This window comes from Capricornis sumatraensis, chromosome 1 (assembly GCF_032405125.1).
Source record: "Capricornis sumatraensis isolate serow.1 chromosome 1, serow.2, whole genome shotgun sequence".
Classification (NCBI taxonomy): domain Eukaryota; kingdom Metazoa; phylum Chordata; class Mammalia; order Artiodactyla; family Bovidae; genus Capricornis; species Capricornis sumatraensis.
In genome coordinates, this window is record NC_091069.1 from 174272100 (window position 1) to 174380619 (window position 108520).

General features: G+C 41.0%; 1 protein-coding gene across 2 annotated transcripts; it reads right to left on the reverse strand.

Moving 5' to 3' along the window:
• Positions 1-6905: 6905 nt before the first annotated feature.
• On the reverse strand, positions 6906-94962 carry HACD2 (3-hydroxyacyl-CoA dehydratase 2). Of its 2 annotated transcripts, XM_068964632.1 has the most exons (8): positions 94807-94962; positions 91735-91856; positions 90279-90367; positions 80186-80204; positions 34712-34800; positions 14156-14277; positions 12123-12301; positions 6906-7114 (listed from the first exon to the last, which is right to left on the reverse strand). In XM_068964632.1, the coding sequence occupies exons 1-8, from the start codon at positions 94959-94961 to the stop codon at positions 7032-7034; spliced, it is 858 nt and encodes a 285-aa protein (XP_068820733.1). In that variant the 5' UTR covers position 94962; the 3' UTR covers positions 6906-7031. The 2 variants fall into 2 exon arrangements, with proteins under 2 accessions (XP_068820733.1, XP_068820740.1); XM_068964639.1 differs by lacking the exon at positions 90279-90367 and having other exon boundaries at positions 91739-91856.
• Positions 94963-108520: the final 13558 nt, after the last annotated feature.

Genomic DNA, 108520 nt, shown 5'->3' on the forward strand with positions numbered 1-108520 from the left:
AGTAGAGGAGCACTGGCAGGGCCTCTCCCAGAGAATGGGAGGAGGGCGGGAGGAGGGCTGGGGTCAGAGCCAAGTCGGGGAGACGCTCTATGGGAGGAGACGCCGGAGAGGAAGCACAGAGAGCATGGGACGGCTGCAGTGAGGGCCCGGAGCGTGGGGGAGGGAAACATCTATGGAGTACAAGGGAGGGATTAACTTTGGACAGAAGGTTGCCCCATCCATTCCAACAGGAGGTAAAGCAAAGGGTATGCTCTGTATAGGTAAGTCTCTAGGTGTGGGAATAGAAAGCTGAAGCAATTGCTACCTGACGGCAGATTTCTGTTAAACTGGGGGTGCAATCTCGGACTGGGAGTGAGTCAGAGGTCTAAGGGGGATGGAGTTTAAGAGAATCCTGGGCAGTGCCAGGCAGGCAGCCCCCAGGGTGAGGCATGGGCAAGGGGAGAAGGCACATGATCTGAGCTTGGGGTTTTGCCAAGAGGGTGGGATGGGAGGGCAGGGGGCATGGGGGTTCCTGATTACAGTGGTCAAATGGTGGAGTCTGGCAGAAGGTTGGGAAGGTTGAGGGGTCGTGGGCATAAGAGACTGGGGAATAGAGAGATGAGAAACAAGAAAGGGTTAGGAGCTCCAGCAAAGCCATGATGGGTGTGGGCAGCAGAGGGCAGGGCACAGCCCTGGAGCTGCCCTTGTGTGGGTGGGGTAGAGAGCTGGTCCCAGCTGTCTCACTGTGTGGCCCTGGAAAAGTCACATGCCCTCTCAGGTCCCAAGTTTCTTCTGCACAGAGACTGATGGCTTCCCTGGCTTTAAGGATCTATGAACATGGTGAGCTGACATGGGGAGGATGCCAACTGACAAGGGCCCAGAGCAAAAGGAACTCTGGGGCCTTGTCACATAACAGGGCACAGCAGGACAAAGTAGCCAGCACCTGGGGGTATTCAGGATTGACAGTGAAGTCAGGAAGACCCCAGGAGCTTCAAGGACACGAGCCTGAATAAAGGGCTCTGACAGCAGGAGCTTAAGAAATTTGGGGTGTGGGCACAGGGGCAGTGGGAGTTGGACTGACCCAATTTGGGGCTGCAGTTCCATCTGGGTCTTCTCAGACAAGCTCTCATCCACTGGTAAGCTCCCTTCAGATGCAGCAGAAACAAGTGAAGGGTAGACCCCATCCAGGGCTGCCGACTTCTGGGCTCTCAATCTAATGTGTAATTCATTTACCTATTTGGGATGGTTGTTTTTTAAAAAACAAACAAACAAAAAAAAAAAAAACAAGGAAAATCTTCCCAGATCCCAGGCTAAGCCCTCTTTTGTTTTTTTTTTTCCCCCTCAGGATGTATTCACGTTCTCTGATGGGGAAAGCTGCCAACAGATTAGCATTTTTCATGGTGTTCAAGGAGCTTTAGCCCTGAAGATGTTTCAAGGATAAGGTTGAAAGTGGCTTTGGCCCTGCATCAGCTCCCCCTTTCTTGGAGATTCACAAACTGTGTTCACAGGAGAAAAGATACACAAAGTCCAGCAGGAGAGAAAACTTTTCGTTTCAACTTTTTAAACCACAGAACCCCCCCCACTCCCTAACATACCTGTACTCCCATTGCCCCCAGAACTAATATTCTGTGGATTCCACTTTGACATACACTAGAAAAATAAACAAACCACCTGCAGCAGACTATCTGCCCTGGCACAAACAACTGGTGTGGCTGTAAGGGATTACACATGCCTTGGGTGATCTATTGGGTATGGCCAAAATTGGTGTCATTTAAACAGCTCTTGGGGAAGACTTTAAGCCTGTTAAAGAGTGAGAATAATCCCTGGCATGAATAGAAGTATTTTAAATCTGTGAGAAAACTCACAGTCCAAGAGTCAACTCACACCCACAGAGTGTACTGGACACGCTGCAGGCAAGCATTCTCGGGGCCAGACGCGGCCTTATAAGGTGGCCTGACATTTTCTCATGGCCCAGGCCACCCTCCAAAAATATCCAGGGACAGAAGAAGAGCGGGAACTGACCTCCCTGAATGTTTCAGAGATTAACAAGCAGGCTCTCCATTAAGCAGGAGCACTAACACCTGCTTTATGACCGGCTCCAATATCTCTCATTTCAAAACCAGGCAGCCTGCGCAGTCCCAGCCAGGGAGGTCTCCGCAGCAGGAAGAGAACAGCTGGAGCCTCAAAGCTCAAATCCAAACTGGGGTTTTTTTGCTCTAAAAAAGTGTTATTTCCTGTACCCCTCCAAAACACGAGGCTGCCTTTACTTTATATGGACAACAGAAGTCTGTGACTGACCTTTATTAGTGTGCCTTTCTGCCCTTGGGTCAAAGCTACGTTCCAAACGCCTTGGATTCCCCAGACCTCCAATCGCTTGTGAGGTGCTGCCCCCCAGTGGGGCCACCCAGCTACGACAACACGGAGGCGGAAATGGCCTTAGGGCTTTAACCAAGTCCAGCATGAAAAAGCATCGGGATTGCATCCACGGTCATAGATAGATGTGGAAGCGCTGCCATGGTAATAAGTCCATGTTCTGGAATTAGTGAACAGAAAATACAATTTCCATACATAAACAAATTTATGAAAGGGGTATTAGGTGCTTAAAGTACACTGCCTCTCACATATTTTATTTTTGCTTATCAAGTGACTCAGGGTGAATTGCCTTTTTGTGGGAAAAAAAAAGATTATTTTTGGTAATGAGATCTTGCCCTGTAACAGTAAGGGTTATATCTCTAAATCTGAAAAAAACAAAAACAAAAAACCCCAGATTAGTTTCTCACATGTTTAAATCAAAGTGTAGGTCAGAAAAACCTACACAGCTCTCTTCTAACTCTGGTTCCTAGTTGCAGGCAGGGGAATGTTAATAGGTATAGCTATTTTTGGTAATAAATGTTTAGAACAGTTTCTTCACCACCAAACTGTAACAACGAACTAGTCTATTTGTAATGCTGGAATAAAAAAAATATAAGGAATTGCAAAGCTAGTTTCTTCATTTTTGTTAAAGGGAACAGAACAACACAGCAGTATTTTCGGAATATTGTGTGTGTAGCAGTGGGCCTCAATTATACCAATGGTAATTCCTAAGGCTGGAGCTTATGTTAACATAGTACACATAATTGCTATAAAATATGACAATGACAAATTACAAAGACCTGGCTGGTTTCCCATTGCCACTCTAAGATGGAAAAGTTGTATTTTCTGGATAGCCTCTACTATTAACTTCACCATCTGTTCCTCAGTTTCAGCTGAAATAATTCTTTTCATAAATGTGCCTATCTCCAAAGTAGATTAGCTCTATATGAGGAGAGAGGCTGTTCTAACCACTATGCTGGTAATTTCTGTGATCAGACAGCATTCAGAAAAAATATGCTCCTCTGGAACCTTTTCCACAGTCCTGGACAAGGGTGATACCTCTAGGACCTGGGAGACTCAGGTGGGCTCATGCCCCTGCTGGAGGCACCCTGAGACCACCTAGAGACATAACTAGAAAGGGACTGGCACATGGGCACATTGGCACTTTTGAGGGGAGGAACCCTGGGGTCTAGAACTAGTAGGTTGGAAGCAGCCGAGCTGAGTATCCTCTCAGTCTTTCTCCCCGCTTGTTACTGTGTGTAAAGCAGTTTCTAGGATTGCTCTGTGCTTGGAGGTATTTTTAGGAGGAGGTACTGGACCGCTTGACCAAGTACTTGTTTCATAAGGTGAACATTGCTGGGCAACAGTATTTCCTCTCTTACATTAGAAAAATTAGATTAAAACTCACATACATACACACTGTAAGACAAGGGCCCTCCATCTTTTACTGATTAATTTTTTTATTTCTCCTGGTCGCCTATATGATGAATCTGTCCTGTCCTTCTGCAGCCAGATTGGAGGTTAGCAAGGTAAGCTTGAAGACTGACTGCTTGGAAGAATGATTTTTTCGAAACCTCAATATAATTTGTCTGCTTTTCCTTTAAGTGTAGAACCATTATGAAGAGCAGAAATAGATTTAAGAACTTTAAGAAAGAGCTGGAATCCATAATGGAACTGAAACTTCCATAATCTTACACTACCATTTTCAGGCCAACTCAATGTGAAAAATCACCAGATCTACTGGTCGGATATCAAATCCAGGCAGAGCACACACCAGTTTATTTTGAAATGCAACACAGATCAGTATTTTATGAATACAACTTATTTCTACATTATCAGGTAAAAACAGCTTCCAAATGCATGCATAGAAAGTTAAGCATAGTCTTTGAACTCCTTATTTCTAAATATACAAAAAATACATTTAAATTATATAATTTTAGTGAATCAAAGACTTATAAAATTACAGTTTTGGTTTTCACAACATAGAAAAAATATAAAAATGACTTTATATATGGTTGTATAATTTTTTACCCAAATTTCAAAAGAGCGGTATGTACCGATTTTGTCTTACAATGCTTTATCCAAAACTCAGAATTGAAACTAATTTGCAGGTTGTACCACATCAATGCCAACCTTTTATTATAAATGAATAACCAAAAACACAAGTGGAAGTGAGGGCACAATCTCTTCACATGCCTCAAAGCTACACCTTCTAAGCCCTTCCTCTCGGAAGTTTGCTCCAGGGGAACGTTTCCATCAGGTGGATGTGCTTTATTCCATGACTTAACTCTCCACAGAGCCTTTGAAAACAGTCAGTACGTGTTAAATGAATGACCCCAACCTTAGCAAACAGAACAGAGCAAGACGCAGATTAGCAGCTTGTGTCGATACGGCACTACTGCGTATCTCAAAGAATTCTTTGCCAGAAGGTGGTCCCCGAAGAGGGGGATCTGAAACACCCAACCAGGTAGGGGTTAGGGGGGTGGCAGATGATGCCTTTGACTCTGCCCGGAAATGAACGTGGTTGAGTCTGACAAAATACCCACCAAAACACCACCTTCCTCATCCACACCTTACAAGATGTGATATCCAGTAGGGTTAGACGTTCTCAGTTCATAAACGAACACCACCACTTCCAAAGAGAAATGAATTCACATTAGAGATAAAGAAACCAGTTACTGAGAGAGGTGACTGAAGGACACAGTGCATGCCTTACTTATCTGCAACAAGCATTTTAAATGTTGATGGACAAAAATACACACTGGGGTTGAGACCCTTTTTGAGAAGGGAGTTATTTGCTGCGTTCTTGTTGTCAAAGTTCAATTGGATGCATGACCACTATTTGTGACAGATTGTTTTTCATAAATAATGGCAAATTATAATAGAGAGGCCCGAATAAAACTCCCAATCCAGCAATCCTGGAAAATTTGCATTTTTCATCCCATCTCCTATAACTATTTCAAACACAAATGAAAAAAATCTTACTCAACTGAAGTAATAAGGCTAATATAACCCAAATTGATTCTATTTTATGGTAGAAAAACATTCTGGAAAAATAAGAGAAAAAAGCATGAAAAATAATCTTCCCACATATTTTGTTTATCAAATACAAGAATAGATTCTAATCTCACCACACCCAAGTCAAGAGTGCTGCCTTTAAGGAGCAGAATTTTAATGATCAATTCAAAAATAATGTATTATACATCTGCCTGCATTAAATTTCAGGCTGCATATTTTCTTCTCATTTTCATCTTAATTTTCAAGCTTCTATTAAAATAAGCATTTAAAAGTTTTCCATTATGACACCCTTCTAATATTGGCAATTATATTTTAGTTGATAACCAGTCAGTAAGCTAGTAAGCTAGACTTTTAAAAGATCAACCAATTAAAAAAAAAAAAGGGAAAATGTTTCCGTAAATAACACTGTATATTTAAAATCTAATGCATGTCTAAACTTGGGCTTTACATTTTCATCCAACTCTTTCTTGAAAAGCCTTAAATGCACAGTTTAGCAATTACAGTATGTAGACAAGACGTTAATTAGACAATGTCCATATGTCCAAAGTATTTCTTGGCTGCTCCAAAATGCGGGGACGATACTACTTTTAGTTCATGACTGCCCAACTGGAACATTTCACTGCCTCTGGACTTACAACTTGGTGGGAATTACATAGCACCATAATAAGGAAAAGTATACAAACAGAAGAGCTGAATAAAAATGTAAAAATAAAATAATAAGGGTACATAAACCCATTCCTGATTGTTCTTCAAAACTCCATTTCTAGAGTAACACCTTCCATGTGCTTTCAAGAACAGATTCTCTACCTCTGTGCACTAGACTGGCTTCAGGTCCCTAAGCGAAAACAGCTCCTGGCAAACTCCTTACTCAGGGTGTTCTGAGAATAGTACTGTGAGAGGGACCCGTCATTGACTAGCTACTGAGCTTTCCCTTCCTCAGAGCTGTCCAGTTTTGTTAAAATAGGATTGAGGTGGAGCCCCAGTTAAGGTAGCTTCTCTACAATATACACATACTTATTAAATTCAAGCACATTTCGTAGTGGCAAGCAGTAACGACTCAATTGAAAACAAACAAAAGGGTTCTAGTTGTTTTCTGATTATAGGCACTACCCCAAAGTTTCACAGACATGTACATTGTATAACTCATTCACTAGACACGAGGGGAAGGTCCCAGCCATAACTTCAGAGCGTGCCAGAGAACAAACGGCTTCCAGCATGCAGTCAAGCACTTTGAGAGGGAATGCTAAGCACACTGCAGCCTGAAACGCAACTGCTCCAAGCTGGGCACTCAGTGGGCACAACTTCAGGGCTCAGACTGTAACGCTCAAGGAGCTAGTGTTACAGATCTTTCACTTATCAGACATGTGAAGGAAACAGGACGACATAAAATGCCAAATCCCTTTCCAGCGCCATCATAAACACTGGGAAACTTCTGGTTGAAAGAGCATGCTGAAATGGACCGGCCAGGATGTTTTATGTAACAGCTTTCATTTTTTTGTTTTGTTTTTTAGAAAATCCCAGGCCCACATGACACTGGATTTTGGTTTATTTATTTATTTATTTATTTAGTATTTAAAAATAGTTCTTACTTATTTTCTATGAAACGTATTGGGAACTGAAAAAGTCTGCAGCATTTTTTGTCATTGGAAAGTTTGTTTCTGGGGATGTGCAGGAAGAAGGAACTATTCAAACTTCTTGTGTTCTTCAGTATGAGAAAGGATCTTTCTTCTCTGGTGTATCATGTGGAAGTATAACTGGGGAAAAACTGCAAAGAAGAGAAAGAACTGGTTAAGGAAATGATTTTAAACCACACGTTCTATGTAAAGCACATGGACTTGAGGTCCTCTCTGACTCCAACCACTTTCTCTCCCAGCAACCAAGGATGGTAACAAGACAGGCTTGGAGAAAGAAGAAAAACACAAAGAAACTTACTTTCCTGCTTTAGCCGAGGGGGTAGGGTAACGTGGATTGGACTGTCAGATACTACTGTCACTAGCATTACCAATCAAGATTCCACAGAGCTGCCAAATAATACTCTTTACACAAGCTCATGCTATCTTCACATTTATTCTCTGACTTCCCAACAACTAGGGGATGAATTCTAGTGCGGGAGTTATCATTCCTGTTCACAGAGGAGGAATGGAAGCCTCAGAGAGGGTGGGCATTTGCCTGCGGTCTCACAGCAAATCACTGACAGTCAGGACCAGGCTGCATGCTCCCGACCCTCAGCCTCGCCCTCCCTGTCCCCCTGCTCTGTCACCCAGGAGGATGTCCCAAAGGTACTTCCAGAGAAATGCTGTTCTTTGGGAAGACCGAGGAGTGGCGTTTGATCTGAACACCACTAAGCCACGTTTGGATATGAAAAGCAAACCCTTATGCACTGGAGATTCTGTTCTTGGTCATTTCATGAGTTACTTTAAAAAGGACTGGCTCTCGATTGAACAGGGTGGTACTGCCTGTCTAGGGAGTAGCTGGAAATGGGGGTGGGAGAACTGAAGTGGGGATATTATTGGCATTTAGTGCAAGGGGCCAGTAATGCCAAAATCCACACTATGTGACAGTCCTCCATGACTAAGAACTGTCCCACCCCAAAGGCCTACAGTGCCCCTGCTGGGAGATGCCAGCTTAAGCTATCTGACCTTCACGAGGTTACTGTAAACTGGGGGTTCAAAACCCACATAAAATATCCCAGGAGATGGTCTTGGACGTGCACCGATATCCACCTTCCCTTCTCAATAGCTCCACTCTATATTTTAGACAGTAACCTGTGTTTTGGGGGAGGTGATTTCTTCTACTGCCAACTCTTCTCTGACAGTTTCTTTCTTTCCAAATGGGTTCCAAGTTGGCCAAATGTCAAACGATCCTCCCAAAGTACCAAGACATCAGTGGGTGTGTGCACACAGATTTGATAAACTGCAGAGGAGGCCCCGGCGCTGAACAGCACTGCCATCCACTCCACTCACTATTTGCAGGCAGGAAGTTATTCACAGAAAAGACCCAGCTTGTGCATAAAATTCAACAGTGAGAGAACTATTTTGGTACGAACGCCAGAAAATTTGACAAGCTCTATAATCTAAAAACTGGAAGTAAGGATATAATTAAACCATAAGGAATGCTAATTGTAATCATTTAAAAATGTGAGGCTAGTCACATTTCTATAGATATACTTTAGTAAAGGGAAACTTTGCGGCAAAGAACACTAAGGACTTTTCCACTGGCTGCATTTGAGATTACGTCACTCATATAAAGTGTGGCTGTGGACTCACAGGGTCTGACGCAGGACAACGATCCAAAAGCCATTCAATAGGCCTTTAGTGGCAACAAGATGGCTAAATACACCTTCATCCTCATGCAAGGGCCTGCCAGCTACCGAGGCTCCTGGGTCAGAAATGGGGAGCAGATATGGCCCTTTCATTTTGTTACATTCTTCCAGAAGTTGCTCAGTGCCCGAGAGAAAGAAATGTGTCGGGGAGATGGGGAAAATGGAAGTACTTGGGCCAGAGATTCTCTGCTCCTCTGGCAGTGACCCCCTGGTGACCAGAACTTGGGGGACACCACCTCCATCTCAATTACTCACATGGTCACACCAGCTCCAGTGACTGAAGTAATTCCAGATGCATGGGTACCTGCTTTTAACTACACTGAAAACCTCAACCTGACAACAGGCTGCTCAGAATTCTAGCCTCTGCTCTTATAGTTCAGGGCATGTAGGATGGAGATGGTGGCTGTGCACGTGTCCGTCTTGGGGTGACAGAGGGCAGGTGGGTGTCTGTGGTGTCACTGGGCACACCTTCCTGTAAGGAGAAGGGCGCTCTTAAGACTTGAAGGCAGAGGGCAACTGGAAACACTCTGCTTGGGGCAAGTTCCTTCTGTTTCTCTAAAAATCAGAGGTGTGGTTACGGTTACTGACAATGTGGACAGTGCCCTGCTTCTTGGTGACCCTGCCCTCTATCACTGTTTCTCATTTCTCTCTGCCTTTCTCAAACCCCCAGCCCTGCAGCTAACTTTCACCAATTTGCAAAAGGGGGAGAGCAGGTAATGTAAACAGATACTGTCCATACTGATACTGCAGCTGCAGCAGAGGAGAGGAGCACCCCAGAGGGAACCCAAAGCACCCCGCTATGAGAAAACTCCCAGGGCTGCAGCTCACAGGCCACGCACAATATGGGCCACATGTGCGACAGTGCAACATCTGGTCAGGACCATAACGAAGAGGTGCTGCTTTCTGTAAGACACGTACATCATCCACTTCCCATGAGAGGAGACTGAAAGAAACCTAAGTTGTGGAAGGGAATCCAAATTTGGTAAAGAAGGCTGCATGGCAACAGCAACCTCTCCTGACTCTGCATTTTCTTCTCATAAATACAAAGTTTTGGAAAGTTGGAAACATGCAGTTGGCTGGAATGAACTGTACAAACTGGTCTCAGCATTAACAACATCAACTACTGAAAACATTCAGGGCCACTGGCTCAGGCCAGAAGCACAGTGAGCGCCAGCAGACATGAGTGATCCGCAGCAGCAGACAGGGTCTGCGCTGCCATCTTGAGCCTGGGTGGGGAGTTAGGGATTTGAAGGGAAACTTTTAATCTCTGTCCTTGGAATGAATCCTATTTTGGTCCTACAAGAGTTAAGCTACCTTAGAAATGAAAGAGTATGGACTTTAACCAAGCCAAGTTGTCTCATTAAAAAGAGGCTGAGAATGGTAAAATGGGGAAGGACTGAGGTACGGAAAGCAGACGCTGGCTGAGAGGAGAGAGTTTCCCCACTCTCTGTAAGACAGCTGACTTAGGTCTGTGCTCTCTTCTCTTCTAAGGCCACAGAGGAAAATCCCACAGAACTGGGTTTGTTTTCCTTCAGGAATCCTGTCATCCTGTGCTTGACCAGGTCCCTTCTCTACCGAGAGGCCAGCAGGCAGAGGCAAAAGGTTGGCTCTGGTTGGCCCCCATAGCACAAAAAGAGACAAGCAGGTGCAGAGTGCCCGGAGAACTGCTCCTGGAATACAGCCCCACCTGCAACAGGCTGGAAACCTGGCAGCACCTCTGAGGGAGGGGCCCCAGGTTTCCATTAACCAGGCAGCACTTTGTTACTGGTTTGATTTCATGACAGTCTCCTGGCCCCGTTCCCAGTTGTCCAACACACCATTTATCTCCATTTAAAGACTTATGCTGAATTTAAATAAATCTTATGGTGCCCATCAGGATAATACTGGTTAGCCTGGGTGTGGCAAAACTGCAGTTAGGAAGTGTTGCTCCAGAGACTGGAAGTGAAACTCTAGGGGAACAAAATCGGAAAGGTGTAAAGCTCTAAGTTAATTCTTACTACTCAAATTTTTACGCTCTTCCATATTTATCTTTTGTTTGAACATCAACTACCTTTTACATTTGGAGACAGATGGCCGCTAGCCACCCTGCTTCCAGCAACAGAGAGGAAGACTTGATTGCTCCTAAAGGGTGTAAAAGGAATCACAAAGCAGAAGTGCATCCAAGAACTTCTCCAAGATAAATGTTCACAAGAAACTGGGATGTCGTTTTTTTCCCTCAAAATGTATGAAATGCAATTTTCCACAAGGGGACACAAGCTTGTCACCTGTGATTGTTAGGATGAGTCATTCAGTTAATGCTGTGGGCTGAAGAAAAATCCAACCTTCCAGTCTGAATTTAACCTGAGGTTTAGGGGAGGATATAGCATCTTACAGCCTAAAATAAGATTCAGAGTCATAATGCCAACCGAAGTAGCTAAGGGAGAAGAAGCATTCAGTTTACATGGCCTTGGGTATAACATGACTTTTGGATATGTGGAAATCAATTATAGGATAGAAACTGAACATCAGAATTTGAGAAAAGGAGTAAACAACTCTTCATCCTCAGCAAACAAGACTCACTTCAGAGAAGCCTCAAACATGGCCTTTTCTCTCTGTTAATGTGCTGGTAGGCAGATTTGAGTATCTATATATTTAAACCTTCAGCTGCTGCTGCTGCTGCTAAGTCGCTTCAGTCGTTTCCGACTCTGTGCGACCCCACAGACGGCAGCCCACTAGGCTCACCCGTCCCTGGGATTCTCCAGGCAAGAACACTGGAGTGGGTTGCCATTTACTTCTCCAATGCGTGAAAGTGAAGTTGCTCAGTTGTGTCCGACTCTTAGTGACCCCATGGACTGCAGCCTACCAGGCTCCTCCATCCATGGGATTTGCTAGGGAAGAGTGCTTTATAATCGGAAACCATCCTGAAGAGAATGCTATGTTCTGTTCAGATGGCTTTAAGTGTTTATTTCCAAAAAAGAAAATAAGAAATAAAGAAAAAATTAATCAATTAATCTATTTTTATTTTACTTGTTTCTACTCAACTACCAATTCCTTAAAAGTGAAGTAATGTCTATTTTGATGTAGCAAAAGTGTAAAACTCTCTCTACAGTGTTTTTCAAATACCATAACAAGCAGCTTTTAAGCGACTGAAAAAGTCAAGGTAAGGTCTCTAATGGCTTTTTTTTTTTTTTGCTTTCCACTCAGTACTTTCCTCCAATAGGCAGTTAACCTATCCTGGCACTCACTGTTTCAAACACACACACTAAGGACTGCATTTTAGCAGCTGAGAGGAATTCATCTTTATTCAGTGACTAACAGAGAAAATTCTTTCTGACAGTCAGCTTCAATGAAAACCAAAGCTTCCCTGATAAATAAGATTTACGGTGTAAAAACAACCAAAGGCATTTAACTCTAGCTATTGTTGAGCCAATTTTAAAAACATAAATAAATATATGCATAAATATCTACTTACTTGGAATGTAAGAGATCATTATCAGAATTAGGAATGCATAATAATCAAAGGAGAAGTTGTATTTGTTAGGTAAACTGATGGAGTACAGGCCAGCCTGTCTGACAAACGGCAAAGCGGCATATATTGTGAGCAGTTCTCCCGACACTCCCATTGGGTACAGCACAATGAAGAGTGTGTACCTAAAACAAAACAAAATATTCATTACTGAGGTTTGAAGCCAGCTTCAGTAGAAAGACGCACCCTCTCACTCCCACAACCAGTACTGATTGTAAGTAATCGGTACTGGTCTTGTAGAAAGTTACTGTTTATACACTTTCCTGTTTACCCACTGCTTAAATTCAGGTTTTACAACCCAGTTTTTGAAAAGGGCCAAAGCAGGTATGTTTCTGAATGTTCTAAAATAAAATGTATTTGGTCAGCCTCAAAATCTGAGCTGACTAAATAAACTACTCTTCAAAACAACCCCCTAAAATAACTGAAATGATGTCAAATACTGGTAAAGTAGGGGCATGGAGTCATGGTTCATACTGAAGGGTCCTGCCTCATAGGTGGGTGTGGGCTTCCGGAGAAAGGTGTTGAAACATGGTATCCAAGAATCCCTACAATGCACACAGAGTCTGGTCTGTGGACTGAAAAAAGCAGCATATCCAACGTGTATATACTACAAAGCTTTCAAAAGCCGGTACACGCTACTGTGAAAAATAAAAGACATGCTAAGTTTAAAAAATATTAAAAATTTTATGATAGCCTTGGTCATTATGTAATTTTCCAGTCCCTCCCCACCCCCCAAAAACCCCAACTACTATCACATGGGTAACTCTACACAATTTTCTTCACTTTAAAAAGGAGTTTCTCACGTTTTAAAAAGAATTTTGGAGAGGCTAACCCTAGGGAACTAACTGGAAGCCATTCTGAGGTATAAGTATTGCTAAAGAAATCATCAGCTCATGTTTAAAAAGCCTTTGGCTGTGTGTGGCTGACAGTAAATACTGGGCTCTAAACCTCCACACACAGGAAATATGCTGATGAAAGAAAGATATGTTCTCCATTGTCACCTTCAGCCATGCTTAGGAGGAGGGTGGAAAAGCAGGACTCTTCCAGGGGCCACAGAAGAAACGGACAAAGGAATCTTTCTCGAAGACTAAAACCAGGGTGTGGCCAATAACCTTATATAACTAGGAGAGACAGCTATGACTAGGAGAGATAGCTTTCTAGTTTTCCATCAGCTTTGCTGCCCAACTTGGTTAGAAACCGCTACACTTTTCCCATTCTCCCCTTTTCCCAATACAAATGTTTACTGGGGAGGGGGGGGGGGGTAAAAAAGGAAAGAAAAAGAAGTTCACGTGCTTTGGAAACATTTGGTTTATGTCTCTGTTTAATCATTAAACTCATAAATTGTCTAGGAACCACCGTTTTCCTTTTATGAAATGAGGCACTTTGTCCCCAAGGACAATTTTGATCCTTTGGCTTTGTCACTCATTCCTGTAGTCTTTTCTAACTCAGAAAGTTGCTCACAACTGTGTCACAGGTTAGTTCAGATAATCAGATGAATGATCAGAAATTCACCAAATTCATAACAAATACCATTGTTAAAAATAATCAAAGCAAACTAAATTGATAATATGCTAAAAGTGCCCTGTAACACTTGTTATTAATTAAAGAGTAATTTAAGAATTATTGTGTTGGAAAAACTGAGATAGGAATTGGACTTGGTCCCAAAAAACCATCATAATGGCAGAAGCTCATCAGTAAAGTTTTCTATGGACAAAAAAGGGATGCTACATCAAATCTCTATTGAATAATTTAACTGAGAGAATTGATTCCAAATAAATCACTTAAGTAGAGATAAAAAATTTAAAAGTGTTTTTATAAATCACAGTTACATAGTCACTTGCCCTGATGAAATCCACAGAGCAGAATTTCATCCAACCCCTACCTCACACAAGTTTTAGAAATAAAAAATAGTATTTAGGCAATAAAGAAAAAGTACAGTGATACTTCCCAAGTTAGTCTTCATTCCTGTACTTCTTTACCTGGCCCATTTGATGAGGTAAGGCAGATGGTTTAACAGACTGAAGGTATAAAAGGAGTAACGGATAATTTCTGTAATTGTCCAGGCAATAACAAACAGGAGGACACTGTCTTCACTCTGGACCTGTAGGAAAAGGCAGACAAAGGAAAGAGCAAACACATAAAACATTTTAAAAAGAAGCACTCACAATGTGGAGAGCTGACCTTTCCCCCTTGTTGAGCTGGTGGGGTTGAAGTCAACACAGCTCCTGGTCTGTAACCTCAGGGCTCATAGCACAGCACAGAAAGAGCTTGCCACATAAAGAATACAGACATGTCTATGACAACAACTGCAGAGCCAAGGGACGAGGGGCAAGTGAGAAGAAACTCTGCTTACTGATGAGTAAGAGATACACGGATGGGGAACTACATGAGCTGGAGCCCACAGGGAGAAACAAATACGATGAGTGAGTTTCTGCGTGTTTGCTTGCTGACATGATGTGGAGAATGTGAACCGGTATTGTGGGAGCCAAGAATGCTTAGGCAAGACAGTAAAAGGGTGAACTGGTGAAAAGCTTGGGTTCCATTAATAAGAATTTTAATTTGATTTCCATGACAACTTGGAATCCAGCGAAATTTCAGAGAAGGGCAACATAATGATAAAAACACAACTGAGGATGAAGCTAATTCCCTGGGCAGGATGAATTCATGTGGGGGAAGCTGAAGATCGTCTAAGAGGCAAGCCCATTTATTCTCTCCCACTGGTGACTTCTGATCCCAGATGAGCCTGGTTTAACTCAAAGATTACAGAGGCTTCCATGCTGATCACAGGAGGTGGCTAAAGCCAGAAGAGCTTTGGAATTCTCAGCCTCCTATTAAGTTGTTTTCATGCTGAAAAACCAATATGCTTCTAATAAGGCTCCTTAGTCAGTCAGTTCAGTCGCTTAGTTGTGTCCGACTCTTTGCGACCCCATGGACTGCAGCATGCTGGGCTTCCCTGTCCATCACCAACTCCCGGAGCTTACTCAGACTCATGGCCATCGAGTCGGTGATGCCATCCAACCATCTCATTCTCTGTTGTCCCCTTCTCCTCAAGTCTTCAATCTTTCCTAGTATCAGGGTCTTTTTCAATGAGTCAGTTCTTCAGATCAGGTGGCCAAAGTACTGGAGTTTCAGCTTCAGCATCAGTCCCTCCAATGAATATTCAGGACTGATTTCCTTTAGGATTGACTGGTTGGATCTCCTTGCAGTCCAAGGACTCTCAAGAGTTTTCTCCAGCACCAATTCAAAAGCATCAATTCTTCGGTGCTCAGCTTTCTTTATAGTCCAACTCTCACATCCATACCTCACTACTGGAAAAACCATAGCTTTGACTAGATGGACCTTTTTCAGCAAAGTAATGTCTCTGTCTAGGTTGGTCATAGCTTTTCTTCCAAGGAGCAAGTGTCTTTTAATTTCATGGCTGCAGTCACCATCTGCATTGATTTTGGAGCCCCCCAAAATGAAGTCTGTCACTGACTTCTTAGGTATTTTCATTTTAGGGGATTTTCTCACAATATGCCTCAGACTGCAAATCTTGCATGAAAATTTATTACTGTGGTATTAACTTTCAGCATACCCAGCCTTCCCACTCCAGCTAAGTTTATGATGATCCTTCACGCTTGAAAACCAATAGTAAGAATAAGAAACAACCTTGCACCTCAATTCACTTATATTTTCTTACATCCAGAAAGGGCAGTTAGAGAGTTGTATGTGAATAAGAAGTTCCATTGAGCAAACCAAACAAATATCATTTACAAGATCTTCTCTGTCTTACTCCTAAGATCTAATATAACAAAAGTATGGCATTCTAACCTTAACTTTTGCTTCTCTGCATTTGGAATGTTATTGAGCACTTATATTCTTCCTCAGAAAGTGAACATGGAGCGATCTGCCTACACAATGAAATAAGCAGTCATTTACATACCTATTAACTAAATTACTCTGACAAAGAACTTCATAAATCCACAGTTACTATTCTCTAAAAATAGTAAGAATTTTATACTGTCAAGAGCGAGAATACTTTTTGTTTTCCTGGTGCTCTTATATTAGCCAAAGTAAAGTAAAAGCTAAACCCCTTTAAAGCTTTCATGTTTCATTTTTCAGTCTGTCTACAAATCCTTGCTTAAAACCCATCTATACCAAAATACAATTTCAAAGCACACTTTGCTTTTTTTTGATATGCTTTGTAATCCTCATCTTAAGGAGATATACTTTTAGAGCTATGGGCTGAAAGCCTTCCTCAAAGATCTTTGGGTTATAAGAGACGTTCTTCTCTAATATTTTGCATTGTAATAGTCTTGAAAGCAGGAAGCGTGTTTTATTCATTTTTTGATTCCCAAAAGCACTTTGTGCTTTTCACAAGTAGGAGCTCAACAGATATTTGTGGACCAAAACAATACAATCCTAATCAGCTGCCTGCGCTTTGATACATGATACTAGTTTCTGTGTAGTCTTGGAGGCTTTCAAATAGGGAAAAGCAGACAAGCAAGCCCCCCAGCCTTCTGCTCTGATCCAGTCTAGAAGGTATTTGATTCACACACACCTTCAGTTAGACCAAAAGGACTGCGACAGGCTCAGGAGGAATGTGAAAACAGTCTGTTCCCAGAATCCAGCTGTGAAGACCATGTCATAATTTTTAAAAGCCTAAGGATAGGGAAAATGACCGTTTTGTACAAATGATATCTTCAGATCTACAGGAAGTACATGTTATTAAGAAGAGGCTCATGTAAAATCAGAGATCAAACTTATCTAATTTGCAGATAACTATCCAGTAACACAAAATAGGGGTAGAATGGAATGAGTTAAAATGAGTTAATGAGTTTAAAAGACCAATGAGCAGTTTGGGCTAGGTTGACCAAAAATGTTTTGAAGTCATGTTTCAAAGCTGCATGCCCTCACTCATGGCACAAATGAGGGTATGGGCATGGGGCAACCAGGTCAGCCAGAAAATCTTCCTTTGCTTGGAGCAGTGAGCTGTGTGTTGGACCCTCCACACTGCAGACGGCAGGTTTCAGCCCCCTGCTCTACAGTGAGAGAGGAGGCATGGGGAGTGGGTGGCTTGTGTAATTTAGCCAAGGGAGTTTACACAGAAATTCAGCTTGAGAAACAAATGGGCACAAGAGGAAAACCTTTATACACAAACAGCATCATATGTTGGACTTTAAAAGGCTCGGGGAGTATCAGTACACGAAAAGCTGTCATTTTTATTACATTCAAAGAAAAACAGATGGTGCCACACAAGAAAATCTCTATGAGGAAACCCTATTCTTCTTAGCCTTTTGGAACCTACTGCTCACCACTCTGGTTATTTCAAAGAAATCCCCTGATCAAGCTTTCTGGTAAGGTTTCTCTCTTCTTGATAGCCCTTTCATTTGTGAAGAGAAGAGATTCCGGTAAACTCTAGATGAAGACTAGAGTCCGCTCTTGGCAGAACTGTGAAGAGTATGTTCATCTTTCTCCTCTGGCTGCCATGAAAAAACACCATAGTCTGGGTAGCTCAAACAGTAGAAATGTCTTTTCTTACAGTTTTAGAATTCCAAGAGCAGGGTGCCACCATGCTTGCTTCCTTGTGAGGACTCTTTTCCTTGTTCCTTCCAGGTGCCTCAATTAGACGGAAGGACATTATGTTTCCTTCTGCATCCGGCTTGTTTCATTGAGTGTAATGTTTTCAAGTTTCATCCCTGTTGAAGCAATGTATCAGAATTTCCCTCCTTTTAAAGTCTGAATATTATATTGTATGTAAATACCACATTTTGTTTAATGATTCAATTACTGATGGACATTTGCATGGCTTCCACCTTCTGGCTGCTGCTATGAACATGAGTGTACAAATATCTATTTGAGCACCTGTTTTTTCAATTCTGTTGGGTATGCCTAGGAGTGGAATTGTTAGATCATATAATACTATGTTTAGCTTTTTGAAGAACTGCCAAACTGTTTTCCACATTGGCTACATCATTTTACATTCCTACCAACAGTGCAAAAAGGTTTCAATTTCTTCACCTGTTTACCACCATTTTGCTATTTTCCTTCTTCTTTCCTGACAGTAACCATCCTAATGAGTACAAAGTGGCATCTGCAGTTTTGATATGCATTTTTTCATGTGCTTATCAGTCATCTGTGTATCTTCTTTTGAGAAATGTCTTTTGCTCATTTTTAACTTTGGGGGAAATAATCTTTTTAATAATTATGATTACAATAGCAGTAAAAAATAATTATACAAAATAGTATAATTGAATAATAGTATAACTGAATTCATACTATATGCTAAGCACTTTTGAACATATATTACCTCTTCGAATCCCCATTTTACAGATGGGAAAAGTGAGGTTTACAGATGTTGAACCCAGCCTGTGCCCCCAAACTCTGAACAGTTCTGACTTGTCTTCCCGGGGTTCAGACACACACACAACACCCCTGCTGCTGTGGGGAGAATATCCCTCTTGCAGTTGAGGATGAGGAGGTGAGGGAGAGACACAGAGGTGACAGGCTGAAGACATGGCTAGTGTGGCTGGAAAATCAGCTACATGTTGTAAATAAGTAAACCAAGTAAATAAAACAATATAGTTCAAAAAATGGGACTTCTTGCCATTGGAACAGGTATTTACAAACATGGAAGGGAGAACTCTAGAAAGAATACCATGGTGTTGGATTGTAATTGGAGGAACTGGTACGAGCCCATGATTTTATAACACAGATTTATACATTTTTATACATATATAAACTATCCATTGAATATACATTTACACATATTGATATACACTTTTAGATGTACATGTGTATGAGTATACACATATGTATATGTTGTTGCTGTTCAGTTGCTATGTTGTGCCCAACTCTGACCCCATGGACTGTAACACACCAGGCTCTTCTGTCCTCCACTATCTCCTGGAATTTGCTCAAATTCATGCCCATTGAGTCAGTGATTATATCTAACCATCTCATCCTCTGTCTTCTTCTCCTTTTGCCTTTCATCTTTCCTAGCATCAGGGTCTTTTCCAATGAGTTGGCCTCTTCACATCACGTGGCCAAAGTATTGGAGCTTCAGCATCAGTCCTTCCAGTGAATTTTCAGGGTTGATCTCCTTTAAGATTGATTGGCTTGATCTCCTTGCAGTCTAAGGGACTCTCAAGAGTCTTCTCCAGCACCACAATGTGAAAGCCATTAATTCTTCAGTGCTCAGCCTTCTTTATGGTCCAGCTCTCACATCTGTACATGACTACTGGAAAAACCATAGCTTTGACTATACAGACCCTTGTCAGCAAAGTGAGATCTCTGCGTTTTAACACTATTCTAGGTTTGTCATAGCTTTTCTTCCAAGGAGTAACATCTTTTAACTTCATGTCTGCAGTCACTGTCCTCTGACTTTGGAGCCCAAGAAAATAATATGTGTCACTGCTTCCATTTTCTCCTTCTATTTGCCATGCAGTGATGGGACCTTAGTTTTTTAATGCTGAGTTTTAAGCCAGGTTTTTCACTCTCCTCTTTCACCCTCATCAAGAGGCTCTTTAGTTTCTCTTTACTTTCTGCCATTAAAGTGGTATCATCTGCATATCTAAGGTTGTTGATATTTCTCCCGGCAATCTTGATTTCAACTTGTGATTCATTCAGCTTGGTGTTTCACATGATGTACTCTGCATACAAGTTGAACAAAAAGGGTGACAATATACAGCCTTGACATATTCCTTTCCCAATTTTGAACCAGTCAGTCATTCCATGTAAGTTTCTGCTGCTTCTCGACCCACACACAGGATTCTCAGGAGACAGGTAAAGTGGTCTGGTATTCCCATCTCTTGAAAAATTTTCCATAGTTTGCTGTGATCCACAGAATCAAAGGCTTTATATAGTCAATGAAGCAGATGTTTTTCTGAAATTCCCTTGCTTTCTCCATGATCCAGTTAATGCTGGCAACTTGATCTCTGGTTCTGCTGCCTCTTGGAGACCCAGCTTGTACATCTGGAAGTTCTCAATTCATGTACTGCTAAAGCCTAGCTTGAAGGATTTTGAGTATAACCTTGCTAGCATGTGACATGAGTGCAATTGTGTGGCAGTGTGAACATTCTTTGGCATTGCCCTTCTTTGGGATTGAAATGAAAACTGACCTTTTCCAGTCCTGTGGCCACTGCTGAGTTTTCCAAGTTTGCTGACATATTGAGTGCAGCACTTTAATAGCATCATCTTTTAGGATCTGAAATAGCTCAGCTGGAATCCCATCATGTCCACTAGCTTTGTTCATGGTAATGCTTCCTAAGGCCTACTTGACTTCATGCTCCAGGAAGTCCGGCTCTAGGTGAGTGACCATACCATCGTGGCTGTCTGGGTCATTAAGACCTTTTTTGTATAGTTCTTCTGTGTATTCTTGCCACCTCTTCTGTTTCTATTAGGTCCGTACCATTTCTGTCCTTCATTGTGCCAATTCTTACATGAAATGTTTCCTTGATCTCTCCAATTTTCTTGAAGAGATCTCTGATGTTTCCCATTCTATTGTTTTCCTCTATTTCTTGTACTCCAAGGCCAAACGTGCCATCCACAAAGGGAAAAAAAGGACACTGTTTAGACTGTTAGTGAAATCTGAGTGAAGTCTGTGGGTGGGACGGTAGTATTTTATCAGTTTTGGCTTCCATATTGGAGGGTTGTATGCAGGTGATGTAGGAGAGTGTCTGAAACAGGCACTTGAATATTTAGGGGGGACAGGACATCATGTACAGCTTGCTCTCAAGGTTCAGGAAAAAAAGGATATGCAAATACAGAGGAGTAGGTGATGGAACAAATGTAGTAAAATGCAACAGCTGGAGAATCTGAACGAAGGAAACACGAGAGTCTTTTGTACTGTTCTAATTTAAACGTTCTGTAAACCTCAAATGATTTCCAAATAAATTATTTTAAAATATCACCAGAGTAGTAAGCAACCACTTTGGGGACATAATTAGAAGCAAACAATATCACCTGGTTTCTATAAATTGCCTTTGATATGAAGAATCTGAATCTGCTGGAGGAGGTGGGCTACATAACCATAAAAGAAGATGTAGGAACATTTATAACAAAAACTATCAATAAAAGCACACTTGAGATGGAACAATAGATTTAATGCTGAGGCTAAACGGGCATTCGAATTACTACGGTCTTATACTGTAAGTACCCCAAGGGCAGGTCCAAAAACCCCCTTTGAAAAAGGGGTTGGTTAGCTGACTTAAAAGGCAAAACGAGATTTTCAATAAATGCTTTAGATTAGGATAATAATGATGATTAAGATAATGATAACTCCCATTAGCAGGGCTAATTATCCCTTAAGTATGGTAAAAGTAATTATGTATAAATCTTCACCAGCTAACTGTGAAACTATTTTAATAAGTATAAAGAATTCATTCCTATGTGAACAGTCAATTATATCTCTGTTTTAAAAGTCAATTATATCTCTGCTTCAGGACACAGAGAAGAATTCAATATAGTTATACAAAAAATTGTCACTGAAAGTCTGGGAAAAGATAAGGTTACATTATAGCTAATATGTAATTAACATTTACTGAGCACCTACTAAGTGCCAGGCACTGTTCTAAATGCTTTATATGTATTAATGCACTGCACCTCCAGGACCACCCAATGAGGAGGAACAAGTGGGCCTGGGAGGCTAGAACAGCTCCTTAGGAGCTGGACCAGGCTGGTGTACCCCTCAGCTGGGCAGCTGGAGTGTGACACGTGGTGCCAGCAGCCTGTCTTTCCTGCCTTGTCAGTTACCCCACTCTAAGGCACTGCTTGACTCTGCTCCTGAGCAAGCCCTGTGAAGGAGGCACCTGTGATTTCTCTTTTCCATGCAAACTAGTGCTGAGCATGATACCAGAGCAGAGAAGGTACTGAATAAGTATTTGCTGACCTGTCTGCAGCCTGGCCTGCACGTTCTCTGCCTTGGCTGGAATAGCCTTGGGTGGGGAGGGCTGGGCGCCTGGGAGAGTGAGGTCACAGGGCTACTGCCTTGAGGGTAACGTCAGCAGGTTTGGGCTGGGGCACAGGACAGTTCTGATGACAATCCTGGTCCTTTCCATGACTTTATTAAGTTTTTTTGAACAAAAATGTAACTCATCTAGTTATCTACTTAAAAGGAATGTCCTCCTTGATAAGAAATTGAAATGTAATAAATACTGACGTGTGGTGGTTTAAAAAAAAAGATGTCTGGATAAGTGTTGGTCTTTTCACATGGCAACTGCATGTGTGAAGTATCCATGATTTAATGTTTATGGGGGAGGGGACTAAGCAGAGGGTGAGATGTATGGAGAGAGTAACATGGAAATTTACAATACTATATGTAAAATAGATAGCCAGTGGGAATTTGCTGTATGACTCAGAACTCAAACAGGAGCTCTACAACAATCTGGAAGGGTGGGATGGGGAGGGAGATTTGGAAGGGAGGGGACAAGAGTGTACCTATAGCTCATTCTTGTTGATGTATGACAGAAAACCACAAAATTCTGTAAAGCAATTATCCTTCAATTAAAAAATAAAATAAAAACCTATCATAGGATACACAGTAAACAAACCAGAAAATAATACTCCTTTTATATGGAAAATGTGAGTTATATTAACATACTTCCCTTTTAAAGGAGAGAAAAATATGCAACTATATAAAAATTTCTTAACCTACGATGACAAGGGGGACTGATTAAAAATTATTTCCATTACAACACAATAACTACTCTTTAATATGGATGATGGCCTAGTTAAATGTTTTGGCTTACTGAAACAAGTCTTGGTCATGAAATTAACTTTTCTGAACATGCAATGAGAAACCTGTATAAGCATGCAGTAAATAGGCAATGCACGATCAATTCTGCATTTATGACAAAATCAGACATGCAGGTCTGAATGCTAAAATGTTCCTATTAGTCCAACTTTGATGCTACTATCTGTCAGCCCATTTCCCGGGAAATATGAAGAAAGAATGGCAATTTCCTACAACTAGCCTCTTTTCCAATCACTGAACTCTGGAACCAAACAGACCTCCAGGCTTCCAGGCTGCATGTCCTTATCCTTTCCCAGCTTCAATATCCTCATATGGAAACTGAGGTAACATATTTGCCTTTGCATGGGTTCACGTAAGGTCAGAAAAACCTATCAAGAGCTTAGTAAAGTGCTAGCCATTCATAAATAGCAGTTATTATTTTTACTCCATGAAAGAAAAAATCAACTCAACAAATATTAAGTTTCTACTATGTATGCTAGTCACTGCTGGGATCCAGTACAGGCTGGTGGCTGCCTCTTAGGCTTAATTACCAAAATAATATTTTGCTTTGTCATTGTGTTTTCTGTTAAGTGTTAGAGCATTAGCTTGTACCAAATCTGGGATGTCTAAGGATCTCACCAGCTGCTAGCCTTTCCCAATGTTCTTCCTAAGTTCAGTTTGATTCTCTCAGCTTCAAAGAGCATGTTATTAACAGTTTTCATGCAACTATTATTACCTTCAACCAAACTCAAGTATAAGGACTGCATCAGAAAACAGTCATTAATTAGTTCCACCTTGATCATATATATCCAATACAGACTAAGTATTCTATGAAGCAATAGTCCTCTAACTATTGCCAAGAGAGCCTGAGATCAATATGCCCAGCAATAGGTTACTGTGGTCTCATGGGGAGAGCTGGTGCAGTCACCCCACAGTCTGCCCCCAGACCTCTAAATGCATCATCCCAGTGTGCCTACCCAACACTCTAGAGGGGACAGGATGGATCACTGTCAGAAGTGTAACTGACGTGGTCAAAAGAACATGAAATGAGCAACATACACTGTGAAATGTCATGGTTCTTTTGTTCTATGATGGTTTAATAATTGCAAAAATGTAAGACAGAAAATAAAAACAAAGGCTTTGAGTATCATCTCTTGGAACACAAATATTAAAACAATGGCCCATAATCCTGGATCACAAATGTTTTGTTTGAATTTGTACAGTGCTTTAAAAAGTATTTGAGCCAGGTTTTTAAGTTGAGAGATTTCACATTAAAAAAATCTGTATTTCTGCTTTTTTCTTAAAAAAAAAAAAAAAAGTGACTGCATAACACTAGATCAATTTGCCAATTACTAGCTGAGGTGAGCTTTGTTCTGAGATGATGTAGCCATTCTAGTCATCATATTCTTCTTGAAATTTCTTTTAACACCCACCTGGGGGACAGACATCTGATACCAGTTGATAAGCTCTGCTACTGATGGCAAGGTGCTACATAAATGTAACATGACTACTTGAAAAACTCTAAAATTAAAAAAAAGTATTTAGTATATTTAAAAACTTGGTTAATTTGATTAGTGTTTATACTTGAGGCTCTCAACATATACTGGTTTGAAACAGACCTCAACGAAAGATTCCTTAAACTTGGCTTATCAAGACAGCACCAATGCAGAAGGCCAAACAGAGGCACAGTTCTCAGCTTCCAGCTATCCTGGTCATGTTTCTGCCAGAGCAAACTATAGTAAAGGGGAGAAGATACCAAAACTCACCCTGTTAAAAACAAATGTTTATGGCGGCAATGTAAAGAAAAGATAAGTTAAAAGTCTTTAATGCATCAAGCCTAATAATTAGTCTCCTCCCTCCCTTTCAAATGCAGGCATACCCTCAGCATGCTTCCACACACATCCACATGTGGATATCAAGTCACGTCTTACAAATTCCCGAAGTGCACCAGGGTTTCACTTCAGACTTGAAAGGGCTCCATTCTCTGGAAAATGCAGACAACTTAGTAATATGCTTAATTTTATCTGTGATGCATCACAGCTTTTAATGAGAGCTTCCTGACTATACAGGGCTTCTTGACATGGGTAGGTAAAAAAGGTTATTGAATCCTCCTCCTGGAAACCATGGAAATACACTTCATAGATACTTCATGGGAGCAGGGGAATGGGGATTTCTTCAGGTTCCCCTGTTGTCTTCAAGGTTCCCACTGAGACCAGTTACCTGCTGCATTCACTGTGCAAGTCAACTGCCAAGAGACTGAATGTACTGGTATTCTTGTCAATTTATGTATTTTTAAATGATCTGATATTTCACATTCATGCTGAAAATTTAGTTATATTGAAAAAGCAACAGTATACAAAGGACCGCTTTGGCAAAGGAGCAGATAATTTATGAGACAGTTCCTCCTCCTACATATTAAAAGTTTTCAAGTGAATATTAATCAATGCTTTAAAAATTCCACTTACTGTACCATGGAGCACACCTATTTAAAAGCAGTTTATCACTAATAATTTTTAACTTTCCTTGACTCTGCTGATATATTTTAGCAATGCTCACGATGCATGCCAATCATCTTTTACATTACAGTGTGAGGTGAGAATCTTTGAGCTCATAGGGATAATAATGTTGACTGTATTTCTAAGGGATCCTTGAAGTCAAATAGGAGAGACAAGGTCTGTGAAACGGTTTTCAGCAGAGCCAAACGTGGGACATGGTATCATGGTGACTCCACTGCAAAGGCCAAACTCCAGGTCTCTGAAAGGTGGAGTCTGTATGGCCTCCTGCCTCACCAGTTAATGAACGGCTATCTTTGCAACAGATGAGCATACCATAGAGTTTCCCACACCTGCAATCAGGATTTTTATGAGTTTAATTTAGCCTTGAACAACAGTTAAAAAAAACAGAATTTAATTTAGAGTACTAAAAGAATTCCTGGATTTAAAGAACACAGCATACCAAGTATGTCATATAAATTTCCTGTGGCTACTTGTTTTTTTCTTTTAAATCATATAATCTTGCACATGAGATAAAATATATGAAAACCTAATTGACTGAAATAAAGAAAATGGTAAATGTTGTGTTGGCCAAAAAGTTTGAGTTTTTTCATAAGATGTTACAGAAAAACTTGAATGAACTTTCTGGCCAACCCAATAATATTACACTGAACAACTACAGCTACACTGTCCAATGCAGTAGCCTCCAGTCACATGAGGCTATTTAAAACTAAATTACATTAAAATTCAGTTCCTTAGTCACTCAGGGGTTATTTCAAGGGTTCAATATGTGCACACATACAACTAGGAGCTACTATGTTGAGCAGCATAGGCGCAGAACATTTTTTTCACTGCTAAAAATTCCTATGGACAGTCCCAGGATAGAAGAAATATTCAAAAGAAAAATGTTCATAACCAACATGCTTCTATCACTATACAGGAGCAAAAAGTTACCCTTTTTGGCTTGAAATAAACATCTGAATTCACTTTACTCTCAAATCATGGATGAAACTGGTTTTAGTGTCAGGATTCACTTACTGGTGACTCTCCACTGATAGTACAACTTGACAGCATAGCTCAAATAACAGGCTTCCTTCCCTGAGTCACTCCGCAGCTTAAGCTGAGCATATGACCAAAGCTGAAGCCACTGAGGCTCTCACGGTAAATCTCAGCTGTTTCTTTGGGAAACAAAGGTAACTTTTTTTTTTTTCTTTTTTCACTCTTATTCCTTTTCCATGGGAGTTTCCTGTGCCAAGAGTCAAACATCTTTGTGAATCTCAGGACTTCACATATCCAGATTTGGCTCTATATAGGCTAAGTAGCAGCAGTTACATATGTTAAGATACTACCCAATAGTTTGAAAACATCTTACGCCTGAAGAGGATGAATTCCAACCACAAGCTTCTCTGTTAGAAACTTCCTTATCAAAAATAGGAAGAAAGTTGGAGACACCACTGACACACCCAGAACATCAGCCAAATGGGGGTAGAAGGGTATTAGCGTAATATTTTAAAAGACCAACTGAATCTTGGGGACACCAAGAATCTGGAAGTTCTGGGGCAGAAGGAAAGGAAGAGGCCAACACTGCTCAGCCTGAAGGGCTCGGGCATGTGCGGGAAAGTCTGGACTAGGCAGGAAGGCAGGTCTGGCTTTGGGTCCCAGAAGAACCTCCTAACAGTGGGACACTTTCATTGGGAACTGACAGGTCAGGCCCTGGCCCTTCCTGCCCTGCGTGACGCCCTCCCAAATGAAGATAACTATGCAGTCTTCCAGGGAATTTGTCTGATGTAACTGCCCCCCCATGCCAGAACTGAGAAATGGAACGAAGGATGTCAGAGACAGCCGTCGGGGTAAGAGAGCAAAAGAAAGTGCTGAGAAACTTCAAGTGTGAGGGTGTTTGTAGGGCAGGGTCACCAATGGAGAAGGGTGAAGAGGAGCGGCCAGAAGAGAAAAAGACTAACATTAAACACAAACTAAACCGATTTCCTGATTTTGTTGAGCCTGGAACCTATCAATCCTTAATCGAAAAATGGGGCTATGTTCTTGTAGGGTATAGTGGTAATACTGGCTTGCATGGCTTAAGATGTTTTATTTTAAACAAAACTGACTTAATCATCAAAGAAAGAAGTATAATACATTTTGAACAAAGGAGTACCACTGGAGTTTTCCAGGGGCTACAGAATTAAGGCAATGGGAGAAAGATGCAACATGAGATGTCAGAAGTGAACTGACACTGAATCCAAAAGGATCTAAATATTCTTCAATATTTTGAAGTAAAATTTTTATACACAGTTGAAGAAAATGTTGGAAAGGGACAGAAAAACACTCAGAGAAAACTAGACAATCTGATTTTGCTCAAATCACCTAAGCTAAATATACACAATGTTAGAGTGAACCATCTAGCCATGAGAAAAGTAACATTTTCTTTATGTGTCCATTATTAACAGATGCAGAAGTGGCATTAAATTCCTGTACATCTGTCTTGGAGTTGTCTCAAGTCTGACAGTGTCTGATTAACAATCAAATGATGAAGTTTTTCTACCTTTAGGAGAAGTGCTAATTTTAAAAGTGAAGGTGCTGCAAATCCACCTACAGAAATATTTAAAATAGAAAGTAAGGGAATAGATAGAGTAGGGTGGAGAACTTTAGACACTCAGCACTCAGGGGGCCAAGAGACACTGAATGTGTCCCAATGTCTTTGGTTGGCAGAGCTGGAACATCACTGAGAAAAGGTCCCCGAGAAGAAGACAGTGGCATAGGGCACAGCGCGCCCTAGAGAGACAGCCTCTCAGCTCCCCATCTGAACAACGGGGGTGAGAAGGCGCCCTGCCTTCCCCACTGAAAGGCCGTGTTCACGGATGGCCCCTGCGGACACTGAGGAGCACCTGCAGCGACAGGAAACGTGCGGACAAGGGAGGCCACTGAGGGGCCAAGAGCAAGAGCGCACTGCGAACCCAGCCGAGAAAGAAACCACGACACGACACAACACAACAGCAACAGCCGCGCAGGGTCAGGGTGTCACCGTACCTAGTCTCTCAGCTTCCGCAGAGTGACAAAGAGGAGGACAGGAGGAAGACAAGGAAAACTGTGCTACATCTCTGAAGGAAGCACCATTCCTTCTGAAGTGAGACGACTCTGTATGTTAGGGCTTCAGAAGCTGCTCGGCAACAAAACCGCAAGCCAGAGACCCTGATATTTCTAAACGCTGATGCCTTGTTTTCATATAGTCCTTTCACTTAATCTTCATAAAAACTATGTGACATGAGCAGGGCAGATACTAGTATTACTCTGTCACAGATGACAAAAACAAGGCTCGGAAAGTTGAAGTGCTTTGTCCTAAGCCACAAGGGACATGCCTGCCGAAGTCCACCCTCACCAACCCTCATGTAAGATATGACTGCTCAGCCTCCATGTTCTAGAATACAGTGTGTGACTTACCTAGAAAATAAAAAACTATCCAAGGAAGGTGATATTGAAGGAGGAAACAGAACAGGCTCCGTCTTGAAAGCAGGGCTCCATCTTGGGCTGGACTGTGGACTTTGATCTATATGCCCAGTATCTATGGAAACGACATACCAACTGGAAAACCAGACTCCCGAGATGGAAGAGCCCCAGGGCTCATACCTAGACTCTCCATCACCTAAAAGAATACCCTAATTATCTGTGTAACCGAATAGAATCATAAATTCTATTATGCTCATTGGGGTATGACCACAACATTCAGAAAACTAAGATCATGGCATCTTGTCCCATGACTTCATGGGAAATAGATAGGGAAACAGTGGAAACAGTGACAGACTTTATTTTGAGGGGCTCCAAAATCACTGCAGATGGTGACTGTAGCCATGAAATTAAGACACTCCTTGGAAGGAAAGTTATGACCAACCTAGACAGCATATTGAAAAGCAGAGACATTACTTTGCCAACAAAGGTCTGTCTAGTCAAGGCTGTGGTTTTTCCAGTAGTCATGTATGGATGTGAGAGTTGGACTGTGAAGAAAGCTGAGTGCCGAAGAATTGATGCTTTTGAACTGTGGTGTTGGAGAAGACTCTTGAGAGTCCCTTGGACTGCAAGGAGATCCAACCAGTCCATTCTAAAGGAGATCAGTCCTGGGTGTTCTTTGGAAGGACTGATGCCAAAGCTGAAACTCTAATACTTTGGCCACCTCATGCAAAGAGTTGACTCATTGGAAAAGACTCTGATGCTGGGAGGGATTGGGGGCAGGAGGAGAAGGGGACGACAGAGGATGAGATGGCTAGATGGCATCACCGACTCAATGGACATGAGTCTGGGTGAACTCCGGGAGTTGGTGATGGACAGGGAGGCCTGGTGTGCTGCAATTCATGGGGTCGCAAAGAGTCGGACACGACTGAGTGACTGAACTGAACAGGAAACTAAGCAGAGATAGGAAGTAAAATCAAGAAAAAGGAAAGTTGAATAAAAATTACAGCACATTACAGTATCTTAGAGCGTTTCTCAAATCTTAGATCTCATCAAATTATTCAAGGAGCTTAATAACAGTGATGGTTCTCTGTCTCCACTCCTCAAAATTCTGTATCAAATATGGGGTGGGACCTGGAAGGTGCATTTCTAAGAAGCTCTCCAGGAAATTCTGTTCCAGATAGTCCATATGCCAGTATGAAAAATAGTCTTGGAACTTTCAAGAAGAAAGGTCCATTAACTGGAGGGATATATCAGAAGCCCTAAAATGAGCACTAAAGAAGCAGAGAAGCACATTGGCAGAGTGTTGCAGACAAGCACCCAGGCCCTGCAATTATTTGTATATTTCATGTATAAACCATCTGATTAGAGAACCATATTTCAATATGCATGTGGTATGACAGAACTGCTGAAGAGGAAAGGTGCTTCTGCGTCTGAGATGTGATGTACTTAGTCCCTCAGTTGTGTCTGACTCTTTGCAACCCCATGGACTGTAGCCTGCCAGGGTCCTCTGTCCATGGGGATTCTCCAGGCAAGAAACTGGAGTAGGTGGCCATACCGTCCTCCAGGGGATCCTCCCAACCCAGATCTCCCACACTGCAGGCAGATTCTTCACTGTCTGAGCCACCAGGGAAGCCCAAGAATACTGGAATGCCTAACTGAGATGGGTGTTTTCAACTCTACACGGGATAAAGTATGATTAGCAAACAAAAGTAAGAATGTGTTCACATCACATTTCTAACTGGTGAGAGCAAGCTTTGATGCAGGAGGAAGACTTTTAATTCAGAAGTTTACCTTCAACTCTGCCATTTGACAGACGGTTGTTTGCCACTCTAGCTTCCAAGTTTTAAGTGGAGTCTACAACCTACCCCAAGAGACAACCGTCAAGAGTGAATAATTATATTTTAATAAAGCCCTCTGTAAAGCGTAATGCAACAAACAACAAAAACCAGCATAATGATAGAGAACTGGACGTTGCTAACTTTCTTAAACATGCATGACAGACTTTTTGTAGGCAGCTTGCTGAGAAGTTAGCAAAGATGGCAACAACTTAAGTGTCACAAAGCCCAGTGGCATGCCAGAAAGAAGTGGGAACCAGCTGACTGGTGAAATCAGGAGAACTCACAGGACGTTCCAGAGGAATGTGAGAAAACATCCTTTCCTCTAATGGTGGCAAAGGGTAAGGAAGAAAGGAGAGAAGGCTCAGCAATCCAGGGCAAAGCTCTATTTTACACAAGTTACCCTACCCAGGAAGGTGTTCGCTGCACTTAGGCTAAGTCACAGTGAGAGCCCAACAACTTCTTATTCAACTGCTGCTCACAGCGGTAACCTGGGACTTCTGCTCAAGAGCACAGCAATCTCACACTGAGAACTCAGCAGAGGCTATGTGGGGGCTTCTTCAAAGAGGGTTGGCCCAGGAAAAGGGACAGTGGCCTACTTGTGTGTCCAGGAATCTGGGGCTTGGCTTAGCTACTTTTAGAGAAGGAAGAATGTGTGCCCTGTGGACTTCTGTTTTTGATGGGGGGTGGGGGTGGTGGGTCATAGTAAGGGACCTAAGGTAGCATTCCCCACTGCAGTTCACTCTGAAAAACATCAATCTTGTTTCAGGTGAGTGAACAGACAAAGACACCGACCCAAACAGAAGGTGAGGGGAACAAATGCCCACAGAAGCCTGATGTGGCAGTAGCAGTGGCCATCCCGGCTAAGGAATGCAGAAGAAGCCAGCGCATTTCTGGGGGTCAGGTGGAAAAACTGCAAAGAAAACAGGTTAGCTAGAATTTCTGATTCCTCCTGTATCCCACACACCCTATATCTCACCCTGAACGTGTTATCAGAGGCTTAACTTTGCTTACATAAAAAGTCCCTTTAAAAGGGAAGAAGTGGGGAGGTTATTTGCTATGTTAGGTCAAGAAAAAGCTTTTGAGCATAGAGACATTTTATCTTTAATATCTTGCTCATCAAGAAGTCCTGCTAGTGATGGTGGATCCTTACACATCAGAGAAGAAAACCATCTGATCATCTTTTAGTTCTATGATATACCTGGCAACATTTATGTGACTAGTGTTCCATGCAGCAGAGAATAAAAATGACAGGTAAGACTGCATGTTCTATAGGGCCTCTTAAAAGAAAATCTACCTCAAATACGAAAAATGTAGTATCTAGTCCTAAAATGTATATAGGCTATACCTTAGTACATCAGGTACAATTATAGAAAACAAGGGGAACGAGTGTAGAAAATATAGGCAGGCCAAAGAGGGTGGGGCAAGAGTCCAAACCCAAATGTAATGTTATGAGAACGAAGCATGCGTGTCCACTTTAGAGGACATGTGATGTAAGAAAAGAAACTGAGGATGAAAGCAAAGTACTGTGAAAAGAATTTGAACATTAATATGATAAAGTGAGATATATTTTATTAAGCAGTTATTTCTGGGATCAATTTCCCTATGCATTAGTTATTGGGAATTTAGTTATTAGTTATGTGGTTCTCACCATTAAAAATAAACAAAGCTGAATATAAGGAAAATAATGATATTTAAAAGATGTTTCAGTAAAGAGAAGAATGGACATTTAACAGGGAAGCCATATATAATGTTGTATAGGACAAACTAAATTATAGCTAATATGAAACTTGACAGCAGAAAAAATAGCCTTTGCTAAGAGAAGGGGGGTCAGGAGCAGGTGACAGACAGCAAACTGGCCTCTGAAATGCCACACAAACAGGTTTTCAGGTTACCTATCAGCAACCTGGGGTGGGTCAAGAGGGAATCTACTGCCATAAACAAAACAATGAATGGGTTCTTTTCAAAGACAAGACAAGAAGTGTGATCATGGAGCAGTAGAAACAATGAATCCTATTTATGTGAGAAAGGAGTAAGTCAATCAATAGGGTATATATGAAAAGAAGAAAACGGAAGAGATGACAGAAAGACAGTGAGATTTACTACATTCCTAAGAAAATAATATGTTAATGATAGTAAAATTGGGTAACATTGGCTGCAGAGGAACAATTTTGACTATGCAAACATACCAAGCATGTAACTGAAATAACTGTGCTGACACTACATGTGAAACCATCTGTTACATGGCAAGTCTGTGCACCTGTCAGGTGGGCGATTACTAAGGGCAATGGCCAGGTCTGCATACCTGTAATCCACAGAGACACTTAATAGCTTTTTAGGCCAAGCTGTCTTATTGCTCCGCCCAGAAAATTCTAGGAAATGTTGGTAACAGCAATATGGTAACAACTGCTTAACTTGAATTGTAAGCATTTTTTATTTACTTGTCTACACTCTTTGCCAGAAGTGCTAATAAGCAGAGGAGTGGTTACTGAAGCAGAAGAGAGAAGCAGAGGCCATGAATAATCCATCAGCTGGAGCATTAGCTCCTGGACACCTAGTATCTGACTCTCTTGGCTGATTATAAACTCCACAGTTGATAACACTCTATCTTCATGTAACTAACATTTAATTATTAGAAGTACATAATTACTTGTTTAAGAATATAAATGAGTTACTATTAGGAAGAAAGTTTAGGTCACTTAAGACTATTGGGAAGTTAAAACTATGAGTTGCTGGTTAAACAGAAAGGAAAGAAGGAAGAAATACAGGTTATTATGATTTATAGAAAGGTCTTTGAAACCAATGAAGAGACTAACTTTTCCTTACTCCAGAAACAACTAAGAATGACAACAAGGGGCAATATGCCACGTTAGGATTTACTTGCCTGTTTTTGACCTTTTCTTTTTTTAAAGAAATATGGCCACTCTAAAAAGTGATTATGTAAAAGTATGAGATTGTTTTACATCCTTCCTACACAGAAAGCGTCAACAGACATCTTCAAGGAGTGAATGAACTTAAAAGAAAAATTCTGTGGATCTGTAACAAGAACAATTAGCTTAGTCAATTTTCATTAAAAACTTAACTATGTGCATTTTTCCTTATGTATAAACCACATGCCAATAAAAAGTTAAAAACAATCACTAGTTAAAAAACAAACGAAACTGTCTAAATAAATCCTGAAAAACCAAGTGTTTTGACAGGGCTTTCAGAGTAATAGAAGACAAAGAAAACACCAGAATAATGCTAATAGATAAGCACATACCATGAAGCTAAAGTACCCCATAATGCTGGTGGTAAGTTACTGGGACTGGAAAACTGAAAACTGAATCTTCTTGGTGGGTACCAGTACTCTGCCTCATGGTGACATTAATAATAGTGGACTGTTAAAAAGCGAAAAACATACTAGGACACAATTCCCTTCTCCGATACCAGACAATGAAAGATAGCTGTGGATTTATAGCCATGGTAATGATGGTTTCCTCCCTCCAGTTCTTATAAGAAGCTGGCCTGCCTGGGCATCCGCCTCAGACCCTCAGAAGAGCACTCATCTCCCTGAACCACTAGACTCAGCACACATGGGAATTCCATTAATGCAAGTGGACTGGGTAGGAACAAGTTTGTTACTTTACCCTGGTCCGATAAAGACTGGACTGGGAATGAATTTATGTCCCTCACTTCCCCAACAGTCCCACTACAAAGATGTAGCTGTCCAGAGTTTATGGTGCTGAATTCAAACAAGATACCAGAAAAATATAACTGAGGTGCAGACCATAGCCACACCAGCCAAATCTCCAAGGGAACTGAGACGTCAGGACTTTGCGTAATTGGTCTCCTTTTTTCAACTCTGTATATTTGGGGTATGTTTCCCACAAGCAACCGAATTCCTATAGCACAAGTGAATTTTATTTGGGCTATATTGATATGATGTGGAGTTCCATCTTTAGCGATAATACACATTGTGTATTATCACAAAGATAATACACAAAGAAAGAAAAGTTGACTGAAGTTTGTTAATGCTAATATTATTTTATTTTTGTCTATTTAAATGCTTACCTCTTTGACACTATGTGTTACTGCCCATATTAGAAAAACTCTTGACATCACCTGGAAAGAAGTCAGGACAACAGAAGATGGAACAATTCCTGAAAGAAAATTTAGGATGGGTAAATAAATGTATTGTACTGAGTTTCAAAATGTAACAGATTTCCTAAAACATCCAAATTTTAATGTTTAAAGCCATCATGAGCAGCTGAAATTTATCTACATTGCTATATAGACTATGTTTTTCAGTGTAGTCAATATTAAAACTTTTTCCTCCCTCAAAACAATAATATTGTTAATGGTAATTGCAAACCATGGAATCTAGGTAACTTTCCTAGGTCTTTCAAAGTCACTGACAAAGTACAGTATTTTTTAACACTTTTATAGGCAGAGAAAATAAAACCATTGCTTAATGCTTAAAATTAGACATTGAAAGCTCATTTTACAATATGGGTTTCAGAAATGAACAGGCAACTATGGAAAGGAAAATCAACTGTTTGTGTCAACAGAATGTTGAAAGCTCCTGGCTTTCAGACTGGATATGATACACCAACAGTTAGGTTGGCATCTTTTATATTTTGCCAACAAGCAGACAAACTCAAAGTTTATATACCATTTTCTCTCACCTTATTCATTAGGGTAAGCACTGGTACAATTATCTTTCCAATGTCCTCAAGTTATAACGCTAGAATCATGTTTAGTTATTTTCGATAATTATCAAATTCTGCTAAGTTTACATTTCTTTGGCTTTCTCCCTTCAATTCCTACAACCACAGTCCATATCTAGAGACCAGCCACCACCATTATATAAAAATCTCCCCTCCTTTAATTCATCTTAAACTGAGTAATAATTCATTATCTAAAAATATTCTCCTCTCTATAACTCCACATTGGCAAGGAACTGCTATAAAAATCAAATCTGGAAGCAGAATTATGGGTATCCAGTCCAATAACCTCACCACCATTTCTCTCTGGTCATATTGCTGTCAGTAACTAGACTTACCAACTTCCCAGACCTGTCAAGTTGCATGTGGGCAACTCCACACTTGCCAGGAACCCCTTATCACAGGTAGTAAATTCTTAATTCACTTTAAAACTAACTCATCTTCAATACATTCAGTGGACTATCCCTGATCAATTTTCATTCTTCTAAGCCCTCTAAAATCACTCAGACTTCTGGACATTTATATAGCTGGACAAACTACAACTTGCCAAAAGACCATGTACAATCATATGAAGCTAAAATTACCTCTATAGGTTTGGCTACAAAAGAAAATTATTGTATATCTCATTAAGAAAAAGAGATGCTACATCCTATTAGAATGAGTTTTAAAGATTTGGGCTTTGAAGAGGTATGGTTTGGTTTTCAAAAGCAAGTAAAATGGACATGTCAAGCACAATGCTGGCATATAAAGATGCTCAATAAACCTTTATAGAATGAATGAAAGTTAGTCACTCAGTTGTGTCCAACTCTTTGTGACCCCCATGGACTACAGTCCGCCAGGCTCCTCTCTCCATGGGATTTCCCAGGCAAGAATATTGGAATGGGGAATAATGGAGTGCCATTTCCTTCTCCAGGGAAATAGAATGAATACAAAAATATAAACATATGGACATATAAATATATGGAATAGAACCGAGAGTCTGGAAGTAAACCCTCACATTCATAGTCACTTGATTTTTCAACAAGAGTGCCAAGACAAATCAATGGAAAAATATTTGTCTTTTCAACAAATGGTTCTGGGATAACTGAATATCTAAAGAATGGAGCTGAGACACTTTCTTAGACCAAATACAAAAAATCACTCCAGATGGATCAAAGATCTAAACGTAAGAGGTAAAATAACTCTTTGAAGAAAACATAGATGTAAATTTCTGTGATTCTGGATTAGGCAATGGTTTATCAGATATGAAAACAAAAGCACAAGAAATAATATTGGGCTTTATCAAAACTAAAAACTTAACGTGTCTCAAAGGACATTAAGACAGTGAAAAGAAAACCCACAGGAGAAAGTATCTATAAATATATATATAATCTGGAACTTATATGTAAAATATATAAAAGCTCTTATAATTCAATAATAAAAGAAAACCCAATTTAAAAGTGAGCAAAGGATTTGAGTGGACATTTTTCCAAAGAAAATATGCAAATGGTCAATAAGCACATGAAGAGGTGCTCAACATCATTAGTGAAATGAAAATTAAAGTCATAATGAGATAGATACACTTCACATCCACTTGGAGGACTACCATTAAAAAGACATATAATAACAAAATCAAACCAGTCAACCTTAAAGGAAATCAACCCTGAATATTCATTGGAAGGGCTGTTGTAAAAGCTGAAACTCCAATACTTTGGCCACCTGATTTGAAGAATAGACTCACTGGAAAAGACCCTAATGCTGGGAAAGACTGAAGGCAAAAGGAGATGGGGGCGGCAGAGGATAAGATGGTTACACAGCATCACTGACTCAATGAACACAAATTTGAGCAAACTCCGTGGGATACTGGAGGACACAGGAGCCCGGTGTGCTACAATCCATGGGCTCACAAAGAGTCAGACCTGACTTAGCAACTGAACAACAACAACAACATAATAACAAGTACTGGTGAGGATGTGAAGCTGGAACCCTCATACACTGCTGACGGGATTAGAAAATAGTGCAGCCGCTCTGGAAAACAGTCTGCCTCAAAATGTTAAATACAAAATTATCCTATGACCCAGAAATTTCACTCTTAGAATATATACACCCAAGAGAAATGAAAACATTTATCAGTTCAGTTCAGTCACTCAGTCATGTCCGACTCTCTGCGACCCCATGAATCACAGCACGCCAGGCCTCCCTGTCCATCACCAACTCCCGGGGTTTACCCAAACTCATGCCCATCGAGTCGGTGATGCCATCCAGCCATCTCATCCTCTGTCGTCCCCTTCTCCTCCTGCCCACAATCCCTCCCAGCATCAGAGTCTTTTCCAATGAGTCAACTCTTCACACGAGGTGGCCAAAGTATTGGAGTTTCAGCTTTAGCATCAGTCCTTCCAATGAACACCCAGGACTGATCTCATTTAGAATGGACTGGTTGGATCTCCTTGCAGTCCAAGGGACTCTCAAGAGTCTTCTCCAACACCACAGTTCAGAAGCATCTATCTATCTATCTATATATATATATGCCCATACGAAAACTTTTATACAAATGTTTATAGCCCCATGGAGAGGGCAATGGCACCCCACTTCAGCACTCCTGCCTGGAGAATCCCATGGACGGAGGAGCTCAGTGGGCCGCAGTCCATGGGGTCACTAAGAGTCAGACACGACTGAGTGACTTCACTTTCACTTTTCACTTTCCTGAACTGGAGAAGGAAATGGCAACCCACTCCAATGTTCTTGCCTGGAGAATCCCAGGGACAGGGGAGCCTCATGGGCTGCCGTCTATCGGGTCACACAGAGTCAGACATGACTGAAGCGACTTAGCAGCAGCAGCAGCAGCATACTAGCCCCAAAGTGGAAATATTAAAAATGTCCATCAACAGATGAAGGGATAAATAAAATGTGGCATAGCCATACAATGGGACATTAGAAATAAAATAGAAAGTAATAGAGAAAAGAAATGAAGTAATGATACATGCTACAATATTAATGAACCTTAAAACATGATGCTGAGTGAAGAAGCCAGTTACAAAAGAACACGTATTATATAATTTAATTAAGATGAAATATCCAGAGTAGGCAAAATTATAGAGACAGAAAGCAAATTAGTAGTGACCTGGGCCTGGGAGGTTAGGAAGAAAATGGAAAGTAATTGTCAGTTGGTACACAGTTTTGTTTTAGGGTAATGAAAATGTTCTAAAATTGATTATGTTCTAAAACTGTACACTCTAAATGAATGAATCGAATGGCATGTGAATAAACCTTTTATTTAAACAAATGCATGAATGAAGTATAGAGCCTGATGGTATAACATGTAATACTGCTAAAGAAGCTAATTAGTAAGTCAAACATTAAGTGAATATACTTAGCCAGATCACAATTCCAATAAGAAAACCTAAAAAAGATTGACAATCAAAAGTTTTCTTAAATGAGTTATCAAGCACTTGCCACTTAAGGAAAGACCACCACTCTTTCTAGCTCTGTTTTTAGCTCATAGACCAGCTCATCACGTAAAAATTAATATTTTTTTCCTTTAATTTCTGCTCTTTTATCACTGAAACAACGGGCTAGACAGCTAATGGTTTGAGCAGTACTCTGGGGCTGCTCCTATATTTGGTTGGGGATCAAAAAAGTCCAGGATCTGGACCTCAGACTTCCAAGCTCAAAAATCTGATTTTATGTCACTTAAGAGCAAGAATTAGGCTCTTGGGAAAAACCAACTCATTAATCAAATTCATACGAGACTAGCTAACAAACCAAAATGTCAATTTATTCACTTGTAATATACGCACAGCCTTTGTAATAACTGAGTGACTAGGATTTTAGAGACCCTCACCTAGGGGTGCATTTTTTGCTGTCAAAATTAGAATGCTCTGTAAGTGTGATTTTAAACAGGGGTTTGGGAGATCTGGAGATGAATATCACCATTCAACTATATATGGCTTTATTAATCACACCTTCTCTACTACAAAGCTCCCTTTCCTAGGAAACATGGTTATTTATATGTTTCCCTTTCAAAAGTGCTAAACAAGAATTATTTGATTGCTTTCTAAGGAAAGCAAGTAAATTTGGGTGACCAAAAATAAAGATTTACTTTTTTGGTAAATTTCCCACCAGTCTTTTCTTCTGTTTTTAAATACAGTTCAACTTCTATTGTTTATACTCTTTGTGGCTTGCTTTTCTCATTCAACATTTTAAGAAATTTTCTATCTTACAACATATTAAAAATATTTTAACTTGAGTCATAATATCCCTTTGAGTAGACTATATTTGTCTCTTCTCCTTCTGTGAGACATTTATATTGTTCCAATTTCTTGATACTATAAGTGAAGTAATTAAGTATTAAAAATAACACTTAAATTTTTTTTAAGGCTTAGATCCTTAAAAAAAAAAAAAAAAACACAAAGGATTATTTCCTTGGGACAGTTCCCAGAACTGTAACTACTAGGTCAAATGGCATGAATGCCTTTAAAGCTCTTGAAATATACCATCAAATTGCTTTCCAAAAAGTTTGTCTCAATATACCCTCCTACCAGCAGCATGGAAGCGTGCCTGCTTTAGCACTGCCTCAGCAGTAAATTTAAATTTGAGTAAGTCAGGGAATGGAAAGCCGATCAATGCTAACTTGACACAGATGCAGAGACGTTTTTGGCTTTGCCTGCAGGTGCTCCCACATTCCTGTTCCAGAGAATCTGGCTATTTAGGCACCTGGAATTTTTCCAAGTGATGCCATCTATACCAACTCTCACTTTACTTAGTTTCTACAGCATAGACCCTCCCTCAACCAGTCACCCAGTATACCGCACTTCTGACCCTCATGACAGCAGATCTTTTCTAGACTTCTAACAGTCAGTCCCATTGTGATTATATCTGTTCTACCATTACCCTTTATTCGAACACAGTGTTCTTTAACACAGCGTATCAAAACTACCCACACTGCACACTTTTGCTGTTGATGATTGCTTCAACTGGCTGTTTCCAACTGACAAAGAGAGATTCTGCCACCTGATCAGTAAGCTATTACTAGATCAAAATTCATTCAAAATGATTACTAGGTATATATCGTTGGGTGGTTTAGTAGCTAAGTCATGTCTGACTCTTTTTGCGATCCCATGGACTGTAGTCAGCCAGGTTCTTCGGTGCATGAGATTTATCTATTGGACAGAAGTATTGAGAGGAACCTATCACTTAATTCAGCAAATATTTTTGGAGCACCTACTCTGTACTGTTCTTCATGCTGGGGGTACAACAGGGAAGGAAAAGTCCCTGCTCCCATGAACTTACACTCTCAGACTATAACTGATTTGCTTTGGAATAGCTTTTATTTTTAGCACATTTTCCCCGAAGTTGATGTGGAGCTAGAAAAACATTTGTAAACAGGAAAATGGCATGACTGCTTCTCAGTTTCAGAAAGATATCTCTGTCAGCACTGCAAATATTTGGCAAAGCAAGGTTATAAATTGAGAAATAATTATGAGAATTTATGTTGAAAGGGTGATGAACTTTTAAAGCAAAACACTGGCAGATAGAAGAAACATAGGCACTTGTGTGTGCATGTGTTGAGCAAAAGCTATATAAAGGGGATCTGGCCATCAGCTTCTCATTTCTCCTGAACCAGGGTGCTACAAGGATGCTCCAACCACCTGAGCCCGGCAAAGCTGAGTAGCACTGAGAAATCCTTCCTGCCTGATGCACCCCTCACACGGGCCAGGTTAGTGGGACTGGGAGACTAGCTACGCATGACCAAGATGAGGATGAAAGTTAAGTACAGGAAAGGCAACACAGGCCAGGAGCAGAGCAGGGCAGTGTTCAGGTGGAGCCCACTACCAAAGAAAGACAGGAGACACAAGGTTGGTGCCAGCAATTAAATTCAGTGTGGAAACTGAAATCAGAATCTCCCTACCCAAATTCCAAATCCACTGAACTAAAAATAATGAACATTAAATAACAACAACAAAAATGGCTAGCAGCAACCAGAAAGGAATCGGGTAAAACGTTATGTCACACATTTTAAAAAGTGTTAGCCAAGAAAGAAGGGATTATTGCATACCTCCTACTCTGTCCTCAACCCCCAAAAGTGATACTGGTGAATCCAAAAAATTGCAAGAAGTTCCACTAACAGGCCTAGATTTGGAGAGAAACACAAATTTCTGACTGGAGTGTGACAGACACGGAGGCTGGAAAGTGACGGGGAAATGACTAACTGGGAGCCACCTCATTGATGCTAAGCCTTTCAGATCCCCCACAGAGTTGGAAGACTAGTGCAAAGTCCCCTGTGGGGACAGGATATATTTTTTTACAGGGCTGAGGAATTTCGGGATGGAGCAATTAAGTCTCAGAAGAGAAGAAAGAGCTCATGTGTCTTTAAATAAGTAATTCGTTCACCTTGTTCAAAACTTTTAAAGTATAAAAAGATACACAGAGAAAAGCCTCCCTCTCAAATCCATCCTACCACCACTCGGGTGCCCTTCCTACAGGCAACCAGTTAATGCTTTGTCTATCACTCCAGAGATACAGTTTAGGTAATCAATAGCAAATATGTGAGTCAATGTGTAAAGATACATTTATACACACACTTCCAATTGTTTCCACAATGGCAGTCTTTACATATATACACTATCATGTGTAAAATACAGCTAGTGGGAAGCTGCTGTATAGCACATGGAGCTTAGCTAGGTGCTTTGTGATGACATAGATGGATAGGATGGGGTAGGTGGAAGCAGACTGAAGACGCAGGGAATATATGTAAATATATGGCTTACTCATGATGTGGTACAGCAGAAACTAACAAAACATTGTAAAGCAATTATATTCCAATGAACAAATAAGAAAAAAAATCCCCAAGATCTTTCTATATCAATACATGCATTCAGTTTTAATTATTAAGGCTTTATGTTTAATATCTACATACTCTCAAGCCCGACCCCCATACCCTCAGCGTGTAGAAAAATACATAAATCAGGAAAACATCCATCCTTGAACTGTAGCTCAGAGGGAAAAACAACTGAATCTTAAATATTGTGGAAATGCAGTCAGGGCGGATTCAGTAACATTTATATCAGCGCAAAGAAAATGGCTGGACAGAGCTGCTCACAAGACAAAAGGCACAGCAATCAGATGAACATAATGCAAGTAAAATAAAGCATGCATTGTTGGCAGGAGGAGAAGTCAGACAGATCTGAAGCACAAGAAGGATCTGAGGCACCACTGCTGGCTATGAAGATGGAGAGGCCATGTGCAAAGACTGGAGAGCACCATCCAATTGGTAGGAGCAACCTAAGGACAATAACCAGAAAGGAAATTGGATCTTAGCACTGTAACCACAAGGAACTGAAATCTGCCAACAAGCTTAGAAGCAGATTTTTCCCTAGAGTCTCTAGATAAGAATCCAGCCCAGCTGATACCTTGATTTTGGCTTTGCGAAATACTAAGCAGAAAACACTCTGGTGGTTCAGATGATAAAGAATCTGCGTGCAATGCAGGAGACCCAGGTTTGATCCCCGGGTTGGGAAGATTCCCTGGAGAAGGAAATGGCAACCTACCCTAGTATTCTTGCCTGGAGAGAGGAGCCTAGCAGGTGAGTCCATGGGGTCACAAAACGTTGGACATGACTGAACGACTTACACTTCCACTTCCAAACCAAAAACACACCTGAGCCCACCGAACTTCTGACCTAAGAGCTAATAAACAGGTGCTAATTTAAGCCAAAAAAATTAAATTAAGAAAATAAACAAAGCCTTGAATTTAGGAGAAAAGTCAAAGATGTAAGCAGTTGGAGGGAAGATGATAATTTCAGAAGATACAGACAATCCAACACAAGGATAATTGCTGTCCTCAAAGTAGAGAGACCAACAACGGGGCAGAAAACGCATTAAAGGGTGTAGTCCAAGAAACGAAAGAGCCACATTTGTGCTGAAAGAACAGTGAGCAAGTAAAACCGAGAACTTTCTTGACTACAAAAATAATACTTCTGGGATCCAAGGAGATAAAAAAAGTTACCTACAAAGTGGCAAGGAAATAAGCCTGGCTTCAGATTTCTCCACAGCAACATTCAATGTCAATAAACGATGAAGCAACACTATTAATACAAAGGTCTGAGGAAAAGAAAGTATGTTCAAGAACATGATACCCAGCCAAGATGTCACTGGCAAAAGGTAGACACCACTAAATATGTAAGAATTTGTCACATAATGCCGATGTGACTGACCCTGAGAAACACACAGTGTCAGTCAGACAAACTAGACATAAATCAAAATAAAGAACTCAGGAGTAGAAAAGTCACAGTAAAGGGGTCCACTGTAGGCAATGACTCCATTCACATATAACATCAAAACTAAGCAATTATGGCAGTTATGGTCATAGAGCAGAGGGTGCTGTGCGGTGCTGCGCTTAGTCGCTTCTGTCGTCTCCGACTCTCTGTGACCCCATGGACTGTAGCCCGCCAGGCTCCTCTGTCCATGGGATTCTCCAGGCAAGAATACTGGAGTGGGTTGCCGTTTCCTTCTCCAGGAGATCTTCCCAACCCAGGGCCTAAACCCAGGTCTCCCGCATTGTAGGCAGCCACTTTACCATCTGAGCCACCAGAGGGAAGTCCTAATATTAAATTAGTAACAATTTTAACTGGGAGTCAGGGAAGAACTGATGGAAGGATAAATAACAATACTAATTCTCTTATCAGAATTAAGAAATACTGCCTAAAATATAGCTGAATATAACTTTAAATTTTTCATAATCTTTTTATTAAACTTTAAGGGACCTTTTGATAAATAATGTTTTTCTCATGCTTAAAGGTTTTACAATGTATTTATTTTTTTACAAACCCAAAATTTCACTGAAAAATAGCATGTATAGCATGAGCTGTACAACCTGATTCTTCTATTCATTAACTTTTTCTTTCTTTGTATTAACATATATGTAAAGAGAATGCTTCCTGAATGATGCTTATCTAATATTAGTCAGGATTAGCACTATTGGCAGAATCTGGAATCATTTTTAAACTTTATGCACTTTTACACATTACTTAAACTCCATATAAAAGATAAGAGTTAAAATTTTAAAATTAATAAAACCATCATTCTTAACAAGAAACTAAACATTTGGAATTAGTAAAAGATAATTCTGAAATTGAATTAATTTCAATCTTAAACAGAAATTTTCTTAAATATTTTCTCTTAGAGTACAAGCAAATCTTAGGGAAACAAAATATTTCTGACCAAAATGAAGAGAAGGGTGGGAGTATGAAATTCAAGGAAGATGTCTGGCTTATTTTGTTTTTGTTTTTTAAAGGACTGACAGAGACGCAGTCTTCTTTCCTTTTTTCCTGGGATATAGGAAACTAACCATTCCTCTTGGGGTTGCAGCACCTGACCCCCCAGAAAGCACTTTTCAATATACTTCACATAAGCACACTTACTTTATTGAGCCTCTGACAAAAGAAATTTGTGTCTTACACGGAAATCAATAGCAAAATCATGGTATTCATATGATAAGCTCTGGATTTGAGACTGGCATTTCAAAAAGATGTACTAAATTGTACGATGGCATTACATTTTGTGTTAAAAGGATAATGTTACTAAATGCTTATTTTTTCACAAAACAGAAATGAATATAAAATCAGGTACAAGAATATTTCATGTGTCTAGCATTGGGAAGGACTATGTAGTTAGAAAGAAATCTTTTCCCTTTACGTGACAAAATTTTAAATACAGAGGTGCTTCTCAAACTGGAGCATGTATATGTAAAAGATGTGCATCAGGGTCCAATCCAGCAACATACTACAAGCAGTCAAGTATGAACTCAACCCAAAGTAAATAAGATAGAAAAATAACTGCATGTAGGCAACTCTGAGGAGAAGGCAATGGCACCCAGTACTCTTGGCTGGAAAATCCCATGGACGGAGGAGCCTGGTAGGCTGCAGTCCATGGGGTCGCTAAGAGTCAGACACGACTGAGCGACTTCACTTTCACTCTTCACTTTCACGCACTGGAGAAGTAAATGGCAGCCCACTCCAGTGTTCTTGCCTGGAGAATCCCAGGGATAGGGGAGCCTGGTGGGCTGCCGTCTATGGGGTCGCACAGAGTCGGACACGACTGAAGCGACTTAGCAGCAGCAGTGGGCAACTCTACTCAGGATTTCACAGTGTGAACAGAATGAGTGGTGGTCTCAGGTCTCCTGGCCATGCTGATTGTGATGTTACAGTCAAAGATAATGTAACAGTCATCCAATGAGGCCCTGAGCACTGAAAAATAGATGCTTTCAAATTGTGGTGCTGGAGAAGACTCAAGAGTTGCTTGGACAGCAAGGACATCAAACCAGTCAATCCTAAAGGAAATCAACACTGAATATTCACTGGAAGGGTTGATGCTGAAACTCTAATACTTCGGCCACCTGATGCAAAGAACCAATTCATTGGAAAAGACCCTGAAACTGGGAAAGATTGGGGGCAGGAGGAGAAGGGGGCAACAGAGGATGAGATGGTTGGATGGCATCATTGACTTGAAGGACATGTGTTTCAGCAAACTCCCGGAGATAGTGAAAGACAGGGAAACCTGGCGTGCTACAGTCCATGGGGATGGCAACAAGTTGGACAGACCTAGCTACTGAACAACAATGAGGCCCCGAATGCGAGCCCACTGCTTTATGTGGAAGAATAAACACTTTCAGCACTGGAGGAAAAAGTGCCTGTGCTGGAGTCACTGAGAATCAACAGTAAGTTATATTGTATTATATGGACAATTTAAGGTATTTTTCATTGAAATTTTACTTCTGCATAACCAATTCTACTTTAGGAGACAAAGCCACAGGATATACATATAATGTATCTTCATGACTCATTAACTTTTCCCTGAAATTCTGAGGGGAAATCCATTTTTACATTAAAACATAAAGAAGGGAACTTCAAAAGTGTTTGATATTTATGGCAAGTTATTTGGTCTTTACTCTCAAACCTCTTAGGGTGGAATTACACTTCTCACAGGTATTAGGCAAACTTGTGAAAAGCTGGAAAAGCACTACAATATATAACAAAGATATAAGGCAGGAAGTTGAGCCTACAGAAGATAGGAGGAGGAAAAATAACTTGAAACCATGGGAGAAATTAATACCTAAACGGATATGGAGAAGGCTTGTGCACTTGCTTGGGGCAGAACCCAAACTTGGCTTAGAGCTCCTTTATGACAGATATAACAAGAGAAAACAATCCATGTATAATTCAGTGTACCTGAAAAGACTGGAACCAACAGGCCTGGTTTTCTGAGCCACGTACTTCCATGTTAAATGGCTTTGACTACAGTAGTGATTTCAAGTTTACTGGATGTCCTTTACATGCCTTTACTGTTTCCTCTGTTTCAGATGCCCAGTGGTCAGAGTGTCTGCCACTAATTAAGAATCTCCACTTAACTGAGGTTCTTACATGTAAAAAGTAACAATAAGGTGGCTTTAAGAGAAGCCTTAGAGGTCTTAGAGACCTCTAAAGGAAATGAGCTCCCGAACGCTCCCATCAGGCTTCTCTGTCTATGGGATTTCCCAGGCAGGAATACTTTATCCATTGGTTGGTTCCCTGGTGGCTCAGACGGTAAAGCGTCTGCCTGCAATGCGGGAGACCTGGGTTTGATCCCTGGGTTGGGAAGATCCCCTAGAGAAGGAAATGGCAACCCACTCCAGTGCTCTTGCCTAGAAAATTCCATGGATGGAGGAGCCTGGTGGGCTACAGTCCATGGGGTCACAAAGAATCAAACATGACTGAGTGATTTCACTTTGTTTACCTTTGGGGTCTCTATTTTTTAACAAAGTTACTGGAAGTCTAATCTCTGAATGAGAGCAAAATATACACATGAAAAAAAAACGACTCATTTCCAACCATTCTGAGGATAACACCAAGGGGTGACACATTTTGAAAAAAAATGAAAACCTAGAAGTATTAGAAGCCATTCTCAAAGAGGACACAAAAAGTCAATTGTAAGTCATGGAAACTTCCTCAAACAGCTGTATTATAGTCAGTATTTTTATAGTAAATTACCATCTGACTAGGTTTAGTGGCCACTGCAGGTGTTTTAGGTCAAACTGTTAATTGTAGCTTTGAAATGGGGATAGATCATGTATTTTTCCCTAGCTGAGCTACATTAAGAAGTTTTTCTTTAAAAAAAAAAAAAAAGACATTACTATCTGTATTTTTAAACTTACTAAGTTTTGTCTCAATATACTTCTGAAAATTCCATTACGTAAAGCTTTTGCGAAAGGCTGAACCCAATCTGTCATTTACTGGAAATAAGGCAAGATCTAACAAGTTTGAGAGTAAAATCAATTCCTTACTACTTGAAAAAACCAACAATCAAATGATCTCACTTAAGCAAACCGAAAAATACACTTCTACCAAACCATGTTCTCAGAGTTCTACCAAACCCTGTGTGTAGGGAAGGAATACTAAAGTTTAATTTCACTAGAAAGTTGTCAAAGAAGGCTTCCTTGGGAAAGATTCTCTATTTAAAAGAGCAAGTAACCACAAGGGTTTTCTACATACGGTGATCTTTAGCTAAGAAAATCTTGGCTGTCTCAGCTGGAAAGGACCTAAGAGATCAAGTTCAATTCAGTACATGACAGATGAAGAAAGTGAGGTCTGAAGAAGTCAAGTGACTGCCAAGCTTACATGATAACCGAATACAACAAATTAGTATTTATGTTTAAAATTTGGTGATTATTCTCAAAGAAAGTTAATTATTGGTCAATACATAACAGAATTAAAGTATTTTCAACCAATATGACAAAAGGTTAACATTCGAAGTATATAAAGAAATAATTGTTTTTGTCTTTTAAAAAAATCAAGACCCTAATGAGCAAATAAAACAAAGAGCGTAAGTAAATAATTCACATAATACTATAAGGACATAATAAACAAACATACGGAAGTATACATAATTTCATAATTAGCAAAAAAGTAATAAACAAGAGTGGGATTCCCTAGTGGCCCAGTGGTAAAGAATCTGCCTGCCAATGTAGAGATGCAGGTTCTATCCCTGGGTCCAGAAGATCCCTTGGAGAAGGAAATGGCAACCCACTCCAGTATTCCTGCCTGGGAAATCCCATGGACACAGAAGCCTGGTGGGATGCAGTCGTGAGGTTGTAAAAGGGTCAGACACGACTGAGCGACTGAACAGTAATGATAAACAAGAGTAGTTTATGATTTTATATGATTATCTTAGTGAATATTAAAAATAATCCTTTGCAATTCAACTTGGCAATATTTTTAAGAGTTAAATGAATCTTTATACTCTGGATTAGTAATTATATGTGAAAATATACACAAAAGGCATAATCTGAAGACTAAAAAATAATCACATATCAGATATTGGTTGAAAAATTAATATTTAAAAATGGGAACAATCTGAACATTTTACACTGAGAGGCATAATAATACATCTAATTCAGTAAGATATTTTGTAATTTAAAAAATACCAATGAATACAAGATAAACCTGAAACGTCTTGTCAAATCAGAAAGCAATGACACTAAAGAGATGCCTAAGGTTCCATCATAGAGGACTCGGGAGACAATCTGAAGATATTCCTGCTGGCCAAAGATGGCCACTTGGGGCACTAAAAAGAAGAGATACAACATACTGAAAAACACCAAATATGCTAAAATTCATGAGGTCACAATGATAAGAAGCAAAGACCTTCACTGTCCCTTTGACATGCCCTGATTGTTGTTTGGAGGAAGGGGTGAATCTGTGTGTGTGTGTATCTGAGTGTGTCTATTCGTATCACTGCCTGCCTGGGTCAGGTAAATGACATCTCCAGTTCTATATGCGAGGACAAGGGTGTGTAAAGCAACATAAAACCTAGCCCTCATTTTAACTTACAAACTAATGTTAACTATTCTCAGAACTGGATTTTTTTCCCCCTCAACATTGAAACTGCTTTTTCATTTTGGATTTAATGAAATATTGCTAGTTGAAGCCAGTGAGACATGGTAAGAGAGCTGTCAGGCTTATGAGGAACATTGCTGCCTGTTTAAAAGTCAAACCCCAAACCATTTTAAAGAATAAAAAATATTGTATATAGGAAAAAAATCCAACAAATTTGTACTGGTTATCTATAGAGGATTCTGGGAAACCAACACATTATTCTGAAAACTGGTAAATAAAGGGAAAGAATCAAGCCTGAAAAAAAGAATATATATATATAAATATATCCTGTTACATCACAAGAAACTAAGGTAAGTGGGAAAGGAACTAGGTTAGTGGAGAACTGCGGGGAGAACTGCGGTGGAACAGGGGCTCACTTATCACTGTATACCCTTTAGTGAAGTAGCCATTTGAAAAACAGACTCATTTAAGTATCACCAGAATGCTCAAACTACTGCACAATTGCACTCATCTCACACGCTGATAAAGAAATGCTCAAAATTCTCCAAGCCAGGCTTCAGCAATATGTGAACGGTGAACTTCCAGATGTTCAAGCTGGTTTTAGAAAAGGCAGAGGAACCAGAGATCAAATTGCCAACATCTGCTGGATCATGGAAAAAGCAAGAGAGTTCCAGAAAAACATCTATTTCTGCTCTATTGACTATGCCAAAGTCTTTGACTGTGTGGATCACAATAAACTGGAAAATTCTGAAAGAGATGGGAATACCAGACCACCTGACCTGCCTCTTGAGAAACCTGTCTTGTTGCCTCCTGACCTGCAGGTCAGGAGGCAACAGTTAGAACTGGACATGGAACAACAGACTGGTTCCAAATAGGAAAAGGAGTACATCAAAGCTGTATACTGTCTCCCTGCTTATTTAACTTCTATGCAGAGTACATCATGAGAAATGCTGGGCTGGAAGAAGCACAAGCTGGAATCAAGATTGCTGGGAGAAATATCAATCACCTCAGATATGCAGATGACAACATCCTTATGGCAGAAAGTGAAGAGGAACTAAAAAGCCTCTTGATGAAACTGAAAGAGGAGAGTGAAACAGTTGGCTTAAAGCTCAACATTCAGAAAACGAAGATCATGGCATCTGGTCCCATCACTTCATGGGAAATAGATGGGGAAACAGTGTCAGACTTTATTTTTGGGGGCTCCAAAATCACTGCAGATGGTGACTGCAGCCATGAAATTAAAAGACGCTTACTCCTTGGAAGAGAAGTTATGACCAACCTAGATAGCATATTGAAAAGCAGAGACATTACTTTGCCAACAAAGGTTCATCTAGTCAAGGCTATGGTTTTTCCAGTAGTCATGTATGGACGTGAGAGTTGGACTGTGAAGAAAGCTGAGTGCCGAAGAATTGATGCTTTTGAACTGTGGTGTTGGAGAAGACTCTTGAGAGTCCCTTGGACTGCTAGGAAATCCAACCAGTACATTCTAAAGGAGATCAGTCCTGGGTGTTCTTTGGAAGGAATGATGCTAAAACTGAAACTCCAGTACTTTGGCCACCTCATGCGAACAGCTGAGTCATTGGAAAAGATTCTGATGCTGGGAGGGATTGGGGGCAGGAGGAGAAGGGGACGACAGAGGATGAGATGGCTGGATGGCATCACCGACTCGATGGATGTGAGTCTGAGTGAACTCCGGGAATTGGTGATGGACAGGGAGGCCTGGCGTGCTGCAATTCATGGAGTCGCAAAGAGTCGGACACGACTGAGCGACTGAACTGACCTGAACTGATAGAGATTATGAAAAAAAAAAAAAACGGAAAAATGGCTATATTAAAGAAAAAACTCAGAAATCAAATAGTAGCCACTTTGATTATAATAATGCAAAAACTGCATAAACACACAGACCAGGTCTGGAAGGAAACACAGAAGAACAAAATTATTGACCAGAATTGTAGAATTTAGGGCATTTTTTCTTTTCATTAAAATGAATTCCATTGTTATATTTATAATGTTATTTGTCTAATAAATAATGTTAAGGTGACATTTAAATGGAAAACATAGTATTTTCACTCTGTTACCCATACTTAAATGAAAGCCCAGCTTTTTGAGCCTTGAGCCCATAATCAAGGCAGAAAGAACCATTTGGGGGTAACTTGACTACTCTTACTGTAAGCAAGAGGTCTAAGAAGGCTAAAAGAAAGGGTCTATTGAGGGGCTGTTCATACAGTAGATGTTAAAAGTTCAACGACTCTGCCCAGCTTTATTTCCCACTCCTGCACTGATGCAGGGGTGGAGGCAGTGGTGGCATTCGCTGAGTAGGAGGCCAGCAGAACATGGAAACGGCCTGTCGACAGTGCATAAAAGACACACTGAAAACACTGCCTGCAGGAGGAGTGAAGCTTGTCAAAGTACTGCAGGGGCTGGAGAGTGAAGGGAAGAGAAAGAGCGATTACAGTCTGAACCTAGCAATTCCTCAGCTAAATTTAACTTGAGAGGTGGAATGTATCTGCAGCATGAAAACGATAGGCAAATGAATGCTCAGGTACAAAAAGACCCAACCTACACAGAACTTTAAATGGTCACTGTAAAAAAACAATTCAATTTTCATATTAATTATCTGCTATTAACCTGAATATATTTCAATTGTGGACCTCCCAAATAAATAAAGGGACTTAAGGAGGAATATGGAAATCTTAGGCTTAGAGCAGAACCTTTTATTTCTTGTTATAAATCAAAGTTAGTGAGGATTTATTAATGCCAAACTTCTCCAGAAATATTACTTAAAATTTTCCAGCTATGAATAATGAAAATTAAATAGTAACTTTCATTTACTTTTTTAAGTTTGAAATGAAATTCCTTACTCAGTCTTCCAAACTGTGTCAAGAGATATTTACACTGTACTATGTTCACAAATAATTCCAAAATATATTACCTAAATATCTAAAATACATTATCCTAAAATACAAATACTTTATATGCACAAAAATGCATATCAAAATGTAATGTGACTATTTCTGGGTAAATAGATTAAAGTGATTTTTACTTTCATCATGTCTTTCAGTATTAAATAGCTGACCTTTAAAAGAATATACATGTGTTACTTTTCCTTTTCACTTAAAAATGTCATCAAGACAGGACTTAATAGCCACCATAGTACAAATTCTGTTAAAAATAAAAATGCGTAGAAATTCAAACAAAACAATAGGAAACCCTATTCCCCCTGCATTGTTTCACACACAACTGATTTACAATTATTTTGGCAAAAAAAAAAAAAAAAAAAATATATATATATAGAATAAAAAATCCAAGTTGAAAACAGCTTTTGAAAGAGTTTATTCAGGTACTCCCTATTCTAATGAAGACTTTGGCAGGAGGAGTTGATCATGTACAAGGTCATTACTGAGCTTCATGACCATGTGTATTACTTCGGGATACTGAGATTTGTGACCATTCATACTGAATATGATGTAGGGGTAAACCAACCTGTGTTTATGCTTTTTAAATCCAACTTTAAAATATAAAGCAGATTGATCATTCACATCAAGTACTCTAATATTACTATATTCTGCTGCCAAGTGGATAGACTCATGGGTCACTCTACTGGCTCAAGACTAAAGCAACCATTCGAATCCCTTGTGGCAACCACCACTAGCTGATTGTTCACTGAGATTTTCCTCTTTTCTTTACTAGCAAAGCACTGTTCTTATGTGGAATAGCAGTGTACCATGCTAAGACACTAGCTTCTTTGGAATCCCCTGCAGTTGGAGAAAGCATGTGGCGCTGTCCTGACCAATGAAAAAGAAACTACTTCTGGAAAGCCTTGCTGTGCAGGCACCTTGTGCCTGCAGCCACCTTCCGCCTGCAGTGTGACATGACACCACATAACTCATCGTAAGAGCCATATTGCAACTACAGGACCACACACGCCAAGACAAAAGCGACACATCTTCGTGAATAGTAAGAGCAGAAAGACAGACTTCTTGTTATATGGGAAAAAGAAACTTCTATTTGGCTAATGCACAGTAGTCACAATTCTGGCATGTACAGTCAAATGCAATTCTACATTTATCTTCTTTTTTTTACAGCTGAAAAAACGAACCCAAAATCTGAAGGGAATTTGGTTAGACTTAAGAAGTCAAAACCATCCCAAAGAAAAAGAAATGCAAGAAGGCAAGTGGGTGTTGGAGGAGGCCTTATAAATAGCTAAGAAAAGGGAATAAAAATGCAAAGGAGAAAGGGAAAGATATACCCAGCCGAATGCACAGTTCTAGAGGACAGCAAAGAGAGAGAAGAAAGCCTTAAGTGAACAATACAAAGAAACAGAGGAAAACAGCAGAATGGGAAGACTAGAGATCTCTTTAACAAAATTGGAAATACCAAGGGAACATGTCACACAAGATGGGCACAATAAAGGATGGAAATGGCAAGGACCTAGAGGAACCAGATGAGATTAAGAAGAGGTGGCAAGAATACACAGAACTATACAAAAAGGTCTTAAGGACGCAGATAACCACGATGGTGTAGTCACTCACCTAGAACCAGACATCCTGAAATGTGAAGTCAAGTGGGTCTTAGGAAGCATTACTATGATCAAAGCTAGTGGAGGTGATGGAATTCCAGTTGAGCTCTTTCAAATCCTAAAAGATGATGCTGTGAAAGTGCTGCATTCAATGTGCCAGCAAATTTGGAAAACTCAGCAGTGGCCACAGGACTGGAAAAGGTCAGTTTTCATTCTAATCCCAAAGAAAGGCAATTCCAAAGAATGTTCAAACTACCAAACAGTTGTGCTCATTTCACATGCTAGCAAGGTAATGCTCAAAGTCCTTCAAACTAGGCTTCAGCAGTATGTAAACCAAGAACTTCCAGATGTACAAGCTAGATTTAGAAAAGGGAGAGGAAGGAGATCAAATTGCCAACATCCGCTGGATCACAGAGAAAGCAAGGGAATTCCAGAAAAATATCTACTTTTGCTTCACTGACTATGCTAAAGCCTTTGACTGTGTGGATCACAACAAAGTGTGGAAAATTCTTAAAGAGATGAGAATACCAGATCACCTTGCCTGTCTCTTGAGAAACCTGTATGCAGGCCAAGAAGCGACAGTTAGAACCGGACATGAAACAATGGACTGGTTCAAAATTAGGAAGGGAATATGTCAAGGCTGTATGTTGTCAGCCTGCTTATTTAACTTATATGCAGAGTACATCATGCAAAATGCTGGGCTGGATGAAGCACAAGCTGGAATCAAGACTGCTGGGAGAAACATCAACAACTTCAGATATGCAGAGGAACTAAAGAGCCTCTTGATGAAGGTGAGAGAGGAGAGTGAAAAAGCTGGCTTAAAACTCAACACTCAAAACACTAAGAACATGGCATCTGGTCCCATTACTTCATGGCAAATAGATGGGGAAAAAGTGGAAACAGTGACAGGTTTTATTTTCTTGGGCTCCAAAATCACTGCAGATGACTGCAGACATGAAATTAAGAGACGCTTGCTCCTTGGAAGGAAAGCTATAACAAAGCTATACAGCATACTAAAAAGCAGAGACATCACTTTTTTGACAAAAGTTCATATATTCAAAGCTATAGTTTTTTCAGTAGTCATGTACAGATGTAAGAGTTGGACCATAAAGAAAGCTGAATGCTGAAGAACTGATGCTTTCAAATTGTGGTGCTGGAGAAGACTCTTGAGAGTCCCTTAAACAGCAAGGAGACCAAACCAGTCAATCCTAGAAGAAATCAATCCTGGATATTCACTGGAAGGACTGATACTGAAGCTGCAGCGCCAATACTTTGGCTACCTGATGTTTACAGCCAACTCATTGGAAAAGACCCTGATGCTGGAAAAGATTGAGGGCATGAGCAGAAGGGGGCAACAGAAGATGAGATGGTTGGATGGCATCACTGACTCAATGGACACGAGTTTGAGCAAACTCTGGGAGATTGTGAAGGACAGGGAAGCCTGGCTTGCTGCAGTCAATGGGGTTGCAAAGAATTGGACTCGACTTAGGGACTGAACAACAACAAAGAGCAGGACAAGGTAACACTTTTAAAAAGAAGTTATTCCAATTATACTTATCCAGTCATGAAACCAATGGCATCTGTAGGAAAGAAGATGGTGAACTTCGGTGGAGTACTTCCTCCTGGTCAACGATTTCCTAAATCATCTCTAAACCTAAGTTCATATCTCAAAAAAAAAAAAAAAAAAAAACCCCACTAATACTTAATGTCCAAAAACAAAAGCATTATAATCTGCTCTCTTTTGCAATTCTGACATGTGGTATTCATGAGCATCTTTTATAAACCTCTTATAAAAACATCTTTCTGGAGCCAGGGCAACTCAACGCCAGGTCAAGGTCTAGCAGACACAAATGCAGTATTTACTGAAGTATTTAACTCTCATAAAGAGTTGGTTGCCCTTAAACCATTTTTCTTCAGCTGTGTTGGAAATGTAATCACCCTACTCCCTCTACAGAGACTACTTCAAGGAAAAACTGTCCATAAGCACCATACTCTGTCTAGGCAAATCAGCCACAGATCTAAGATGAAAATATTATACGAAGGCAGGTAAGCTTCAGAGAGCTAGGAAATATGTATTTTACTTGATACTCCACAGTAAACAAGGTACTATGACGGATCAGTTTGCTTTGACCTCCAAAGATACTTAGTAAATATTTACGGGCTGAATGTATGAGTGAATCCTAAGAATAAGGATCACAGATCACATATCCCAGAGCAGATTCCTTCAAAGTTTAGGAGAAAAGCCTTTCAAGGTTAGAGTTCCAGAATAGAGAGGGATGCCATTTTCCTATGGTGTGTCATTATGAAGCTAAAGCCCTCACAGGCTATTCTACCATGGGTGGAGTCCACAGTATACATAAAATAAGGCACCCGCTTATTTTGCTCCTGCCATGTATTCCCAAAGTACTTGCCAAAATGACCAGCAGATCTGCATTAAGTGGTATCTGTTAGGACATGATTTATTTTAAATTATATGGAAGTAAAAGGAAACACAAATTAGGCTATGTTGTTCAAACAACAACAGTAATATGAAAATGTTACCTGAGACTATTCTGTGCATCAGTTCTGGTTCTACAACCTTTACTTATATTGACTAATTTACTTCTCGCAATTCCTATGAAGTAGGTGCTATTATTTTTCTCATTGTATAGATGAAGGGAACCAAGGTTCAAAGAAGATAAGTAACTTGCACTACAAGTAAGTAGTACAACCAGAACCAAAACCAGGCCGCCTGGCTTCAGTCCATGCTCTTAACTACTACGCTACACTATCTCCAATCAGAGGAAAGAAAATCAAATAAAACAAATCCATGGATGGTTTAAAAAAATGCCCACACATTCTCTGATACTCCTCCCTTTAAGAGGTAGCGACTTTTCCTCCTTTTGAGTGTGGGATGGACATAGTGCCTTGCTTTGAACAAAAAGAAAACAATAGTAATAGTGTGTGATGTTAGGGACTAGGTCATAAGAAGCACTTTGGCTTCCTCTTTGCCTTCTCTTTTAGATCATCTACTCTGGGGGACACTAATTGCCACATCAGAAGGGACTTTTCAGCAGCCCTGTAATGGAGAGGACCAAGTGGTGAGTAAATGAGGTCTCCTGCCAATAGCCATGTGAGTGAGTTATCTTAGAAGCACAGCCTTCTCTTCTAGTCAAGTCTTAGCTGACTGCAGTCCTTGCTGCCATCAGACTGTATAACTGCAAGAGACTGAGCCAGAACCACCTAAGCTGCTTCTGAATTCCAGACCCACAGAACCATGAGATAGGAAATGTTTGTGATTTTAAGTCACTTGGTTTTGGGGTAGTTTTAATCTATCAGTAAACACAGAACCATGTTTTCAATGTAAAATTATATTTTGATACATTTTATATAAAAACATAATTTGTATAATTAATGTGTAATTATATAACTACACAAATTGAATAACCATATATCTATAATTATATGTAACTATGGTGATGGACAGGGAGTCCTGGCGTGCTGTGATTCATGGGGTCGCAAAGACTCGGACACGACTGAGTGACTGAACTGAAGTATATACATATACAATATCTGCTATATATATAACATACATATAACTTAATATACCCACATATATTTGTTCAGTTCAGTTGCTCAGTCGTGTCTGACTTTGCGACTCCATGAATCACACAGCACACCAGGCCTCACTGTCCATCACCAACTCCCCGAGTCTACCCAAACTCATGTCCATCGAGTCGGTGATGCCATCCAGCCATCTCATCCTCTGTCGTCCCCTTCTCCTGCCCTCAATCCCTCCCAGCATCACGGTCTTTTCCAATGAGTCAACTCTTTGCATGAGGTGGCCAAAGTACTGGAGTTTGGGCTTCAGCATCAGTCCTTCCAATGAACACCCAGGACTCATCTCCTTTAGGATGGACTGGTTGGATCTCCTTGTAGTCTGAGGGACTCTCAAAGTCTTCACCAACACCACAGTTCAAAAGTATCAATTCTTCGGCACTCAGCTTTCTTCACAGTCCAACTCTCACATTCGTACACGACTACTGGAAAAACCGTAGCCTTGACTAGATGAACCTTTGTTGGCAAAGTAATGTCTCTGCTTTAGAATATGCTATCTAGGTTGGTCATAACTTTCCTTCCAAGGAGTAAGCATCTTTTAATTTCACGGCTGAAGTCACCAGCTGTGGTGATTTTAGAGCCCCCCGCAAAAATAAAGTCTGACACTGTTTCCACTGTTTCCCCATCTATTTCCCATGAAGTGATGGGACCAGATGCCATGATCTTCATTTTCTGAATGTTGAGCTTTAAGCCAACTTTTTCACTCTCCTCTTTCACTTTCATCAAGAGGCTTTTTAGTTCCTCTTCACTTTCTGCCATAAGGGGGGTGTCATCTGCATATCTGAGGTTATTGATATTTCTCCCAGCAATCTTGATTCCAGCTTGTGCTTCTTCCAGCCCAGTGTTTCTCATGATGTACTCTGCATAGAAGTTAAATAAACAGGGAGACAATATACTGCCTTGATGTACTCTTTTCCCTATTTGGAACCAGTCTGTTGTTCCATGTCCAGTTCTAAATGTTGCTTCCTGACCTGCATACAGGTTTCTCAAGAGGCAGGTCAGGTGGTCTGGTATTCCCATCTCTTTCAGAATTTTCCACAGTTTATTATGATCCACACAGTCAAAGACTTTGGCATAGTCAATAAAGCAGAAATAGATGTTTTTCTGGAACTCTCTTGCTTTTTCCATGATCCAGCAGATGTTGGCAATTTGATCTCTGGTTCCTCTGCCTTTTCTAAATCCAGCTTGAACATCTGGAATTTCATGGTTCACGTATTGCTGAAGCCTGGCTTGGAGAATTTTAAGCATTACTTTACTAGCATGTGAGATGAATGCAATTGTACGGTAGTTTGAGCATTCTTTGGCTTTGCCTTTCTTTGGGACTGGAATGAAAACTGACCTTTTCCAGTCCTGTGGCCACTGCTGAGTTTTCCAAATTTGCTAGCATATTGAGTGCAGCACTTTCACAGCATCATCTTTCAGGATTTGAAATAGTTCAACTGGAATTCCATCACCTCCACTAGCTTTGTTTCTAGTGATGCTTTCTAAGGCCCACTTGACTTCACATTCCAGGATGTCTGGCTCTAGGTGAGTGATCACACCATAGTGAATATCTGGGTCATGAAGATCTTTTTGTACAGTTCTTCTGTGTATTCTTGCCACCTCTTCTTAATATCTTCTGCTTCTGTTAGGTCCATACCATTTCTGTCCTTTATCGAGCCCATCTTTGCATGAAATGTTCACGAGCTTCTTTCCAGAAGCACGGCGGCTGTGACGGACCACACAGAAGCGCGGCCAAGAGGAGCTACCCCATGCCCAAGGTCAGGGGCAGTGATCGAGAGCGTCAGGCTGCGAGGGCACAGGAGCGGCCAAGAGGAGCTACCCTACATCCAAGGTCAGGGGCAGCAGCTGAGAGGAGCGACCCCATGTTCAAGGTCAGGGGCGGCGGCCGAAAGGAGCAACCCCATGTCCGAGGTCAGGGGCAGCAGCCGAAAGGAGCTACCCACGTCCAAGGCCAAGGGTGGCAGTGGAGAGGAGCTACCCCATGCCTCAGGTCAGGGCGGTGGCCAAGAGGAGCTACCCCATGCCCGAAGTCAGGGAGGAGGCTGAGAGGAGCTACCCCACGTCCAAGGAGCAGCAGCTACACAGGGGCAGGAGGGCCAAGAGGAGCTACTCCAGATTCAAGGTCAGGAAGGGCAACCTCCTCCAAGGTAAGGAGCAGCTGCTGCACTTTGCTGGAGCATCCGTGAAGAGATACCCCACGTCCAAGGTAAGAGAAACCCTAGTAAGATGGTAGGTGTTGCGAGAGGGCTTCAGAGGGCAGACACACTGAAACCATAATCACAGAAAACTAGTCAATCTGATCACACAGACCACAGCCTTGTCTAACTCAATGAAACTAAGCCATGCCGTGTGGGGCCACCCAAGATGGACAGGTCATGGTGGAGAGGTTTGACAGAATGTGGTCCACTGGAGAAGGGAATGGCAAACCACTTCAGTATTCCTGCCTTAAGAACCCCATGAACAGTATGAAAAGGCAAAATGATAGGATACTGAAAGGAACTCCCCAGGTCGGTGAGTGCCCAATATGCTACTGGAGATCAGTGGAGAAATAACTCCAGAAAGAATGAAGGGATGGAGCCAAAGCAAAAACAATACCCAGCTGTGGATGTGACTGGTGATAGAAGCAAGGTCCAATGCTGTAAAGAGCAATATTGCATAGGAACCTGGAATGTTAGGGCACGAATCAAGGCAAATTGGAAGTGGTCAAACACATATTTGTAACTACATGTAATATATAATTACTAATTATATGTAATCATAAATTAATATTTTGACTATCTGCTCATTCCCTGCCAAGAGTAACCCCGTTTTAATTACTGCAGAAGGGGAGAACAACATATCCCCAATGTCCCTTCAAAAGTTACCCTACTTACTAAAAAATTAAACAATACATATTAAACATACATGTAGAAAGATTATTCCTGTCTTACGCTGTCACATACTCTTTACTTTTTCTCTTTTCTTGTAAGTCAATAAAGAAATAATACATCCAGCTCCAAAAATCTATCATAAGAACAAGCTGTCTATTTGATTCCTAACAGTCTATTCAAGGTGCTAATCTGTCATTATTTATAGATTCCTGACTCCCTTCCGAGTAGCTGTCATTAACAGAATAACTTAGGACTTCAAAACACTCTTTATTCAACTCAGGTGCCTCCTGGAATTGTTAGTTGTGCATCTCAAGGTTACAACTGTGAGAAAAGCTAAGATGAACCAAATCTCAAGAAGGCTGTGAAAAAGAGCCACCATCACACACACCAAGATTAGCTGATGCTCACTGATTGACATTTCTTTAAAGTCCTCATTCCTAATCATTTAGGTCTCTTTTATCAGATTGAAGGCTTTCTGGGGGTGTTTCTTACACCAGTGTTTTTAACTGTGGCTTTCAAAGACACTCCAGAGCTGTTATTTGGAAACCCATGTGTGCCCAGGAGACAAACACTAGTGTACCTCTTGTTGTAGAAGGGAAAGGAGAAATCGGTAAGTTGGCTTCTAGTCTCGAAAGACTTGATACTTGGCCCACACTATTCTCCCCTGCCTCAGGCTTAAAAATGGTACTCTGGCTGCAAGCTGTCTCATCCTAACTCAAATTCTCTCCAGGAAGAAGAGCAGAGGCATGATCAGAGCTGGGCAATAAGGGCTGAGGAGAGTCTGAAAACAGGTAATGCAGAAGGAACAACCGGGGAAGAAAGTGGAAAAAGAGAAATGAAGAAAATGAGCAAGAAGGGGAGGAAGAAAAGGCAAGGAAGAAGAGAAGGAGCAGACAGATTTAAGAGTAAGACATGAGTGCACAGAGACAATAAAAATATGGAAAGACAGAGAAACAATTTTCCTTCAGGGAAAAGAGTGAGAGTGAGACCAACAGCGAGAGAGAAGAGACTGCGGGGGATGGGGATAAATGGTGTAACAGGCAAAGCAGCAGGGGAGTCATCGCTTGCTGATCAGTCGCTCAGTCATGTTCGGCTCTTTGCAACCCAATGGACTGCAGCATGCCAGGCTTCCCTGTCCTTCACCACCTCCCGAAGTTTGCTCATATCCATTGAGTCAACAATGACATCCAACCATCTCATCCTCTGTCACCCCCTGCTCCTCATGCCCTCAGTCTTTCCCAGCATCAGGGTCTTTTCTGGAGTGTTGGCTCTTAGCTCAGGTGGCCAAAATATTAGAGCTTCAGCTTCAGTGCTCCCAATGAATATTCAGAGTTGGTTTCCTTTCGGATTGACTGGTTTGAGCTTTTATTAGACATCTAGTAGAAACTGGGAATGCCACTAACAGATCCAGAGAATAGGAGAAAAAGCAGGTCTGAGATAAAATGACAAGTTAAGCTTTACACATGTTGAATTTGTGGTGTGCACAGAGTAACCAAGTGGTGATTACCAATTGAGCAGTTGGGTTGGAAATGTTAGAAGATGGGTCTGGCCCAGAAGATAATAAAGTGAAAGTGAAGTCACTCAGTCGTGTCCGACTCTTTGCGACCCATGGACTGTAGCCCACCAAGCTCCTCCATCCATGGGATTCTCCCATGGCAAGAATACTGGAGTGGGTTGCCACTTCCTTCTCCAGGGGATCTTCCCGACCCAGGGATCAAACCCAGGTCTCCCGCATTGCAGGCAGATGCTTTAACCTCTGAGCCACCAGGGAAGCCCCAGAAGAGAATAGGTGGGAGCCAATGAAGCTATGGGGAAGGTATGGTGAGGTCAAGGAGGGAAACTGCACAAGGGAAGAAGGCTAAGAACCAAAGCACAAGGAATACCAATATTTGAGGGACAGAAGGAGAAAAGAGAGCCCACGAAAGAATCTAAGGACAGGGGTCATGACCTAAGGCACAGGAAGTGAGCTAGGACAGAGAATGGGCATGTGAAAGAGCGAACAGCCCCACTTGCAGGAGCAGAAAGAGTAGTGCTATCCTTAGGCAGAGTGAGGGTTCCATTAAGGTAAGAAAGCTGAGGAATTACTCTGTGAAGACAGAGGTGAGTTTGCCTGCAATAAGAAAGGGTTCCGAAAAGCACTGTCACCTCTCTTGTGCTTCCACACCCCTTTGAGCCCTGTCCCAAGAATAGGACAGGGTCTGTTGATATTTGTACTCTTGGTGCTTTAGTCAGTGCAACGCCTGTCACCCAGCAGAAACTCAATAAATGCTGGGAGGTTTTCTGAAGGGCAATGGGAAATAACATCCTTGAAACATGACGTTATCTTGGACTTATTTCTATAAATTTATCCATAGAGAATAGTCACAGTTGGTATAGATTTAGCTACAGATGCAGTTTTTTTGCATATTTTAAATATTCAACAAACAGAGCACTGATTTAAAAATCACAATATGTCTATATAATGAATTCTATACATCCTCCAAAAAATCTATATGGACCATCAGCAACAAATAAAACTATATGAAATCTACACCCTCAGCACAACTAAAAGTTATATATAGATGACTACAGGCTCGAATCACATGTACGTAGAAGTATAAACACCAAATTCCAGCAGAGGCATGTCTTGAGCTTCCAATGTAAATTTTTATGGAAAGTGAGCTTGGAAAAATGGCATGTTAGCAAAGAGAGAGGAATAGAGGGCTTAAATTTGAGCTAAAAACTCCCCCAGGAAGAGGCAGTCCACCCTAACTATAAAACCACTGAGAAAAACACCTTGTCAGTTAGAACACTGATGACAGAGAAGGGAATTAGTTGTGTGTGGGGTTCAAGTGGCAACCTCAAAAAGGCATTACTTCTGGGCAAGAAATGGGTAAAAAAGGAGAGGAGAGATGTCTTCTGGTGAGTGGATGGTGAAGGAGGAAAGAGACAGGAGGAAATCTGTACTCCTGTAACACAAATGAGAGCTCAAAACAATTGACAGGCATGCAATTCCTCTTCCTACTTACCTCCTCAAACAAAAAGCCATCCTTTGAAGAGACTACACTTCACTATGTTTACAGACAAAAGTGTTCTCAAGCTAATAATCTTGTTAGAATTTTTATTTATTTATTTAGGCTGTGCAGGCTCTTCATTACTGCTCGTGTTTCTCTGCGGCTGCAGTGAGCAGAAGCTACTCTCGAGTTGTTGTGCAGCCGCTTCTCACTGCTGCGGCTTCTCTTGCTGCTGAGGACAGGCTCTAGGATGTGTGGGCTTCCGTAGTTGCAGTGCGAGGGCTCAGTAACTGTAGCTGTGGTTCCTGGGCTCTAGGGCACAGGCTCAGTTACTGCAGCTGTGGTTCCTGGGCTCTAGAGCACAGGCTCAGTCCCTGCAGCTGTGGTTCCTGGGCTCTAGAGCACAGGCTCAGTCAGTCACTGTAGCACACAAGCGTAGCTGCTCTGTGGCGTGTGGAATCTTCCCAGACCAGGGATCGAACCTTCGTCTCCTACATTGGCAGGTAGATTCTTTACTACTGAGCCACGAGGAAAGCCCTCAAGCTAGTAATCTTATAAACCAAACCAAACTTCCAACACTATCCACAAAACGAATATATGAAAGCAATTTACAACGACACGAAACTACTATCAGAAGAAAAAATAAAGATCAAATATTTTAGCTACTGAAAATGCACTCAAAAAAAAAAATCACAAAGGAAACTTTAATATAATACTCCAAACTGAGTACTCTTAAATAAGCATTGGAGTATATGAAAAATTATTTTTAATCAGAAGTTCAAAAACTAAGAACAGAAATGGGCCAAAGCAGGCAGAAGTGAAACAAAAGCTGAACTCAGGACAAAAATGGAAGAGAAAAATAAAATGATACACGAACAAAAGACTACTTCAATTTCCAGGTGATCAAAGCAGAATAGATTCAAATGAAAAGTAAACAAAAGACACTGAAGAAAAGGAAGCAAAACAACCAACAGAATAAAAATGAAGTTAAATAAAGTGAAAGGGATAAGAGAGAAAGTGGCTGAAAAGGGGAGGCAAACAAAATCTAACATACATGTATCTGGAGTCCCTGAAAAAGAAAAACAGAAGAATGAAACAGAACTAAAACTTTAGAAGGTAATTCAGGGAAACTTTTCAGGAATAAAAGAAGGCCTGAATTACATACCAGAAGAGGCTGCTGGGTACTTGGGAAATTGCCCTGCAACAGTCAACTTGAAGGTATACTATAGTAAAACTATTAGACTTCAAATACCAAAAAAAAGGAGAAAAGATTAAAATCATATCAAGTGTCTTTCCTAACCACAATGGTATCAAGTTAGAACCAATAACAGGAATAAAACTGGCAAATTAGAAATCAAAATGTAAATTTAAAAAAATACCTTGAAACTAATGAAAATGAAAACACAACATACCAAAACTTATGGGATACAGCAAAGGCAGTTCTAAGAGGAAAGGGTTAGCAACAGTGCTTACATTAAGAAAGATCTTAAACAACCTAACTTTATACCTCAAGGAAGTAGGAAAAGAACAAACTAAGACCAAAGTTAGCAGAAGGAAAGAAATAATAAAGATCAGAGCAAAGAGATCAAAGATCAAATAGAGACTGGAAAAACAGCAGAAAAGATGAATGGAACTAATAGTTGGGTTTTTTAAAGATAAAATTGACCAATCTTTAGCTAAACTATGAAAAAAAAAACCACTCAAATAAATAAAATTATAAATGTATACCACAGAAATACAAAGGGGCGTAAAAGACTACTACAAACACTTATATGCCTACAACTAGACATCCTAGAAGAAACGGATACATTCCTAGAAGTACAAGGTATCAAGACTTAATCAAGAAGAACTAGAAAATCTGAGCAAACCAATAACGAGTAAGGAGAATGAAATCAGCAATCAAACACCTCCCAACGAGAAAAGCCCAAGACCTGACAACTGCTGGTGAATTTACCGAACATTTAAAAAGAATTACTATGAGCCTTTCCCAAACTCTTCCAAAAACTGAAAAAGGAGCCAATAGTTTGAAACAGGCCAATACTTCTGATGAACACAGATGCAAAAATGATCCTACTACTATTATACTATCGGTAAATACTAGCAAACCAAATTCAAAAGCACATTAAAAGGATCATACATGATCAAGTGGGGTTTATACCTGGAATGTAAAAATGGTTCAATATATGCAAATCAATAAATGTGATACACCATATTAACAAAATGAGAGATAAAAATCATATGGTCATCTCACCAGATGCAAAAAAGCATCTGAAAAAATTCAAAACCTTTTCATGACAAAAACTCAACATATTAGGTACAGAAGGAATGTATCTCAACATAATAAAGCTCATATATGACAAACCAACAGCTAACATCATATTCCATGGTGAAAAGTTGAAAGTTTTTCCTCTAAGATAAGGAACAAAGATGCCAGCATTCACCATTTCTATTCCATATAGTACTGGAAGTCCTAGCCAGAGCAATTATGTAAGAAAAAGAAACAAATGGCATCTAAATCAGAAAGGAAAAGGAAAACTGGTTTTGTTTGCAATCACATGATCTTATATATCTGCTAAGTTGCTTCAGTCATGTCCGACTCTGTGCGACCCCACAGACAGAGGCCCACTAAGCTCCACTGTCCCTGGGATTCTCCAGGCAAGAACACTGGAGTGGGTCGCCATTCCCTTCTCCAATGCATGAAAGTGAAAAGTGAAAGTGAAGTCGCTCAGTCGTGTCCGACTCTTAGCAACCCCATGGACTGCAGCCCACCAGGCTCCTCTGTCCATGGGATTTTCCAGGCAAGAGTACTGGAGTGGGGTGCCATTGCCTTCTCCGGATCTTATGTATAGAAAACTCTAAACTTCACCAAAACAAAACTGCTTAGTGAAGCTGTAAGACACAAAACCAACATAGAAAACTCAGTTAATAATAATTAACTGATTACTATTAATTAATAGTTAATTAATTAATAATGAACTATACCAAAAAGGGATTAAAAAATCATCCCATTTATGGCAGCATCAAAACATATATAAGTACTTCAAAATAAATTTAACCAAAGGGGTACAAGATTTGTACACTAAAAATTGTGAAACACTGATAAAAGAAACTGAAGACACAAATAAATGGAAAGATACCCTGCATTCATGGATTGGAATAATTAACATTGTTAACATGTCCATACTACCCAAAGTGATCTATAGATTGAAGGCAATTCCTTGCAGTATTCTAATGGCATTTTTTACAGAAACTGAAAACAAAAATCTTAAAATTCATATGGAACCACAAAAGACCCTAAAAAGCTGACACAATCTTGAGCCAACCACCCAACTCCAAAAAAACAAACAAAATACAATGTTGGAGGCAGCACATACCTGGATTTCAAAATATACCATAGAACTCTGGTAACCAAAACAACATGATACTGGCATTAGAAGAAACATACAGACCAATGGAGCAGCAGAGAGAGCCCAGAAACAGATCCACACATTTATGGCCAACAGAAGCTGCCAACAACACATGCTGGGGAAAGGACAGTCTCGCCAGTGACAGTGCTGAGAAAACTGTATATTCACGTGTAGGAGAGTAAAACTGGCCCCTTATCTCAGGCCGTGTAAAACGTCAACTCAAGGCAGATCAAAGACAACAGAATACAAGATCTGAAACTGTAAAGCCACTGTAAGAAAACACAGGGAGGGCTTTCCTGGTGATTCAGTGGTTAAGAATCCGCCTTGCAATGCAAGGAACATCAGGTTGATCCCTGGTCTGGGAAGATCCCGTACGCGATGGAGCAATGGAGTCTGTGTGCCACAACCACAGAGCCCATGCACCGCAACCACGGAAGCCACGCGCCTGGAGCTTGTGCTCCACAAGAAAAGCCACCGCAATGACAGGCCTGCCACGACCGTCAAGGGCAGTCCCCATCCGCTGCAGCTAGAGAAGGCCCACGGGAACAACAAAGACCCACTGCAACTAAAAAACAGAAAAGTCAATCAATAAACATCAAAAAAAGAAAACACAGGGGAAAAGCTTCTTGACACTGGTCTGGGGGATTATTTTTTGGCTATAACCCCAAAGTATAGGCAGCAAGATAAAAACAGACAAATGGGACTGCATCAAATTAAAAAGTTTCTGTACAGCGAAAGAAACGATAAACAGAATGAAAAGACAACCTGCCCAATAGAAGAAAATGTCTGCAAATACATTTGATAAGGAGCTAATAGCCAAAATATATAAAGAAGTCAGTTCAACAGCAAGAAAACACCAAAACAGAAAATGGACAAAGGACCTGGATAAGTATTTCTCAAAAGAAGGCATACCAATAGCCAATAGGTATATGAAAAAAGCTTACCACTAATCATTGGGGAAATGCAAATCAAAACCACAATGAGACACCACCTCATACCTATTAGAATAGCTATTAAATAGCTATTATAATGGAGAAGGCAACGGCATCCCACTCCAGCGCTCTTGCCTGGAAAATCCCAAGGACGGAGGAGCCCGGTAGGCTGCAGTCCACGGGGTCGCAGAGTCGGACACGACTGAGCAACTTCACTTTCACTTTTCACTTTCATGCACTAGAGAAGGAAATGGCAACCCACTCCAGTGTTCTTGCCTGGAGAATCCCAGGGACGGGGGCGCCTGGTGGGCTGCCGTCTCTGGGGTGCACAGAGTTGGACATGACTGAAGCAACTTAGCAGCAGCAGCAGCTATTATAAAAAAGCCAAAATATAACAAGTGCTGGCAAGGATATGAAGAAAACAGAACTCTTACACACTGTTGATAGGAACATAAATTGGTACAGCCGTTAGAGAAAATAGTATGGAGGTTCCTCGAAAAATTTTAAATAGAATAACTATATGATCTCGTGAAGCCACTGCTGGGTATGCATCCAAAGGATATGAAATCAGTATCTTGAGGAGATGTCTGCACTTTCTTGTCCGTTGCAGAAACATTCACAACAGCTAAGATATTTAATCAATCTAAGTGTTTATCGATGGACAAATGAACAGAGAGAATGTGATACACACCCATTTATTATCCAGCCTTAAAAAAGGAAGTTGCTATTTAGACAACCTAGGTAAACCTGAGAGATACTAAGCTAAGTGAAATAAGCCAGGCAAGAAAGAAATATTCCATGATCTCACTCACAGGTGGAATCTAAGAAAAGTCAAACTCATAGAAGCAAAGAACAAAATGGTGGTTGTTGAGAGCTGTGGGATGGGAGAAAAGGGGAGGTGCTGTTCAAAGAATACAAAGATTCAGTTGTGCAGGATGAATAAGTTCTGGAGAACTGATGTACAGTATGGTGACTAGTTAATACCAGTATACTGTGTATCTGAAATCTAAGAGAATAATCTTACATGTTCTCACTACCAAAAAAAAGAATAACTGTGAGGTAACAGATACGTTAATTAGCATGAGTGTGGCAATCATTTAACAATGTATATACATACTAAAACCATACTGTGTACTATAAATACACATATTTTTTAATATCTCAATAAAGGTGGAAACAAAAGCCTTATGGTTTTCAGATTAAAAGACAAAATATCTTAAAGGGCAAGATATCAGACTTCCCAGGAGAAACATATAAGCAAGGCAATAATGGAGCAGCATTATTAAGAAATTCAAGGGAAGAAAGTGTAAACTAGGGATTTTATATCGAACATATTAGACCTTTAAATATCAAGGTTATAAAAAGTCTTAAACACGTATGAACTAGGGAAACACTCTGCCTACAAGCTCTTCTTAAGAATCTACATTTTGGGAAAGGCAATCTGCCATGAGCCCTGAGCATCCCTGAATATACGTGCCACAAGGGCAAGGCATGACTGCTTTTTACCCAGGTCATTTCTTAGGCTTGTGTTTGCACGGAGTAACCCTAAGGAATAAGGTCGTGTCTACCCTTAAAACAAAGAACGAGTCTGCTTCTACTTACCATAAAAGCAATAGGTTCCCCAAGTTCCATGGTCCTCTCCTATAACACAGACCACTACATGCTGCCACCATCCATGAAACAGTAACCAGCTAACTTCTAAGTAGGGCAAAACCTCAGATCCTTCATGGTTCCTGACACTACAACAGGGTAAATTTCATTTAAAATTGAAATTTTCATTTTAAATTTTATTTAAAAGATAACAGAAAACTTTGGGAGAAAGACTGACAGCAAACATTTGATATTTTAAAGTGTGAACTAAAACAAAGATCAGGAGGGGCGGCGGGGCAGGTGGAGGCGGCGGGGCAGGTGGAGGCGGCGGGGAGAGACTACGTAAATGGTATCGTCATGGTGCTCAGTCGTGTCTGACTCTCTGTGGCCCCATGGATTGCAGCCCACAAGGCTACTAATGTTACAGGTTCTGACAAAGTAGAAACATGCAAGTAAAAAAATGGGAGGGGAAGGGAGTGGGGGGAAGAGAAGGTAGATAAGCTTCCTGACTGCACAGGCAATAGGTGAGAGTCAAAACAAATCATTAAAACCTGACAAACCAGACAGGAACAGGTTAAATAAGAATACAGAGAACTAAGGGCCTTTAGAAAGGTATAATTACAAAGGTAACCACTAGAACAACTGCAAAACCTTCTAAATACCAAAATAAATATTTTAAAAAGCAAAGAAAACATATCATATAGATGAATGTAATAATAATAGCATATGTAGCAACTGCAACAAGAATGCAACATGTCCTAACGATGACTGTGAGCGTGTCTAACTCACTAAAGGAAAGAGATTTTCAAATTGGGTCACAAAACAAGATCCAACTCTATGCTAACACAAAAGTGATTCAGAAAGGCCACACATAAAGAACATTTTTTTGAGTGCTAAAAGCTGTAACCCACAATGAAGTTACAACAGTTACAAAGATATATTACCACATGATAAAGCAACTATGTTTATTAAAGTAGAAGCTACAGAAGGCAGGAAAACTGGAAACACATTAATAAGTAGAGACTTTACCATTACCACTCAGTGCAAGAAAGATCACTCAGACAAACATAAGTAAGGATATAAAAGATTAAAAAAAATCTAGACCAAGCTTATAGATAAATATTGATTTTTATACGTCGACAGTAAATATGAAGTAGGATGCATGCATCCCTTCAAAAATCAGCGTACAAATATTCACAGCACTTTTATCCATAACCATCCCAAACTGGAAGCAACCAAGAGTCCTTCAATAGGTAAACAGATAAACAAACGGTACATTCATACAGTGGAATACTATTCAGGAATAACAAAGAGTTAACTTTCAAACCACGTGAAGAAATGGGTGAATCTCAAATGCAGACTAACTGAAAGAACGTAGTGGGGTGGGAACTGTTACTAAAAGAAAAATACTAGTGGAAAGGTGTTCACTACGAAGAGGAAAAAATTCCTTTCCCAGGAAAGCTGTACAGACTATAAAAGTCAGACATACTACAGCATATAGGTATTCCAAAGTGTTCTTGCTTCCTTCATTAACACATTATTTACCATTTAACTCCTAACATGGACTCACAAACCAAGGAATTCTTTTGCTAAACTTTCACTTTTTGCTTCAAGGGAGTTAACTCGGTTACTAGATGGTATTTCCAGCTTTGCTGGACTAACTTTGCTTTAGAAGCTAAGAACATAAGTGGAAGGTTCACTGACTTCAGACTCTCGCACCATCTGACCAGAGATCTTCTAAAATACTTTTGTTTCCTCTAGCTTTTTAATTAAGCAAATTAAGCTAATTTTTAATTTTAAAGGTACCTTGTGCCTATAATTAAGAAATATTTATAAGAGGATTTCCAGGGCAATACAGGAAGTTTCAGCTTTTCATTACCTAAAATATTAATGATCAAGTCATGAGACAGTGTGGAGAAGGCGATGGCACCCACTCCAGTGCTCTTGCCTGGAAAATCCCACGGACGGAGGAGCCTGATGGGCTGCAGTCCACGGGGTTGCGAAGAGTCGGACACGACTGAGTGACTTCACTTTCACTTTTCACTTTCATGCACTGGAGAAGGAAATGGCAACCCACTCCAGTGCTCTTGCCTGGAGAATCCCAGGGACGGGGGAGCCTGATGGGCTGCCGTCTATGGGGTCGCACAGAGTCGGACACGACTGAAGTGACTTAGCAGCAGCAGCAGCAGCATGAAACAGTAATAGAAAAACATCCACTTCTCTTTTTTCTTGTTAATTCGCTCATTCCTCAGTTTCAGCTATCGATTCATTACTGTCTATTTTTATTAGACGTCCTCCAGGAGTCCTTAAGGGCAGTGTATCTCCTTACTAATACAACGGTGCCATCTAGTGATGATCATGGGTAAATGTATGCCATAGAATGTGAGTGTCCCTCTCCCACTCACATCCACTTTCTGATGGGGCTTTCAAACTGCATTGAGAAAACAAAATAAACAAATAGGACCTAATTAAACTTAAAGCCTCTTGAACAGCAAAGGAAACCATTAACAAAAAGAAAGCAGAACTTACTGAATTGGGAAAAATATTTGCAAATGATATAACTGGTAAGGGGCTAATGTCCAAAATAGACAAACAGCTCATATAACTCAACATCAAAAAAAAAAACCTAAACAACTTGATTAAAAAGTGAGCAGAACTCAACAGACATTTTCCCAAAGAGGACATGCAAATAGCCAACAGACACATGGAAAGATGTTCAACATTGCTAATCACCAGGAAAATGCAAATCAAAATTACAATGAGGTATCACTTCAAGCCTGTCAGATAGCTATGATCAAAAAGAATACAACAAATGTTGGTTAGGATGTAGAGAAAAGGGAACCTTTGTACACTGTTGGTGGTAATGTAAACTGGTACATCCACTGTAGAAAACAGTATGGAGGTTTCTCAGTAATACTAAAAATAGACTTACCATATAACTCAGCAATTCCACTCCTGGGTATAAACCCAAACACTAATTTGAAAAGATACATGCTCACCAATGTTCACAGCAGCATTATTTACAACTGCCATGATCTGGAAGCAACCTAAATGTCCCTCAGCAGATGAATAAAGATGTGCTATTAACATACAATGGAATACTACTCAGCCATAAATAAGAATCAAATTTGCCATTTGCTGCAGCAAGGTTGGTCTTGGAGGGCATTATGCTAAGTAAAGTAAGTTAGAAAGAAAAAAACAAATACTGTATGAAATCACTTATATGTAGAATCAAAAGTGAAACGAAGTGAATTTAACAAAGAAGAAACAGACCCATATATATAGAGAACAAACTAGTGGTTACCAGTGGGGAGAGAGAAACGAGGAAGGGCAGGATTGGGGTAGGGGGGTTAAGAGTAGGGGGTTAAGAGTAGGGGTTAAGATTGGGGTAGGGGTGATAAGCTCTATGGATATATTGTTTAGCATAGGGAATACAGCCAATAGTTTATAATAACTATAAATGGAGTATAACCTTTAAAACTGTGACTCACCTGCAACTTTTAAATCAACTATACTTCAATTGAAAAAAAGCACTGCGAGGGAAATGTACTAAAACTACTGTACTTAAACAAGTTTCCTAATATTCATATCATAGGTATATTTAAACGGGGTTTTCCAGGTGGCGCTAGTGGTAAAGAACCCACCTGCCGATGAAGGAGACATAAGAGGTGTGGGTTCAATCCCTGGGTTGGGAAGATCCCCTGGAGGAGGGCATGGCAACCCACTCCAATTTTCTTGCCTGGAGAATCCCATGGACAGAGGAGCCTGGTGGACTACAGTCAATAGGGTCACAAAGAGTCGGAAGCAACTTAGCAAACACACACAGAGGAATATTTAGACATCTAGTGCAGCCTCCTTTTGGAGAAGGAAATGGCAACCCACTCCAGTATTCTTGCCTGGGGAATTCCAAGAACAGAGGACCCTGGCAGGCCATGGTCCATAGGGTCGCGGAGAGTCAGACACCACTGAGGTGACCAAGCACACACACAGCCTCCTTTTATATCCCTGCTCAGATAACTGACCTACATCGCTAAAGCTACTTCATAGTTTCATGGCATTTCAGATCACCCAGCTGAAAGGAATGTTAAGAGATTATTTATTATCTAGTCCAACTCCTAGTTCTTCAGATGTGAAAACTAACACCCAGGGGGAGGATGGCTGACTTATCACACAGCTAGTGATATTTCCAGTGGGGTTGGTTTGCCTTAGCTTGATTCCTGATAGCCTGGAAAACAAGATAATATTACCTCACAGAGAAGAGATTTTAAATATCTCAATAACAGCTTTGAATTCAAACCAAACCCCAAGCTGTTCCTATAAAGATGGCAAAGGGTAAAACTCCTTGGTCTAGGCTCTCTTCATGGCCTTCCCTTCTGAACTCCAAGTGAGCACAGAAACCCTCGGGGATTGCATTTTGCCCACTAATAATCAATGGAGAAGCCACGACCGCTTACTGAGTGCTTGCTAGGTGCCAGGAGGCTCTCTGATCCCGAGATCTAGCTCTCCTTTTGTTACCGGGAGCTGACACGGGGTCACATGGACCTTGTTGGCTCTCTTCCATCCTGTTCTCACTGGCTCAACCCTGGGACCCGCTGAGTTCTGGTTAAGCCCAGTGTGCATGAGCTCTGGGTAAGTCCCCCACCTTCCCTGCTCAGGCACCCTGGGCTCCTGATGAGCATGCCCTATTTCTACCTTCCTTTCATCTCAGTACATTCACACAGAGCTGGGAACAACTTAAGGAGCTGTGTGTTCCAGGGAAAGGACATTTTATGTACAAAATTATGGAGTGTGAAAATGCAAAGTTTATTCAGAGAACAGTGAAACTGTGGGTATCAGGAGCAGAAGATGCAGGTGCTAGAACTATCCTTCTTTCCTCTTCTCTCTCTGTCTAGAGAGGAGGAGGCAGAATGTGATTGGGAGGCAACAGGCTAATCAAAGGACTAAAGCAGAGGGAAACTGAGCTAGGCTGGACTGAAGGGCTTGATTCATCTGGGAAAGATTATGGTTTGCACATGGCCGTGGTGGAGTTCTGGGGTCAGGATGCTGGGGAAAAGACTATACTCATTAACAAATGACAAAGGAAGAATTGCAAGGAGCTGACCAGGCCTCTAACCTCCCCACTGCACCCAGACAGCCCTCCAGGCAATGGACTCAGGCTGGCCTGCTGGGAAAGGTCAAGTCCATTTCCCCAGCTTAAAGGGCTTCTCCTTCCCCTGCCAGTACCACTACTAAGCATGCCCCCAGGCAGAAAGCAGCTTCTGAATGGAAACCTGAACCATCTTTTATTTCCCCAGCCAGGAAAGCGGGCTTGGGAAAACGGGTCCCAGGGTTGAACACAGTAAGAACAGGGTGGAAGAGAGCCAGCAAGGTCTGTGTGACCCCATGTCAGCTTCCAGTAACAAAATGGGAGACAGATCTCAGGGTCAGACATTTGTATTTTGGGAATATGACTATTTTTAAAGTTTGTATTTCTGATACTCATTCCCTTTCTGTTCTTTCTCAATTTTGGTAAAGTGCATTTTAAAAATGTCAACTAAGCTAACAGGAACCAAGGAAAGCCATTTTGTTTCTGTGCCCAGCCATACCTATGAGGGCTGGACGCGGGGTGAAAGCAGAATTCCAGGTGAGCAGACCCGGGGGGATCACCCCTTCCCTCCACAATGCTTTCTTTCCTTTCAGAGTTCTCTTTTGCTGCACCATGGAGAGTTCCGGGTCTGGCTTCTATGATATGTGAGGGTTGTTCCTTCACAATACTGCATTGGAAATGACTGATGAATGCTTGACCCTCTGCGGGGTTGGGCAGGGGGAGACGAGAGGTGTGCAATTTGGAAAGGATTTAGTTCTCTGTCACTGGTGGGAAGGAAGAGATTTCTGGTGGGAGGAGACTGGGTCTTCTGGTGCTTGTCTGTTCAGCAGCTGCCCCTTTCCTCCTTGGCATCATTTGTTACTTAATAAACTCAATCTGAAGCCATATGCTACCTTTGTAAGGTAATTACAAATTCCTTAAAATTCACTTTTTAAAAATAAACAGAATGTCATCAGTTTGAGAGAAGGGTGCAAGCTGGAACATACAGCAAATATTTGAAACCACAAATCTGCCCTATCTAAGTGAGGGCTTCTGTCCTTGTCTGTTGATGATATTAGAGTACTAATACTCAACTTCAGACACAATACCCTCTGGGCTATGACTGAGCTCCTGTTCTACAGTTTTCAATCAAGAACTTCTAAATTTATTTATCCTGACAGTATAAGTTTCAACACTTATCAGAAAAGACCGATACTGGGGAAGATTGAAGGCAAGAGGAGAAGGGGACAAAAGAGGATGAGATGGTTGGATGCATCACTGACTCAATGGACATGAGTTTGAACAAACTCTGGTAGATGGTGAAGGACAGGGAAGCCTCGTGTGCTACAGTCCATGGGGTTGCAAAGAATCAGACATGACTGAGCGACTGAACAACAGCAAGTTTCAACACAAAGATTCACCAAACACACAATGTCACATCTTACCAGTGTCACCAGTTCCTATCCCTCTACCTCTAATTTCTATCCCAACAAAGTAAGGTAACCATACTCTGGAGTCAGCTGAGAACCACTCATATCCAACATGCCTCTTCCACAATCTAATCAGAGCAAAGCACAGAAAAGCAGAAAACTTTTTTCAATACAAACTGTACCACATGATTAAGAAAACCACAACTCTTCTTTGCAGCCTTGTAAAAGATGTGTGCCAACTGGGTTGAAAATCCTCATTTCCAGAAAGGAAACACTGCACGAATAAAAGCACTACAAATCTTGAGCTGCGGGCTGCAACCACAGCATGTAAGAAATACTATCCCAGAAAAAGACACTGGATGATCTCACTTGTATGTGAAATCTAGGGGAAAAAACCCAAACTCGGAGATGCAGAGAACAGACTGGCAGTTGCCAAAGGCAGGGCCTGGGACAGGGGGAATGAATGGAGCTGGGCAAAAGGCACACACTTCGAGTTATAAAATAAGTAAGTCCTGGGGGCGTGACACGTAGCATGGCCACTACAGTCAGTAACACTCTATCACATACCTGAAAGTTGCGAAGAGAGCAGACCTTAAAAGTCTTTATTACAAGAAAAATACTGTAGATATACGAGGTGATGGACGTTAACTAAACTTACTGTGGTGATCATTCCACAATATATACATATATAAAATCATTATGTTGTATACCTGCAACCAGTACAATGTTATATGTCAATTATACCTTAATTTAAAAAAATATGTCCTCAACATGTGTTCAAATGGGCTATCATTTGCTCCTCACCAAAAGAAGTCTTGTTCCTGCACTATCAGAAGCTGGGACATAGAAACCCATTTGGAAAGACAGAGGCTTGACTTTCTCACAGAAATGAATCCCCCATGTGGAATTTTAGTTTATGTTTCAATGTCAAAGCTATGAACAAGCAACTCCAACCCATACTAAGAATAGGAGGCCCTGAAGTCCTCACTTACACAGAAACTGCAATTGAGGAAAAGTTAGAATATGGAAAAGTTATATTAATCTAAGTATGGAACATTACATTAGGGACAGAATAAAACTTTTAATACTCTATGACATTAGTATTGCTAATAGCTACCATTTTCTCATGCATGTGTTACATGCATGTCCTATTTCATTTTCACAGTAACCTCAGAGGTAGGTATTATTATCCTCCTTTTATTGATGAAGAAACGAAGACACACAGAAGCTGTGACATCTTGAAAGTCACAGCTAGTAACTAACCCAGGTCTGACTAAGGTCTAGATTTCTTATCAACAATATGCAAACTCAAGACATCTCAAGGCTCTAAAACAAGTTTCTAGAAGACCAAGCTGGTACAGTGAAGTTGCAGAAAGACACAGGAAAATAAACCATCATTCCAAAAATAAACTCAAATCATGAGTGGAAAAAAAAAAAAAAAGATTGCCTTTAGGCCAATGCTAAAAACAGCCTATTTATGATTATTCTTATTGAATTTTAAGGAACTGAAAGCATTTTGAAACAAGTTTTGGAAAATGTCACCAGAATTTAGTAGGATTATGATCACTGAGTAGTCTTCAGTTCACTGAGCTCCCATTAGGAGCCATAAACTGTTATGTGCTAAGATACAGAAAACAGGAAACAGTTCTCATTCTCAGAAACATTCAGTGATGTTGGGGAGAGATACAGGTACAGTGACAGACCATAATACACTGTGGAAAGTGCAATAAAAGAGTTGCAGGGTATTAGAGGAAAGTGAGGACTGGTATACAATCTAGCCAGTGGGTGGCAGGAGAGTTTACTAGGAGAAGTTGCCTGCCGCAGAGGGTGGGCTACCACTCCAGGCAGAGCTCAAAGCCTGGGCACAGACCAGAGGTAAGAAATAGCACAGTAGCATGGCTTATGGGCGGGATGGGTGGGTGGGGTACCATGAGGTCAGGCTTGCTAAAGCATGGGGTGGGAGGCAGGGACACAGGTAAGGTTAGGGAGGACGGCAGGGTCCAAATCATGAAGAAGTTTAAACCTGTGAAGAGTTTTAGGCACACAAGCAACATGCTCAGAAGTATCTTTTAACTAAATCCCTTGAGAGATGGAAGCAGACTTGAAGCCACACAGCCATAGGTTCAACTTCTAGCTCTTGGGCTTATTAACTACACGAAACCTGGAGAGATATAAAACCTTGCATGCCTCAGTCTTGTCAACTGTAAATTGGGAAGTAAACAAATAATAAATGTAAAGTACTGGGACATAGTAAGCACTCTGATTATATGCTCGCTGTTATTATTACTAACATTAATATCGTAAGCCTACGAGTTCAGGGAAATCCATATGGGAGTCCAAATAAGACATACTCAGATCCTGAATAGGACTGCAAAAACCAGGAGACTCTGAGAACTATCTAGGAAACAGAACTGAGCAAACCTGATGACCACCTGGCTACGGGAGTGTGGGTAAGGGAGAGGCTGCAGCATTGATGAGCCTGGTCAAAGGGATGCAGAGGAATTACACAGCAACAAGCGGGGAAGGAAGGGTCAAAGGTTAGGTTCACAGTCATTTTCAGGATGGAGCGTTCTTGTGAGCTGAGACGGAAAAGGCAGATGACAAAGGGTGATGATGCAAGAGACAGACTCACTGAGAACAAGGTTGTTGAGAAAATAAGAAGGAATTTTAAAGTATCTTCTGTGTGTCAGGCACCACACGAAGACCTAGGGACACTGGTCAGTGAACCGTCAGAGCAGAGGGGGACATAGATGCTAGTCCTCGGAGCGCATCCCATTAGAGAAGCTCCGAGGGGTGGCCATCTGACTGTGGGCCTCCTGAGCCTAAGTCTCTGCCTATTTACCTCTCTGCTCCCACTGCCCATCAGTGTCTTGCCCCATCTGGGAGGCACTGAGTCAAGCTCCTGGTGAGAATGAATATACTTGCCCAAAATCTTATTTCTAGGAGTAGAAATTTTATAAAGAGGCCTGAGAATATATTATAAGAGAGATGCAAGAGATTTGGGTATTAAAATACAGTTAAGTAATAATTAAAATACTAAAACACAAAAAATACACATCTAAGAGCTTTACACAGAGGCAGCTGAAGGTTAAGAGAGTGGAGGAACCAGGGGGCACGGGGCTGAGTCATGTGGAGAGGCCTGAAGTGGTTCCAGAACTCTGTCTGGCTGAATATATTCCCCAATCTGCAAATTTAAGCATTTAAGAAGGGACACATTTTTCATCTCAAAACTATAGATAAAGGACTAAAAAGGGAACGTACCAAAGACTATACACTAGCTGAAACCCAATCACCATAAAATAAAGTCAGGCAAGTGGGCTCTGGCTCAGACTGGCCAGGTCCCAAGTGAGGCTGTACCATTTAGGGACCACGTGACCTGGTCCAGGTCCCTTAACCTCTCTGGTAAAGCTCAGACCATCTGAAAATAAATGAGTCTCCAAGCTCCTTTCAAATCTCTTGCTTAAAGGTGCTAAAGCAGCCTTTCTTAACCTTCTGAATCATATACTCACTCTGAGAATCTATGAAAGTTATGAATGCTACCTACCTTCTCAAATAAACATAGATACATTCATACAAAATTCTGCAAATCATTTCAGAAATTCCTGATTGCAGACCTCCTTCTAGTGAGAAAATAACTGAGGTGCAATTCTTTATAAAGAAGATATTTGTCTTCTTTAAAAGTAATGGAGTCCAGGTATCAGTGATCCCTTTACAGCCCACGGTGGAGAGCTTGCTCGGTCTCCACCTGAGCTGTAAGTCTCCTCATTTCTGAATTCCCCAGAGCCCCAAAAATAATAAGTACCCATTTCATTTATCAATTATGTTGATCAGGGCCATAATGGTTTGAGTGCACAGTTTTGGAGTTTTCAGATCTTTGCTGCTTCTCAATGAGTTATCAACTTCAAATCCTCCCTTGGAGTAAGAAATCCAAATATACAGACAGCAACCACCATGGGCTTACTCCGCAGGGTCTATCAACTTTCCAAAATTGATTTCTGCTGAGAGGAGTCTAGCCACCCGAGACTAGAAGCTTTGCCTCAGTTCTACAGCAGAATTTGATAACCCTCCCCATTCTCCCAAAAGGAAACACTGCATCTGCTTTTAGTAAAAAATCCTTCACATTTGTATAACCCTTTGTACTTTCCAGTCCCTCTCACATACATTAAATATTCATCTATGAGGCAAGCAATATACACAGTACTCCATTTTAAAAGATAAGGAAGAGAATATAACATTTAAGTAATCAGAGAAGGCTTTCAACAAAATCTAGCACTCCAAGTCACATGGTTATAAATATGTTAGTGTTTCCCTATTTATCCTTTATTCAGAAGGTAGGAGAAACCTTTTTAAAATGACACAAAAATAGGCATGGTATTTAATAAAGTGTCCAATGAACATCTAAATAGTACCTATGATTTTAGAAGCCAAGAACCTAAGCAATTCTATGAATAATGATTCAAGTTTTGTTTTTTTAATGTTCAGTAAGAATCTAATCAACCTATCATTTATGACTTAAAAAAAAAAGAATTCACAGTATGTGAGTAGCAGGTGGGGGGATTCTATACTTACCTATTGCACAATGTAAAATCTGGAGAGAAAAAAGGGGGGAAAGAGAATTAGTAAAGATCAATAATATTACATTAATAGCTTTATTTCATACAAATTAGCCTTCACTCAGAATAGAGCAATGTCTGCCAGCAGTATTGAATTTTAAAAATGAACATTCCATTTGTAAACTTCACTACAGGGTATTTAACAAAATGCGAATTCTTATTCAGTTTTTTGTTCATTTTTACTTTATCTGTGGAGGATTTGCTAGGGAGTACATTTCACCCTATAGCTTAGCAGATGTCAATGACTTCTTCTGTAAGACATATACTAGTAAGAGCAGAGGTTGCAAGTCCCCTGAGCCACACTGTACAGAACTGTCACAGACTGTGGAACACAGGATCAGAAGACACCATCCTTGCCTGGCAGGCCCTTCAGCGCAGACGTTCATTCTACAAAGCTCCACCCTTGGGCCCCATCTAATCTCTAACCTCAGATTTCTTCGAACTCCAGCCCCACATTCCTTTGGACATCTAAAGCTAGATTGGCACGCTTCAACAGGTAGCTCACCCTCTCTTTCTTTCATACCTACCTGCCTCTTGACCACCAACCTCCCACTCTCAATTCAACTGCTCTTTCCTTTCCCTCGCCCTCAAATCAAGCAAGTTTCCGAGTCCTGCTAATGCTTCTGGCACATCTTCCCCAGTTTTTTATTTCCAGTGCATAGATGAGACTGCTATCTCCTCTCTACCTCAATGGCCATCTAACCAGCCAATTAGGTTTTTCCAAATCCCCTTCTAATTCATCCTATATCTAGCACCTTAACCTGGGTGGTAGTACTAAAGTAATTTGAAGCCATCCACAAGATTGAGTTAACGACCAAAGTTTTTCTGGGCGATAAGACTAACAACTATTGCAGTGCATTTTAGAATTTACATTGCTGTAGCTGTCATTGTGTTGTCTGGAACTATAATCACCCTGGCAGATGGGCAGGACACATACCTCTATGTCCAGATGAAAAAACAAAAACTTAGAAAAGTTGTCCAACTTAAGAGAGGTAGAAAGTGATATTCAGGATCAAGAACCTAGATTTTATTTCTGGTGTACTGCATTTTCTATCATTTCACTGTACATTAGTTATATCTGAAAAAACTATACCTTGACAAGACTTAGCTTCATCTACATCATGCCTAGTAAGACTTGGTATTTAAGTCGACAGATAAGTCTTTTTTGAAGAGAGTGGGGCAGAGGGTGGCTTGGATTAAAAAAAAAAATCAAGCTGCACAAATTTGTTGATAACTGATAAGAGAACAAAAGAATTACTAGACTTCAAATCTTACATTTTTCAAAAGAAAACACTACTAAAGAATCTCGAAGTGTGAATATCACAAGATAAGCTGAACCTCCTATTGCAAGATCAAGGAAAACTAAGCTACGTGCTGATTAAAATGAAATGGAATCAAAGATGACCAACGAGCATCCTTTGAGACAAGACAGATGATAGTGACTAGACAGAAAACCTACTCTTTTCATGGATGTGGCAAGACATCCAGGCTGCTGATTCACAACAGGGACACTGCAGAAAAGGACATATAACACTTAAGGCCAATCATATCTTCTTTGTGTGATAGAACAGATCTTAGTCATATGAGACCCAACCTCTCCCTTTTAATCACGTATTTTATACTGCCTCCTTTACTATATAATTCAGAGATGGTATAACTTACCTATAAAAAATGAAAATTAACAACATCCTAACTGAGATGTAAATTAGGAATAAGAAGAAAGTTGTTTATTTAAAAAAACATGTATTTCCACATATAAATGCTTGGGGACACAATGACATAATGAAGCACTCAAGATACAGGTATCAACTTATGATGAATACATTTGGATTTAAAAATAAGAGTATCAGTACAAGCAACTTATGCAGCTCAATTCCAGAAAAATAAACGACCCAATCAAAAAATGGGCCAAAGAACTAAATAGACATTTCTCCAAAGAAGACATACGGATGGCTAACAAACACATGAGAAGATGCTCAACATCACTCATTATTAGAGAAATGCAAATCAAAACCACAATGAGGTACCACTTCACACCAGTCAGAATGTCTGCGATCCAAAAATCTGCAAGCAATAAGTGCTGGAGAGGGTGTGGAGAAAAGGGAACCCTCCTACACTGTTGGTGGGAATGCAAACTAGTACAGCCACTATGGAGAACAGTGTGGAGATTCCTTAAAAAATTGCAAATAGAACTACCTTATGACCCAGCAATCCCACTGCTGGGCATATACACCGAGGAAACCAGAATTGAAAGAGACACATGTACCCCAATGTTCATCGAGGCACTGTTTATAATAGCCAGGACATGGAAACAACCTAGATGTCCATCAGCAAATGAATGGATAAGAAAGCTGTGGTACATATACACAATGGAGTATTACTCAGCCATTAAAAAGAATACATTTGAATCAGTTCTGATGAGATGGATGAAACTGGAGCCGATTATACAGAGTGAAGTAAGCCAGAAAGAAAAACACCAATACAGTATACTAACACATATATATGGAATTTAGAAAGATGGCAATGATGACCCTGTATGCAAGACAGCAAAAAAGACACAGATGTGTATAACAGACTTTTGGACTCAGAGGGAGAGGGAGAGGGTGGGATGATTTGGGAGAATGGCATTGTAACATGTATACTATCATGTAAGAATCGAATCGCCAGTCTATGTCTGACGCAGGGTACAGCATGCTTGGGGCTGGTGCACGGTGATGACCCAGAGAGATGTTATGGGGAGGGAGGTGGGAGGGGGGTTCATGTTTGGGAACGCATGTACACCCGTGGTGGATTCATGTCAATGTATGGCAAAATCAATACAGTATTGCAAAGTAAAATAAAGTAAAAATTAAAATTAAAATTAAAAAAAATAAGAGTATCAGAAAGCACTTTGGGCAAGAATAGGAAAATAACAGAGCAGAGGCACAGGCCAGCACTAGAATAGAAACAGTATTAAAACAATTACGAACATAGGGAAAGAATCTTAACTGAAGTTAGAATAAGGACAGCAAATAAATAACAAAGTAGAGGAAATGAGGAAGTATAAACATTATCACAAATCAAGCTAGGTCTTCTTTATTTGTGTGATGTCAAAATAATCCCCTAGATAATGTCCCCAGGATAGGGCAGTAAGAAAGTATCATCAAAAATTTATCCTTCTCACTTGAAATCCCATTGAGACATACAACCTGTGCCTAGTATGTAAAAAGAACTTGGAGACGATATACTTTGAATGGTAAGACAAGGAAAAGAATATGGATTAGACAAAAAAAAAAACACTAATAAAAATACTGAGATGATGTGATAATGTGGTTGTATAATAGACTGGGAATACTTTTAGGATGAAAGTAATTCAAACAAAGGCAATATAAAATACTATTAAAGTAGTTATATTAAAGAAATTGAATGAGATTCCTACATTACATGTGTTGCCATTAACCTAAAGTCTGAACAGGAATCTCAAGTCTGTTTCATATTTTCAATCAGTTTCATTGCTTTTGCAGTTTTAACACTATGGCACTGAAATCCTTTTCAACTAACTATGCCAGCTGAAAATGCTATAATGCTTACCGAACAGAATGTGCAGAATGAACAAATTACTCAATTTTAAGATATCTTTATTTCATTTAAGTTCCCTCTTCATTCCAACTGTCGTAGGCAGAATAATAAAGATGAATCCCTTAAGATTCTTGTTCCTAAGTTATCCAATCAAACACTAAACAAGGTACCACAGGGTAGGAATTTTGCAAATGTAGTTAAAAGTCTGAAGTCAATGGACTTTACGGTATAGAGATTATATGGATAGGCCTGATCCAACCAGGCCAGTCTTTTAAAAGCAGTTTTCTCCGGCTGGTGGTAGAAGAGGAAGTCAAAAATATTCAAGGAACAAGATAGTCAATATATTCCTGTATAGTCCATGGAATTCTCTAGGCCAGAACACTGGAGTGGGTAGCCTTTACCTTCTCCAGGGAATCTTTCCAACCCAGGGATAGAACCCAGGTTTCCTGCATTACAGGTGGATTCTTCACCAGCTGAGCCACAAGGGAAGCCCAAGAATACTGGAGTGGGTAGCCTATCCCTTCTCCAGTGGATCTTCCTGACCCAGGAATCGAACTGGGGTCTCCTGCACTGCAGGTGGATTCTTTACCAACTGAGCTATTAGGGAAGCCCATCTCACATGAATCCTCACCAAACTGCATCAACTGTAAAGGAGGCTTTAATAAGAGTGAAAAAAATGATATGCACTATTAATACCAATTAGCCTCTTTTCCCAGCCACCCTAGTGTTTCCTCAATAGACTCATGAACAAATTGGCCGTGGCAGCAAGAAGGGAGGCTATGCACGGGCTCAGCAACATGAACTTCCTCTTAGCAAGGCAGACCTGGTTAACCCTACTGCTGACTGCCTAATCTGCTAACAGCAGAGATCAACATTAAATGCCCTATAAAATACCATTTCCCAGGGGGATAGCATACACCCTGATGGTAGGCTGATTACATTGGACTTTGTCCATCAAGGAGGGAGCAGATATTTGTACTTATTGGAATAAACACACATTCTAGATATGGTTTGCCTTCTTTGACCACAATGGCTCTGCCAGCCTTACCATCTATAAATTCAGAGTGCCTTATCCACCATCACGGCATTCTAACAGTATTGTGTCTCGTCAAAGAACACACTCCACAGCAAAAGAAATCTATACATCACTGGGCTCAGGCCCACTGAATCATCTGATCTTACCACACACCTCATCACCCAGAAATGCCTGGCTTAGCTGAAAGGAAGAATGGTTTACTGAAGACTAAGTTATAATGCCAATTGGGGGGCCTTACCTTCAAAGAACGGAGTTCTGCCTCACAGGATGCTGCCTACACTTTGAATCACAGGTGCTGTATTCCTCACAACCAGATTACAAAGTTCCAAGAATCGAGAGGAGGAAGCAGGAGTGGCTACTCTCACTATTACACCTGTTCACTCACCTGAAGAATTTTTGCTTCCCATTCCGGCAATGCTGAGCTCTACTGGTTTAAAAGATCTTAGTCTCCACAAGGTTACTGGCTGCACCAGGTGACACAACAATGGTTCTACTGAACTGGAAGATTAGACTGCCCCCTGGCCATTCTGGGCTCCTTCTTTATGCTACTGAACCAACAGGCAAAAAACAGGGTTTACTGATGGATGGAATGGTTGATCCTGATTGAGATCACGTTGCCATAGAGAATGGAGGCAAAGTGGACTATGTACAGAAGCCAGATATGAGGCACCTGTTAGCATTTCCAATAGGAAAGGTTAATGAAAAACTTACAGAAACCAAAAGAGGTAGAATGACTAAGGACTCGGGACTCCTTGGGAATGAAGGTTTGGGTCATTCCACCCTTATTGCTGTAGTAGCACTGTTAGTTGCTCAATTGTGTCCGACTCTTTGCGATCCCACGGACTGTAGCCACCAGGCTCCTCTGTCCATGGGATTCTCCAGGCAAGAATACTGGAGTGGACTGCCATTCCCTTCTCCAGAGAATCTTCCCGACCCAGGGGTTGAACTCAGGTCTTCTGAGTTGCAGGCAGATTCTTTACCATTTGAGCTACAGGGAAGACTTGCAATCTGTACCACAGTCTAAAGCTATGCTGCCAATGCAGTAGTCACTAGAGCTTATTTCAGTTTAAATTAAAAGGAAATAAAACTAGAAAGTCATTTTCTCAGTCTCACCTACCCCATGGACTCAACAGTGGCTAGTGTATCAGACAGATAGCACAGATTTGAAGTATTATCATTGCAAAAGTTCTTCTGGACAATGCCAGTCTAAAGAATTAATTTTATTTATTCATACATCAGTTAGAAACCCTTTGACAGGATTCTTTCAAAGTTATATTATTTTGGTAAGTGTGTTCAAAATGTCTCCATCTGTAGGAAACTGCATGGTCTCTTATTCAGAGACCTAATGCATTCTCCTGACTTCATATGAATCTAAGGTTCCAAGTTGTTTTACTATTACATCTGAAGATTTTCTCTTTTCTGTTAGCTATCACTTATATTCATTTTAAGTTTAAAAATTTAACAAGCAGGTACTCAGGAAGGGAAGAGTTTTTTTCTTGAAAAACAGCTCCTATGTGTAACTCCATACACTCTCAATAACCACACTGAGAGGAGATTTCACTTCCAAATAATTTTCTAGAATTTTTCCTGATTATTTTTGAATTATACTTTCCAACCTTTTCTACTTCTGGTAGCCACATATCTTGACAGGTTTGATACTCTCAATCTCTTTTCTAGATATCTTGGTTCTACTACACTATTAGTCTGTTAAATTCCACTACTTTCCTGTATGCTTTTTCTGTGGTACTGATAATCATTCACACATTAGCTAGTCCACCAGAGGTCTCTGCTCTGTAATCTATTTTATCTGAGACCATAAGCAGGATCTTTCTTGAATCTTTAGTACATATTACATACTTTTCTGCACTGCACCCTCCTTCCTGTCCTGAACTGCAACCATTGATATTTTCAGTTCTCTTTATTTAAAAAAAAAAAGTCAGCATGCTCTTTTTCACAGCCATTACCTGTCTTCTCTGAATACCATATCAATTTGCTCCTATTTGCTTGAGTTGTTAAGCAGTGAGGCCTGTGTGGGTGGACTCCTGTTTCCCACAGTCTCCCTCTTCCCTTCCGATGTTGTGACACTTACTAACTATACCCAAGTTCTGCTCCCCTCTGGCTTTCAGTTTCTGAAGCTGGTTTGTCTGGCTTCTCGTCATTCCTGTTTGTGTCAGGTAGCTCCACTATGACTTGCTCTGCTTGCTCTTCACAAGACTCGGAGGCCTGGTTTCTCAAAACAAGGGCTCAGAAAAAAGGCAGTCTAAAATGTGCAAATAGCTTGTGTTTCAGAAGTTCCTTTTAAAAATCATTATTGAGAAATCAGCATGTTTCCACAAAGAAGAAAAACACTACAGGTGATGGTTACGTCCCCAGATCAGTTCAGAAAAGCAAACTTAACAGATAGTATGCCTAAAATGTATGACTGTATTAGTAACATCACAGAACCCAATCACCTAATATTTCTGCGGGGGAAAAAAAATCACTCAGTAGTTCAGGTAAAAAGACAAAAACGCAGCAGGGAGACAAGATCGGAGCCCTCTTCCTAAGGATACTACAAGGATACTACTTAAAAATTTTCTGCATTTTAGAGAAATATCCAAATCAGTTTCCTGTTCCATCAAAGGGTCTGAGGAAGAGTCGTGAGGTGAGGTATAAGAGGCAGAGCAGAATACAGACATGGGACTTAGAAATAACAAGACCTGTCTTCTTTCCTTCCCCAGAACCAACCAGTTTGGCCATTTCAGACCCAACCCTAAATCAACTCAAGAGAAAAGATAACAAATGAAACTTTTTTCTTTCTTTCTTTCTTTCTTTTTTTCGGTAGATAAGAGGGTTCCAAGCATTAGACGGATCTGGAAGACAATAAGGAAAAGGGGTGCCTGTGGTCCATTAGACAGTCCAAGATGGACAGTGGCTGGTAAATGATGTATGTAGTGATGGACACGTGCTGAAGATGGTTTATTTAGCAAAAACAATAAATGTCTCTGCAGAGCAGTCCTTAACTTATTGAAATCCTCACTGTTAATCACAGAGGCACATCCAATTACAAGTACCTGAAAGTGTCTTTGTGGTAATTACAGTCTTACATTAACTAAATATATTTAGAAATCCAAATTCTGTTAGAAATAAGTTTAAAGTGCCATAATGTCGGATCAATCTACTAATTTCTAATCTTTAACCCAATTCTCAACAGGAAAGATAGAATCCTTCCTTATCCAGGACTATCATGGACAACTCAGAAAAGAATTAAGTAAAAAGAAAACTTATCCATAGGTCATTATAGATGAATGGTATTTTTAAAAACTGAGATATAATTCACATATCACAAAATTCACTTTAAGTATACTATTCAGTGATTTTCAGTTATGTTTCTAAGCTTGTACAACCATACCACCATCTAATTCAAGAACAATTTCATCACCTTAAAAAGAAATCCTGTACCCATAAGCAGTCACAGCCCTTGGCAACCATTAATCCACTTTTTGTCTCTCTGAATTTGCTTATTCTGGATCTTTCATATAAATGGAACCAAACACATAGCTTTTTGTTTCTAGCTTCTTTCACAAAGCATGTTTTCAAGATTCATCTATGTTGTAACAAGTACCAGTAATTCATTCATTTATGGTATGGAGAAACCATTTTTTATTTATCTATGAATGGCATTAAAAAAATATACTTTTGTTACCTATGTTAATTAACTCCCAGGATTACTCCACATTTAACTCAAGACACAATGTATTTATTCACACACTGACCTCTTGGCCCATAAAGTTATCAGCATTTTACTTTCTATCGATTTATAAATCATCTCATATCTTAGTATCTTCACTGTACTGTGTCTCATGACTTTGGTACATACTTTCTTGGGCTTGCTGCCTAAAACCACTTTTCTAGAGATTGTCCCTTCCCTCCAACTTCTATACGGTTAATGTGACCCTGCTCTTGTCTATAGGTGACTGGACCAGAAATAAGTACCTAATTTAAGCTGGACAATTAGGCTCTTCACTAGGACTATGGAAATGGAAATAAGATTGCTTTTAATTAGCTGCTCTCTTGATTGCAGAAACTACAATCTCAGGAGTTTTCTGTTACCATGGTCTGCCACGTAGACTAAGAAACCAAACAAACAAACAAACAAACAAACAAACCAGTCTGCAGGAAGAGAAGAATCAGAGAAAGAGAGAGAGCACGGTAATGAGACACCGCAAGAACTCCTGGGTTCCCAATGGTGCTCCAGTCCCTGATTCCAGGCCATTCCTAGGTCCCAGGTGCAGCCCCACCATTGGGTTCCATGGGACATACTATACATTTATAACAAAGTCCCCTTACAGATGAAGTCAGTCAAGGAGGTTTCTATAATCTCTAGCCAATGGTCCTAACATAATCATCTACTCAATAAAATTTTAATATCTTTATCAGTAAGGGTTCAGTCTCCATGGTACCCATTACAGTGACTCAAGCACATACTTATTTAACTATCACCTGTGGAATATTTTGGAAATCTATAAAAATTACTCAAGATATTCTTGTATGAGTATGTGGGAAAAAAATTAGGATTTCTATTTTATTAAAAAGCTATATTATTGTTTCACAAACTCAATATATCTTGTACATATTTTGCAAAACTTCATTTAATTTCCTCAGAAATTAAATGGACATTACTACATGTCCATTTATACATGATTAGTAAATGTTTTTAAATTTTTTAAAAAGCAAAGTGTTATATTTTCCTGAGAAGATTTGAAGTTTCTTGAGAAAAGTAGAGTCTATTTCAAACTCTCACAGAACCTACTAAGGAATAATCATATAGATTATTATTCAGAATATTCTTACAGAGGTACAAGTGAGTGGCTGACCTCCCTGGACTCATTTTTTCCTCCTTTAACAGGGTTTATTATCAAGCACTAATAATTCACAAAAGGACAACTTATCTGTAATTAAACAATACTAAGCACATGTAATTGTCATACCATCTAGGTTGGGTAGGCGAGAAAACATTCCTTAATGGACAGCTCGGGAAACGCTGTTCTAGCAAGCCTGATCTTTTCTCCCCAGTTGAGGGGTCCCTTCCCACCACTGCCATCTACAAAGCTAATATACTGCACCTTCCAGGGAGTCTTCATTCATTTTGCAGGGTACTTTTTCCAGAATCAAATCCAGGATTTGTCACCAAATTGGTTTTTACTGGGGATAATAGAGATAAAACCAAAACTCCAAAGTATTTTCTTAAATCCCTATTAAAAATTCTATAAGGATAAATGGGCTAATCCCTCCCAGGCTAAGATCTGGTTCCTAAGCGGATTTTTGTATCACACTTTTTGAGGTCACTACCTTCCCTAAGATAATCTTAAAATTTAAAAATTATACCTCTAATATTACCAAGTCTTACAGAGACAGACTCCCCTTTAAATTATTACATTATTCCAATGGGGGGCCACTTCTTACTGTGTCAAGCACTGAGGCAGTTTCTAATGGTCTTGATTCCAAATTTGCTTCTCTGTAGCTTTAGAGAACTGTGTGGGCCAAAGGTCCAGGAGACAGGTTCTACTTATTCACTACTGCCTCTTTCCAAAAAAAGTCAGCCTCCAAGTTTAAAATATGGCCTAAACTACTTCCACCTAATTATTCTACAAATGAGAAAAAGAGGTAGACAAGAGGTAAATGACACCCCCAAATTCCCAAAGTAAGTTAGTAAAACTAGCATGCTTAGAATATGGCACTCAAGCTCCGGCTGCAGGCTCTTTACATCACACTATCTACCTTAAATGCGTAAGAAGGACAGTATCGAAATCTCTCTGCTTTTTCTGCTTTCAAAAATTAGGGGAGAGGTGGAAGGAACAACACATTTTATTTCATAGAGATAAATGGTCTTTTCTTAAATAGTCTTCCAAACATCATGACGGGCTTGGCCTAGAGGCTATGTGAAATGAAACTGAATACCAGATCTGCTCTGCACCCTGAAAATTTTTCACCATAATGAACTACGGCAGCTATTGTGTGTGCCCAAAGCCATCTCATCTCCCTTTTTCCATTAACAAAGTCTACAGTTTCTTGGCCAGAAGGATGTGTCCCAGATCTGACTAATCAAGTATCTCACATCACTGGCAAGAGTGATTGTTCTAAGTAAGGCCAACCAGAATCCTTCCCTGACGCTAAGAAAAATAAGCTCTCTCACACATGTGGAGAAGGCAATCTGCAGTAGGAGAGCCTAAGACCAATATTCAAAGAGAAACAGAGCAGCAGAGACGAGAGACGGAAGGAGAGTCTGCAGCATCACATCCTTGGTTCTCATTCCTCATTCCTGAGCCGGTTCCTTTGATTTTGTAAGCTAACCCTATATCTTTACCAACTATGGAAGCCAATAAATTTCCTTTTGCTTAAAATAATTTGAATTGGGCTTCTGTCACTTGCCACGCAAAAATCCTAACATACTTAACCCAGAAGACAGGAATGGATATATACATTATCCTTAATACAGGGAAATTAATAAACTATTCTTTAAAAAAAAATTTGGAGGCTTCTAGACAGTCTCTACTGTTTCTTGTATCTGTCCCTCCTGACATCCTACACTTACCAACTTCACAGTGCCCATTATATGCCAGGCCCCAAGAGTATCCGAGTTTGCTAGCAGTTCCCTAGAATGTTCCTGGAACTTTTTTAATCCTAACATGTTTGTTTAATTTGATTTCCAATAAAAGTTGAATGTAAAACACATTCCAAGTAATGCAAGTTAAATGAGATCTACTTGACCTGGTCAAAGAGATAAACTAGACATCAACATTATACATAGCATACTATGAGGCAAGTTTTTAACATTTAAAGCAAATCCAACAGAAACATGGCTACTTCAATATAATTTAGTAGCTTGTTTTAATTTTACAATAGAAATCAAAAACAACAAATCACAGGACCCACCTCCAATAAGGCTCCAGTTTGGAAGAATTTCAAAGGCTTTTCAATGGAATAATAAAGGCTATGATAGCTACCCTTAGCCAGGTATGCTCTGACCAGACCAACTGCTATAACGAGCCACCTAAGAAAAAGAGCAATCAGAAAAAAAAAAGGTTAAGTAGGATTATAATAGAAAGACATGGCAACGACAGATACTGCCAAAGGTGACCTCAAGAATCTGTCCTGGATTTATGATCACCCTCAAATGCCAAGCTGTATGTAATGCACAGAAATGCTGCACCATCAGCAACATCCTAACAAGAGTGCTTTTTTGTAAAAGCACAGTGGCACCTCACCCATCTGGAGCTCGGCTTTTTGGCAACCTTGCCTATTGAGAACAAGGCCAAAAGGAAGGGAATAAGCTAAATTGGTCCTTGAGCGGCTATATTAGGTGCCAGAAAGTACAAGGCAAAAGAAACTATTACAGGAAAATTTAATGCCCTGTGCAGTTAAAGGGTCTGTAATAATAACAGGGTGAAGATAAGATGCTTTAAACTATTTATGTAAGTATCTTACTGGTACCTTAAAAGCTGTTCTTTTAAAAGACTGCAAATGACATGAATAAATAGCTTTCTTTTTTTTTTAGAATAAAAGGCTTTTAAGCTGAGAGTCCCAAAATCAATTCAGTAAAGAAAGTCAGATCAATACAAAATGCAAAAGGGAAGCATTTAGGCATATGGCTCTGAACACATTTTTGTTCTACTCTCCTCCAAAATAAATTTCTCAGATCTTGTAGCTTTTTATTTGTTAAGTTCCATACTGAAATGTTGTATACTTTTATTAAAGTATGTCTCCTTGAAGGTGCTAACAGATTTATTTATGTGTACAATTTTAACTAGGCAATAGGGAACGTGGTCTGATATTTCTAGAAACTATCACGCAAATACATCAAACAAGAGTTTGTAAAAAAAAAAAAAGAAATTAATTCCTTAATGGTGTTACTACTTTAGCATTGGTGGTGGTGGTTTAGTTACTAAATCGTGTCCGACTCGCGATTCCATGGACTGCAGCCTGCCAGGCTCCTCTGTCCACGGGATGCTCCAGGCAAGAATACTGGAGCAGGTAGTCATTTTCTGCTTCAGAGGATCTTCCAGACCCAGGAATCGAACTGGGTCTCCTGCATTGCAGGTAGATTCTTTACAGATTAGTGGCCTAGAAAAAAGCTTACTTTACTCTCACACCCCCAACTTGTCTTCCTGGTTTAAGATACCATTTCTTACCCTCCACCCTATTCTCTATGTTAATGGTTTAAAAATACTCTTTTCACCTTCCCCAATGTATCTTAAAAATCTATCTTCAGTGCAATGCCCTTACTAAGATGACAAGAATTTTTATATACAAGCACACACATAACACTCCTGAATATTCTTTTAAAATCACTGTGACCATTTATGTGATAAAGTAAGCTTGCATGCAATATTTTTTAATTAGTCTTTGAGCCAAGAGACATGAGTTCTAGGCTCAAAACTACTACTAACAAGTTCTGTGACTTCAAACAAGATAAGCAAGTCACAACTTCTCTGAGCCTAGGTTTCAATACTATCTCTAACAATAGTCATAAAGCCCCTATGATCTTCTCAAGATATGTTCTGTGCATGTGTGTGTGTGAAAAAGCAAGGTGCTGAAATGCTAATAGATTAGAATTAGTATTTTAAAAAAGGGATGGGGTTATAATTATACAATTTGCTAGTATCAGTATCTTAAAGACACACAAAATTAACTGCCTTCTAGGGAGGGTAGTGTGAAAGGGAAGATAGGAGGGTAGATTCTCACTGTATGCCCTTGCATATATTTTCAATTTTGCATTTGGCCATTGTATTACCTAGTTTAAAAATATATCAAACTAGATGTTCATTATACAGTTCTTTCAACTTTTCTGTATGTTTGAAAATTTTCAAAATAAAATGTTAAGAAAAAAATTTTTTTACAAATGAATACAATTTAAAAATCTATATATTCGTCTGATCCTGTGATCAAAAATCAGGAGATCAAAGAATTGGAGAAACTTGGAGAGCCCCTAACTCAACTCTTTAGTTTTTACAGATGAAAAAACGGAAGTCTAGAGAAACTAAATGATTTATCCAAGGTCACACAGCTAGTCCGTGTCATAACTAGAACTCAAAATTCACTGTGACAAGGGATGGACTGAAGTAACAAACAAGAGGGGGTAAAACCTGTTTCCAGGGTCTATTCCCCTCCTTCCCAGTAACTCTGCCTTCCATCTCTAGAGTCCTCCCCGCTCCAACCCATCCTATAAAGTCTGCTGCTGCTGCTTAGTCGCTTCAGTCGTGTCCGACTCTTTGCGACCCCACAGACGGCAGCCCACCAGGCTCCCCCGTCCCTGGGATTCTCCAGGCAAGAACACTTGGAGTGGGTTGCCATTTCCTTCTCCAATGCATGAAAGTGAAAAGTGAAAGTGAAGTCGCTCAGTCGGGTTCGACTCCAGCGACCCCATGGACCTATAAAGTCTAAATTCACCTAAAGCACAGAACTGCTCATGTCACTAGGCAAAAACTTTGAACGCTCTTCCACCACCTTTCAAATTAAAGCTCATCGTGGATTTTGAAAACAGCCGCGGAAACAAATGGTCACTCTGCAGCCACAGCTCCCTCCACTCCCTTTAGAGGGAACAGCTCGCCATCCGTGACTTGCCGCCTGGGCTCTCCGCGCTGCAGGATCGCCGGCACATCGCCCCCCAGACCTGGACGTGTGGCCAGCCCACCTGTCCTCCCAAGGCCCTCCGAACCACCACCTAGGCAGCCTTCCCCGAGCCCCCACGGAGCCTCGAAACTCCAGCTCCGAGCACACCCTGTGCCTGGGAACTTGCTCGGCCCCCGGCCCGGGCGAGAGTCCCGAACAGGCACAGGGAAGGAGGATCCCGCCTCGGCTGCCCTTAGCGCCCAAGTGCCGGGGCCCGGACTCCCGCCGCCGGGACTGCGCTGCGCGTGGCGGGCCGAGCCGGGCCGCTCCTCCGGCCGCAGAGCCCCCTCCCCGGCCAGGCTCTCCCCCGCCTTCACGAACCCCAGCCTCACCCCGCGGTCATCACCACATTGTAGATGACCAGGTATGCCGTGGCCAGAGGCCCCGGGCCCTTTTTCTTCCGCGAGCTGCTGGCTTCGCCGGCCCCGGCACGGCCCCCGCCGCCCCCATTCCCTTTCGACGCCGCAGTCGCCGCCGCTGCCGCCATGTCAAGTGCCGGGAACCCACTCTCCTCGCGCAAGCCCCACAGCCCGAACTGGGCACTGTGAGGGGGGGGGCGGGGAAAGACGCGGGAGAGGCGGAGCGGAGGCCGCGGGGCGGAGCCAGGGACAACGCCCACGGCGGCCGCCATCTTGGAGGAGGGCAAAGACGCTCCCGGCGCCTTCCGCCCCTCCGCGAGCCTCAGTTGCCACCGCCATCTTGGAACGGAGTAATCACCGCCGCTTTTGCCCTCCAGAGAATAACCTCCGGCGCCATCTTGATTAGGTCAATATTGTCTTCGGCCTTGCTGGGCAGGCTCGCTGTTTCTACCATCTAGATGCATCGTCGTCCGTGGTTATTCTCTTTCCTATAATTTCTGCCTCCATACTGGATTAAATAAATCTTTCATTCTTTCTTCTCATCGTGACTTCTCCCAGTGGTCCTATCTTCCCCCATAATGCAGCCTTGAGTAAACCTTCAGTTTTGAGTCAGGTCATTTGACGCACATTTCGTTTCCCATCATCCCCAGAGGCCTGTGGGAACTGCCCTTTATGTTAACTTGTAGTTAGGTTGAAGATTTCAGTCTCCGAAGTTTTATTCCCTGCCTTTTAAGTTACTAGTGAAAGAGGAAACAAACAGAGCAGGCTCCAACTTGAAAACAGAACTCCATCTTGGGCCAGACTGTGGACTTTGAGCTATATGCCCAGTATCTATGTAAACGACATACCAACTGAGAAAACAGGCCCCCAGGACGGAAGAACCCAGGGCTCATACCTAGACTCGCCATTGCCTAAAAGAATACCCTAATTATCTGTGTAACCAAATAGAATCATAAATTCCATTTTGATTATTGGGGTATGACCACAGGCCTATTGATAATTGTCCACTGTTAACTACCTAGGCTTAAGGCATGTGAATCATGGGTTAACTTTGTATCTTTCTCTTCCTTTGTTCAGACTAGTTTCAGGGAATTTGGGGAGGTGGGTTTGGGCTTGTACACTTAGGGTATATAAGGTTTTCACAAAAACTGGTTGGGGTCCTTATGCTAAGAGGAGACTCTGCCTTGGGCCCGCCAGTGTAATAAACTGCACTTCACTATCTGCATTGTCCTTCTGAGTGAGTTTGTTTCCCGGAACGCGTGGCTACAACACTAGAATAGTGGAGGTCTGTAGGGTAAGGGAGTTAAAGGCGAGGTTCGGAAAAAGAGCGAGACAGGCACTTCACAGGAAGGGGTGAGAAGGGACAGCAGTCAGATTAGTGAGCTTCTGCACTAACCCAAGAAAAGAGTAAGCATATATGTGGAAAGCTACCGTCTTAAGGGGGCCTGTTCTCCAACGTTGTTCGGAGTAGTTATCTCTTAAATGGCTGGGGCGAGGAATTCTGGAGATGGGCCAGAGGAGGACCTGGAGGGGAGTTTAAACTCCAGGCTATTTTTAGCCATGTAACTTTCCTTCATTTTAGACCCTAAGGAATATATACAAACAGAAAAAGAGAGGTGGGTGCCGTAAATGTTCAGGGCTTCTTTGTGCTGATAAATGAGGGTTAGGGGTTTGTGGTCCAGGAAGAAGAAAGTCTAAGGCCCGTAGTGTTGATTTTCTATTCTAGCCGTCAGGGTCTCAAGCAAAAGAACAGTCTTGACTTGGTCTCGGGAAATGGCTTGGATTCGGTCTTGGAGGAATCCCTGGAAAAGATTAAACAAACAAGTCCCAAAGATAAGTAGGAGGATGATAAAAATGAATGATCTGAGAAGGGAGGGGTAAAACCCAAGGCATCTAGTTCCAATCTGTTAACCATGACTGCTAGGAGTTGCTTAATCTCTGGCGGATTCGTGAGGCTTGATCTGCAAGGTTTTTTGCAGCTCCTTGGACAATACCTTATTGGTTGGCATAGAAACAGCAGGATTCGTCTAGAAAAAGGCATAGACCTCCCTTCTCTGCACTGAGTAGATCTGAGTGAGTGAATGAGTGAAGTCACTCAGTCGTGTCTGACTCTTTGTGACCCCATGGACTGTAGCCTACCAGGCTCCTCAGTCCGTGGAATTTTCCAGGCAAGAGTACTGGAGTGGGTTGCCATTTCCTTCTCTAATCCCCTTCTATTTTGTAATACCAAGGAATCAAGTTGATTTTGGACAGTTATTAGGCCTTGAGCTATTTCATGGAGGCTGTCTGATAGGTCTTTAGATAGTGTCTGATAGTTTTGGATGGAGGTGGTTAAGCTGGCAGTTCCTGTTCCTATTTCAGCTGCCATTTCTAGTCCTATTAAGAGGGGAATGAAATGAATGGCTCGTTTTATTCTTTTGTGAATGAGAGGAATAGGCTAGGGTTGATCATTGGGGGTTATTAAAATGTTTGGACTGGAGTATACAAGGGTGCAGGTTCCGGTCCAATTAATAGGTAGACAGAGGTATGTAGACATACCACACAGGAAATAGAAGCCAGGTTTCGTAATACAACAGCTGAAGTCGATGGTGAAGAGGAGTCAAGGGGAGGTTTTGATAGTTCATTCAGGGACTCTCAGAGACCCCGCTAAGGTGGCCTCAACGATGGGAGAGGTGGAGGAATATGTTGAAGGAAATCCCCCTGTAAAGGTTAAAGAGGGTCCTGTAGGACCAGAAACATTATATATAGCCTTTCCAGTGGCAAAGAGTAAGGTGGAGGTGTGGATGCACATGGAGTTAGGGATTGTGTCCACGGGTTGGTCGTATGAACTGTTTTGGGAATTTCTGGATATGTAAAAAGGAGCTGGTCGTAACTGTTATTTTCTGGACAATAGGGCCTCCTATTGGAGGCTTTTTGTTGAAGGAGGGAAGTTTGGTGAGTAAAGATTTTAAGAGTATGTCTAAATTTCTGATTTGGTCTCTAGTGTGAAGATATTTAAGATATGAGATGAGTAAAGGCTCTCCATGGTATGAGTGGTGTAGGGACATGTTATCTGGGGCCCAGTGAAGGATGGATATGGAGAGGGCTGAATCTCCCAGAGGAGTTACGGATAAACATATCCAGCGGTCTCTAGCCAATTGTGGGTTAGGAGCGTTCAGAAGGGTGTGGGTTAAATTAAGGGTCCAGAGTAGATAGTTGAGGTTAGGATTTTGAAGGAGTTTGTGGGTCAGAGGAAGAAGGGAGAATAAGAAGATGTTAAACAACATTTTGGGAAGTGAGTATAAGATAGATTTTTATGGAAAAGAATTGGATTTTAAAGGGGTACAAGTTATAAAAGGTTCCCTGTAGCCACAGGGTGGAGATGTAATCTTCAGTGTGTTCGAGCATGGATCCTTGAGGACTCGAGACCCAGATATCTGCCAGAAGTTGTTCCAGGAATAATTGCAGCCATGAAACTGACAGGCTTATCCATCACCAGTTGGGGCTGGTGGAAGCCGTGAGAACTTTAGAGTTGTAGGGCCAGTGTGAGAAACTTGATAAGTATTAGTCTAGCAAGCATTTTCATCATTGGGCTGCATAAACTTTTTTAATCAGGTGATGTGTACCCAAGGGGTGATTAAAATTTTGCAGTGGTAGGGGTCAGCAGAATTACCATGTAGGGTCCTTGCCATTTTGGGGTTAGATCTGAATGGGACTAAACTGCCATATAGACTTTGTCTTCTATTTGAAGGGATGGGTATGGAAGATTGGGGTGTGGTCAAGACAGTAAGTTATCTATATGTTGCAAAGGGCATCTCATATCTGGGCAAGTAAAGGAAAAGGAAGGTGGGAAGGCAGTATGGGACTGTCCTGGGAGGAGGAAGACCCAAAGGTATTATGGGCCTCCCATACATGACCTCGAATGGACTGGTATTTAAGGGTTTTTTTGGTAAGGCCCAGACCTTTAAGAGGGCTAAAGGGAGAAGCTTAGTCCAGTCTTGATAAAGTTCGATCATTAATTTGGTCAGAGTTTCTTTTAGGACTTGGTTGGCTCTCTCAGCCTTAGAAGACCAGGGATGATAAGGAATGTTCAACTTCCAAGGAACTTGAAGGGCTCGTGCAATATGTGATTTGGGATGTGAACTTGGGCCTGTTGTCAGACTGGAGGGAGGAAGGCATTTCAAATCTTGGGAGGATTTCAGTAAGAATAAGCTGAGCCACAGTAGGGGCTCATTTGTTAGTAGCTGGGAAAGCTTCAATCCATCCAGAAAATGTATCTATGTAGACTAGGAGAAATATAGCACTTTTTACAGGTGGCACGTGGGTGAAATCTACCTGCCAGTCTTGTGCGGGAAGATGTGCGTGAATTTGGTGGATGGAGAAAGGAGGGGGGGCGGTGAATGTTAGAATTAGGATTTGTCCACTGACAAATGGTACAAGTTTGGGTTAGATTATTTAAAGAAGTCACATTGTCCTTAGTTAACTCAATAAAGTCCTGAAGGAAAGTCTTAAGTACTACTGTAGAGGGGTGGAAAAGGGAATGTAAATATGAAAGTAATGTGCGGATGTTAGGCTCGTCAATTTGGGCTATAGTAAAGACAGGACCAACAGGCGGCCTGCCGCTTTGCTTCATAATCTGCTATATTTTTATAAAAGGAGATAGGACTATGTCGCTGATGTCCCTGGCAATGTATTACACCAGCTTGTTTGGGGAGCTGAGCTGCATAGAGGAGTTCAGAAGTAAAAGAAGCACTGAGAATAGGTGTGCCCTTCTAAGTAAGGAATCCCCTCTCCCTCCAGATTATGTTAGAATGTAATATGTTATAGACATATTTGGAGTCAGTGTAAATGTTTATCTTTTGGTCTTTGGCTAGGGTCATAGCTTGTGTAAGAGCTATCAGTTCACTGTTGTGAACCAATAGTCTCCCAACTGCTCAAAGCCGGCCTTATGGACCTATCTGTTCTCCTCATAATACTCCTATACTGGCAGTCAAAAAGGGACCCCACTCCTGGCGTTTACTTCAAGATCTTCGCAAAATCAATGAGGCCATAATACCCGTACACCCCGTGGTCACTAACTCTACAGCCTTCTCTCACATGTTCCCCGACACACTCTATTTCACGGTATTGGTGAGTAGTATTAGTACTACTAATACTAGTATTAGTATTAGTACACGGTATTAGTCTAGGCTCGCCCGTCCCTGGGATTCTCCAGGCAAGAACACTGCAGTGGGTTGCCATTTCCTTCTCCAATGCATGAAAGTGAAAAGTGAAAGTGAAGTCACTCAGTCGTGTCCGACTCTTAGTGACCTCATGGACTGCAGCCCACCAGGCTCCTCCAGCCATGGGATTTTCCAGGCAAGAGTACTGGAGTGGGGTGCCATTGCCTTCTCCATTGAAGGAATGAGGTGAGCATATATTTAGAGAAGCATTTCAGGTTAGTTGTTGGGCTTCAGGTATGAAGAGGGTGGTTCCAGCTAAGGCCTGGAGACAAGGTAGCCATCCAAGCATGATGAGATCAAGTTGTTTAGATGAGTAAGCTAGAGGGCCCCATATGTCCCCCTCTTTTTGGCACAGAATCCCTAAGGCATGTCTTTGTCGAGAATGTACAAAAAGGAAAAAAGGCTTGGTGTAATCAGGTAAGTAAAGAGAAAGCGCCTGTCGTAATTGTTTGATAAGAGTCTGTATTGTAGTGTGGAGAGAGATGGGGGCCAGTAAGGATTCATCTAAGTTTTCTTGAGTAGCTTGGTAGAGAGGTTTTGTGTGGAGGGCAAAATTTGGGACCCATATTCGGAAGAAGTTTAATAGACCTAATAGAGAAAGAAGTTCCCTCTTGGTTTGGAGCCTGGGGATCTGTGTCAAGGCTCAAAGTCTCTGAGCTGGGATTATTTTGGATGTGGGAGTGAGAAGTAGTCCCATTTACTTGACAGTGGTGGAAGCAATCTGTGTTTTGGAGAATGAGACTCTGTAGCCCCGGTTGCCTAGGGCATTTACTACCATCGCAGTGTGGACTCGGCAGTTAAGGCGAGAGGAACTACATAAAATCAATCGTCTACATATGGTAGTCAGGCAGTAGAGTCTAGGTCTAAAGTTTGTAGGCCTCTTTAAAGGGCTTGACTGGAAAAATGAGGGCTACCTCTAAACCCTTGTGGTAGAACAGTCCGAGTTAATTGTTGAGATTGATATGTGTCTGGATCCATCCGGGTGAAAGCAGATAGGGGCTGTGAGGAGTGGTGCAGAGGTATAGTAAAGAAAGCATCCTTGAGGTCCAATACCGTGAAATAGAGTGTGTCGGGGAACATGTGAGAGAAGGCTGTAGAGTTAGTGACCACGGGGTGTACGGGTATTATGGCCTCATTGATTTTGCGAAGATCTTGAAGTAAACGCCAGGAGTGGGGTCCCTTTTTGACTGCCAGTATAGGAGTATTATGAGGAGAACAGATAGGTCCATAAGGCCGGCTTTGAGCAGTTGGGAGACTATTGGTTTAAGTCCTTGTCAGGATTCTGTGGTCAGGGTATATTGAGTTTGGGTTATTACTTGAGAGGGATTCTTAAGAAAGACCTGCATGGGGGAATGGTGTCTGGCTATTGATGGGGCTTCAGTGTCCCAGACCCGAGGATCTATCAGGGGAAGGTCAGGGGACAGGTTTTGGGATTGAGGGCTGGCCAAGGGTTCAGGTGCCATTTGGACGTAAAGAACTGATATGGGATCTAAGAATGGGAGGTTTATAGAAGTTTGTAGCTTAGCCAGAAGATCACGTCCCATCAATGCCATTGGGCATTGGGGAGCTACTATAGAAGAATGTGTTAGTGTTGTTTTGCCAAAGGAACAAAGGAGAGGAGGGGTTATTTGGGATAAAAAGGGATGCCTGAGACCCCTTTGATGGCTACTTCTGAAGGTTGGAGAGGGCCCTTAAAGGAGGTTAAAGGTGAAAAGGCCACTCCAGTGTCTATTAGAAACGAGACTGTGTCCAGCCACCATGCCAGTTACCCGAAGCTCCAAGTCCGTCCATATGGGGTGGACTTGGGGTCTGGAGCTTGGGCTCTGTCTCTGGAATAACTCAGGCACAATTGGATCATCTCTCACCTCATCCGAGGAACCATGGTCTGGGGTGCCAGGGCCTCCCTGAGTCTGGTTTCTGGCCCATTGTTGTTGGGCCTGGGGTGGACCCCGAGATTTGCTGGTTAATGTCTGAGGACAATCCATTTTCCAGTGGCCCCATTGTTTACAGGTGGAGCAGGGTTTGGTGGCTGGCTGGGATTTGGGCAGGACTTAGCCCAGTGTCCTATCTGAAGCAGGGGCCTGGAGGGTTAGGTCCCATATGGGTGGGCCGAGGTTGATGGGCCAAAGGGGTTGAATTTTTTCCTTGGATAGCTGCAGTGAATAAAGCATATTTGACATTTCTTTCCTTTTTTCTTTTTTCACTTCTTCCTCCCTATTGTTGAAAACTTTAAAGGCTGTTTCTAGGAGATCTCGCGGAGGGTTTTCAGGGCCCTTCTCTAACTGGCATAGTTTTTGGCGAATACCAGGGCCTGACTGGCTTATGAACTGGACATGTAGGTACAGAAGTCTGGTGGGAGTGGAAATATCTAGATTAGTATATTTTTGGACTGTCTCAGTAAGCCGTGAAAGAAAAAGGGCAGGATTTTCATCTTTTTCTTGAGTCACGTCCTAATCTTAACATAGTTAGCACCAATGTGAGAGCTTCTTAGCATTTCTTCTAGTAAACAGGTGATCATATGATGCAGGTGATCATATGATGGGGGTGATCATATGATGCTTGATATGTCCACCATGGCTCAAGGGACTGCATCATCAGCCAGCGGATTAGTCCTAAATCTTGGTTATGGAGCTGATTAGCATGAGTCTGGGCTGCCTGCCATATCCGTTCCTTTTCATCAGGGGTTAAAGTGGCATTTAGGATGTAATAAGGATCATTCCGGGTTAAATGATATGCTTGTGTAAGGCGGAGGAATTCTCTTCTGTATCTAGTAGGATTTTCTGAAAAGGATCCCAATTTTTCTTCAATTTGGCTCATATCAGAAATTGAGAAAGGCACATGAACCCGTGTAGGGCCCTCTGGTCCGCTACCTCTCTGAGAGGAAACGTGTTTGCTTCGGGTCCTGGCTGATGGAGGAGGGTGGAAATCTCTTGGGGTTTTGGAGTCATCACTTCCTGTTTTGGAGGAGGAAGGGCTAGAGAATGGGGTCTGGTCTCCAGAAGCTTTCTCTCCGTGGTGGTAGGGAGGAGGTTCATCTGCCGGGTCAAAATTGGGGGTTGAGGGTTTGTGGGACCTTTTAGGGGCTATAGATTTGGATTCTTTTGTAATGGAGAGGGAGAGAGAGCAGAGGAGGATTTGATAGGTAGAACAGTCCTTGCAGAGAGAAGGACAGCTTCTAAGATCCCAGGGGGCTTGAATATAGGGGACCTCTGACCATTTGCCATTCCGTTTGAGGAAGTTAGTAAGATCTGATAAAATATTGAAATCGAAAGTCCTGAACTCAGGCCAGTGGTTTTGGTTATCCAGTTTGTATTGAGGCCAAATTTGAGTGCAAAGTGACTCAAGTTTATGAACCTTGAGATCGATCAAGAGTAGAGGTTTGAGGTATCGTTTTACGCAGGCCATGGGACGGATTGGCTTGACCCCATAGCAAATGGCTAGCGACTGTCCGGTCGAGAGAAAAGGTCATCACCTAATCTTTTGACTGGACAAAGAGAGAGAGAGACTCTGAAGGAGGGAGGGGTGTCCCCCAAGTACCTCTCCAGAGGGCCTTTTGGCCAGAGGGTTCCTTGGGAACCCGGCAGCGACAATAGCCTATGGCACCCTAGAGTACCATCCGAGCTTACCTGGGCTACTGGGTCAGGCGAGAATTCATGGTGGATGGAGGGAGGTCAAATGACAAAAGGCCTCTCTCCTGGAGCTGGTTGGTCTCACGGAAAAGAAAATGTAGAGAATAGAGGAAGAGAGAGAGAGAGAGGCCAGTATTCTTCGAGTTACGTGGAAAACCACTAAAGCTCTTACACAGGACTTGTACCGCTCACGAAGGCACAGGGTGTCCTCTCGAGGAGGTCTTGAAAGCCCGGGCAGGAAAGTGAGCTCAGCAGGCTTCCATGCTCTGAAGAGCTGGCCGTGGAGAACAAGAAGGAAACTCAACCTCCCGGGTTTTGGCACCAAAAAATGTAAGGTTAGGGAGTTAGAGAAGGCGAGGTTTGGAAAAAATAATGAGACAGGCACTTCACAGGAACAGATCACCTTTAATGAGGTGAGAAGAGGCAGCAGTCAGATTAGTGAGCTGCTGCACTAACCCAAGAAAAGAGTAAGCATATATGTGGAAAGCTACTGTCTTAAGGGGGCCTGTTCTTCTCCAAGGTTGTTTGGAGTAATTATCTCTTAAACAACTGGGGCAAGGAATTCTGGAGATAGGCCAGAGGCTGGACCGGCTAGGAGCTGGGCATAATCAACCTTAATGTCCTTTTTTTTTTTCCCTTTGAGTGAGAGAGTTCTTTGTTTTGCATAGAATTGTGGGGAAGACCTGGAGGGGAGTTTAAACTCCAGGCTATTTTGAGCCATGTAACTTTCCTTCAGGGTCAGCGAGAAGTATGCCCCTTTTCCTATTCAAATAAAGTTGCCTGAGTGACTTAGGACCCAGTGTCATTCTTGAGGGTCTGAAGTGCCCAAATTCATCTTTCTGCCCGATGCTGCGTGGGCTCACCTGTCACCGAAGCAGGTCAAGGATAATGCAATTAGGCAGTCGGCTAAGGGTCAGGTGTCGATTGGAGTGAACACCTTTCCACTACAGTATTCTAAGTTAGAGGGATGTTAGCTCATATGGAAAACCCGTCTGCTTGAGGAAACCAGGACAGAGTGTGGAAACTGCTTCAACCAGCAGACCCCTCTTTCTGTTCATTGCTTTGTAAAAGGGTTTTTTGGTTTGTGGAAGTCTCTTAACCGTCAATTACTTGATACCCAAACTCCAATACTTTGGCCACTTGATGTGAAGCGCTGACTCATTTGAAAAAACCCTGATGGTGGGAAAGATTGAGGGCAGGAGGAGAAGGGGACGAAAGAGGATGAGATGGTTGGATAGCATCACCGACTCAATGGACATGAGTTTGGGTAGGCTCTGGGATTTGGTGACGGACAGGGAGGCCTGGCGTGCTGCAGTTCATGGGGTCCCAAAGAGTCGGACACGACTGAGCGACTGAACTGAGCTGAAACATCTCTTTAGAATAATTACTATACATATGAAAGTGAAAGTCGCTCAGTCGTGTCCAACTCTTTGCAACCCCATGGAATGTATAGTCCACGGAATTCTCTAGGCCAGAATACTGAAGTGGGTAGCCTTTCCCTTCTTCAGGTGATCTTCCCAACCCAGGGATCGAACCCAGGTCTCCCACATTGCAGGTGGATTCTTTACCAACTGAGCCACTGGGAAGCCCAAGAATACTGGAATGGGTACCCTTCTCCAGCGGATCTTCCTGAACCAGGAATCAAATGGGGGTCTCCTGCATTGCAGGTGGATTCTTTATCAACTGAGCTATCAGGGAACCCACTGTACATATGATGGTATACAATACTTCTTTATTCATACTAGCAAATATTTTTTTTATGGAGCATCTGCGAGGTTGCACTGGGGCTCATGGCCCTAAATGAAAGATAAGTACTCGGTTTTTCAGAGGTTACGTAGAGGGAGCCAGGTGAAATGACAATGTATTAGTTGCAGGACAGTGTTACCAGTTAGAAGAAGTATTAAGGGAGTCGTTACCAGAAGACGAGAATAGACATTGGGCAGTTATGGTAAGCTGAAAAATGCCCACACACACATTTGAGATTACATTAAGCCCAACCAGGTAGTCAGGGATAATCTCCCCATCCCAAGATCCTTAATCACATGGCCAGTCCCCTTTACTGTACAAGTAACGGTATAGGAATTAAAGCATAGATATATCTGGGGCAGGGCTATTATTCAGCCTATCACATTCCATTACCAAAAGAGACAGACTGAGACTGATAGAGCTAAAACCCCGAAGATTAGAAAAAGTATAAGCATTCTTTGTAAACCATCGGTGAGTTTGTGGGAAATCATTAAAGGATATCTCTAAGTGGGGATCAGAAGTGCAGAGAGGACTTTTGTTGGTGATGGTAAAGAACAATAAATTGAAACTAGAACAGTAATCAGTAAAATTGAAAGCCAGGATTTCTGTGAAGGTAGAATGCTAATACCAGTGCTAGGACCAACCGAGAGACTGATCAAGTTATCTAAGGCATTATCCATTGATTTCAACATATGAATTTTGAGGGGGATCCTAGAGATTCAGACCATAGAAGTTACCTTCTTTGATAAAAGGAATCTTGCAGATGTGATTAAGTCAGGGATCCTGAGATGAAATCATCTTGGATTATCTGGGTGGGTCCCCTTAATCATAAAAGGGAGGTGGAGGAAGAATCAGAATCAGTCAGAAGGGTGCGTGACTATGGAAGAAATAGTGAGATGCATCTTTATCTGGCTTTGAAGGTGGAGAAAGGGGGCTCCCAGAATCTGGAAAACAAAATAGATTCTTCCCTTCAGCCTTCAGAAAAGATCGCAGGCCTACCAACATCTTGATTTTACCCCAGTGAATCCTCTATTGGACTGCTGACATATAGAACTGTAAGATAATAAATCTGTATTATTTTAAATGACTAAGTTTTTGGTATTGATAATTTGTTACTGCAGTAATTGAAAACTATTACATTGAATACATCTATATTGATGGCAGCCAAAAAGCATTACTAGAGATAAAATCTTTCATAATGATGAACTGTTCTGTTCACCAGGAAAACAACAATTTTGAACGTGTGTGTATAATTAATTACATGGCTTCTGTGCTACTGTTCCAATTTTATGTAGACAATTATAAAACATTATTGAATGATGGTAAGGAAGACCTAAATAAATGGAGAGATACTGAGTTCCTAGATTGAAAGACTCAGTATGGTAAAGATGGTGTTTCTCCCCAAATTAGTTTATAAATTACATGCAGTCTTAATCAAAATTTCACAAGTAGTTGTTTGTTTTTATTTTTGTGTAATTTGAGAAGCAGATTGAGATTTTTATATGGAAATTTTTAAAGGTCCCCAAATTGCCAAGATATTGGAAGAATTTGCTCTACAAGATATCAACGTTTATTGTAAATTATAGTAATTAAGAGAGAATAGTATTAGCATAGGGATGATAAATAGACTAATGGATCAGAATGGAGATCCCAGGAACAGACCAACACATATATATGTCTTCATGTATGACAGAGAGTAGAGAAAAGATGGACATTCCAATAAATGATGCTGGGACAAGTGGATATTCATATGGGGAAAAAAATTCCCTACCTCACAGTCTATACAAAAATCATCTCTAGAATTAAGATGTGAAAAATCAACATTTAAAGTTTTTAGATTAGGAGAATTGGTACAAAAGAATATCTTCTCAAAGGTAAGGAAAGAATTTTAATACAAGATATAAAAAGCACCAACTTCAAATGAAAAGGTTGCTACAATTTAACTATATTAAGGGACTTTTGTTCATCAAAAGGTAGCATAAAACAAGCAAAAAAAAGCAAGGTACAGGGTGGGAAAAGATACTTGTCACAGGTGAAATTAATAAAGGACTAGTTTCCACAATGTTTGAAAACTTTTTCAAATCTGTAAGAGACAATCACCATGAAAAGTGGGCAAAAGACTTTTTACTTTACCAAAGAAAAAACATAAATGATCAATAAGTATGCAAATACAGATCAACTCCTTACTAATCAGGGAAATGACAATTATAACCTAGTGAGATACAATTAGCCATCCTTCAGTGGCTAAAATGAACCATTGATGGCACCAGTTTTTGGTGAGGGTATAGTGTGGTAGAAACTTGCAGACTGCAGGTGGGCGCATTCACATTGGGAAACAGCTTGGCATTATCTAGGAAAGTCAAAGATATACATATCCCATGACTATTTTTTCTAATGCTAGGTTCATGGCCTTAAAGATCCCTAGGATACATATCCATGGGGTCACAGAGAGTCAGACACAACTGAGCAACTTAGTTAATACTAAGTCTGTGTTAACCAGACTGCTTAAATCAGTATTGTTCATTATAGTCCACACTGAATACTACACAACATCAGTCTACGATAGAATAAGTAAGTAAACTGTGGTATATCTTACCATGCTTTTGAACTGTGGTGTTGGAGAAGACTCTTGAGAGTCCTCTGGACTGCAAGGATATCAAACCAGTCAATCCTAAAGGAAACCAAGCCTGAATATTCATTGGAAGGACTGATACTGAATCTGAAGCTCCAATACTTTGGCCATCTGATGCGAAGGGCTGACTCATTAAAAAAGACTCTAATGCTGGGAAAAATTAAAGTCAGGAGGAGAAGAGGGTGGCAGAGGACGAGATGGTTGAATGTCATCACCGACTCAATGGACATACATTTGAGCAAGCTCCAGGAGATGATGAGGGACAGGGAAGCCTGGAGTACTGCAGTCCATGGGGTTGCAAAGGGTCGGACACGACGGAGTGGCTAAACAACAGCAACAGTATCTTACAATGGGGTACTTCACAGCAATGCAGGTGAACAAATTGCAGCTCCATCCAACTGTAACACAGAGGAAACTCATAAGCAATACTGAGTGAAGGAAGTAAGGCATAGAAGAATATACACAGTTATGATTCAGTT

Bases quoted from the DNA above. Each gene is read 5' to 3' on its own strand.
- HACD2 (XM_068964632.1), bottom strand. From the start codon at position 94,961: ATGGCGGCAGCGGCGGCGACTGCGGCGTCGAAAGGGAATGGGGGCGGC. The intron at 91,857-94,806 runs GTGAGGCTGGGG...TCTTTTTCTTAG, and splicing joins AATGTGGTGATGACCGCGGG to GTGGCTCGTTATAGCAGTTG. The intron at 90,368-91,734 runs GTCCTGTGATTT...GTGAATAAGTAG, and splicing joins TGGAGCCTTATTGGAGGTGG to AACCTGTCTCCTGGACCTTT.